Source organism: Chlamydotis macqueenii, chromosome 20 (assembly GCF_036417535.1).
Source record: "Chlamydotis macqueenii isolate bChlMac1 chromosome 20, bChlMac1.mat, whole genome shotgun sequence".
Classification (NCBI taxonomy): domain Eukaryota; kingdom Metazoa; phylum Chordata; class Aves; order Otidiformes; family Otididae; genus Chlamydotis; species Chlamydotis macqueenii.
This window is the reverse complement of record NC_141575.1, coordinates 1,462,048-1,605,205: the sequence shown is the minus strand read 5'-3', so window position 1 is coordinate 1,605,205 and position 143,158 is coordinate 1,462,048. Positions and strand designations below refer to the sequence as shown.

Below are 143,158 nucleotides of genomic sequence, written 5' to 3'. Positions count from 1 at the left end.
TGGCAATTTTGCTTTTAGATAGCGTTTATATGAGGGTTTGATTTCTCTGTGAGTTTTGAATGCAGTATTAGACCTTTGCACTGGTTCTGGAGAGCTCTGCTGCCCCTTCCCTGCAGCCCAAGCTGAATGACACCGTACCTGTCATTTACGTGCAATTAGAAATGCTTTGATAAGATTTATATTCCTTTGAAACTTTAGAAACTTCTTGCAAGTATTAACTGAACAAGGAATCATGAGTGATAATTAGGGGTCTGATCCAGCTCCCTTCAGGGCCAGAGTGTTTTTATCACAGCTACATCCATCATTTCAGCAGTCGGGTGTGTGGTTACCCATGCAAATGGAGCCACTCAGCTCTCAGTGGACCAAGTGCCGGTGGACATGGGGCTTTTCATTGTCCCTCCGGACAGGAGTGTCACACTTTCACCCCTTGCTTCTCTATTAATCATCAGCATTGTTGTTTTGTAAACCCAAGCAGATTATCTTTAACCCCAGTCCTATATATACCTATAGCCCTGTTCTGCATGTAATTCTTGCCCCCAAAGCTAAGGCATTTGAACTTCAGAGAATAAAGTACATTTAATTGGACCTATTATTTTCTTGCAAAGGCAAAGCCTTTCAGATCAGGCTTCAGCCTCTCTGTGCCAATGAAAATACACGTGCCTAATTATTTCCATTTTTCAAAGAACCTCAAAGGCAACTGATGAAAGGAACCTTTTGCAAAAGCTCACAGCAAACAGAGTGAAGTCACCTAATGTGCACAGAGAGGAAGCAGTGATCTCCTCCTGTGTGCATGGGGCCGGTGACGCTTTGCATTGCCTTGAAAGAGGGTGTCTCGCTGCTGCTTTTGGAGTATGACAAAATGTTTTTCCCTGCTGCTAATGCCTGTAGTCACAGGCGGCACAGCCACTGGTCCAGATTATTCCGTTGTGTTTCTTCCTCAATTTGAGGACAAATCTTTTTCATTGCAATTTTTATGCCAACGTTTTTGGCTTCACTGACAATGTACTTTTCCTTCTCTAGGTGTTGTGTACATGTTGGGTAAGAGTTTGCTATTGCCCTGAAAAGTTTGTGGTCTTAATGAGCAGTTCTGCTTATTATCAGCAGAGGGTCAGTCTGAGTGGTGGTACTGTGGAGTTCCTCTCTCCTCTCCCAGTATTGCCCACTGCAGCCCAGCAGCCCCAGAACACCCTCTCAAGGGAGCTAGAGAGTCTGTTAGCATCAGTTAGCATGTTAGCCTCTTGCACGTGTGGGAGCTGAGACTCCTTTCTTTTCTGTTTGGGTGCCAGGTGCTGTTTTTGAAGGGTAACATGGGTTTCTTCCACTTAGTAGTGGTTGAAAACCAGCCCCTATTATTTTTTCTTATTCTTCTTTTAACATACTGATGTCTTCTCCAAGCCTGGCAGTACTGCTTCGTATTCCTTGCTGTGGCTAACGGGGATGCTTTCACCAAGATAAATCGCAAAACCCTTCTCTGTTTTCACGGGCCGGTGCCTGAACTGGCTGTGAAGTCAGGCACTCGCACAGGTCCTGATGGACAGGCAGCCGGAGGAGCCCTTTCTCGCTTCTCCCCGCTTACGCAGTTGATCCACGGCTTCATTGCCGTGATGGCCTGTAACGGCGCTGTCACTGATCAGTGAGCTGGGAAATCTGAGAGCAGCCTGACAAGGCACCGCCGGTTCTCGCAGGGAGTCCCAGCAGCCTGCCAGGTCAGGGATCTCTGTACGCAGTGGCCACAACCACCTTTGCATCAGCGTCTGTCGCTGGAAATCACGGCCTGCAAAGCAAGGGCTTTCCCCGTAGCACGTCGGGGAGGCAGACAGCTCTCTGCCGCCCGCAGTTTGTGTAAGCCCTTTCTCTAGCCCTGACACCAGGCCCTCCTCTGCGAGGGAGAGCTGGAGACCTTTCTCCGTATCTCCCAGCAATGACAGCGTTCCCCAGCTAGGAGAATGGGGAGCGAATATGATACCATGAAGCTTTGGACTGCGGCCCAGCTCAGGAGGGAAGGGGAGCAGGTGGGACTCACAGCCTCTTGCGTTTTTTCATACAAAATGAAGAAAGAACAGTGTCCTGTTCAGCTCTCTGCGTACACCAATATGCCCCACTTGGCTTCTGCTGGTGTTACCTGTAGCTGCTCCATCTATCTCGTTTGCTGTCTTTGGAAGATTGATGCAGTCTGGAAGCTTTTGTCCTCCATCCTTCAGGGACAGTATTTATTATGAATTTATTAGCCTCAGTGGACTTGGTTTAGGCCCAGAAAAAGAGATTTGTAACCACAGAACACGCTTGAATTGAAACAAAGACTGAACTCAGATAAAAACTCTTCTGGATTTTTTGGTCAGCCTGCAATCATTTGTTCAACTTTTATTGGCTTTGTCTTGACTATCAGAGGACTTTTCTTCATCTGGACTTAAGCCCAGTTGGACTTAAGCACATGCTTAAAGCTAAATATGAGTTAAATTACTGTGCTGAATCAGGGCTTTTCTTCTTTCTGAGTTATTTTGCTGCGAATGCATTTTTGGTGCACATGAATATAAACTGAAGCTGTTATGCTAATAAAGTTGAACCTCCTGATTTTAATATTCTACATTTCTTTTCATTCTACATGGAGACGGTGATGACTTCTTTTGTATCTGAGATTTACATGCAGTCCCATATTTTAACAGTGACACATAATTTACATGTGATTAGATCAAAGTATTTACTTCCACGAGTTTTAAAACAACAAAATCTGATATTGAATATGCCTATTTTCCACACCTTTTAAGTGAATACAGAATAGAAATAGCAGCTTGAAGCAGCAGAAATTTCAAGAGATCTGAGTTTAAGAGAGAGGTTTCACTGCGCTGTGCTTCTTTCAACTGCTGCTGTCATGGCTGGGGAGTGAAAGTGGCAATGTTTTTAGAAATGTTTCATGAAATATTTTATAAGTGCAGTTTAAATTACTTTTTAAGTTGGGTAATCTGCCAAAGCTTTACATTGTTAACAGAGAAGGAGAAATTGCTTCAGAACTGACTGGTGTGCTCAGGAGCTGGGAAAGCAGTTCCTGCCATGAATTGACTGTGCTTCACGCAGAGAGTGTATTCCAGCATCTCCTGGCTGTGTCAGGAAGCATCCCTACCTAGCTAGGATAAGCATGTTTTCCGAGTTGCATGGGAAATGCGAGTACATCTGCATGGAAATGAGCCCAGACAACATGCCTTCCCAAACGGGTGCCGCATTCCTTTGATGGAAATTGCTACCAAGAGACTTGTGCTGTCCTTTTCGGATTAAATACAATCAGAGAAATTCAGCATTCTCAAACCTGCTTTTTCTGATACTCTGTGCTTAAAACCTCTTTCTGCCAGGTGGGTGAATTGTCTTGGTGGTTTATACAAAGTCCTCTGGGCATCTTTCATTCAATTCTGACTTAATGACTGCTCCTGGAATCCCAGTTGGGTGCCCTGGCAGCTGCCCCACCTCATCCCTGTGCTGTGCCCTCACAACTCCACCTTGTGCGAGCTGCTGGGCTGCAGGATTGGTTTATCGCATGCTAGCCTTTCTTCTCCTTTTCGGTTAGGACAGCGCTATGGAGAGCAAAGCCACCGCCGCCCACTTTCCAGGGTCTGTCACTGCTGGGCGTTGTGAAAGCAGTACCTTCACCACAGGGCTCGTGGCAGCGGACACTTCAGGCATTCGTAGTCGTGTTGCTGGCTCCCCGGACTGCGGAGCGTGGCTAATGTAATGAGATTTTTATTCTGTAGGCCTTAGCTGATCGATGGGATTTGTCTTAGTATTCTCAGGCAATTGCAGGAGAAATCCTTTCTTGCTTCAGCACAGACAGCGTGCATGGACATAGGCAGGGCTCCATATGCCAGGTACGGCACGTTGTGCAGAACTGAGCTGTTCCAGGCTGGGCTGTAATTGACTTTGAATGCTGAGCGAGACCTAATTCGTCTGTCTCACCATTCCTCTTATAACACAAAGGAATCAGCTCTCTCCACTCCCTGCCCAGGCACAAGGAGCAGATAATTAATTCTCCAGGGCAGGGATGAGGCTCTGGGGAGGTTCCAGAGGCAGAGTCCTGCCCTTGGAGAAGCAGGAGCAGCTGCGCTGGCCCTCCTGGTTGGGGATTTTTTTTCAGCTTAGCCAGATAATAAGATCCTTTCTCCTCTTAACCTCTTACCTAGAGTGCAATTAGGGGTAAACAGGGCTGGCTGCTCTGTAAAGAGAGATGTGTCCTTAACCTGGCAAGAACAACTTCTAATGATTAAGCCGACAGTGGGGAGAGTGGTCTGAGTCTGTCTGAGCCAGGTGAGCAGGAGCACCTGCGAGACTCACCTGGCTCAGTGGGAACACCACACGGTGCTTTGGTGAGATTTTGTCTGCTGAACAGGCTCTGTGAAGCAACGAGCTCACGGAGATCGGTCCTGGCCGGGGCACAGGTCCCACCCTTCCCTCCAGACCTGCTCGCAGAGACCGTTAGTGATGCCCGTGCTGGTCCCCGCAGCCTGCCAGCACAGTCACGCATCCTGCCCTGCCCTGCGCGAGGGCTGCTCTGTGTGAGCGTGTTCCACCGTCTGTGTGTGCACGGTCAGGCCGGTTTACAAAATCCAGTAGTCTCTGCGGTGTTCTCATGGGAGCAGACACAGTTAAATGGATCACAGGACACTTTCCACCTCTATTATCTGATTTCCCCTGAATGCATTTGTTCAGTCTTTGCTATTGCTGTTGTTTGGTGACAGCTGTGCTCAGTGAACCATTTTAGAAAAGCAGAGCGCATCCAGTTAACCTAGTACAGCAATGGTGGGAGTTCAGCTGGGAAGCTCCCCTCCGGAGCTGCTCTGCCTCTGTGGGAATTACTACGGGAGCAAGAAGTAAGACTGGTGCTGAGGGGTCGGATGGACTTTTCAGCAACACCTTTCCAGTGCTGTGGTCCTGGGGCTTTTCTGTGCAGGCCTTTTGTGAGTTTTCTTTTTTCCCACTGGCAAATAGCAGACAAGTTAGGCTGCTACTGCAGCAGATGACTTACATAAATGTTAATGAGCATCTAATGTGTACATCATTTTCCTGCAAAAGGTGATCAAAGGCAGGAGAGTTTTGACAGGTCTCATTCCAGGGAGCAAGGCGAGCCAATCTCAGCCCAGGGGCCATAGCTCAACACGGGAAACGGCGACTCCGAATGCAGCTTGCATCCTGGCTCTGTTTACCTCTTCCAGGCTCCCTTTTTAATCTCTGCTTCAGCTGCCTTTCAAGTGAGAAGGACTTTTTTTCCCTGTGAAAGAAATATTACTCTCTCAGGCTCCTTTTTACAGCGTGTGGCTGCTACAGCAGCATCAGCCAGTTCCCGTTTCACGCTGCACCACCCGCCTGCCTGGATGCCGTGAGGACAAGCAGCACGTGGGGAGACCTGGAGACACGCATGCCCCTGCTCATGTAATCCTCTCCTTCCTGAGGCAAGTTGGGTGGCTGAAACGAAGCCCTTTGCGGTCAGAGAGAGCACAGGGAGGATGTGGGACACATCCCTGTTTTTTGCGAGGGAGTGGAGGCGTCTCCAGCACAGCGTCCAGCTGTTCCCACAGCCAGTCAGTGGTTTGTTGTGGGTAGTGTCAGCAAGGCCAAAGACCTGCAAGGCTTTAGACGCTGAGCTCTGTGGCTCTCCTGGCACCTTGCAGGGCAAGGTTAATGCCTGACTTGGCTTCTCTAAACCCTCTTCGTGCTCTGTCTGCTCTGCTGATGCCTCCCGGTCCTGCTAGGCTGTGAGCCTGCTCGAGACATGCTCTCTGGTTACTGATTTTACACCTCTCTTATCTGAGTATCTTCTTTATTCATCATATAGCTGAAACTGCCTCACTTCACTCTACGGTAAACCCCACAGTGGGCTCAGTTTGATGGCATTTTGGTTTAGGGCTGCAAGCTCCATGCTGAACTATTCCAGTGACGATAAACGCTATTTGAACTGATGTCTGCAAAGGCTTTACAGCTCCTCCCATTAACTGAAAGCAGGGCTTTTCCTCCTGACTTGCAGAGTCCTGGTCTCTGGAAGGAGCAGGGGCTAAGGCGGCCCGCGGGACCCTGGGCGGGAGTGCCCGAACCCTGCCTGTCCTCCCTGGACAGCCAGAGTCTGGGCGGGGGGCCCTGAGTCACCCCGGCCGGTGCAGATGATCAAAGGGACACAAATGATTTGAACATCCCATTTCCCATTTCAAGACGTCCATGACCCTGTAAAGCAAGATCTAGGAGATTAATTATTGCAAGTACTGCTGTCAGCAAATTATGCCTCTTTCTCGGTTGTCCCTGATCAGATCATGATAATTACATTTACGCTTTGAAATGGCTGAGGTAGTAATGAGGAGTTCTTGGTCTGCAGTTTGTTTGTGACAGGAAACTGCCAGCCTGTACAATTGAAGTTTGCGTTGCTCTGGTTTGACGTGCGGTGCACGCGATAGCATTTCACTTCCCAAACCAGGTACGTGTAACTCACGGCATCAGGTGCAAAAGCTGGGTTATGAGCCCGTAATTCTTTATGGAACATTCTTTCAGGGTGGTTTAGGATTTGCTGGTTTGTGATCATCCCTACCAGTAAACTGACATTCCTGGGATGTTCACTGCAGGCTAGTGTCAGAGAAACATTTTATCCCACAAATAACAGCCTCTGTGTGGTTTAAAAACTTTCATCTGTAACAAAAGAAAAGTGAAAAATTTGAGGTATTAGGCCTTTTTCTTAAAAAAAAAAAAAAGGAACATTTCCACTAAAAACATTCCCTAAGAAAATGAACATTTTCAGGCCAGTCCTCTGATAAGCACATTTTGCACAGACAATACCTCTCATTTCCTGCTCACTTGATGAGCAGTCCTGTCTGACTCATTCCCATCCATACCACCTGGCCACCAGTTTCTGGTAAGAAAACAGGCCAGTATGGTGTGGGAGTGACCGATTTTTCTCTCAACAGGACATGGGTCCCTTGTTCTTTGAAACATAAATAGCCATGAACAGCACTGCGCTCCGGGAGGCTGACACTTGGCTGTGGAGGGGCAATTCTACTGTTTCTCCTCAGGTCGTTGAGCAGACACCTTCCAGCTGGAGTAAGAAAAAGGAGATGGGGGTATGTGTGGGCATGGGCATTTCAGTCGTCTCTGCTGTTAGGTCTGAGATTGCGGCAGGAGAGCAGGAATGTATGACTAAAGAGAAGGAAGTTGTATCCGATAAAAGGCCAGGCCTGGGAAGAGATGGCAGGATTTCATGATTCTGCTCTGGCTTAGTTCTTTCCATACTCCCTGGGTATGTATCACCTACCAGTGCCATGGCACAGCTTCCAGTGCTGCTGCCGTAGCTTAGCAGCTTCTCTGGTGTGCTGTGTGCTCACTTAGATCTGCTTCGAAAGGAACCTGCCGTGGGGAGCGGGAGGAGACCCAGATCCAGCGCTGCTCTGCAGCAGATTCGGTGGAGGAGTCTCTGAGGGGAGCTGCGTGGCCAGGCTGAGAGCGTGGCAGGGACCAGCGTGGTGGCAGTGGGAAGAGGCAGAGCACTGCCTCACGGGCTCTGCAGCCTTGTCTGCAACCTGCTTCTCTGGCTCCACCACACACCACACCCCAGGGCTGAGATCCAGGGCCACTCTTCAGCTCTCCTGTTTCACTAGCTCTGCAGAGACCAGTCCTGACCCTCTTCCCTCTTTGCTCAGCTGGTGGCTGACTCTTAGGAACACTGACATCCCTTGTCAGTGCCATGGGGTGAAATATGTCCATGGCTGGCCCCAGAAGGGACTGGGTCACCTGCCTGGTCTCTTCCACAGCAGATCCTCCCTGGCCAGAGCAGCTGTGGGGGATGCTCATGATGGCAGTGGTGGTGGCCCCGGCCTCGGAAGGGGGCAGCCAGTGGAAAGCAGAGTTGGAGAGGCAATTGCTGGGAGGGTCTCCCTGCCCTGTAAGGCCTCTACCCATGTGCCAGGCCTTAGCAGGCTCCAGGAGATGTTGGCACAACCTTCTGTTGCCCTGGAGTTTTATGTCCAGGCCTGGGGATGTCAGAACTCTTCCATGAAGCAAAGCAGAGGGTGTTCGGTGAGCAGCCAGCCCGTGTGCTCTCCTGCTTCCCGCAGCAATCCCCTCTGCTCCCCATGGAAGCTGGGGCAGAGACGCATCCTCCTACCCCTCTTGTTCTGGGAGGCAGCAGATTGGTTTGCCTCCTGGTGCTTCCTAGAGGAGTTCTGATGTGGCAGGCTGCCTCTTGCAAATGAGCTGAGCTGCAGCTGGGCAACCAAAATAGGTCCCAGTTTCCTCCAGCAGACCAGATCTGGCTTGCAGGTGGCCTGCACCAAGTGCCAGCATGCTGGTAGCTGCCACCCGGAGCAGGGTGGCAGCCGGAGCTCGCTGGACCCGTGGTAGCGGCTCCGTTACCCAGCACATCGGAGCCAACTCTCAGCGTCTCAGTTCCCAGGCACGGTGACATATGCTGTCTTAATGCCTCCGGCAAATTGGAATCAGCTTGGCTTTTTCAAAAGCCCTTTCATACAAAGGGCTGACATTTTCTGTGCTTTATTCCGGAGCTGGTTTGGGCTGTTAAAAATTATACCCAGTGGGTAGGAGCTGCCATACCTCCAATTGCCTGAGAGGCTACTCTGTATTTTATCACCCCCCCCCCTTTTTTTTTTTTTGGTGTAAGGAGAGGGGACAGTTGTTTTGAAAGTGTAACAAGACTTTCTAACAGATTTGGAAATGTGCTAGTGGTAAATAGCTATCTGAAGAACAAGTCACCCCCCGGCACCTCAAGGACAAGGCCTCCAGCTGTTCAGTTATTCAGCCTGGATCATGGGCTCCAGCTGCAATTTCTGTTCTGCTAGCTCAATTCTACACCATTTTTACATAGGCTTTTGAAAAAGGCATGTTTATTCTTTGTCTGCCTTCCCCCATTAGCTGTAAATGCTTTTCAGAGGGTCACACTCTAAAGTGCACTTGTCTTTATAAAGCTGTTCACACGTAGAGCTGCACCAGGACACCTGTCTGCAGAGAGGGAGGCAGGAGACGCGCACTCAGGGTGGATCTGTCTGAGTCCGCTCACGATGCTCAGCCAAAATGCAGCAAACAGTGGGAAGAGCAAATCTCCCTTGTTCAGTCTGAATGTCAGCACGCATAGAGGCACAAACATAACTATGACAGCAACAAATGCATCGCAGGCCTTCGTACTCGTCTTCCAGACAGCCTGGGAATGGTGGATGTGCTGGCCCACCTTCTCCTTGGACCTTCATCTGAGGCTGTTTTTTCTCACTTGGTGAAGCAATCCTCTCCATTTACATTGCAGCATGGCCGGTGTGGTCATTTTCACAGCAGGGGCGGAGAAATCCAGCAAGGCTGTAGAAAGAGATGTGGGAAAAAAGCATGAGCTGAACCCTCTGGCAAGCCGGGACAGGTGTCTCGACAGGATTTCAGAGGGACATAGCATTTGAATAATGGTAGAAATAGAGTGGAATTAGGAGACACCAAATTGGGCTGGGAAGTGGGGAGAGCATTAGACTTCTGAATCATGTTTTAGAGGAAATGGCATTGTTTCAGCCCCGTGACTCCATGCTGGCCGGAGCACAAGATTGGAGCAGTGACTAACCTCCACAGCTCATTTTGCTTCTGTGCCTGTTCCAGGAACAAGGCGGTGTGTCGAAGCACGACTTTCACTTCTGCTCTACGATAACTATTTCAGACTCTCAGATTCTGTATATTGATCACGCACATTCCAGGCAGCAGCTCTGCTCTTTTGGGCTGAGCGGTGAGATCAGACGCAGGCTTTTTTTTCTGGTGCCTGGACTGGAAGAGCCTGTACGCCGTTCTGGTCCAAGTGCCTGTGTGGGTGAGGTACAGGTTAGGCTGGTGGCTGCTGCTGACTCAGGTGACTTTGAAAATTTCTCTTCCCGATCCCTGATGCCAGGGAATGCTCCCAGAGGTCAGTCAAATTAGTGCACAGCTGCCCCACAGGGATGAGTCAAAGGGAATTTGGACTGCTCTAACTGGTAAATGTATTGTGGAGGACAGCACAGAGCAACCTGGGGCTGGGCTACGGGGACGGCCTTTCAACCCAGGCGTCCTCTGCCACGCCGGTACACCCACAGTCTCAGCTGGAAATGCAGCCCGTCCGTTCCCAAACACTATCACAGGCTCCTCACACTCCTTCCCTCTAAGCTGTGATGTGGAAAATCCCCTTCTCCTGCTACCTTCGCCACAAAGCCCCCCTAATTGTGGCTCTCTGCCACCATGTCTCCTCGCAGCGTCCCTCTGTCTTGCTTGCAGGGAAGCAGTCTGTCCCCGAGGGAAGGCAGCTCCTGTCACTGAGGGACTGAATGCTTGGGTTTCTATTTGGCTAATTCTTGCATTAGCTCAGTCCCATGGGCTGTACAGAGGACCTGAAGCTAAGAAAGGCTGATTTGTCTCATTCCCGCATTGTCTAATGGCTGTTGCCCATTTATACCGTGCTCCAGACCTTTAGTGAGTCCCCTCCAGTCCATTAGATCACCCCACTGAAGTGGAGAAAATGAAACATGTCCTTTCTTTGCCAGTGACTCTGTAAACAGTAAGAAAAGAAAAGAATTAAACCCTCCCCAGTAGAGAGATTGCTCTAACAATTACTTACTTTGAGCAGGCATATCTATATTAATTTGCTTTGGGTTGGCTTGATTTTCTTGATGAAGATTACAGTAGACGAGTTTTAGAGGAAAGTGAATTGCTTAATTGCCATTCAGTACTAGGGGTATGTCTTGCCTTTCTGCGTCCATAGAGATCTTTAATAGAAATACTTGGTTTGGGATGAATGAAATATGAATGGAAATGTGCGTGTATCTGTGGGTGTGTGACCAAGCATTAGCTTATACTTAAGCACATCGCGCAGTGAGTTAGTGAGGAGGACACTGTTTTTCCGATGGCCTGCTCTTCACTTCCACAGACACGTACGAGTATGTGTTTTCAAGGCTCTTGTTGCAATTTCCTAATGAACAGTAGGAAATAAATTACCACAGCACTGTGGAAATGGCATAGGTTCTACCTGAAACAATCCATAGGATTACAGTAGTTCAGCTTCATATTTCAAGAAAACAGATTTTTGTATTCCCTCTTTTGACTTAAACCTTAAAGGATACATTTTCCAGTGACTGTTGCTATCAAATTGTGATTCGGGCATTACCCTCACAGCTTTCCGTGGTCTTGGTGTTTCCTTTTCATTCCTCAACTGCTGAGCATATAAATCAATAGCCTGTTATTAACTCTTTTGAGAATAATAGCTATTATTAATAGCTATTAAGTAGAGGTTTACAAGGTTTGATTTTAACATTCAAATAAGTCTTCAAAAGTAACTTTTACATTAAGCTTCAGTTTCAGACTGTCCTTCAAACTCTGGTTTTCATGGGTGGAAAATTGAAACCGGGGTAGGTAGAATAGGAGGGAGCCCCAGCTGGCCTCACAGCCCTGAGGGGATACAGACATACTGAAGAGCAAGCATCCGGGTTTCATCCTGGGTTTCCAGTCTCTGATAACTTCGATACAGAGAAAAGTGAACAGCGTGTGCAGAAAGGCAGCCCTGCGTCCGTGCTGGCTTCTGGAGCTCCCAGCTCCGTGTCTCTGCAGCTGGAGATGAGACAGAGTGAGCTGCTTCTCCCCAGTCAGAGCCCAGCGCCCTCTGGTTAATGTGGATGCCAGAAGCTGGCACTGCCTCTGGGGCCGCTCTGGCTTGTTAAAAATTGGCAGTCTTGGTAATCTCCTGAGAGACCTGCCTTGCCTGAAGTCTCTCATCTAGCTCTGAAGATCAGGAAGCTTAGGGACATTTTTGTTAAAAATCTTCAAATTGAAAGAACTACCTTGAGCCTGTGGGATTTTTCTCTTCAGTGTCCAGGGAAACATCTCCTGTCCCTGTCATCCCTCGCTTACTCGGTAGGATAGGGATCTTGCAAAGCTTCCTTGTCTGGGACCACACGGCAGTTTTTGCAGCTTAAATTGTTAACCCCGAGCACAGCGGAGCAGTGTTGGATGAGGGATCCCACGTCCCGTGGCCTCGGGGCTCACCGGGGCCGCTCTCAGTGTGTGCCTTGCTCTGCACAAGGCTCTGTGATGGAGCCTCCCATGGTCCTGCTCCCACCTTCATAGAGCAGCTTTGAAAAATGCCTAAATAAATGTTTCGAAGCTTGGTAACAAGGTGATAAGTGTCTTAGAAATACCAGATTGAACCCTTTTAAGTTCATTTTGCCCTGTAAACTGGGATAGACCATGATAATTTCAGCATTTCATTGTGTCATCTTCAGTTTCGTACACAAATTACTTAATGTGGAGTTGTGGCTGCAGGAACACATTGCTGTTTCCTGTCCTGGTCTTAGCAATATTGAATTTCCCCAGCCCCACCAGGACTCATCTCCTCATGCCAATCACAGAGACTGGTCATTAAAAACGGGAGAGAAGAAAAAAAAGGTAGCTGTTCCCATAAGCCGTGTGCTCCAGCTGAAGGCAGGAAGAAGGAGATGGGCTTTGCTCCTAATCAGCCAGAGACATTGCGCACTGCGGAGACAAACCCTGCTCGGCTTGAGACAGGCCTGAACCACGTCCCGGCTCCAGCTGACCTTGTTTAAACTGTGCCTGGACCCGGCCGGCCGGGCTGGGCTGGCTCTGCTGTGAACAGGTCCTGGCTCAGGAGCTCTCCTGACGTACTGTTGAGATATTCTCCTTCTGTCCCCACAGTTCTCCCACTCCCTGGGGTGGCCAGGAAAGAAATGATTTAATCTCCTATCAAAGACAGGGACTGTGCTGTAAAATCCGTTGCTACTGGTGAGGAGAAGAAAGGAGCCAGCATTGCGTTATGGGTGAGATGAGCGGGGAGAAAACAGGCCATCACCTGGAGAGCGGATCTCAGCCCTGACCTGAGCTTAACAGCCAGTGCACGTGAGGCCATGTACAGATATATTCTTTCTCTTTTTTCTTCTTGTTTGCTGATGGGGAAGGAAATGAACCAAAGAGTGCTAATGTAATGGAAGAGAGAGAGGTTTGAATTCTAGAACAGAGCTCTTTTTTCCTGTGAGCAGGACCCGGCCAGAGGCTCTCCCGCCCCAGGCGCGGGGACCTCGGCTCACCGGGTGCTGGGCTGGAGGCACAGTAAAGGCCAGGCACGCATACGTGTGTCAGCGTGGGAGACCCCTGACTGCTGCCAGGGATGGGGAAAGGTGTTTTATTTGGAGTTTAGGGAAGGGGTTTTGCTGTGTGGCAAACAGCCCAGCCCCGTGCCACGCGCTCTGCCAGGGCGGTGCTCCCGTGCCGCTGTGGGAGCTCTCGGGGCGTGCTGCGGCAGCGCCGGGCCCGCCGTGGGGCTGGGCTCTGAGGGGCCGTACAGCAGCCACGCAGGAGCAGCGGGACACCCCGCCTGGGGCCCCCACGGCAGGTTGCAGGAGCACAGCAGGCACTGCTCCAATTTGACAAGCACAGTGAGTGATTAATGAGCCAGGGAAAACAGGGTGACACATGCAAATACTAGAGATCTACAGAAGAAATTCTGAGGATCAAGTCCACCTCTGTAAACAGAAATATCTCTATTATTGGGGAAGACAAGAAGGGAGCAGGGAAGCCCTGTGACTTCCCCAGACAGTCTCTAATGATACTTTCTGCAGTTTGCATCAATCCAGATTAAGCTTTGGGCTGACACAGACGGATCTTAACTAGGCTCTCGTCCAATGGAGTCACACGTTCCCCTGTCCCCCGCTTTCTCTGTTGCTGAGCTGGGCTCCGCGCCTGACACAGAGTATCTGCACATCCCTTTGAGCAGCTAACCCTGCTCCCCTGATTGCTCTGCCAAATGAGGCTCTCGTTTCACTGCGATGAGGAGCGCTGCGTTGATGAGGACAGTCCATGTGCAGGAGGAAGTGGTTTTGCTCTCTGACTTTACTTGTTCCAGGCAGAAATTGGAGCAGCGCAGAGAACTGCTGAAGGAGGCATTCTTAGTCTCCCAGGGTGCCTCTGCCAGCGTAAGGCCACTTACACTGCCGGCCCCTGAGAACAACCGCTTCAGTGACGGGCTGGCCCCAAAAAAAGCTCCAATTTTGAGAAACAATGTCAGAGTTGTGGTGGATGGGAAATGCCACTGCGGTGGCCTGAGACGGTGACGTGCTGATCTGAGAGCAATGCTCCTTCCGCCCCTGTGCTGAGAGCAGGGAATGTGGCTCCCGGTCTCTCTCAGCCCTGAAAAATGCGCGTTGGGTTCTGCAGGAGCTGCACACGCCACAGACCAGCCCAGTTCCTGCAGCGTTACTGTGCAAGTGGAAGTCTACGGCGGTGGTGCACTAACTAACAACAGCTGCTTTTCGATGATTTGTATAAGGCCGTGTTCTCTTTTGGAAAGAGATTTCATCGTGGCCTCTAAAGAGGAGATAGTAATTATTTTTCTGCTCTCCATCTGCGGAGGAAAGCCTTGACCTTCTGGCACATGGTTAGACACTGAAAAGAGTTTGCTGCCAAAACAAACTTTTGAAAATTTCCCATGTCGCACAAGAGGGGAGAAGTTTTAGTAAGCGATTTTCAGAGCTGTCTTGGAGTCCATTTTCTTTAGATAGCAAATGAAATTTGAAAATCTGTACTTCGGTGTAAGTAGGGTTGAATAAAGTGGAAGCTCCTTGAGCCATACTGCAGTTTTACTGGGACTCATCCGCAGACAGTTGCGGATTCATTTGCATGAACCTGAGTCTTCCTCCTGTGCCTGCTGCTCATACAAGTGATCCCAGGGGTCTGTGGTGCCCTTTCCACCACAGTGCAGTACGAACGCAGGACCCCAGCACCGCCTGGCAAACATGAAGTAATTATTCTGGGGCAAGTGGGGACATGGGAAGCATGATTGAACATGTCATGTGTCAGTCAGAGATGCCCATATCTTTAGCAGGTAAGGGAGCAAGGTAATTGACTTTTCCAGGCATATGTTATCTGGAAACTTCCTCCCAACTGGCGTGAGTCTACAGTAGCGCAGAAGTGGTTGGTAATTGTGATCTGCACGATGCACATGCTGCTAAGGTGAAGCCTTCTACTTCTTGAGGAGGCGCGAGCTTGGAAGGGTTCTGGGCTTGATTGTCATTCTAGACAAGTGTATCCTGACATCCTTTCCTTTTTACTATAAATCAGAAGCAAAATGAATAAATTAGTTATTGAAGTTCCTTGTGGGCTTCATTGATGCGACTGCAGGTGGAAAAGACAGGTAACATAACCAGAGGGAATTGGTGTCAAGGCTGCTCCTTACAGACCCAGATTATGTCACCAATCAGCTGGTGAAATAAAGAGATTTCCCACGTATATTTAGTAAATCAACATGACAATGTCATATACAATCGGAGTTAATTAGGCAACCCTTCTTGCTGCATATAGCATACCTCGTGCCTTAAAGGTAGAGGGGCTTCCGTCATTGCTGCAGCTTTGCGAGTGCCAGGGGGAGCCGGTTGAGCTCCGCGCTGAAAGGCACCTCCAGCAGCACTCTCCCTGGGCTGCTGCCCAGAGCTGAGCCGGGGAGCTCGGCTGCAAGCTCACGCCACCGGCCCCAAGAAAGCCGAGGCCTGAGGGGCCGCTGCCCTGGCCTGACATAAAGGGGAGACAGGGATGATTTACGGCAAGGCTCGTGTTTCCCATTTAATCTGTGTGCTCCCCATGTTTCCTTAGCGCTCTGTGAACGTGACCGGTTGTATCGCCAGAAGTCACACGCTTGTCCCCCAACAGCAGCCACTGTGGGATGCTGGTTTCGACATACGTGAGAGTGACTTCTCAGGTCAAAGAAGGACAGAAGTGACAAGAACCCCTGCCCCTACTTGGGCTGCACACAGCTTCCTGGCATGTCTAGGGCAAAAAGCATTTGATCTCGGAAGGCCTCTTCCTCGCCTCTGCCCCAGGGAGGAGAGGCCAAGTGTAGGGCAACAGAGTGACTTGCCCAAGGTCAGCTCATGTCAGAGCCAGGAGCCCGCCACCGTTTCCATGCTCTGACCGTGGGACTCCCATCTGGTTTGATTCAGCTGTCAACCCTGGAGCAGAGAGTGGCAGTAACAAAAGGCTTTTTCAGACATAATCCCACTAAACGGAGACAATCCTGTTATGTTTCCAGGCGACAGGAATTGAGACTTTAGTGCCAGAGTATGAGGACTCTGCCCTAAGGGCTTTGTTTCAGGGCTTAATGTCAGGTGATCTCAGGGCCAGCCTGGTCTTTGTGCCCTAGAGCAGCACAGATTAAGCCCTAAACATGTATTTTTAAACTAGGCAAAGCCCAAGAGGTGTGATACGCAATCTGGGATGGGGAGGAAAAACCAGACCAGCATCCCAGTAAGAGGGATTAGTCTGGCCAAACAATGGCAGCCGTGACTCTCTGAGGGGCAGCCTGACATGCCAGCTGAGGGCTGGGCTGCCCTCCCCATGCCAGCTACACCAGCCTGCCAGGGTTCAAATGTCTGACAAGCATCTCACTGCAGCTCCCGTATTCCCAGCCCATGTGTCCCCGATCCCCAGCAGAGGCCAGTTAATACCCAATTAACAGGACTCTTTCTAATGAACTGAGCCTTAACTGCCAGCCACTCCAGCCTTTAATCTCTCGCAGCCGCAGTGGAAGGGCTTGGCAGGTGTCACTTCAGGCTGGGGTGACGGGGCAGACCTAGCCTGCCAAAGCACAGCCGTGTGTCTGACAGCCCTCGCCGAGCCCTCCGCCGCCGCAAACGCGATGTGCCCAGGGCAAACAGCACACGCAGCCCCGTTGCCGCTGGTCCCTGCAGGTCTGAGGAGTTCAGCACTCCCTGACCCTGCCGCCCTGCTGCGCCGGAGCCAGGACACGTCGCTTCCCAGCCAGGGCAGTTCTTCTCAAATAACTGTCTTGGCCAGTCACGCTCCGCCAAAGCTGTTCTTCTGCCCCTGCCCACCAGAGCCCCTTTTCTGCCCGTGCTCAGCGTGACAGACTCAGCGCCGCAGCATGTGCCCAGGCATCGTCTTTGTGGCACTTGGTCCCCAAATGCACAAGTCAGCAGTCCTTTGTGTAAGGCCCAGGCGTGCAAGGAAAAATGGACCTCACTTCAGGAGGCATGGCTGGCCCAGAGACCTCAGCAAACGAACAAGGACTGGGTGTTTCAGCTGTTATTTCTCAGAACACAGGGAGGCACACAGCTCTGTCTCTTGGGTCCCTCGGCACCCCAGAGGGACGGGCCTTGCTGTAGGGAGCTTTCGAGGTGAGTGGTTCAGGAGTTAACTTGGCTTTGGGAGCATCAGGATGAAGCTGTTTCTGCGGTACAGGAGCGGCTGCCTTGCTTTACAGGCACTATTGTGTAAACTTTCCATCCATGTTGATCTCAAAAGTAGATATCAGATATTGTTACAAGGTAGGAAATCCTCCTACATATCATGTCTGTTTATCAGAAGAGCTGAGGAGCCAGACTAGGCTGCACGAGGAAACAAACTTCCCATCTCCTCACAGCATGGCAGAGCGCTGGGGTGGGGGGCTGCAGGGGTGACAGTGACTATGGTGTGATGGGCATTTTCCTCTCCTCAAACTGTGCTGCAGAATTAGAGAGTGAATTCAGGTGCCTTTGCCCCGTGTAGTAGGAATTAGGATTTGACAGTCCTGTAGAAACGGAAATATTTACAGTTGTACTGAGGCTGTCAAGGGTGGCAGCTGCTCACCTCTCCACAGCTCTGGTATGGAAGCTGCTGAATTTCCCCTCAGTGCTCCAGTTGTTTAACTGGTGTTTCTGGGGATGCCAGGAGCTGCCAAGTCTGGACACGGGGTGAGAGCTGAGTCTCCACGTCCAACAGATAATCACGCAGTATCACTGCATGATCGTATTTCGTTCATCTGCAGATCTCTGCATGTTTCAAATGTACTAATGAAGACTATCAGTATCCCGGGCAGGGGTGGGATAGTGTTAACCAAGCTTGCAAACGAGGAAAGTAAGACTGAGAGAAGGAATGCATTTAGACACTGGCTCCTGTCTCTGTCAGGTGCCTGCAAGAAGCTGGGCCAAAAAGGATTTGCTTAAAGCCCCAGAGCAAATCGCTGGAGCAAATCTAGGACTCCGTGCCCCAGCCTTTGGCTGCCTTAGCCACAAAATAGCTCCATCCCTCAGGCTGGGAGAGGAGACACTGGGAGAAAAATATTGTCTCCTAAATCACAGGGCTTCTCCAGAGTTTTGGGGAGTTTGTAAGGACATACTTTCCTTTAAGTACCCTCTCACGCTCCCGATACTGTGACAGTCCCTAGCCTGGTCTGAATTTACACTGGTGCCCGTTGCCTCAATGCTGCGCGGAGCGGGGCAGCTCAGGCGGTGCCACTCTGCTCTTCCCCAGCCCCACAGAGAAAGGGCTGAGCTGTTCAGTCCTTGTTGTCTAAAAGCCACTGGCCTAAACTTGAGGAAGCAGGCTGGATCCTGCGGGATCACTGAGGAGCGGCAGACAGGATCCTGTGGGTCTGTGCAGACATATTGCCTGAGCAGCTTGTGCGGCTCCCCCGGCTTTGCAGCTAACAGCGTAGAACAGAAGAATTGAGTGTGAAACAGCTTCCCCGCAGACCCCATTAGCCTGAGCTGGCAATCGCCAGCATAAGGCCGGGCCACGCCGCCCTGGAGAGATGCTCGAGCTAGTTCGGCACATCTTGTCAGAGCTTCCCAGCGCAGGAGGGAGTGGAGGGTCAACGAGCGGACGACTGTCCCTTTTTGCTCTTAGCCACAGGGCCGCCACTTGCCCACTGCTTCCACGCAAAGCCCTGCTCCTGGGCCCATGGCAGCAGGAGGATTTGCTGAGGGAGCAGGCTGGACCGAGGGTGTCCTTCTGCCTCTGGCGGGGTGGGGCTTCTCTCTGCCATAATTTTCTCCCAGATGAATTTTTCCTGTGCCTCTAATTAAGCTCCCCCTTTGGCTTAGGAGTGTGGACAGTCTGAGCATTCGTAAATTACCCCATCCACCAGACAGGCTTTGTCCAGCTCTCAGACCTCTAATTATTCTGTTCGGCCCCTAGAGAGGAGAGATCCGCTGGAGACAGCCTGAGCAGAGAATATCAGGTGTGATAGACCCTGCTTGGGCGGCAGCCCTGCAAACCATGGCTGCTGCTGCCCAGCACAGAGAGCTGTTGAAATGCAGCCTGAACCTGTACCAAGCAGAGCTCTGGGTTTGCACACAAAGAAAAAAGTCTTCCCCTCTTGCACATCTGGGCCGGGCTGTGGTCAGTGTGTCACAGGCTGGTGCGCTCCCGTGGCAGTTTCCTGCTGGAGGGCAGAGCTCACAGCAGGTCTCCCTGGGCTGCGCACGGCCAGCTCTGAGCTGAGCCTCTCCCTCCTCGCCACGCGCACCACTGCGATGCCGTGATCCCAGGGAAAAGGGGATGGCTGTCCCTGCCTGAGGAGGTGACGAGCAGCTGGAAGCACCAGAGTAGATGACTCCCGTTTGCCACCTTGATGGCTCGCCAGCAGCAGTCTTCCCGGGAGCTCTTTGGGTGGGCAGAGCAGAGCCTTGAATGCAGTGCAGGGGGCTGCTTTAGGCGATTTAGGCATATTTATTTAACATGGCATGTGAGACTCAGTTCATCATTTGAAAGAGACACGTCACAAGTTGCTCGCACTCTTCTCTGCAGCTCGTTACCCGGCGTAGCTCGAGCAGCCTGTGCGTGTGCATGAGTATTGGGATTTGTTTACAGGAAGCATTTGGAGAATGTGGCTATTCTGGGATTTCTGTTTTCTTATAAACAAACATGCAGGCAAAACAGTTGGTCTCATACACTGGGCTGTGCTGACAAAGAGCAAAGAAACTTGCCCAGCTGAGCTTGGCTGAGAAGGCACAGGGAACACGGAGCCCAGCGACCCCAGCTCTTGGAGAGAGAGGTGCAGGCAGCCCTGTCCAGCGCCCGACAGTCACCGCCACGGGCAGGGCACAGGAAGGGTGCATCTTTTTGGGAAGAGGATGCAGGCAGCATGTCTGCCCTCTCCCCCCCAGGGCAGGGCAGCTGCTGCAAGATCGCTCTTTATGCAAAGATTAAAAGAAAAAAATGCACCTCTCTGAGCTAGCTGCTTTGTCTAAGTCTTGAATGATTTTCTGTCACTAGGTATCAAACTGTAGTTGAAAGGATTTCCCGTTGACATTTAGCAGTATTAAATTACAAAATAACCACAAGTCAGCCACTCAGTATGATATAAACAGTGGGATTTGACAGAGCTCTTTCTGGCCTTGGGGACCAATTTACTCATTTTTACAGTCCCAACTCCAGTCATCCGCTGGTAATGCACAGCGCCTTTTGGACACCATCTATTTGGAATTAGAGACACATATGGCAGAGTGTAATTACCTATTTATTCTGTTGCTGAATCAGCAAACTGAGGCTAGTTAACATTGCAGCTCATAAGCCCATTTCATAAACATGGGTCAGTGCTGGAACCGGGCAAAATTAATGCAAAAGAAAGAAAGAATTTCTGTCGAAAGGGGAGCCAAAAAAATCAGATGATTTAACAGGGAAAAAATGGACTCTCCATGCTTTCTGCGAGGAAGAAATCTGAGGAACTACAGCCAGGCTTCTGGGAGGAGGGGCCTGGACCATCTCTTATTCCCAGCAGTGTAAATCGGGAGTAGCTGTGGACATGTCTTGCTGAAAGTCTAAAATAAATGAGAGGGAAATCAGGCGCATTGGCCAGAGCTCCGGCTCCGCTCCCCGAGGAAGCAGGCAGCTGGTCTCAGCTCAGAGCTCTGCGTACCGCCACCCCACCGGGCCCAGCTCCCGCCTGGTTTTATGCTGGCTCTTGGGGTTGGACTGTGAGTCACACTTGTTTGCACCAAGAATGAATTTCGCCCCTTGTCACCACCTGCGACACGTGGCTGGATGCGCCCAGGACTGTCTGAACTGGGGCTAAGCACGCCCTGGCTTCCTGTCCTGTTTCCTGGCACCCCTTGCAGCCCTGCGTGCGCGTTAATAACCAGAGGCAGAAAGCGCTTTGCAGCTCCCCGCGAAGCTGAAACGTTTCCTGGTGAGTAAAGGGCAAAGCAGCCAAGGTGAGGAAAACTGCTCAGGTGGGAGCGCTGCGGAGAAGCAGCCCTTGGCTGACAGGGCTTCGCCAGCCTGCCAGCCACACGGAGCCCAGGCCCCGGGACTCCACCTGCCCAGAGAGCTGCAGACTGTGACTCCGAATGGGATACAGGGGAAGGGGTTAACTTCCACCAGTGCCAGCTGCTCCCAGCAAGGAGCAAGGAGCAGTGTACTGCCCTCTGGGCAGACCAGCCAAGGGGAATCTGTCCAGTGGGTAACTGGATCTCCTCAGGGCTGTTAGGGCTGAGTTTCTGGGGTACCGGACAGAATTCGGTCACCTCCTTGTGCTCCTGCTCCTGGGTCGCCCGCCACGGCAGAGCCCACTCCCTGGTTCCAGCACATTTCCCTCCACTCCCTCCATGCAGCCTGCTGTGAGACCATGTGCTTTACATAAACCAGGGCTTTGCAAAATAAAAAAAACCCCACCACTACAGAGAAATGAGTTTCCACCAGCTAATACAGGATGGGAGGAGGCAGGAGAGGGATCAGTGGGAGGGGAGGAGAGTCTGACTCTCTCCCCCCAGCACCCCAGGCTGGGTGCTGCCATCGGCCTGGGCACCCTGGGCTTCTCCAGCCCCTGGCAGCACAGCCGTGCCCTGCCCTGCCCCGAGCGCTGGAGCCCCACACCGCGCCAGGAGCGGCCATGAGCGATGTGCAAACCTGGGCGTGATCCCGACTGACTGCAGAGCAGCTCAGACCCCAGCTGGGCGGGAGGCTTTCCACGGGCCTGGGGTCTGCACCCCAGGTGCTGACATGGCCCTGCAGAGCCATGTCTCAGGGTGAGCAAGGGCACAGGGGGCTGCCCTTTTCCTGTTCAGCAGCGTGCGTGGGGTCTCTGGGGAACCTTAGCGCCCGTCCTCTCTTGACTGCAGGATCTAATGGCTTCTGTCTTAATCCAGGGACTGACGTTGTGGGTGTGGGCATTGCACACGTGTTCCTGGGGTTTGCACGTTTACAGTCTCTGGACACGAAGCATCCTAACAGCACCGTGCTGTGGGACCGCCCGTGAACGGCACGTAGCGAAAGGCTGGGGGCCCGCCAGCCCGGGGAGCAGGAGAGGTGCTCTGGGATTAAGTACAGTTTGTCGTGTTGCTGTGTGACATGCGTAGGACTGGTGGCTAGAGAGTGGGGAGGAGGGCGAGACGAGGCTTGTCAAACAGGGCGTGGAGTCAGGGTCTGCCGCGGGGTCCGGGGCTGGAACGCGGTGCAGGGAAGGGCTGACTGCTCACAGCACTGCCCAGAGGAGCGGAGGCAGTAGGAAGGGTGGACCCCTGGGAGGGCAAGGAGGAGAGCTGAACGCCGTGGATGTGGAGCTGGGTCTCAGCAGGGCAGAGCTGAAGCCTCTCTCGTTTTTCTGGTCAGTGCAGCGATGGGCAGGGCAGCACCAGCAGCGTGGAGCCTGCTCTGCAGCCAGGGCTCGGCAGCTTGGCTGGTCGAGGGCAGGGGACGGTGGCAGCTTCCCTTTTTCTCCATGTGTAGCAGAGGCAAAATAATAACAGGCACCTAAGCTGCCAGCAGAAAAGCAGAGACTATTCTGGAAAGCACTAGCTAAAGCTGTAGCAACATGTTTCTCCTCCCACTGACTTTCAAAGCTTTGCAGTGATTAACACAGACATCGCTGCCAGGACTCTCAGTGAAGCGCTGTTACGTGGTTTCCCTGCGGGACAGGGTGAGCTACAGAACATAATGATTTGAACCGAGATAGAGCAGGGGGCGTTGGTCCCTGTCTCGATCCACAGCTGGTCCTCGCTGGGGCTGCTCTCCGCAGGGAGGTGTGTGGGTCCAGGTGCGGAAAGCCCCCGCGAGCCGTGCTGTGCACAGGACGGGTGGTGGCACGCTGCTGCGCCTGGCCTAGTTTGAAGCCTCACCTGGTTCCTGCTATCCCAAAATGGAAAGGAGCAGTTTCATTTCCTCCCTTCTTGTTAAATCTGCCACAAACAGGAGGAGGGAACTGAGCTCTGAAACCTCAAGGACCACAGCTGGTGGGGAAGGGGCTGCTGGCACACCAGGGCGGGCACAGCCGTGCTGTGCCTTTGCCCTGACAAACCGCATGATCTGGACAAACGGGTTCCCTGCTCTGCCCAGCACCTCGGTTTCTTCATTTATAAAATGGGGATAGTAATGACCAGCTTCACTGCCGAGCAGAGATTTAGGTCGTGCTTTTAAGCTCTTCAGGAAAAGGCGTTACTCGGAGGGAAACGTGGCATCCTGCGTGGGGTCCTGTCCACGCGCAGCGCCGGCCGGAGGAGGGAGCAGCCCGCCGTCTCCTACAGGTGCACGCACTTGTGCTGCTTCTCTTTTCATTTTCACTCTTCAAAGGGCTGGGCATCTTGTATGAGGGTGTGCGGAGAGCTGGGATCAGAACTCATTAGCTTTGTGCAGCCTGCACCTGCATCTCACTTATGTCTGCAGCCTGTGGGGAAACAGTTTGGTTTTCTTTTTTCTGTTTGTTTTGTTTGGTTGTTTTTGTCTAAGAGGGGAGGAAAGAAAATGACAAGTGCTCAGGAGGACCAGCTTGGTTCAAGGCCAGGTGCTGCACAGTAGGAGCAACAAAAAAAATGCCTTAGAGGTAGCTGGTGAAACTGCTGCAGGGAAGGTGAGTGACACACGGGTGCCTCTCGCTGTGCTGAGGCCTCGTTTGCTTGCGACCACATGCAAGAAGGGATCGTGCTGGGGGAGCCTGTCTGTGGCGGTTGGCTGGACGTCTCCTGCCTAATGTTGTGCAAGCCCAACCCAATTTTAAATCTCCAGTTGTGGATGTGCCTTGTTTGGTACAAGCAGAAAAGAACACAAAATTTCTCCCTTTTCATCCCATCCTCCCTGCAGAGGGAGCGCACAAAGGACGAAGGTTAGACCATAAAGCTGGATGGCAGGACATGCACGTCCTTATCCTTCCCTCTGCTATTATTCACTCTGCTAGCATGGGTTTTTTTCACTTGAAGCATTAGTTTCCCCATCTGTAAAACAGACATGGAAACTCGGAGCCTCACAGGAATATTCTACACCCTTCAGATGGCGTTTGTCTCCTCTGAATTCACATCTACCTGCCTCTTCCCCCTACCCCTGCATCTTTTTCTTTCTCTGTGATTTCAGATAGACTCCCATAAATCTTGTTCCAGGCCTAAATTAAATGACTGCTTAAAAGTCAAATCCCATCTGTGGCATGCCCTGTGACCTGGCAGCCTTCCTTTCCATCGCTTAAAGCTGGCAATATCCCAGGGTCTCAGGGAAGTTCTGCAGAAGGATTGTCAGGCTCCTGGGATTTAGTTTAGATCAGTATTTCCATCCCCAAAACCTGTTTTCAGGGGAAGGGAGAGAAGAAAGCAGTTTGATGCAGAGTGTTAAACTGGCCGTGTGAAGTCCATGCACTTAAAACACGAAGCAATCTGGTTTAGATCTGAATTTGTTGAATCCTGTGAAAGGCTATGGAAACTGAAATACAAGAAGTCCTGGTTTTGCCACATTTGCTGTTCCCTGGTTATGTGCTCCTTCTACCAAGCATCCTCCCCTGGGTGCGCAGCAGTTGTTGGTACCTGCTCCTCTGGCAGCGGCTGGTGAGAGGCTGCACTTCGCAAATCTTCCGGGAAAAGTCTGACTTCTATCTCCAGTGAGCATTTTTGCTTAATTTAATGCCAGCACTTTGCAGGGTCTGAGCACTGCACAAAATGTACCTAACGAATGCGCAGGAACAAAAATAACAACAGGAAGTTGTTACAAAAGCAGCGTAAGATGTGATCTGCACCCCGGCGGGATCGGGCCCCGGCCCCGCTGCACACGCGGGAAACGAGCCGCAGACGGGGTGCCAGCAGCATCCCTGGGGAGGGAGACGGAGTCGGGATCCACTCCAGAACTTTTCCATGGGAATTCAGCAAGACCTATTTTCTGATGAAGTCGAAGTTGGCAGGACACGTAGCCAAGCCAAGGAGTTCTCTCCAGAACATGGTGATTTTTAATAAAGTCACAATTGCTGCTCTGTGCTAAATGAGTCATTTCAAAGTCAGCCCCTCATAAAACAATCCCTTCTCAGATACTGCTTCTTTCAATACATGTTTCACCAGCACAGCATACTTTTATGGCGTAAACACTACCTTAACTTATATTGCTGCGAACAGTTGCTGCTTGTTCTCGCAGATTTCTCAACAGCGAAATCCAGGGCCGTGCACAATGCCAGTGAGCAGTGTGCTTGTAGAAAGGAGCGGCAGAATTTTACATCTAAAGCCCAGTGGCATGAGCTGCAGTTACGGTGACAAGTGCACTGACGTGTGCGTGTGACACAGCGCCCGCTGGGACACAACAAGCCCCCCTTGTTCATGGCCGGATGGGGAAGGGACGGTGCCCTCGCGGCCCCGCGTGCGGCTGGCCAGCGGGACGGGCTCTGCGGCTGCTCTCCTCAGCAAGGACACTCATTTGGTCACTTTCCAGTCCACTGATTTGCACAAACTTTGTCAAACTGAAGTCTGTGTTGGAGCCTCCTTCAACTGCCTGCCAAATCACAGAAAATTATTTAAAACCGGCCAGCGAGTTAAAAGATTGGGGGCGGAGGAGGTGGGGGAAGATGACAGATGGACGCTGTGAATGCAGAAGCCTTGCGTCCTTAGGAAACCAGGCTTAAATCGTTCAGAAAACTGAGGAGGTCTCTGATCCATAAACCCCTTTGTTCCGAGGCACTAATCTACCCCGACCAAGCAAGCTGTTGGAGTGCGGAATGATTTCGTTTACTTGGTTCTGTTTATTTGCTTTTTGAAGAGGTGTGGGCCGAAGTCACGGCTGAGAACATGGCATGTCTCGCATTATCTGACTGCGGATCACAGCCTTGTAAAACAGCTTTTTTTCTGAAATACACAGTGTGAGTATTTGTAACCTGAACGCAAACTGCCAAACACACGTTTGCAGGACTCGGGTATTTTTGTTTAATATGTATATATTTTCTTTTACAATTTGGACCTAATGAAAAACATGTGGTTTGTGCTGAGTAAAAGGAATAATAGAACTCTGTGATGGCCGTGTCGGTTCCTGCTGGGCAGTACCGACCGCGTGTACGCTCTCGCTGCCTGGTGCCTCCACGTACTGCAGAATAACTTGAGCACGTTCCTCATCCCCACCCAAACCTGAACATTGTGGTTTTCAAACGCTGTTGTCTTGGCAACCTTCCAGATCCTTTCTGGGCATTTCAAACCTGTCTGAAACTAGTGGAGCAAAAAGCACATTTCAAGTGTTTTCCCAGGCCTCCAGCACAACTCCTGCCTGCAACGCCGCTTTCCTCCTGGCGCTCGGTCGCTGCAGTTGGCTTTGCTCTGATTTCCGACAGCAATGGCACCACAGTGGTACCTCCCCGTTTCCTTCCTGTTTTAAAAGAAAGCCCCATATTTGCCCAGCATTTGAACCAGGGGCACCAAACCATTTTTGTTCTGTGGTTATTCACAACTGCAAACGGTGAGGACAGAGATGCTTCGTGGGCTCTCCGGAGAGCTGAGTCAGCACTTTCAATTTCCTGACTGATGCAGACTCAAGAGGGCATGAAACAGGGCTGCTGCTGTAAAAATGGCACTGAAGCCCTACAAATACAGAACATTGCTCAAAGAAATGTAAATTTGAGTGAGTGCCATTGACACACAACTAGGAAAATCCTTCATTGTGAATGTAAATTTAAACAAAAACGTCTACCTCCTGCTTCCCACACAAAGGAGACCCGCTGCCTCTTCCCTAGGAGAGTGTTTTACCGAGCTCATATGAAACTCTTTTTACAACATCCCTTTGTCTCTCTTGGAATCTGACCAAGAATATAAGCCTTTAAAGAGAGCTTTTTGCTTGTTCAGGCCCAAAGGGAGTAGCTGGGCATAAATAATAGATTGGCCTCTACTGTTTCCCGTGTTTCTGCTTTGCTGCTCCTTGCAGACACAACCTGGGAAAGGTGCGGCGGTGCCTGCAGCAACGAGAGAGCAGTTATCTGGCCTCCCTCGAAGGAACATGATGATAAAGTGAGGAACAGCTGACAGGACCGGCGCTGGTATGTGCAGCCCAGCGGACGTGACGTTCCAATTTTAGAAAACTGCAACTGGGGAGACTTGCTGGCTTGCTGGACCTTGCTGCTGTTTTCCATACAGGGAGCCTGGGAGAGCGAAGTCTTATCTGACCAGCCTGCTCAGCAGTAACAGCCCCTCATCCAGGCAGCTGATGGTTAACAGTTAATGCTTCCGGAGCACGCACCTAGCTAAGGAAAAATGCTAGGGATTTGCAAGATACAGCCAGGCAACGTGAACTCCTTGTTTTTCCAAGGTGAACAGCTCTGCTGCGTCAGCCTGGAAAGCCACACTTACCCTTCGTTTTCAGTTTTGCCAGCTTTGCACCTTCCACCTCTCACCTGCCTGTGAGCATCAGTGTTGCAACCCCGCTGGTCCAGGCAGTCCTGCTTCTGCCCGCCCCGCTCCCACCCATCCCTGCCTTGCTTCTCCTTTCATCTTGTGCCTTCTCGGCTACTAAAAACATCTCCCCATCTTTCCTAAACGGTACCCTTAACTGTTCTCTCTTCTTCCCCAGTGTCAGATTCTGCCTTGAACTGTCAAGTTTGACACTGGCAGTTTGGCAGGATCCCAGTTCCCACCCACCCCTTTCTCCATTGCTGTGGTTTGTGAGGAAAGGAATTAGGAGCTGTTGCATATTCCCAAAAGGCAAGTCTTGTGTTTATCTCTTGGCAAGCAGAATTAGGAACCTAAGCAAGGGCATACAGGCTTCTTCTCTCTTCTCCTCCTCGGTTACCTCCTTGGTCTCCGTGGGCAGATTAAGGCTTTTGTGCTGTTTTTATCAAGGTCAGCGATCTATTCTTTTGTATTCACTGTACTCCACTCAATTAGTTGAGGGCATTTAACATGGATTTTTCATATTTGCATCACAAATTCTAAATGATCCATGAAGAGCAGCTGTTCAGAAACTTCTGAATTCATTATCTTCAGTGTCTTGGAGTAAAGAAAGTTTGCCAGGTATTTGACTGGGGCCCTGTGTGGTCAGTATGATGGGAAACTGTCAGTCATTTTTAGTCTGCATTGAAGAAATAATGTGATACTGTGGCGTCTGGCTTCCATTTTACATTCTCTACAACCTCTTATTTACCTGACTTGCTATTTACTAGTAGCTGTGTCAACAGACCTATGTAGCAGCACCCTCAAGAACTTCCAGCGTTGGCATGGTCATATGCAGCGGTGTTACGTGCCAGAAAACCATTTCAATCTCATTCCTTCTCCCTTGTCTTCCCCTAAAGAGAACATGCTTTAGATTTGAGCGGGAATTTTTCACTTTGCAACATAGCATTCCTTCGCCTTGTTTGCTTCCTCTTTTAGAAAGACTTAGGACCTTGACAAAACATGGTGATGTGAGTAAAGGACTAGAACAGTAAAACCCCTGTGTTTCACAACACGCCTTGATGCCGTGGCCTGGAATAATAGGGGTGAGTTTAAACTTGGGAAAGTTCAGCACAAGGTTTTAAGGATTGCTTTCCAAATCAAAAAGGAACTGCAAGAACAGCGGGGGAAATGCAGAACACAGAGCAGACAGGTTCCTCTTCCCTAAATAAGCAACCCTGGGCTCACCAGTGAGCGCTCTGGGCTTTAATTCATTTGGGGCTCAGCTTCCTTCTGGTTTTGAGGTCCAGTAGTTAGCAAAAGGACAATTCAGAATCTTCCAGCCTGAGCTGTATTTGTGATACTAGCTCCCCTTAATCATTGACCAGCTCAAACAGAGGCTATGGAGAGGAACTCCATCATGCTGCAATGAGCCATGGCCACCCTCTTTGCACTGTCACTTTATTTTCTACATCCTTTTCTTTGTCAGCGATGGTTTTTTCTACAGGCCTTAGCACAACAGGCACCCGAGATTATTTCTTAGTGACAGCTTCAGTGTTTTCCTGTCCAGGCATTGCACAGCACGCATTTTCGAGCTCACTAGTCATGCCTTTTCCCTGAGCTCTAGCTCCTGCTTATGCAGCCCTCCGACGTGTTATTGCTGTGCATCCACCTGCCCAGGTTAGAGGACGGCACACCTCAGCACGCGGGACAGCCGGGCCCACGCGCGCCGTCCCGTCAGCTCTCCAGCACTCCCAGACACACAGGTTTGTACCCTCAGTGCAGGACGCAGCTAGAGACAAATTTTTGTGCACCGCGTGTGTCTTACAGACACACACGTGCAAACACCACACCAAAAATCACACGCGCAGGGCTCTCCTCGGCCCTTCTGCATGTCCACCCAGCCAGTTTCTCAGCGGCCGTGGTGTTCACTCGTACAGGAACCGTGTGGCTGAGGGCCAGAGGCTGGTCCTGCTTTCTCCTCTCCTTCCTTCCTTCCTTCCTTTCTTCGGCTCGCTGGGTGTGACAGCCTGAACGCAGTAGTTTATTGCTTTTGTTTCCTCATGCAATCAGATCTCTTTCCCTGACATTATGCAGCTCAGCACAGGCACTCCAGGTGGGATGAATCCAGTTCAGTGCCCTGCTCCCACCCTCGGCTGCTCCTACTGCTAATGAACTGCAAACAACCATGTTCCCCGTGTTCAACCTTCACCCTGCCCGGCGCATCCATAATCTAAATATAGGCCATAATTATTCCACTGGCGTCTGTAGACCCATTGACAGAACTGACAGTGGCAGAGGTTGGGAAACCCTTTGCACCTTTAATATATTCCCTTAACCACTTCCATGCCACTGACGCTTACGGTCTCCCTAACGTCCAATAAATGTCTGGGATTTGTCCTTTGACTGTTCCAAATCTGTTTGTTCCTTGGGCCGCTCCGTTCCTGCACCACCAAACCGCAGGCTGATTATTTTCTTCCCGCTAATTGGGACACTTCGCTTGTTTATCTGGTTGTGCAATCAAAACCTGAACTCAGAATGCTCTTTTCAAGCCAATGACCTGCATCTCCCTCAGATGCAAATCCCAGTGCCTGAGAAAATGAGTGCAGGAATCGATCTGCTGGCCAACGTGCTGTTTCCATGTTGGAATACCCTGGATGCAGAGGCACTGCCTTTCCATATTATTATTTTTATGGCCCTATGGAACAAACAGTTGAATATGGTGCTGTGAGAGTGAATAGCGGGGGGAGAAGCTAATCTATGCTGCAAGTAATTTGATCGCAAATCATTTAGAGAATGTAAATTGTAGGGGAGAGATGTCACTCCTGGCAGGAGGTCGCCTGTGTCACCTGTCAGACAGTCTCCAGTGGTGATCATGAAATTTCTTTGCGGGATTATTAATAAATAAACATAATGCTCTGCATTTCTGCAGCACCTTTCACTGGAGGGACAGAAAGCACTTTAAGAACTAGGCTATGCAATTATTTTAACTTCCTTTCCAAATATTATTTTAAAGGTTAAATTTGTAATTTGTTTCCTGGGATCATAAAACGATATTAAATTTAAACTTCATGATTTCCACCTCCAACTCTGCTCACTTCGAGGTAAGGTATAATCTCCAACTGACGTCTTGATAAATTAAATGAAGTGACGAGTCATTAGTTCTGCGCCGTACGTAAGTACCTGTAGCGCGGTAGCCCTTAGGGAGTGTAACGGTGGTCAGGAATCCCACGCGCTACTGCAACGGGCAAAGCTTTTGTCCTGCAGAATGTACAGTTTAGTTCCAAAGTAAGAAAAGCAGTAGAAGAGAAAGGAGGAGGTTGGATAAGACCAGTTGTGACTGTTTAGCCCTCCTGTAAGCGTACGTCACGTGGGACATGAAGTTATAATCATAAAATTGTGGTGCTGTCATTCAGTGTGGAGTGATATACTGCTGCACTTCTGAAGAATCGGATCCTGGCTGCGCAGCTCGGTATCTGCATCACCATAGCTGTTAACAAGCCAGAGGAATGTCTGGAAAGGACAAAGAAAAGCTGGCAGAGGAGCGGTTGATGTTGTATGATCCCTGTGTGCTATGCTAACCAATATTGCCTCATTTTTCATTGTATTGTCTCCGGGTACCCATATGGATAGTCTGAAACGGTAAACGTACCTGCAGGCTTTTTCTGGGAAGGACTCTTCCTTTTTCCTATATTTCTTGCACAACACCAAGCACAGTTTGGGTCCTGACTCATGAGTAAGACCCAAAAATCCTACAGTGTTGCTAACCTGTCCTGCTCCCGTTGAAGTCTACGGGAAAACTCATCCCACTTTCTGTAGCTGTGAAATTCTATAGCATTGGTGCTAGGAACAGATCTGAGAAGTGGAGAAGAGAACAAATCACAGAGGAAAAGTATTACGCAGAATAGATTCTTCAGAAACTATCCCCTGTGAAAGCGGGCTGAGAACGGGAAGGTGCACGCATGCAGCTTCTGGCAGGGTCACACTCGTAACATCTGGCTGTGAAAGCTGGAAAGCCCTGCCAGCTCCTTTGGAATAACAGGCCATGCTCACGGAGAGCTGTGCATTCCTGTGAAACTCGCCCAGAGCACTTGGAAGGGGTCACGAGGAGGAATGTCAGGGAAAATAGGGGAAGGGCCTAGGACTGTTAAAGCCAGAGCTGCTCAATCTGGCTTCAATTGCTTTGCTCTTTTCTTTTTTCTTTTCTTTTCTTTTCTTTTCTTTTCTTTTCTTTTCTTTTCTTTTCTTTTCTTTTCTTTTCTTTTCTTTTCTTTTCTTTTCTTTTCTTTTCTTTTCTTTCTTTTCTTCTCTTCTCTTCTCTTCTCTTCTCTTCTCTTCTCTTCTCTTCTCTTCTCTTCTCTTCTCTTCTTCTCTTCTCTTCCTTTTCCCTTTTCCTTTTCCTTTTCCTTTTCCTTTTCCTTTTCCTTTTCCTTTTCCTTTTCCTTTTCCTTTTCCTTTTCCCTTTCTTTTCTTCTTTTTTCTTTTTCAAGAAATTCACTAAGAAAGCAAATCTCTGTTAAAAAAGAGAAATACAGCATGGCTGAGTAAGGGAAGGCATTTGAGTCTTGCTAATGACCAGAGACATTATACAAACGAGGGCCAGCTTAAGACAGTTCATTAAGAAAACAGGGCAGACAGAGCAGTAGAGCTTGTGCCTTTGCTCACACCGTAATGAGGCAGCCAGAACGGTGTATCTTTGCTATCAGCTTAGCATACGGTTTGAGTTCACACCCAAGCCCACGCTCTCCCATTATCCACACCGCCCGTGTGCCGGTGTGCTCTGGGGCTCCAGCCCAGCGAGCCACGTTCAAGCCAGAGAAGCAAGAGTAGCAGCTCGTTTGAGTTGAGGTGCTTCAGACCCCAGCAGAAGTGGCAGCGTAAGCTGTAACACAAGTAGGGTGGCATGCAGCTTAGGGCTCAAACAGCAGTAGAACAGCGCTGCTTCTGACTTTCATTGCTCCGTATGTGGTGTGGCCAGTCTTGCTTCTCAAAGTAAGCCTCGGATACCTGCTGCCTTAGTACAGACACTTCTGCCAACAGGATGGCTAAGAGAAGAAAACTGCCACAACAGCTAGCACACCATGGGATGCATCAGAGAACCTACTGAGGGAACGTGCTCCTGTCTCCCTGTGCTCTGTGCCACACAGCCTGTTTCAGATTTGTGACCCTCTGATCACAGGAGGTTGGATAATTTTCCAATTCCACGAGGTCTCCAACCAACTCTGAGTTACTCCTCAGTAGACATTTCCTTGCTGAGATGTCTGTGGGGCTCCTTCTCCCTGTTGCATGGATCTGCTCTGGGTCTAACCATAGCCTGCAGCGATGGTGCAAAACACGGTTCAGGTCTCCTCTTCAGGTTCCTTCCCACCACCGTCCTTCTCTCTGCCCTGTTGCTGGAGTCTCTCAGGATGGTGGCAGCAGTGGCAACCAACTGCCCTGTGTGTGGTGAAGTTCAGATATTTGCTTCTCCTTTGACCTCCTCCTGCCCTGTCCTTACCCTGACACACAGAGTGCTTCTCGTAGCGCAGCGTGACTCCTGGTTGTTCCACCTGTAGCTGAGGTCCTGCTGTATTGGCAAAGGCAGCTGCGCCTGCGTCTCACCAGTAGCTACAACCTTCTAGTGGTGATGGAGGGCTCCTGAGGAGCAGGCGCTGCAGCTGAGGATTGCCTTTTTGTGGGACTTTCTCTTTGAAAGCTAATTCAAGGAAACATTTTACTGCTTGGCATTTTTTTGTCCTATCTGCTTTCTCCTGCGGTATTATGAAGTTCCCAAAAGAGAACCGTGGGAGATGCTGGCTGCAGGGGAGACCACAGTGACCACACACTGTCGGGAGCTGAGCGGCCAGAAAAGGCAGGGAGCTGTGAGCGGACAGAGGGTGGTGTGGAGCCTGCACACCAAAAGGGAGGATGTGCTGGCTTTGGAGCAGAGGGGAAGTTACATGAATGGAGCTGCAGAAAGGAAAATGCGTAAGTCAATATTCATCCATATATTCATGATCTGTAGGCTTGAGAGCTGTGATGCTTATTATCTAGGCATGACCTTAAAAACTGCAGTTGATTGAGAACACGGCAGCCCATCTGCTTGGCAACACGGGCTCACCCCAGCACTCTGCTCCCTGCACTACTTCTCTGTTCTTTGTTTGAATACAAATTCAAGGGCGCAGGCTTCATCTCCAAATCCTTTGCTAGGGGCTGAGACAAGGCATCCACAACTCCTTCTCTCTCAAGAGCACAGTGAGCGAAATCTGTGTGTGCAGGGCACAGCTTTCTCTGAGCCCCAGCTCCAGCTCTATACAGCAAACTTCCTCCTCGTCCCTCCCTCCCCAGAATAAGCGGTGACCACAAGCCTGTGTACCTGAAAAGTCCATCTTCCACTTGCCCTTCCACAAAAGCAAGAGAAGCAGCCATCCACAGCCCCTGCTAGGCAAGGTGGAGCTCATGCCACGAGCTCTCTGTAGGGTTCGGGGTGACGGTGGGTACCACCCTGACAGGGCTGGCCCCACAGCCGGCCTGATGTGACAGGGAGAGCGTGCTATGGCCGACAGCGGGGTGTTCCCTCTGCCCCGGCTGTGCGGAGGGGCTCTGCTGGGGTGAAACACCTCTCCCCAGCTGTCCTCTCCACACAGGAGAATGAGCAAATTCATTAATGAAAGCTCACCATTTCCTGCCCTGCTAGAGGGGACAACAGGCCTCTTCTATTTTTTTCTGTGCTGCCCTGCCTTGTTTTCAGCTGACCAAAGAAATGAATGAGAACTGTCCGCTGCCACTTAATCACCAGAAAAGAGGAAGCAATGTTAAATTTTCTATCCATGTGAAAAATCCTTCTGCTCCTTCTTCCAGACACCTTCCTGAGCCTGCTTTCTAGCATCCCTTCTTCTTTAAAAGAAAATGTATCTTTCTTCTAAGCAATTAAACTCTATTAAAAAAAGGACATTTTCTCCATCATACTTTCCCATCTCCCCTTTCCTGGATGGCAATCACATACTCCAGATCTCACGCTGCGAAGGATATTCTGCCACTGGTCACATCTGGTTCCCTGATGAGATCCGCAGGCGGCTGAGCTGGAGCGTTCGCTGGGTCACGTGGCAGCTCTAGGTTTCCTTATCTTCCTGAAGACCGGCACTTTTTAATCTCCTTTGATTCTGTTTCTCTCTTCTTGCAGCGCTCTTATCAGTTTGAGACTGAACGGCTGCGCGAATGCTCCTGAGATCAATCTACAGATCTTAACTCTGGTAAAAAAGAGGTGTTTCTCTGAGCAATCTGGTGGAGAGATTTTGTACTGACTTTTAGACTAGTTCCACGCTGGTATGCATTCCTTTAGCATTAATGCTTCCTCTGGGACTCGAACCTTACAGAAATATGAGAGCCCAGCGTGCAGGCTGCAGACACACCATGAAAGTCAGCCTGCATGTCGTGCGTGTGTGCAGAAGACACGCTGCAGCTACGCCTGTGGAAAGAGGCATTCACAGCCTACCTGCCCCGGCTACTGCTGGAAAACTGCCGCTCTTTAAACTGTCATTTTCCTGTGAGAAAGAAGGGGCTTGGGTTTTTGTTTGTTTCTGACAGTAAGTTCTAGCAGAGCCAGTGTATGCTACTAAGAATGGAAAATAACCAATAAGTCAGCAGGCATATATTAAGTCAGTAAGGCCAGGATTTTATCGATAACGGACTGAGGATGAAGGACGCAGTGACAGCTGCATTTAGCACTCAGTAAATCAATCAAATTGACTGTATGTTGATTTAAAATCCTTAAAGATTTGGGTCAAGATCATTCTAGTTTTCCCCAAACAGGCTCGTTACTGAGAATCTTCACACCCACAAGTAGAAGAGACATTTTCCTGGTTTATTTTCTCAGCCTGCACTGATACTTTGTGCTTCCTTGCTGCGCTTGGTTCTATTTGGACAATTACAATACAGCGGCCTCACCAGCCATGGGTCAGTACTAAACCGTTTGGGCTGAAAATAACGAGGAGGTGGTGGTTGCTCTACAACCATGCGAGTATCAGCCAAGCTTTAGAGGCACAAAAGACTATTTCCTCATATTTTGGGTTAAAAATTAAGTTATTTCAAATACTTTTATTTATGTACTTCTCCATTCCTTACTGGCTGACCCTCAGGCTTACACCAGCTACTAAGAGTTCCTTTTGACAGCTCTATCAGTGGGATTTCAAATATCGTAGATTAAAATGTGCATCAACCCATCCCTGGACTGTGTAAAGTAATTAAACTGGTTAAATGAGAACGGTTAGCCGAGACCTGTGAGTGGTGCAACCTTCCTTTCACTGGATGTGTACAAACCACACCTCTGACACTTCAGGAGGCTCGATCCGGAGACATAAAGCCTACGGCCGCCCGCCTCGGCGCAGCCCGCCGCGCGCAGAGGGAGTGGGGCTGTGCGGGGCACGCGAGCCAGGCCGCAGGATCGATTCCTGGCTGCTCCTACGGGGATCGAAACAAGGAAGAAGGAGAGTAAACATCTTCTGAACGTCCTCACTCGGGGGCTTGTTTAAAAAAGAATTTCACGCAGAACCGTAGCACAGACTATGAAAGAAAGTCTCTTTCTGTCAAGACTTAATTGAGGAAATGTAATTTTCTTTCCTAACTGAATTGCTGTTGATAATCTAAAGTAATTCTGTCTGGTCTGTCTAATTTAGCAATGAAAAACCTGGATCTTGAAGCTGTGCACAAGAATGTAGCAGATTTTTAAAAACAGCTTTTCTGAATAGAAAGACGGTAACTTATGGCAGCGTAACGAAAGCTCTTTTTGTTGTTGTTTAGATGTAAAACACTTAAGTTCTTACACCTCCATCCACTGACACTCTCTTTTTAAGAGAAAGAAATGCATTTTTGCAAATGGTACATCAACAGACCTTGGGAAAATTGAGTTTGGAGAAAAAAAATTGAATTAATTTTGTTTCTCTAAGCACTTTCCCATGTTTCAGATTTTGTACTGATAGATTGATGATATGATTTGCTTTAAAACCAGGTGGCCTCTTAGTTTCCATCTGTTGTGTCTATTGCTCTGTCTCTAGTGAGAAGCATTGCATAGCTGTGCAGGCATCTGTACCCTTGAGAGAAAACTCTTTATGCTATCAGAAATGTTCAGGGAGAGAGAAGCTAGTTTTATGGTACCTTAAATGTGAGACATATTGGAAACTTGAGCCCCTGGGCGGATCATGTTTATATTCACCCAAACTGAATGCACTGAATTTATATTAGCATTGTGTAAACAACTTTATGACACAACCAAAACCTAGTGACATTTCCAGAAGAAACAGTTCGAATCTTACAAAACCACCTGAATATCCCCCCAATATTTGCTGCAGTTTCTTGTCTTTCTGGATGCCAGAGGTGGCACTGCTTTAGCAGGAGTTTTCCTTTAGGAGCAGGAGTAGTTTCGATGGATAAAAAACACCATCTGAGCAAAGACCTGCCATGATTTTTCAAGTTCTGCAAAACAGAGACTTATTTTGGAGCTTTAACGATGTGAGTGGAGTCTGCTGGAAAAAGTGACTTATTTGAACCAAAATGTTGTCAGTAGCAGGTTCCCCGCAGCTCTGGTGTAGGTGTAGGTGATGCAATCCGTCGAGGGCGAGGAGATGCAGCAGCCAGGCGTGCGAGCATTTCCCTGGAAGTTGGGTGTTTGTGACTGTAAGGCACAGAATGCAGAACGGGGCCTTTCCCTGCCGCTCCCAGGGAATGTAAATAACAAATACTCGGTGCTTTTGGGCAGGGCGTCATGGTGTCCCGCTGCCTTCTCTAGACAGCTGAGCGTGGCACCAGGACACCTGGAGGAATTTGGAAACACTAAAGGCCGAGGCACAGGACAAACAGGCTGAAGCCGCCAGTCATGGCCCAAGGAAGGGGTTCCCCATGTGTGCGCCGTTTCCTTCTGAGTGCCTGGTTTTTGTTAATGACCCCAGCTGACTGGAACTCCCTCCCTGGTACCCGTTGCAGCTGAGGTGCAGCTGTAATCAGCTCCACGCTAACCCCTCACTGCAAGTAAGCAACTCTTGCTTAGAGGATTGATTTAAAAAACCCCAACTGTATTATCTTTAACTGGCAAAGGGCTGAGTAGAAATGAAGATACTGGCAAAGGTGCTTTTGCTGGCACAGCGTGCTTCATTTGCCCAACTGCTCCAGGTCACGCCGGCAGCAGCGCTTTCTGCTACGACAGCACCCGGAGTTTCCCAGCGGTACCAGCAAAGCCCTTCTGAGGGAGCTGGGCCTTGGAGCACGAAAGCTGACAAAATATGAGCAATCACCTATTTCTGCCCAGATGTGCTGCTAGCCTGCACCTTTCGCCCAGTTCAGACGATGAGATGAGACTCGCTAGTTTCGTTTTTATTTATTGTGACGTTCACTTGCAAAAAGAATTCCTGTTGCATTTCAAGTTCAAATTCAACTTCACTGTACCGCGTGCTGACGCCTGTCTTCGTCTGCCGGCCACGGCAATGCGGGAATCACGGACGTCCACCGCCCGCGTGCAGTGCGGTTCGCGGCCGGCCCCGCAAACGCACCTGCGTGCTCGGCTGCGGGCGCGCGGCCGGCCCCAGCCCCTCAGCAGCACCGGGGGGCGCGGCGGCGGCTGGGCCGCGGTGCAAGGGCCCTGCCCCGGCCCGCGCTCGCAGCGGCGGAAGGAGCTAATCCCGGGACGGCCGGGCCGCAGCCAAGCCGGGAAACCCCGCAAGCAGGCGCCGTGTCGGTTTTCAGGGCCGGGGGGGGGCCGCGGGCATTTCTGCCGACACCCCGGGGCGCGGGGAAAACCGTCGTTTTCCGGGGGCGGAAAGGCCGCGGCGGCCCCGGTGGGAAGGCTTCGCTCGCGCTCCGTTCCGCAGGGGCTGACGCACCGCGGGACGTGGAAAAAAACACCCACCGCCCGCGGGGAGCGGGACAGGCCCGGGCCCGGGGGGGCGGGGGGGGCAGAGCGCCGCGCGGCACCGCCTCCCGCGCGCGCCCGGCCCGCCCGGCCTGCGTGGCAGCCGGCGGGGCGCGCGCCCGAGCGGTGGCGGGAGGCGCGTGCGCGCGGGCGGCGGGCGCGCGCGGCGAAGTTGTCTGCGGGACGCGGCGCCGTTCGCTCGCTCGCTCGCTCGTTCGTTCGCTCGCTGGCTGCGGGGGCCGCCGCCGCCTCAGCGCTCCCCCCTCTCCGAATCGGGCACCGTCGCTTCTCCGCCGTCTCGCCGGCCGCAGGTGAGCACGGCAGGGCCCCGCCGCCGCCGAGGGCCGCGCCGCGCCGGGGGTGTGCCTGCCGCGGGCCGCTCGGACGGTGCGGCCGCGCCTCCGCCGGCCCCAGGGCGGCCCCGGGCCCGCGGGTCGAGCGCAGGGTAGGGGGGGAGCCTGCGGCCGCGGTGTCCGGGCCGGCCGGGGGCGTGCGGGCAGCCGGGCCGCCGCGGGGGCCGGGCCGCGGGGCCTCGGGGCCTTCCCTGTTCCCGGGGCTGCCGCGCCGCCGGCCCCGCGGGCGGCACGTGCCCGGGCGGGAGCGGGAGGCAGGGGAATGTCACCCGGACCCCGGGGGCCGTCGTCGGCTCCGGTCGGGGAGGGGCGGTCTGGCGGCCGTGAGATTTGAGCAAAGTTAGAACTGTTAGAAAAACACCGATACCCGTGGGGTTTGGCGTCGCTGCGGGGGTTTTTTTCGGAGATTCGTGGGATTTTTTTGCCTTCCAAGCGGCAGCGCTGCCAAGCACACATGCCCGCGGGAGCGCTCCCCGCACCAGCCCCACGCGTGCCCCTCCAAGGGTCGCTGCTCCGCCGGAGAGCCCGGCGCGGGTTTTTGGTAACTCGGCAGCTCCCGGGGCTGGGGCAGAGGAGGCCGGGGTCCCCGGGAGCCTCCCCGGCTGCTTCTGCCTCCCGGGCTGCCGAGCCCGCGGCTCCTGGGGTCCCCGTCCCCGCGGCGGCGGGGCCGCTCCCGGGGCGCTCTGGTTTGTGCTGCCCCAAAAGTGGGAACTGTGCGGTGGCCCCGGCACTTCAGGGATTGCCGCATTGCTTTTGAGAGAGCACATGTTAGAGCTGAACTGTGAAATACCTTTTTTTTTTTTTTTTCTTCTTCCCCCAGCATGTTATTCTCTCTAAAGTGTGATTTTTGCGTGTTCAGGATGATGGTGGATTTCTGAGCTCCATCTGTTTGTCTGTTCGCACACGGGGAATATTTTTGGCAGTGGTAGTTGCTTATGGCATTATTGCAGTGTAAGTAGTTTGATAGGAAATATTGTAGCAATTAGAAGTCCAGTGATGCAAGTTCCTGACACATTATGACTGTCTGGCTGTCATTTCTGTGTCTCCTTTAAAAGTTCATTTTTGTGAATCATGGTAATCAAGTGTTTAACTTCTGCAGCATTTCTACAGTTTTTACATTTTGAGACATCTCTTGACATTGAGTCAAACTCTTTCCACTGTTATTTTTTTCCTGTCGACATTCTTTGTGACAGTCATATTCTTTTAAGCAACAACAGAAAAAAAAAAAAAAAAGGAACTTCTTTTAGATAAGACTGTTGCTGCCCTTGTTTCCTATGGCTCTGTGCCTTAGAGACCTAAAAAGAAAAAAAATGGAGGCTGGGAGGAACTTTTGTGGTGGAAAAAGAGCATCTTCTGTGGGAAGTGAGATTTCTAGACGGAGCGTGAGTGACTGCTGTCACCCCAAAGGAGGTGTCAGAACAGAATCAACTTTTTGGTTTCTTAACACCTGCGATGTACAAAACACTAATGCTTGTTTCGTTTTCCCTCCTTCCTCTGGAATTCTGTTTCTTGACAAATACCTGTTTCACGAGAGAGGATGAACGTGTGATTAGAATATGATTTTTAATATACCTTTTCAAATTCTTCAGTATTCATTCTGTTTGGAGAGAAGCAGATGAAGATTAATAACTTGGACTCCAAGCCTACACTGGGAAATGATTTTTTTTTTTTGGTAGTTTTTTACCTTCTGCAGTCCTACATGAAAAGTTTAATGTCAATATATAATACTTCAATATTGAAAATATTGAGCCTATGCTGGCTTTTCTCATTTCTCCCAGTAATTGAGACTGTACTGGAGAAAGCAGTGGAGGTTTATCTTACCGCGTGCTTTTTGGCTGTATTCGGACCTACCTGTTGGTCTGAAGGCCTCTTTCAGTGGCTTTAAAGAGTCTTTTTTTGCGTACTGAATGATCTATTAATGATTGTTTACTCAGAGTAAAACTGGGGGGTTGTTTTTGTTTGTTTGTTTTGGGTTGGGTTTTTTGTTTGTTTGTTTTGTGTGGGGGTAAAAGCCAGAAATACCTGTGTAAGTTTCTCTCCTGCTCTGCCTCTGCTTTCTTAGCTCTAAGATGGGGATAGTTACTGACAAGCCCACATCCTGCGCACCTTCAGAACACACTGTCTAGGTGTGTGGAAGACGAGTTAGTGGATGTATTTTAGCATCTTTTCCTACTTTCTGTGGTGCTAAATGTGTTTAACCTCAAGGCTGTGAAAAATGTGCACGCAACAACCAACGAGGCCGTACGGGCCCGGCCGTGGGAACCGCAGTGCCCAGCGTGGGGCAGGTGGTAGAGATCGGATGTATTAGGTTTCAAAAACAAAACGGTGGAAATGAGCATCAGTAGGAGCTCTGGGGCTTGAGTTTTGCTCTGTCCTAAATGATAGTCTAGTTGGGATATAGTCCTTGCAGAACATTAGAAGCTACCAGCTTAGGCCCCCCCTCACTAAACAAAACCACAACAATAGCCCAACTTGTGTTTTAGTTTTTGTCAGTATAATTTGCTTTTCTTAAATGTTCTTGGTATAGAAGAGGTTGGTCATGGTGATCTCCAGAAAAGAGAAAAATAAATACATGGAACCTCATTTTAGAAGTTGGACTCATCTTTACCATCAAAGGAACGTTTTTTTAAATGTTCCTCAGTGTGACTACAATTTAACACTCATCTAGGCGGACAGTGGCCATGATGCTCTGTATGGTTAGAGCATAGAATTACGACTAAGGAAGTAATGAGTTGCCATTCTACCTGTGACACGCACTCCTGCGTTTGTCTTGTCAACTCACTTAACCCGTCTGTTTTACCTTTTATGGGAATGGTGGTGACTAATTCCGTGTTCACCTATCCAGGTGCTTGACTGGGTTGTTTGCAGGAAATTATGTGATATATGTCTTTGTATCCAGTATAAACGCAAGATGCTAGAAAAACATTCTTGCAATATTGGAAGCAAACACTAAATATTAATGCAAGTCAGATACAGTTCATGGTTGCCTTGGTACCACTGGTCACTGAAGACCCTGAAAATGAGGCTTTTGTCAGGAAAATGGTGACCCATGCTGCTACTGGTACAGGACAGGCATGGCAGCAGAGGAAGCTCACATGCATCCATGCCGCGCTCCATAGACCGGACAAAATGGCCTTTTTTTTTAAGTTAAAAGTTGTCAGAAATGGACAGAGTTCATGCTCTGTCCTGTTGAAAGTAGTTTCTTCTCTTACTAAGTCCTGTTAACACTGTGTATTGTATTCACCCTTCCCTTTGTAAAGCTTTCAGTACAAGCACATGCAAGTACTCAGCAAGTTTCTTGTGCTTTTTCGTCAGTATATCTGTAAGTGCCTCAGAAGATAAGTACGGTTTATCTGAAAGCTGAGGATAACAGAATCAGGAAGACTGGGTATGTCTCAGCGTCACGCAGAGCCCCTAGATAGCTGAGCTAATGCCAAACGGCTTGGTGCTACCAAACTGGATGGTTTCCCTTGTGTTCTCTGTTCCCCTGTGCCAAGGCTGGCGTTCTGAATATTGGTGAGTGGGCTCAGCTGAGTAAAGGGGTGTAAAACTTAAGGAACCCGAAAAGGAGGGAGGAAACCAAGAAAGGTTTGGTTAAATAAGAGCATTGAGCCACTTTAGTCTTTGTGGCGGCTGAAAGGGGAATTTGTGTTTTACTCAGCTGTGTCCTTGCCTTTTCCCAGAGGAGAACTGACCCACCGAGGGATCGAAGGACTGCTGCAACCGCGGGACTGGGATGCGCGCCGAGGAAGGCAGGCCGGACCCTTCTAGCCTGCCGCTTTTAAGGGAAGGGTAGTCTGTCGGCTGCAGAGCCCATTGGGTGTGATGTGGTGTAATACGTCTCTTCTACTTCTGAATTCCATGTTCCACTGCAGTACTGTGTCTCTAAAGTTAAAAGGAGGGGGAAAAAAGTACGTAGGAAATAGGAGAAGAATGTGTTCAAACTGAGAGGTAATGTTGGCCCAGAAAGTATTTTTATTTTTGAAGAAAAAAAAAAGCAGCCAAAAAATTTGCATGCAAAATGTAGATTTAAAACTGACTTTAAAACCAGAACTTTTTTTTTTATCAGACTGAAATTACTGCAGTGTGTCCTAATTACATAGAAAATACATCTGTATTAAGTACTTGTTTAAAAAATCTCTTACATGTTTGGGGGGCTGGGGTGTGGAGCTGTGTGCGTTTGCTTTTAAAGCCAAATTGGAAGCTCATGTCTTTAGTTGGCTGAAATGCAGGACGGGGAAAACCAAGGTTCTGTGTAAGTGTGTGACAAAGCGGGCAGTTCTAGAACTTGTAAGCTGAATTTTGTTTAAAAACAGAAAGCCACAAGGAGTTATTTTTAATAGTGGTTCGAATGCAGAAGTCTGTAAAGTTGCTAAATCTTTTTATGGGCAGATAGGTCTTTTTCTATCTTGGCTCATTTTTTATATGCATATTGGAATGGATCAAGGTTACTTCAAGTTCTAACCTGTGCCGAGTATTTAAACATCTGGACTTGCTGTAAGCGTCGTGGCTGTATGTGTGTTGAAAGTCTCTTGGATTGTTTTTTAATGTTTAAAAATATTTCAGAGAAAATTATTTTCAATTCAATTAAAGCTCTATTTAGCGTCCAGTCGTATGATACAACTTACCACATGGCACAATGCAATACATTGCAAATAATTTTATGGTGTCATTACAATTACAGAAATTCGTTTTCGAAGATGTTTACTTTAGCTTGGTGCTACTTTAAGTGTCTGCTCTCATAGACACCAGGCAGTGAGCAGCTGTCTGTCGCAGATGGGAGAAGAAAAAAAACTTCCCCTTAGCTTCTAAGTTTTAAAAAGGTTTCCATATAAAACCAGCAGTAATGTAATACAACCTTTTAGTCAAATTTGAGTTTCCTGTTACACATTTAAGTGAACCGACAGCGGACTCTTATCTATTTGAAACCAAATGGTGTAAGTCAATGAGACTCTAAGAATTTCGTACTCTAAAGTGTTCTTGAAAACTCACCAATGCTTGCTTAGCAGTCAGAATGCATTATCTGTTACATTTAAAAAAAAAAAAAAGACTTACAGGTAGTTTATTGAATTAGTTCTCTGGAGTCAGCTGTGTTCCAGTAAGATAAGGTGGTATTATCTGTCCTGTTCTTGTACTGTGATTTACACAGCAAAATCAGGTAGATTAGAAACTGTCAAGGAAGCATGTAGCAAATCCATATTTTTAATAGAGTCCAAGTGCAATGAAGTCTGAAAAAGAGCAGATGTAAAAGGTGTAATGGTTTTTTTTGGAGTTGAGTGTTTTCTACTGAGATCTCAAGATGGCAGAAGTGGAGTGTGTGCAGAGAACTATGTGAATTTAGTTTTAGATTGTAATTTGGATATGCTGTTTTATTGTTCTATGAGCTAGTACACTATGGCAATTATAAAACTTATTAAAATAGTTACAACATGCCTGATCACAAAATGCAGAAGATGGAAAGATTATTTCTTTTAAATTAAAAAGTTGCTACTACTGGCATAAAGTTTTTTCCCTTACGGTTGTTTCCTCGCTATCTTCCCCCGCCCCCTGGCCAATTAATGGTTATGTTACAATCCCTGGGTACTTCTTAAAAGTATTTGTGTTTATTTGCTTTGAATAACTTAGGTCTGCAGTTCTGGACGCCAACTTTTGTGTCTACTTCACATGATGTATCACAGTAGGTGCCGCGCCACCCGCTGCCTTTGGACAGCCCTCGGGCACCAACCCTGACAGATTAATGCATTTGCTTTTCAGAAAGGCAGTTTATTTTGTTGTGTTATCAAAGTATTGACTGGCTTTGGTTGTAATTTCAAGCAGCTCTCATTCTGAAGCTATTCTGATTTCTCTGTCGGGAGCCGGCAGGTGCAGTGGTCCGTGCACGTTTCAGTTCAGCGTGTCTTTAAAATGTGGCTGCGTCTCTGGACTGGTCTGGCTCAGTATAATCTGTAATATGCTTTTTTTGTTTTTTAATTCAATGGATGGATTGTTTGTCTAACATCAGTTGGAAATTGTGTTGAAATGTTGTTTTTCCAAGTGTGGAGACACTGCTGAGGCTGTTCCAGAAACCCCTTTTGGAAACGAGCTGCTGGTCCGGGGGAAGGGGTGGCTCCAGATCCTGTGTTGCCGGGGCAGAGCGATGTGTGGGAGTGCTCCCTGGCACTGTGCAGGCAGTGCTGGTTTGGTGAGCTCAAACCTCCTATAAGCCAGCCTAACTGAGGAAGTCAGGGTGACGAACCCCGGTGTGGCAATGCTGGAGAAAAGGGCAGAGATGCCTCTTTGAGCAGGGGGGTGATAATGTCTTGCGCTGCCGCAGCTATTTACAAAGTGAATGGCTGTCAGCAGCCTGGCTGGTGTCTCCCCAGATATGCGTTTCAGCATTGCCCGGAGACAGCTGAGGGACCTTCCTGAGAAGGTCTCAATGTCTCGTTTTGACGCAGCATCCCACCTTTTGGGCCCAAAACATCCTTTGGCGTTTGATCTGAGAGAGATTCCCCAGGATGGGTTATGCTGCCCGTTTGGGGGATGCTTTCGCCATCCTGCTCCTCCACACGCTCTATCCAAGTGAATCATAGTCGCCTCGCCTACCGCGCCAGTACTTCAGGGGTCAAAAACCGAACTGATAAGGGCTGTGACCCCGTGCCCAGCCCAGCCTGCTGACGAGCAGGTGTTGCTCCACACCCTGGGGAGGATTTGCAAGTCTTTCATTTTGCAGAGCTCAGTGTCAGATACTGTTCTCCAGTTACTTTTGTCGTTCAGTCTTTGAGAAGCCCACTCGCTATGAGGGGGGAAATATCCACCAGCTTGTTGAAAACTCATGGCGTGCATGAAGCAGAGCTTTAAGTCCATGCTGACAGGAAAAACGTCTGCTGGATGGTTGGGATTGCTCCCTGCGAGAGCCAGAGTGCTGGGGGGTAGCACAGCCTGAGCTGTTTCATCCATGCTCACTGCTTGGTGGTGCTTGCTTCCGAGGTAGCTGCTGTCTCCTGGCTCAAATGGCGCAGGATAATATAAGCTCCAGTTTTTCTTCTTAGAGCCAACTGTTCTCTTTTACTTGGGAGAGTAATTTTTTTTTTAACCTAGTGATTTTTAAAATGTGGAGTTGGAGTGCAGATGGTGCACTAGTTGGGGAAAGTTGACCTACGTGATGGGTTGCAACCTCACAGTACATTCGGTACAATTCCTTTTGGGAATTTCGGTTTAAGTCGCTGTTCTGTTCTTAACCTTGTGGACACTTGTCTCTGCTGTCCTGGAAAGGAGTGGATCTTCTCCTTGTTGGAGCATTTTGTTTGTTGCATAGGACACTCGGGCCTGTCTTGGAGAAAACTCTTTGTTCTCGGAGCATATGAGTGTCATTACAGTGAGGAGATGGAGAGAAAAGCTGTAGATATTTTAAAATTCTGTTCCTCCAAGAGTACGGACTTGGGGTAGAATAGATACCAACAAACATGGACACAAAAATTCCTTCCTCTTTCAGTTGTGGAAGTTCTGCTTTCAATCTTTAGTGCTGTCACTGTTTCATTAGCTCTTCTGTCAGAGTTGTGTGCAACGCAAGTCTCAAAAATGTTAACTGGAGCAAAAAAAAAAACCCAAATAACCTTGAAAAGATTAAAAAAAAAATGAATGTATTCCAAAGAAACAACTGAGTCACAACTGTGTGTGTCTGTATCCTGCCCTGTAATCAGCTGGGAAATCTAAGCGGTGACTTTCAGCTGTCACTGTATTAGGAACCAGCGCTGCCTTTTGTGGCAGTCTGTATACACTGAACTCAGTGCTATGTAGTAAATATTCTTGCTGTGTTTTCATAATCATTCTACTTAGAGTAAGTGCTTCTTGGGTGGGTATTACAAATCTGTTAATCTTTATGGTATTTATGGGGTAATTTTTAACTCTCTTGAGCTCCTTACTTCCTTGCAGGTCAATTACTCAATTTATAACATTATGTCAGTTGTAAGAACTTCACCATCCTAGGGTAAACAGTGTTGGGTACGGTTCTTTACCTGTGTTCACTCTTAGTTCTTTGTATGTTAAGGTATGCAATAACTTACTATGTGATTTATTAATTGGGATTTCTTTTAGTCTCCCTGGTTTGTACTTTAAAGTGACTATCATGACTTATTTTAGCTTTTGTGTTTCATCACTGCTGCAGGGAGAGGGAAAACTTGCAGTAATTCTGTCTGAAGAAAAGACTGTTAATCAAGTTGCAGCTACTTAAGTAAGAATTGCTGCAAATAATGTTTAAATATTTTTATTGTCTATTGATGAAACCAATTACTGTAAGTCAAACACTTTCCTGTGCTGTGAGCACACAGCTCTCGGGGAGGGTTTGGCCCTGTACTAGGGAGGGATGGCTGACTTGATTTGTGTTCTCGCTGGAGTTGTCCACGATAAAGTAAAAATCTGCTCTGACTCTGTGGGGTTTCAGTTCTCCTATGGAAAGAGAGAATAAAGTCATCTCCCAGCACTGGAGTTTTTCTTCTTGAAATTGCCCTTCCCCTTACCATACTCCTTTTGCTCCGGTCAGCATTGCCATAGCAGTGCGATCTGACGGTGTGACCCTTGTGAAGCAAAGGGGCATGGCCGCTTCCCGTAGCATCATACCCATTGAGAATAAGTTTGGAGCTGTAGGGTGGGAGAGGGGTATGTGGAGTCAAGAAAATTGCTGATGACTTGGAAACTCTGGGTTTGGGGAGCATCCATGAGTGCTTGTGCGGCCACTAGCTCTTGGAAACAGTAGAATGGTAGGAAATGTCCTGGAAAGCCGAAGGTAGATAAGGCCGGAGATGCTAAACAGTCTAGTGCTGACGCCTCTTCCTTTTGTTACCTGTGAATGCTGAAGTGTAATTTTTTTGGCTTTTCTTCTCTTTCGCTTTTCTGTTGTCTATTTTCAAGATTAAGTTTCTGCTGCAAAAACAGGTTTCAGCATCTGTGATGGCTTTTTGAGGACCTGATAAGTCCCTGAAGGAGCCCATGTTCTAGTTGCACTCTTTTTTTCTTCCCAGAGGTAAACCATGATTCATTTTCATGGACAAACAGACCTTGTAGCATTTTTGGTATAACGTACTGTAAATTGTCGCTCTCAGTGAAGTGTGTATGGTTTTCAAAGATTCAGCCAGGGTTTTTTTTGGAGTCGGTTGTTTTGTAAGCACATCACACTATGATGTTCCCATGTTTGGTTGGTTTTTTGTTGTTGTTTTTTTTTTTTTTTCTATAAACCCCCTCAATATTCAGTTTACTTACGGATTAGAAAAATGTCAGTGTAATGAAGGAAACTATAACTTTATTTTCAGAATAGGAAGGTTAAATGTTTACTGCGTCACGTTGATTGTTCCCTCAGTAACAAGGCAATGAAAGACAGTATTTCTGTCCGAGCCGTGCTGTGCTCTCCTCGTCACCTTAGTCACATCTAGGCACACCTTTTGGAGTATTTGGTTTTACGTTTTCCTCGAGGCAGCTGTGCGTGGGAGCTTTGTGCTGATGCCTTCCCTGCTGCACAGCATGGCTGTGGCAGGGGTCTCTGAGGTGCCCTCCTGCCTCTTGTCAACTTTATTTCGGAGTTGTGGGACTGGCAGAAGAAGCTGGCAGTGTCTTTCCTCCGGCTGGTGTGTGAGAAGCTGGTCAGCTAGAAAATCTTAAGTGAAGCCTGGGTTGGCAGGAGGTGAGAGTATTGTGTGTGTTTTTAAACAACCTGTTTGCATGTGGTACTCAGAAGAAAGTAAAGTTTGAAATGAATCATTCCTCCCAATTCTTAGCAGGCTTTGCTGAAGTTGCATGTTACCTTTCCTGTTATTCATCTGAAGTGGGGGACAGCTGAGTGCCAGCTTGCTCACTTTTTTGGTGACATAGGTAGCGCTGATGAGTTTGATAGAAGCAACTAGATGATGTGGGGAATACAGGTTCCTGTTGGAGACTGTCTCTGATTTGTTATGCAGGACCATACTTAAATGCCTATCTACTCTTAAGTCATCGGCAGCAGTAGTAATCAGGGTAGCTTTTGTTCATGCATCCAATATGTGGCATTAATTCCTCTCTGCACTCAATTGGTGTTGTCCACAGTTTTTTCTTCATGCTGTTTCCGTAGCATCAAATACTGGTGCGTGCGAGTACGTGACCGTACGTTTTGCTGAGAGCATGTGGCAGTTACGTTCTTCCATAGACTGACTATCACTTTACTAGTAGGCTTTTGGCTTGCTTTAGACTGTTAGCTCTCGGAGAGCGAGTCGTCATGCAGTGGAGCTGGGGACGCTAGCTGCTGTGCTGAAGCAACTCTCCTTGCCACCTCCCATTTTTTAAAGGTTGGGTTTGACCTAAAACTGGATGGTGTAGTCCTGGTTTGCATTTCTGAGACTTTGGATTCACCTCTCTTGCCTTAGTTTGATCTGAAACAGTCCACATCTGTCTACCAACTGGTAGATGTTGCAAATTCATTAATAAATATTTTCTGTTTATTTAAATATCTTATTTTTCTTCTGTGTGTTCCTCTTTTCCACACATTTACTCTTTTAAACCAAGTTGTTATGCAGCTCTTGGTTGTAGTGTGGGAACCTTGTCCACTGACAGGAATGTGTGTTACCAAAATGGCTTTGTTGTTTTCATAGAAACCTTGCCCACACACTCCTTTTGCTTTCCAAATATCTGTAAATCCCTGCAGGGTCCTGCTGACATCACTGTGGTGATCCGCGTTTATTTTGTGATCCTGCCTAGGGGCCGGAGCGAAGTGGAGTATGGAGTCAGGACAGACGTGATTTGTCCCCAGTGAAATACAGCAGTTGTGTTATTTCCAAATACATGGCTGCGTCGCTATTCATTTATATTTTTCTACTCACTCTTTAGGCTGATTTGTTTTACATTAGATCAACTTAATCCTTTGCTGTCACTGCTCTTTAAATTTCATTTTTCTGCTTTTGCATTTGCTTTCCCATGTTGCTTGCTACTTCACCGCTCGGAGATAGCTGCGCAGGGGCTTTGCTGGACTTGAAAAATTGTTTTATTGATTAGTAGTAGTGTGTTATTCATAGGTGTTAATAAGGTGTCAACGTAACTTGCATTGATGTTACTAAACCATGTTGTAGCTTATTTTGAGATACTGTAAGTATTTGTGTTTCTCTTCTGAAACAAACCTTGGTGTTTGTGCATGTTTCTGGTGGTAAACAGTTGTCTTTGAATGCTGACGAGTGGGTCTGCAGTAGATATTTTCAGCTGCGTTCTGCATAATTACTCTTAAAAACTGGTAATTTGAGATGGTTGGAAAATTACATTTTACTTAGTTCATGGATTGCTGAAAGCCAAATTGCATTCTGTGCTGCAGCTAGACTTTTTTGTTTTTTTTTTTCTTTTAATTGCCTTAATGCTTTATCCCTAAGTACTTCTCATCATGGCTGTGGCTGATAGGTGGGTATCTGGTGGTAGATAGAACAGATGCTACGTTTTGGAAACATAGCGTAAAGGCCTTTGCAAACATCTGCTAATTCTTTGGTGTCATGCTCCCTGACACAAGTGCTTTTTTTATTATTGTCTGAAGGACTGCGTAGTATCTGCAAAACAACTGTGAGGTGGACCTCAGTTTCAGGGAGAAGGAAAGATCAGGACAGGGCAAGTCTTCTCCACCCTTTCGACTTCTTGTACCTGTGTGGTGAGAAACTGCTCGGTCTCTGATCCGTACTGCTGTAGAGCTGGGGATCTCTGAAAGGCACCTTGCAGTGTATAGCAGAGACTTTCCAGACAAGAAACCGGAAGTGAAACCGTGGAGCTGTTGTCTTGATTAAGTAAAGCATAATTTTTCTGGCTCCCTCCAATAGGTGAATTTCTGCTCTAACAGCGGAGATCAGTGCGGTGTCTTGGCAGTCAGGGGAGACTGGGAAAGAAATGCGGGGTGGGCAGGATGGAAGACTTTTGTTTGCGTGTTAAGCTTATGGGTTTTAATAGTCTGATACTACTAAGTTTATGCTTCAACATTGAAGCTTATTAGAGTAATAGAAAGTTGTTATGTAGAGGGCACACTATAGTGTGAAATGTGATTCGTCTCTCATACAGAGCTTGCACATTTAGTTATAATTTTCTTGAAAGGTTAATTCCCCGTTTCTCTTCAGAACATTCTGTGCAGGCCTTTCGGTGGGGGGGGGAAAATTGGACCCAATTTAAATAGACAAGTCTTGTGAATCCTGAAAGAATTTGGGCATTTAGCCCAGGAAAGGGAGAGTTCTCTGCAAGAACTTCATTAACCCTGTCTGTCATCAAAATAAGTAATAAAAGCAGCTCTGCAGACTTTATAAAGAACAGATCTTTTTTGTTTTGCCCTGTAGCCTTGATCTGCAAGGCACTGGTGAATGAATCTTGTTCTTTAAGGAAAACTCTGCTCATGTGGAAAAGGAGATGGATGTGTGTTACTTACAGTGATACAGAAGTGTGGATATGAACGGAAGAGCTGTATTAATTTTTGGAAAACTGATGCCGTTGGGTCCACGTGCTCAGGAACGCATAGGGAAGCTGTCTTGTGTTCTTTTGTGTAGAGACACCTTATAGCAATATTGATAGTAGTGTCTTACTTAGCGTACTTTGAGGCGGAAAAAATACAAACCTATTTGTAATGTAGCTATTTTTGTAAGCAGAAAAATGTTAAATCTTTTAGAGAGGGAAGAGTTTCTGCTTCCGTTTGGCTGTTACTTGCAAGAGTCGGATGCTGTGAAAGCCCTTCCTGCGATGCTGGCGTCTGGCTGCTTGGAAGTTTCGCATAGGGTTTTATGAGGTGGCTTTGAAGTTGCCTTTGAATTTGAATTGTATGAATCTTTAAATTAGCTGGACTGTATAATTCTCAACATTATTTCCTCTTACTTCGGATTATGAGAAATGTAAATACTTCAAGCTGTTGTTCTGATGTTTTGAAGTTGAGTGAATGTGTGTGTATCTATCTATCTATCTATCTCTGTATCTTCCTCCGTTCTCTTTCTGTGTGTTTAAGGCAGATATGTTGGCTGTTAAAGACTTAAATTAATTCCTCTAGAGATAAGCTGCGTGAACAGAGTGCTTACAGCAGGTTTGGGGGTTTTGAGCCCATCTGACATGGGCTTGCTCTTTTTCTTTGGTCTGCCTAAGCTTTCCTTAAACATGCAATACTTCAGAAGTATCTTTGTGAAGTTTGCTTAATTATTTGTCAAGTGCTTGGAAGTGTGCTAATTGAAAGGTATTTATCAGTGCTAACTGGTGGTGTTTCTAATCACAAGTATAGATGTATTTATGGGAGACTTTCTTAAAGTTTAAGGTCATATGTTTGTTAAGCTTTCTGAGAACAGACCAGGCTGAACAGTTCCTACATTTGAGTTTTGGGGCTGCAGCAGTAGAGCTTGTTTAAATTTTTTTTTGCACTTTGGATGTTACTTCTGTTCTTGTCTTACTGGGTTAAGATGATCTGTTTGCTCATGCTCTTGTTTGAGGTGGCTAATTACTAAAGATGTCTTGACAGGAACAGGCTATGGACGTAGTGTGGATTCTTAGTTATCTGTGGTAAAAACTTATTTTGGGGGTTGCCTTACATTGGATGTTTTCGCCATAGGTTGAGAGCAATCAGTCTTCTCTGCTACTTGATTTTTGGCTCATCTTTTTTACAAGCGTTCTTCCAGGTATTGATCGAGAGTGGAAACTGTTTGTATTTTACATGTAGATGTCAGCTCACTGCTAGTACAGTAAGTTTGCTTACTTATGTGCAAATAGCTGATTGTTCCCTTGATGCGGAAGGGAGACGGTACAGCCGACGTGATAATGAAGTTGACATTACTGGTACAGACAGCCCATGTTTCATAGCTGTGTGTGATGTTACTTATTTCAGTTATGATTTAATGATGTGAAAATGTCTGGTGTTCCTGTGAATGTATAAGTTACGAATATATTTCCAGCCTATATTTAATCTTTCCTTCATCAGAAATGAATGAATTCTGAGAAGGATAACAGAAATGTTCTTAAATAATTTGGCTTCAGGCTTGAAAGCTTTATTGCATTATAAATTAAAAGGTGAGCATGTTGGTGCATGCTTAGTAAGCAAGACAGTAAAATTCCAGAGAGATTTAGTATGTGTTTATTTTTAACATGTGTTTTGTTAGCACCGGTAGTGGCCTGAGATCTCTCTCTAATGTTTCAGAGGTTGTAAAAATGAATAGGGTGAATACTTTTGGAAGGCTCAAAATTGCAACTAGAAGAGTATAAATTAAGGTATACTGGCTTCTTACTTTATCTGAACCATAGGTGAGTGAAAACTAGTTGGGGAAAAATGACTTGCTGTTGCTACACTGTGTTTACAGTGTTATCTCTCTCTTCAAAGGAACTATTGTCACTTTAAATGCTGCCGCGTGCTATCCATCCTCAATTTTGGATCTGAGCGCATGTTTGGTATTTATTTACATCTTACATGAACATCGTACATAAATATGTGTGTGTGGTCTTGCACTAGGAAATTCTGTGCAGTGAAATAAGAGGCAGGAATAGTCCAGTTAGGCTGGTAAAAAGGAACATTTGTCGTCTTATCACATTGATTGCTTAATCATAACTATAAATCACCAAATACTCTTGGCATTGATCCTAGGGCTGTTTAATAGGAGCCCTGTGAAACTCTCCCTTATGATAAATGGATTGAGCTACATAGCATCTAAAGTGTATTCAGACATCTAAATTGTATACAAACAACTATGTATTTTGATTTGGGACCAAGTTATGGGGATCTGATATTACAACATAGAAAAAAACTCAACAACCCTTGACTCAAATTAAACCTTTTTAAACCAAAATTAGAGGTGAACTGAACTACCTTCCTGGTTGGTGGTGAGAACTGGTTGAAGTGATGGGCATACAAAAAGTTCTGTCAAAATATTGTATAAACTCAAGCATCTTCAGGCAAAGTCAGAGGTAGCGAGGGGAGAACACTGTGTCAGAGCTTGCTATTTTAAAGTAATTTCAGTGGATTTGTCCCCAAACTAGAATACAGGGTATTTGAAATGGTAATCTGGCTTGCTTAAAATGGGAATATGGACTGAGCTGGATGTAGAGAGCGAGTTGAAAGAGAGTGGGAACTTTGACACAGATAGTTAATTATTGGCAGGAAGCATTTGTTTTATTGACATCTACAGTGAGATGGCTCCAAATAGCTTTAAATAGTTGACTTCATGTCAGTTTGCTTCTAGGTATTGATACAGTGTCTGTCACAGCATTTGTTTAATGAATAGCAGTTGTTGACATAGTAAGAAAAAGCTCTAGGGCTGTTCAGCCATTTTAGTGAAACATTCTCAGTTAGTGGATTTTAGGTCTTTGAGAAGCCAGTGCTCCATTACTGGCTGTTGAAAATCCGGTTTGCACAAAGGTCTGTAGGAAGTCTTAGCACAAACCTGTCTGCACCTGCTTTCGGGGTAACTCCAGCGCTGGGAGGGTGGAAGGTGTGACTAAAACCCTGCTGCTCTGCTCAGTGCTAGGTGTTACAGACATCCCCATCCTCCTCAGGGGTTTACAAATTGCAGGTACAGTTTTCACTGGGCGCTGTGACTTGGTTTCTGTATTTTGATTGGGCAGCAGTGACTTGTAGAATTTTGAATATGTAAATACATAAATATATTTTTATATTTTCTTATTGTGAGGTCAGTTCCATAGTTTGTAACTTCTATTTGTAGCTTCTATTAATACAAGTTACTTAAGGTTGGATGAGGATAAGCTTCTGAAAGTTTTTAAAAAACATCCGTCTGTTAAATGAAATTTAAATAAAGAACATTTTACTTGAGTCACAACTATTTTCTTCAACTCTGTTTGGTGACTGATGCCTTATTACATTTAGTGCTAAACCCAGGGCCTACCCTTTAAGGCTTCCCTGATACAAAAGGCTTGGGAAAGCTGCTTTCTGCCAGTTCTCATTTGTCCGTTAGAGCTTCTGTCATTGAGGATGAGTAAAGTTACGTTAGATAATAGACTAGCACTGTGGGCGTGGGTGGCATTACTAAATCTAACACAGTTGTGTCCCTGAACAGTCTTAATACACTGTTTTTAAGAGTCTGTTTATGCTTCCGTGTATTTTTTTTTTTTGCTTTCCTGGGCTTTGCAGGTGTACCTAACTCGTGCTATGTTATGTTTGCCTGTGTGTATCTAAAGATACAGTTTCATCTTACTGCTAAGCCTAAAATTTTGAAACTGTTTGCTGGGGACGCATCTGTGCTCTGGCAGTTCTTGCTGGAAGTCCCTTGTTGCGATCTGGAGCCGTTGGTAAGACAAACCCTGCGGGGCCGGCGGTGTTTGTGGGCAGCCTTGCCGCCGCGGTGCTCCGGCCAGCTGTGCGCCGTGTGGGCAGCTTTTTCTGAACTATTTCTTGCTGAACTGTATTAGTTAACTCTGCTCTTGCAGCATTCTCTCCCGTCTCACGCGTTTCAGTGGCGTTCCTCGTGTTGTTCCCTTTAACATCCATATTCATTTTTTTTCAGTGTTGGCAGGTGTGCATTTCACATTAACATGAGGGGTTTTTGGATGTTAGACTGCTATTTGCTTGTGGTAATTTCCAGTCATCATGAGGTGACTGTTGAGAGAGATGAGCAGAGAGGAAAAAATTGTCAAGCATTTACAGTAAATACTCTCTGCTTTTGGAAACGCTGTCAGAAGTTTAATTGTTAGGTTCAAATAAGTTTGTCATGTGCCAGACAGAATCAGTCTGCTGTAATGAATGGGTTACGCACTTCACCAGCAAAAAGGGAGAGTGAGAAACCAAGGGATGCTCAGGATTTCCCGTCACCTTGCACTGCAGAAGGAATGGGGTAGGCGCTTTAACCTAGCTTGTAATTGGGTTTTGCACGGAAGCATATATTACTGCGCTTGCTTTGCCAGAGCTCTTCAGTATGATGGATGAGATTTAAAGGTTGATCTGACTAAATTGCAATGAGAATACTAACGACAAAAATATTTCTGGTGTGAACTATTCCTACCAGACATCATAGCTGTGACAGAAATGGTGTAAGATAATGGACAATAAAAGTCACTGGGAAATAATACTCTCCTAGGATTGGACTGCCTTCCCCACAGCACGTAACCCGAACCACAGCGATAATGTAAACATAAGCCAAGATCATCATTTAAATATATAGGTAATCTCATACAGCATCCTGACAGATTTATTTTATGAGCAAGCAAGAGGAAGAATATTATTGGGCAGTAGAGAGGAAGAAAGCGTTACTGATGTGGTTGTGTTTATTTTGTAAAATAGTTTGCATTGCTCCAGTCTTTGGGGCGCCTGCAGCCAATAGCATGCCGATGGCTGAGGGGAGGTGGGCGAGCCGGGGCTCCCCGGCAGCGCGGCCGCTGCGGATGTCAGCCGCTGACCTAGGAGCCTGCTTTGTGTGCGCTGGCGGATCTTATTCACCGTTAATCTGAATACTTTGTATACGTTAAAAGATGAAAATTTGTGCAGCAGTTTAAGTAATGTACTTGGCTGTGTTTAAACAACTCGTGGATTTCTGGAGCTGTGCAAGACCTGCCTTTTTGGTTTGTTTTGCACAAGGTACCCAAATAGAGCTGCTTGCCTCACCCTCCTAAGTCCCCGTCTAGCAAGAGGATATGAGAGGGATATAGTAACTGAGTGGAAAAGCATATATATATATAGAATCATAGAATCATAGATCTATCTTGCATGATATTTGAGGGCATTGGAGCAGCGCAGAGGTACAAAAAGCCCCGTAATGTTTCCTGGAAGAGCACAGCTGCCCCCACTTCACAGCCAGGAATGCTGAGGCTCCTGGAGATGGAGTTGTGTTGCTTTTTCAGTAGGAAGTTGTGCAAAAGTAGAAAACTTTAGTTTATTCTGCAGAAAACTTGTTGAGGTAGTACTAGGGAGAGGTGGAATTGCTGTGGCTCGTTCTGCATTTACAAAACCGTTCACTGTGAAGTCCCCATTATGTCCTACAGAAAGAGCTGCTCTGTGCGATGCCACCCCTTGCCGCGTCCCTGGCTGAGGGCTGGGTTAGCAGTGGCTGGAGTGTTTGGGTTTGCTGGCTCCCGCAGTGCTGTGGGCTGCAGCAGAGCCGAGCGCTGGGCACAGGGAAGCAGCTGGCGTGTCTTGCGGGAAGGTGAGGGGTGTTGGTACAGAAAACGGTTGTAACACGGAGCGCTCTTACTGCTGCTTTGCTGTCTACTTTTGAGGTGCACAGTTCTATCATGTTGATTGTGCATCTGGGAGCAAACAATCTGGCCTGTAGTTGAGTTTCAGGCATCCGGAGACACATGGTGATTCCCGATTAGACTGGCCGCAGCTGTTCCACCAAGCCGGTTTGAGAGGAGCTGCTCCGGGGCAGTAGGGTGTGTGAGACTGAACGCCAAGATGCTGATGAGGCTCTGCTCCTTAATGAGTGTCTCGTAACTAATCATCTTGGCCTTTGCTACCAAGTGCCCTGGGCTGTTCTGCTCTGAGAATCCCACCTGTCAGGTACCTGTAAGGTACCATGGGTTTTGGTGGGATTTGTGTTTTGTTTTGCTTTCTACTGATTCAGGCATCAGAGGGATGAGGGGCCTAAGGACAGTTAGGTACCCAAAGAGCAAGCGCAACTTGGGACGTGTTAGGGGAGCTGACTGCACAACAGGGCTTTTATTTTCCCTTGCTTTGTAAAAACTCCAGGTTACCCGTGAATACTGCCCCTGTACGCACTGTTGCAGTAATAACGTTCCTGCAGAAGTGTGGCAGTAAGTGACAGGGCGCTTGAAGGCTATAATGCCAGTCACTCGTGTTACGGTGTGGATGGGGTCTTCTCTTTTTTTTTCCTTTTTTTTCCCCAGGAGTTTTGGCACAGTTGGAGATATGTTTCTGAGATATCTGTGGGGAGTGAAGCGCCCTACGCTGAGTTCAGTTATATTTTCTCAAATATTTATTTATTTTAAGTTGGCCTCTGGTTTAATTGGAAATATTAACTTCCTTCTATTGTTTTTGGAAATTGTTTCCCCTAGTGAATCAGGTACAGGCAAACAATCCCACACGATTCAGTTGTAAAGGAGCTGCCATTTTTTGTGTATGGCTCTGTGCTGTCATGGTCTTTATTAGACAGTATTAAAAAGTTGAAAGCTTTACCAAGACAACATTTGTCTCTCTTTATTTACACTATGCAGTAAGTACCAGCATTTTAATAGTTGGAAATAGCCGTGGATTCTGTACTCATGAGAGTTCCCTCTGATTCTGGTATGATAAGTGTACTTTTGTGGTTGGCGCAGAGGGAAGCGAGCCCGTGTCTGTCATTGTGAAGCAGAGATGACACATGTAGCAGGTAACTGATTTGCTACTGTTGAATGATCGTAAACTCCAGTATTGGGAAGTAACCTGAACTGCTGACGCTTTTGCTGTAGTAAAAGTTATTACATTGGTTGGCAGCCAAGCCAAGTAGTATGGAACTTGTCTGGCTGATTAAAATTGACCCTAAATACCAGAACAATTGTGATGCATCCCTAATGCAGCTTGGCTGGAATATCCTGAAAGTAATGTGCTATCAGCAGAGCTTTGGTGGAATCTTCCTCCCTGCATTTCGTTTACCAGCGGGCACAAAGATGGTATCAGCTCCGCTTGCCTGTTTCTCTCTCCAGGACTGGAACCCAATTGCTGCTGCTTGTTTTCTTTTTTAGTGTGTAGTTCCCAAAACAGTTGAGTACTATTCTAGAGCTAGAGGTAAATGCTCCAGGTTTTATTAAAATAGGGTGGAAGTCTGTCTTCAAAAGCTGTAAAATGCTGCAAGAGATTTTATGAATTGCGTGCAGTCTTTGCTTTTGTGTGTGGGGGTTTTTGAGGCGTGTGTTTTTGGGGCCTAGGTGAATGAGAGATGTGCGCACGCATAGTAATTCTGGAAAGCTGTTAGGTGGTTCTTGTAAAGCCTTTCACAAATGGTGATCCTGGTCTTTTATCACTTTCTGGAAAGACATGTGATGCTTCATGCAATTTAAAAATGTTTTAATTTATTGTCATGGTCAAGACCCCATCTGAAACTGTTTGGCACTGCAAAGCTTTGTGGGAAATTTGGAAGTGGTAATGAGAAGCTTGTCACTTGAGAAGTGAAAGTGCAGAGCTAGAACAATGTCAAGTAAAACCATGCCCGTGTTAAGAGAGCTTATTCGAAGACCTCTGGTCTTACTACCTACTCCTGTCTTTGACTGTTTAAACAGATTTATAAAATCTTCAATTATTTGTGTGCAGCTACTCCTCCCTCTACCCGCCCCCCCCCCGTGATAATAAGGAGTTGAGCCCAAATCTGGAGTGCTGTTGTCACTACTGGGTTTTGTGTTGAGGTTCTTCCCTATTTGATTTCTTTGGTGCTATACTGTGTCAATGATACTGTTGCTAAGAGATGACATGGGAAGTAAATTTGTTGATCTTGGTCCAGTTGTTAGTGGAGTCCCATCCTGAAAAACGCCTGGAGGTGTGTATCCCGCTTCTGCAGGTCAACGGCTGAGGTGGGGAGAGCTAACTTTGGTTTAGATATGATGGCGGCTGGTTCTAGATGTCAGTGAATTAAGTGTTGACATTTAAGATTGCCACTTTAAAAAATGATTAAAGGAAAATTAAATTACCTGTTAATATTGACATCAGTTAATGAGGCAGTACATGCTTTAACGAAGCTGAAAGGCTGTAGTTCAGCCTTTTTCCTGCAGTGTATTTAACAGGCACAAGATGCCGTACGTAGAAACAGTACATGAGGTACCCGTATAGCCTGAGTGAGGTGGGAGTTTATAACCCGTTCAAGTAACTTTGAAAAGATCGTTCCTTTTCAAAGGAGTGAAGGTACAGCTTTCGGCATGCTGTGTCTCGTTCAAGTGTTTATGCTAATTACAAGTGAGAGTTTCATGGCAATTTTTGGATTCCATGAGATAGCTTACTTAATGCACAGATTATTTAGCCTGAATGGAGGATGGGATAAGGGGTGACTAAACAGTTTTAAACGTCTCTCGTGTTATGGTTTTCTTCAGCGGTCTGGAATGACTCCTGTCTAACATGTTGCAGCTGATGTCCGGGCTAACTTCAGGGTTGGTAAAATGTAGCTCAGAGCGTGGTCACTTCCTCAGGAGAGCACAAGTGTCTGGAACGGGGGCGAAAGTCCCTTAGAATTGTGTCGGACACTGTCATGTTCTCTGCTCAACATTTTTGTGTTCAGAAATGTAATTGCGATGTTTGTTTTGCAGTTAGACTTTTCTAAAGAGAAGAATCTCAAAAACCTCACAGAATTTTGTAGAATGATGACTCCAGGCAATCAGTGTCCCTTTTTTGACATAATGAAGTGCTTTTGCGTTGTTGGCTGCTACTTGAAGCCCCTCTGTGAAGCCCCGTCCCGGGGATCCCCCTTCCAGTCTGCCCACAGCATGTGCTTGCCCACAGCCCAGAATAGCCGGGCTGACAGCTTGGGGCAGGACACGCTGTCCCGTAGGTGTCAGCGGGCCAGAGCTGCTGTCATGTGAGCTGTGCCATATCTCTTTTCAAAGCTGATATTTTGTTCTTACTCCTTCCTTTGCTTCCAGCTGTAGCGCTTTGAACTAACAGTGGCCAAACCCAAATACTCTGCCTCGTGCATTCCCGTACGTCCTCGCGGCAGCCAGGCTGTGCTGAGCTCTTAATTGCCTTCCTGTTGTCTAATCCCGCGCGGTAGGTAATCGCACCTTGAGTTGCCTTACGGCAGCTGGAAAGTTGCGGTTCTCTTAGGAATGTCCCAGATTTCTGTACGATCAGATTACTTGGGTTCTCATATTCAGAAATAACTCTTTTCTGTGTTTGAGCTGTGGTCCTTTCCGAAGGCAGGACACGGTAGATACGATGTTTGATCAGTGTTAGACTACAGACATTTCACGTGGCGCTGCCTGGACATGCCTTTTATCTCAAGGCTGTAAATGTGAAATTTCTGAATTCCTTTGGAGATAAGTGACGAGAAGTGAGGCTGTCAGTAGCCTGCAATCCCTAGCAGTGTTTTCTCTGTGCTTAGAAGAGAAAAAACATGTGTTATGTTCTTCTTTCAAGTAAATAGCCTTTCTTCGAATAGTGAATAATAAAATAATTAAGATAGTTCTGGCAGTGTAATGTAAGGTAGACATTTCATAGGGCAGTTTAATGTTGCTATCAAGAGACACATTTTTATTTTTTTAAATGTTCACCTGGTTATTAATAAACCTACAGATGCCTGATGTTGGAGGAATCTTAAAATCAAACTTCTCCATACTAGTAGCGATTATCCTTCTCCCACTGGAGTTTTATAGTACCAAGTTGAAAAAATCTGTTTGTGTTGAGAGCAACCCATGCGTTAGCCTGTTTATCTGCAGCAGGTACTCTGACTCTCACGTGAGCATTTGTTAGAGTGAGAGTTCATTTGCTTAGGAAACGAGGAGCCTTTTCTCTGCTTTTTTCCCAATGACCAGAGCGCTTGTGTTATGGTAGCTGGTGTTGGGAAAGATCTGCCAGAGCTAAAGGCTTGTTTCACTGACAACTGTTAAAAGAACCAAGGACAACTTGCTACAGAAATTCTTCTGCATCATATTTTCTCCCCCACTCCCCCAAATATTTAAAATACCTTTGTATTTTAAATTAAGAGTTAGTCACTGCCCGAGTGCCAGGCATGCACTATTAATACACTAATGAGGTCAGGTTGTGCTCTTTCGCTGAGTGAATACTTGCCAAAACTCTGGAAATGAGTTACTGAAAATGGTTGTGTTGGCCACTAAATCTTCCCTTGTCATCCTTACACTTTTAGTCGCTGCTAAGGACAGCAAAAATGTGACTCTAAATGACGTATTACCTCGAGCGTGTGTGGATAATGAATAACTAGCTATGAATAACATTATTAAATAAGCTCCAAAAAACCTGCGTACGAATCTTTGTGAGGAAAGGGCGTTAGTGTTGTATACATGCTGTGAATGTGCTTTTAGGACTAGCTTCGCTCTTGGGGCTCTAGTCTGACCCCAGACCTGGCGTGGAGCAAGAAGCACTGTGAGCCACTCTGTGTCTCCTGAATAGCTGAAAAAAATTACCAGGGTTTGTCCCCGAGTCGGGCTCAGATACGGTGACACTAATGATTCAAGTATGGTTTTTGTTTCCTAGGAGGGCTAGAAAATACCTGTATGCCTGGTCTCTTCTGCTTCTGCAAACAGAAGGTGTGTCTGGCAGGCTCTCAGCGAAAAGCCCGTAACTGCCCTGTTACTGTTTACTACAGCGTGCCTGAACTCCGTGCAGAGCTGTGTCAGAGGAGGGTTGGCTAATTTGGGATCACATTGTTGTTCCAGCACTAGGAATGTCTCAGCTGCCTGACGGGCAGCTCTCTCCAACTTCACAGGATGGTTTTTGAAGGTGAGCAGGCTGTCATTGCAGATTATAGTGTCGTGCTGGCCTGGAAACCGCAGCATCTGGATGAGCCTTGCCTCTGCCAGGAGTGACCTTGTGGAGGGAAAGTGGGGAAACTGCTTCGAGTGGTCTGGGCGTCACGGCTGGGGTTGGTGGGCAGGGTCCTGTCCTGATGCTGAGGCAGTGCAGTTGTACACACGCTCTCGGAGGAATGCGGTGTTTCCGCACAGTTGCGATGAGCAGTCGTACCCATGCTGCTGTGGTTGGACTTGGGTGGTGTTTTCCAGTGTCCAGCATCCTACTGAAGCAGTGACAAGTCTGGTACTTCCCGTTTGGGAAATAAGTTCTTCTGCCTCATTCGACCATTGTGGGAATTTAACTTCTCAATTTCTTTTTTTTTTTTTCTCTCTCTTTTCTAAATGCTAAAAAATGAAAACTGACTACCACACTTCCAATTCCTTCTAATTGGCTTGTGTTACGGTTGATTATAACCTCTTCTCTGAGCCCTCTCACCCAAGTATTTGTCTCTCTTCTTCCTTCCTGTTACCCACAAGCTTTTGCTTGGTTTTATAATACTGCTCAAATAAAACTGATCTTGTCATACTGTATAATTTGATTCAAGTTAGACCCAGGATGGGATGTGCAGAAGTTTTATGTTAGAGGTGCTGGATTTCACAGCTCTGCGCCAGCTGTGCTGCCAGCATAAATGAAGGTTAAATTTTGTTTTGTGTTGTAAATGAAAACTTCACAAATGAGGTCTTTGCACTGAAAGGGGGAGGGCAGACTGAATTGGTCTCTGTAGGGTGAAGGGCAATTTTAGAATGAAAATGAAGGATTGTTGTGAACAGTGATGGTGAATTTATTTTTGCCTCCTTACAGTAAGCTCTGTATCTGATGACTTTTTCTAGATTCTCTTCCGCACCACATGCTTTTAGGTTCTGTAATTTTGTAGGAGATTCTGTGGGACAACCGTGCTTAGTAATTGCTGCGTGTAAAACGGCAACAAACTCATTAATGGAATTTTCCCTTGTTTGTTTGTTCCCGGAATAGTAGTTTGATCTCGTTGAATCCAATATGATTTCTAGCTACTGCTTCCTGTGGCTTACCAACCTGCATGAAAACTTTTGATTTGGGAGTGGGGAAGGAGGGGTGTGTAAAGGTACAGCTTTAGGTTGTCCCCGGCCAAAGAAAGGTACAACTGTCTGGTGGGACTTTTGTCACTTTTGTTTTACAAACGGAAATGTGCTAACCTTTCTTGAATTGTCCACTAAAGGTCCGATACCATCGGGGATCATCTCGGTTCACCAGTTCTAGGGGAGGTGGCACTACCTGCTGTTACGGTTGACAAAAGCAGTGCCTTTTGTAGGTAACAAAGCCACTGGCCAAATAAACCCCTTTTCTTCTGTGTTGGTTGTTTTGAAATGACACCAGTAATATTTGGGATATCGGTATTTTGTTTTGTAATCTCAGGAGAGCTAGGGTAGCTTTGACCTGTTGCTGTGTCTTTCCAGCTTGCAGGTGGCAGCGGGTGTGTTCTGGTCTGTCCCTGATGGACTGAGCTCCCGCAGGACTGGTGGTAGGCAGGGGTTTGCTTTCTTTGCGAATTGGCTGCGTGAGTCAATTCGAGGGAAGAAGGGGGAGGAATCGGTTCTTGCTGATTGCTGGAACCAAGTTCTTGCTGGAACCAAGCCCTTTGAGGGAAGGAATCAGTTCTTGCTGTCTTGATGTGCAACCACATGTAGGCACACCCCTAGAAGGAGTTTCTTGCTTTCAGCACTTGATGGACAGTGATGAGACTTCTCTCTCCCCTCTTTCTTTTAACTCCAGCAGAACTGTGAGGCAGAGTTTGGTATGATACCATGGAAGGGCAGCACAACCACCCGCATCATCTAGGGGACCAGAACAACCCTCTTTGCAAGCTGCCAGGGCAGGAATATCAGCATGATCCTCAGGTAAGTGCGTGTATCTCTTCAATCTTTCTCTTGCTCTGCTTTCTTCCTTTTCTTTTATAAAGGTCTGTAGATTTCTTGGCATCTAGCCTTGTTGGTTTGTTTTGTTTGGTTGTTTTTTTTCCCCCCCTCCCTTCCTTTGTTTATAATGTGGTTATAGCAGTTTTAGGGTATATCCAGTTTGGGATTCTGCCAGCCAGCCAGAGTTTCCTGAATCTCGGTTTTTTTTATGATAATAAGAGAAAAAGGAAATACTTTGAATTTTGCTTAAAGCAAGTATTTTAAAATCATCTTATGAGAACATAGTACTGTGTTGGCTTTCTCTTCTCTTTGATTCCTTGAAGAAAAGGCCAAAGAAAAGCAATCTCTCTCTTCCCTGCTTTGCTGCAGAAGTGGGCTAAAACGAGGGTTAGACCTGGTTTCAAAGTAAGGTTGATACCTTCACTGTAATTATGAAACTTGTATTTTGTGAATGCTGGCTGCTTGCCTTTTTTAGCCTGCTTGTTTATCAGAGCAGTTAAGTTTTACCTATACATATTTTAAGGAGTAAACAGAGCATAGGATTTGCAAAAACCCAAAGTTGCCTACACATAGAGTACAACGACGAATGCATCTTATGCAGCACTGCTGGGAAAGTAATGTTGAATGGAACAAAGCCCCCCTCTCCTAATGTAGCAATTTGTCATATTAAGTCATTTAATAATAATTGAATCCCCTTGATTAATCTCCTAGAATTAGCCAGTTGCATTTTGAGCAATTAGGGTTAATTACTGCCTCATTTGGCAGGATAGAGCCCCTGTAATTATTTCATGAACAAGATTAGGAAGTGTTCCTGTGCAGCAGATACATTCATGGCATCTTGGAGCACGTGTTAGAATTTGTAATGACATAGTTAAGTGTAATTAGTAGCTAATAATCTATGTTCCGCTGTTATGCTGATGCTGAGTGGGCTCATTTTGCTGTATGGTCATTGTTCAGTGAAACCTCCCCTCGACTCTGTTCATATCCAGGTTGTGTTAGTGGAGGTCTGTGAGTGAATTAACTGTTCTGAGAATGATCTTGTTTGGAATTAGGATTGCAGAAAGACTTTCTTTTGGTTTTGCTGTTAAAATTAATTAAGAAAAAAAAAAATCTGAGTAACAAAAATATATAGTCTGCCAGAGAAAAAAAAAATGCTTCTCTTCAGAAAACTTAGTTTAGAAATTTAAAAAATTGTAGTCTTTACAGGGCAGACTACCTTACATTGATGGCATGATATAATTTTCTATCACATATTTCTGGTTCTCCATTTTGGAGAAACATAATTATGTATCATTTTCAATTTTCTGGTACCTATTACCTGGAAGAATCTAAAATGACATCATTTCTTTCTTCTGAAGATCTAAGTAATGCAGACATGCTGTATAATGGCTTGTGAAAGAGAGGTTTGGGAAGGAAAAATTGACCAGACTTGTAAGACAAGAAATGTCATGCATGGCAGGGATAAAAGCTTAAGCAGAAAAAAAAGACAAACAGAATTTGAGCTTTTAGAGTCTCAAATGAGGAAAGTTTCTTGTGTGGAATGGCTCTCTCATTCTTCCAGATCTTTCAGAACTGCTGTGTCACCCCCAAAATGGCCAGAGCAGCAGTGTGCTCCTCTAGTAGAACCTTTTCCCGTAATTACTCTGCTTCCTAAGCTTTTTTTTCCTTTTGTTCTGACAGAAGTGTTATTCCTGTTTCATAACTAGTTCCTGTAGAGCTATGATAAGTGTATCAGGCTGTTCTTTCTGTCTTAACTGCTGTAGTTTAGTAATAAGATGACACTTTTGAGTAACGCTTCATATTTAGAGGTTTTCTAAATAGAATAAGTGAATCTATAAATATAAAAAAGGCTCAATAAAATCACAGTTTAGCTGCTGGCTCCCTTACCTGCCCAGCATCACTCTGGTGAAGTTTCTCAGCAAGAGAAGGAACATTGTCTAGTGATGTTCCAGAGTGAAAGTGTCGATTACGTAAGCTTCTAGATTACTTGGTGTTAATAGCAGTAAGCAATAAAAGTTATTTAGGAGTAAATCAGTGATGTAAAAATAGAGCTATTATTTTTGACTTAGTTTTCCTACTATATCAACATAATAACTCACTTTTAAACAGCCCTTTTATGTACTCGCGCAGCTGAGCAGCAGAGCTCTTTGTGGTGCATTCATTTTGGTCTGCGAACTGTAGGTAGATTTGAACTGGTCACCTAGCAGCAAAGACTCTGCGATTTACCATTTTCTGAAGTGCTTGGATTATTTCTGTGTTAATGTTAATTTCTTTGTGAGTGTCGCTTTGGTCGGCTGTTTTAAAGCTGCTATTTCTCTTTCCTTGTCGTAGTCTGATACAAATATCTGCTGATAGGGATGTCAGAACTGTGACACTCAAGCCAAGTTCTCTGACAAACTTTAAATTCTAGGTAGCAGGTCAGGTTAAGGATATTTTATGATGACTGCGTAGTCTAGTTTTGAAGCTGCAAATTGAAAAACCTGATGTACTCTTCAATAATTACTTGACTACCTGTTTGAAGGATAATCCATATTTTAAGTTTCCTCATCTCTTGTGAGCTCAGAAGTTCTTTTTTTAATCAATCTGTTCTAATGTGTTCTCATAAATTCACACTGAATTTCAACCTCAAAGTATGCAAAATTCTTTTCAAGTAGGCATTATGGAATGGAGATGGGTGTATAATTTGGGACATCATAAAGAGGTTTGAAACACTGATGTTGATAGTAAATCATTGTGTATAATGTGGATGTGTTCAACTGGAGGGGCTGAAGCTTCCCCGTCTACCACCGCAGATGTCTTTTAAAGGTGAAATTAGTTTACGGTAAATGTCATTCAGATGAAGTATGCTCTTTAGACGCAAGGAAACCATTGCTTTAAAATTAATGATGCGTTGCAAATATCAGAAAAAAAGTATATCCAGTGTAAAGATAATTAAAATTCAGGTCAGAAGTGTATGACTTAGTCGGGCTAAATTTTTTAATGAGATTTCAGAAAATTAATTGGGCGAGTATGTTTTTACTCTTCTAAAAAATATTTCATTTCATGGCTTTACAAGAAAGATGCTTTTATTGGCATCTGAAGATTGTAGTGTCTGACTTTTTAACTGTTGGTGAACCAATCTGTAACAATTTTTAGGTTGATTATGAATAGTCAAAATGTCTCGTGACCTGGTAGCCATTTGTGCAGAATGATGACTAGTGCTGGGTTTCCACATGCCAATCAGCAGTAAATCAACTGACTTTATTATTAATTAACATTAGCACTCTGGGTTTATATATTGTGCAATTAGCAGAGAACATTCCCCTTTTTTCAGCTCATTCAGTCTTACTTTTTTTTCCCGTGCATGTGGGAGAAGCAGTCATACAGGCACTGCTCTGCAGCAAATGAGTATTTTACTGATATTTTTGTCTTCCGTCTCTCGGTCCTCTCCTTTGCCTGAAGCGCCGGGTTAGAGGCTGCAGGAAAGGCTGCTTGGACAGTTTGTTCAGCACTGTTCAGATTTTTCCCAGCTCTTAAATAATTACAAAGAGGTAAATATATTGGCCAAACATTAATTGTTCTGGAGATTGAAAGTCTTTCTACAGAACAATTTTTTTTCTTATTATTCCTTATTTGAAAATACAAAATCTGACCTGTACAGCTACTCATTTAAAAAACATAAAAATTCAGTTCAGATTATGTAACTGTCCCGCCTGCACGTAGTTGTAGCAGTGTATGACAGATTTGGGGGAAATTGTGTCAAATCTCTAGTTGTAAATTTTGGCATGTTTGTACTCTTGCATGCTCAGTCTCGCCTCTGCTCACGTGCTTCCGTAACACACATCCCTGAAAATGCGGAAGCACACATAGAAACTACATCTACCACCATGAGCAAGTATGTAGCAAGGAACTTTTCTTTCTTCCTCCATATCTGCCTGGGTCGCTTTATGATCTGTTATATAGAGACTCCTAATAATTTTTAATTAAGTTTTTTATCCTTGCAGCATATCTGTTCGGGTGCATACAAGATAATACAGCTGAATTTTTTTATTTAATTAGATTTTTTTTTAATATGATAAAGCCTTATTAATTCTGTTTTGCAGAAAGTCTCATAAATACTCAAAATTTGAGGCTGAAAGTTCTGGCAAGTTCTCTGTTAAGTACTGTGATGAGGGCTGTCGTCGCGTACTTTTGCCAGCTTTGAAATTTTTGCTCTCGCATCAGTGATTACATCTAAAAGAGAACATATATGCCAAAGATGCTGTCTAGAATAGCTTGTTCTTGGAATAATCTCTGCGTTTCTTCTTAAAAATGAATAGCCTCTTTATTTGAGTGAGGAATTAATTGACTTTAATATTTGGCTTTTTTTTTTTTTTTTTTTTTTAATGCAGTAGTAGAAGAATGAGACTTCATTGTGTGGATAAAGAGAACAGCCTTTGTCTCAAAACTAGTTCTTCCCAGACTGTTCCCTTCCTACAGCTGCTCTGGGAACAGAAGTGTGCCAACAGCCCAATTTTTATAGTGTCCTAGAGGTCCGGGGTTGGGGGGGGGGGCACACGGTGGTATTTTTTTCCCTTTTTCCTTTTTTTTTTTTTGTGGGGTTTTTTTTTTTTTTTTTTGGGGGGGGTGTTTTTTTTTTGTTTGTTTGTTTTTTTTATTTAAGCTCCATCATTGACCCTGAAACCTGTTCTGTAGAGATAGTGTCTTGATTTTCCTGTGTTCATGCAAACCTGAACCCTTCACTGAGCCCAAATCTGTCCTGAAAATGAGAAAATCTATTTCTGATTAACAGGTTTGAAGATTATGATGGTATGTAATTTTACACACAATTTATATCTGTATATGAAAACTCTGAGATTTGCGGAATAATGATCGTTATTGATTTGAATGAATAGATATTGGTTATTTGACAGCTTTATGTAGTGGTTAAATGTGGAAGGTTTTGGGGGAAAAAAAAAAAAAAAAAAGAGTTCCCCTTGTCGAAAGTTCTGAAATAGTGAAGAAGGCCAGCCTGTAGGGATGAGAGGTAGATGTTTCTTGGGTATTCTAAACGTGTCCTTGTAACAGTATTTAGAAGAGTCACCTGCTTATGTTTAAGTACAGTGAAGAATAGCAGCAGGTTAATTTTGAGCAGAGGTAGGGGAAAGCCGACTGCTGTAGTCAATGGGGAGCTTTCCGGTGTGGTTGGGTCTGACCTGAGCATGCTCTCTCGCTTATTCTGTAATCAAACTTCTTCTAGCCCGTATGAAAGCTCCATTACTTTAATTAGGTCTGATAGGTTGTGATAGCAAATGCAAATCTAGGTCATTGCATATGTAAATGTGCAGCTGTAGTCCTGGAGGATGCCAGAACACATCAGCTAAGGTGTCCAGTCATCGCCCGGCGCTAGCTCCGGCACGGCGAGCAGACTTTGTGTGCTAACCATGGGAAAGTGGTTAGGACGCCCACACACTTGCCTCACGTTTATTTATATTTTCGAGTTAAGAAGTTGCGAGATGTTTCTTGGCATGTGCTTAAAATATTAATTGACACTGAAACACTCTTGGTTTAAACACACAATTTAATGATTTATGAAGGGCAAACTGATACCATTCTTGATTGCAGCATGGAAATCTTCCTTACAAAGAAAGTTTTGTGGTAGTTGCCTCATAAAATCTTGTTAGAATTGCAGCCTCTATCCTGAATGTTAACTCCAAGGGAGAAAAGCTTTTGCTCAGGCTTTTTCTTGCTACTCAAGAAGAGCGTGACTCAGGAGGGGCAAGTTCACAGTTAAGGAAATGTTTTGATTCCTTTCTGTTCTTTAATTAGGACAAAGTATTTTGTATTTTTATATACTGACACCTTTGTTTTGGCTGGGTAAAGCGATTTGACTGGGCAACTGAATTAATTTGCTTAGTAGCTCCTACGAAAAAGAATCGGGAAATGGAGCTGTTCCTGGTTAGTTCCCAGCCCAGTTAAACAAATCCTTGTGTCCAGACATTCTTCTGGTGATTTCGTCACACAAAAAATGCACATAAACTAATGTTTTGTTAACGCTCCCAGGAATGAGATGAGTATTCCTGTGTTACTGCAATGGATATTGATGTGTATTACTGCATACCAAATCCCTGCACAAAGAGGTTGCAACCAGTTTAAACTGAAAAAACTAGAGGGAATGATTACCTTGAATATTTGCTTGTCTAGTTTCAACCCATGTTGTGTTACTTTGTTGATGATTTACTAACTGAAAGGGGAATGTATGTAAATAATAAAGCAGCTGTTTACCCGAGGCCCCATGGGCTACCTTTCCGCTCATCACTGAAAGGATGCTCCCATTTTATTGTACAGCATACACTGCAAAATGTAGAGAAACCAATCCTGAATCTTCATTTTAATTTTTATTTTGCTCTGTTATGGCTTGTAATTGCAGGATAACTCAAGCACAGCACAAGTACTGAGGGTAGCCTTCCTTTGCTTGCTAACACGAGCTCCGATCGCAGCCAGTGCTGGCTGCGTGGTGAGGTGGGTGGCAGCGTTTCCGAGTAGGGGAGACTGAAGTGGTCTCAAAAGGGAAAGGCTCCCTGAGCTGTTCACAGGAAATGCTTGATGGAATTAGCTTCCTGTTTCCGTGTGACTTACCTTCGTGAATAACTGCACGTTCTAATGCAGCCTTCTTACTTGTGTAGGTTATTTTTCATGAATTACAATTTTTTTATTGTGTCATCTTTAGCTTAGAGAAATGAAAACCATCTCTCATAGTATGAGACTATTCAAATACTCATGGTGATAGATGGAAAAAATTACCTTTGGCCTTAACACTTCAAAAATAATTACTCAGGGTGTCACTTCATCTGAAAACGAGTGGATTTGCTCTTTTAGGGAACTTAAACTGGGAAAGCTGATGATCGTGATGGCCCAGAGTTAAATTTCCAGTTATGTGCCTACTTGAATTAGCAGGCATTGGGTCAACATGATGGAATTGCATTTTTGTCTTCTCTGGAGTTCATAACTGTCTAAGCTTTTCAGTTTTGCAACAGCCCTCTGTTTTCATAACTGCAGAGCTTGATCCTCACCGAGTTCTCGGCAGCTGACACAGGGCAGTGGTGTGGAAGTGCTGGGCAAGCTCCAGCAACGAACAGCCTTTCGCTGCCAGAGAGATGAGGGGACAGATGACAGCAAAAAGACCTGGTAGTCTTTTCACTGTCTAGTTTGTGATCTGCATCTCTGTATGATCAGCTTTCATAAAATGTAATCTTTTTTTTCTTGAGTATGCCTGCAGTAGAGCAATTTGTGGGGATTTCTCCTGCATCTGTTGTGATAAAGATGCTGTAAAGGTGACTTTTTTCAAAATAGCTTGCCTTGGTTGATTAATGCAGTTTGTGGGTCAGAAATTTCTATTTAGGGGACTTTATTGGTGAGTTTTCTTAAAAACATTGAATTTTACAACTTTGTTTATGAAACCTCCGCTAAGTAACTGTGATTGTAATTCAGAGTTGCACAGACACGTTGAAATACGGAATCTTTTTCAAATGTCTGTTTGATACTTTTGATTGTTGAATAGTAGTCTTTTTTATTTCTGTTGTAAAGAAATTAAGTCCAAACTTACTTACTTGTATAAATAAATATATACACTCACACTGTCTTGTATGTAGTGCTGGCAGAAGATGCTGGAGTGAAAGCTTTACCTGCATTTAAAATCTTACTTCTAGCCCCACCCCTCCAGGTTGGGAAATGGCAGCAGGAGCAATAGTTATCTCCCTAGAACACCCCACCCTCCTGGCCTGCCCTCCCTGGACGCTTGTGCTGGAGTTGTCTGCTAAAGATTCGGCTGTAAACAGAGAAACAGAGAAACCCTCCCCCCAGTTTGGTTGTGTACTTGTCTGATTGCTTTGTGGTGGTTTTTGATGGGAACTCTAAAATGGCTCAGGATGCTGAAGCTTAAAAATATTCTACCTGGCCGAGCATGGCAACTTTAAGTAACTAATTGTCATAATTTCTTTTTTAAACATTGGTTAGCAGTCATGTTAATTACAGAAGGGAGTGGAATGGCACTAGGGAGCAATTCCTAATCCATGGAGTATGTAGTCCTTGCTCTGTCTCGGTAATCCTATGCCACGTCTACCTGCCTGGCTGGGTATTTACCTGAGACGACGCAGAAGGAGGTGTCAGCATCTCCCAAGTGACACCGGCAGGCAAAGTTGATGAGAGGGTGTGTAACTCGGGAGGCAGTTGTTTGGGACGGATTAGTTACTTACATGGAAGGCAGGACTTTATTTCCTTTTTAAAAAAGTCATTTAACTTAATTCAGCCTATGTTACTGCTACATTTACTAGGAATCATTGGAGCTAGTCCAGAGGAGGCCACGCAGATGCTGAGAGGGCTGGAGCAGCTCTGCTGTGAGGCCAGGCTGAGAGCTGGGGCTGTTCAGCCTGGAGAAGAGGAGGCTCCGGGGAGAGCTGAGAGTGGCTCCCAGTGCCCAAAGGGGGCTGCAGGGAAGACGGGGAGAGACTCTTCAGCAGGGCCTGGTGTGACAGGACGAGGGGGAATGGTTTTAAAATAGAAGGAGGCAGATTCAGACTGGACATCAGGGAAATGTTTTTTACACTGAGGGTGGTGGAGCACTGGCCCAGGTTGCCCAGAGAGGCGGTGGATGCCCCATCCCTGGAAACGTTCCAGGCCAGGTTGGCCGGGGCTGTGAGCAACCTGATCTGGTTGGAGATGTCCCTGCTCCTGGCAGGGGGGTTGGACTGGGTGGGCTTTAATGCTCCCTTCCAACCCAAACCCTTCTGTCATTCTATGAATTAATGCATTTATGGTCGGAATTATCGATAGGCTGATCAGCCTAGATTAAATTCTTGACCATCAGAAAGGAGAGCAAGAGGGTGTGCACATTTGGCAATCTTAACTCTGTTCTGTACATTTTTGGTAGCTGTTACTAGTTTTATGGTTTGGTTAAAATTTCTACACAAGTCTCTGCTGTTGTGTGTGTGTGTGCTTGGGGCTGTATGCTGCGGTTTTATATTGCGACTGGTCTGGTACAGCGTTGTCTAAAGTGGGCAAAGAAAATTGAAGGTGGAAAGAGGAAAGCCAGACGGTTCTGATGTCCGTTCTACACCAAATCAACACCAGATTTCTCTATCTTTCTTGCTGGGCAGTCCTCACCGTGAGGAATTTATCCTCACGATATGATTAGTCATGGAATGTGCCAGTTTGCAGTAATAAAGATGATAGTTTGGAAGTGCAAGTTCATGTTTTTGCATCGCTTTCCCAGTTCATTGATTTCATTTCTTTTGACTTGAACAGAGGCATTTAACGTCGTACCCATATCGCTGCACGTTGGCAGATTTTCAGATTGAGAAAAAGATTGGGCGAGGACAATTCAGCGAAGTTTACAGAGCAACTTGTCTTCTGGACAGAAAACCTGTGGCACTAAAGAAAGTTCAGGTGAGCACTGAAGTTCGAAGTCTTACTATTCAGCAAGTAGAGTGGGAATGTTTAAGCATCTACACAGATTGAGTCAGATATTGCTTTCAGTGTTCTTTTGTCAGCAGTAATAATGCAATAAAAGTGGGTTATAAATTGAGGGTTTAAGCTTTGAGAGCACTGGATGATCTGGTTGGGTATTTTTGCATTTAAAAAACCCCAGCACTCTGCTTTCTTATTTTATTCAATCAGGGTTTAGAGGTCTTATTTCATTGACTTTTTAGCTTTTTTTTATTTCAAGATAAGGAGTAAAGAATAATGCTTCTGAAGGTCTCAGAGAAGTTTTACCAGTAGCGATTAAGTCAGGTTAGTTTCTTGGTGCCCAGTTTACATCCGGATATGAGAGGCCAGGTGGGCTCACCGCGCCCCTGCCTGCCCCGCGGTTGTACCCTCCGTGGCTGTCTTCTCCGTACACCCGTGTATCCCGGGTGGGACCCTGTTTCCATTTGTGCAGTGCATTTGCATTGCATGGTCAGTATCCTTTGTCATCTTGGAGTGGGTTTGTGTTTCTAAATCAGAATTAAGCAGCAGTACCAGAATTAATTTAATATTTATTTTTAATATCACTTTTTACTTTATGGAAAAGGTCCACTAAATTATTGTGAAATGTCAGTGAAAGAACGAGACCCTGATGGCCATAGTCATACAGCTAGGATCCTGCCATCCCGACACGGATGAATCGTGAGAACACAAGAACACGAGAGGGGAAAATGCCTGCACGTGCTGATGGAGTTTTAGAAGAATTTCTGAAAAACTCTCATGCAAGCAGTATAGATTTGTAACTTGGCTTAAAGTATTGTGCAGTGTTCAGAACAGCATTTTATTTGAATAAACTTACCTTTAACCCTTCAACAGAGTCTTTAAACTCCTGTTTCTAGTAACTTATTCTGATTATTACAGAATATTAACGCTCAATATTATCGATAATTATTACAGAGAAATCAGTGGAAGCTTTATCTATGTTTAAAAGAAAAAAATAAACATTTTATCTTTTATTTACTGTGTGAATTTAATAGCAACTGAAGTTGAATATGTTTTAAAAATCACAACAGCAAATTCACAAACAACTATCTTTTGGTGCTGCTTAGAATATTGCCTACAGGCTTTAAAATTAATTTTACCCTACTGCTAGCCCTTTAGTGGTTTCAGAATAAGGAAAGCATTGATTCTTCTTTGATCTGGGGATTGTGTGCGTACTCATTACTGTAGAGGCTGGACAGATTGGGGGAGGAAAGACCAATTTCTTGTTAAAATAGGAAATTCTTTTTTTGTTGTTGTTTCATTTTCATCTTCTACATTTTTACCTTTGAAGATTTTTGAAATGATGGATGCCAAGGCTAGGCAAGATTGCATTAAAGAAATTGACCTCTTAAAGGTAAGAATTTTTACAATTACTTTTTCCATTTTTTGTTTTGAGAACAAAATTGTTTTCTGGTTGGCAACAGTTATTTGCCTGTTACGGGAAATAGGGCTTATACAGCACACAATGATCTTTATAGACTGTGCTTTCTTTTGCAAGCTAGAATGCCTACGTGATGCAAGAGTTTTGGGGTTTTTTTTGTTTTAAAGCTTAATTTTATTGAGTTTTCTGCCTATGGTCTAAGGAACCTATTAAAAATCTTTCTGTCGCTAAAAAACCCAGGAGTGCTCCTCTTTCAGAGGCACATGTAGATTCTGCCCTTTATATGTTTTGATTTGTTTGTGACTTTAAAATAAGCTAATTAATGAGCTTGATAAATGGGAAAACAATATTACATGTACATGTTGTGTATGTATATGTATACATATCACACATGAAAAATGGTAGTTTAGATAAAGGCTGAAACTGGAGTGTCGTTTTTTGTGATTAAACCAACTAGTGATATTTTTTTCCATCTCAGTAATTTATTTTAAAATATTGTTAGAAAATACATATGCATTGTGCTTTAAATATCTTTTTTAAGTGAATGCAACAGGTGGTAGAAGGCTAAAATTTTAGTTTAGCTAGTCAAATTTAATTTTTAAGGTATTAAATAATACATTTTGTAATTGTGATTTTAGATATTTCTATTTAAATTGACAATTTATATTCATGCAATTGTGGACAAAGCTTGAGTCCGCTAGACTGTAGCGAAGGCGTGCAGGATGAACATGGAGACAGCAGTTAGTGTGAACGTGATCCAGTTGCTTAACAGTCACGGAGAAAAATAACGCCAGCGTTAACATTCGGGAAGAGAGTTGGTGTTGGTTTTGGATTCTAGGTAATCTAAGCAGTTTTGTCTTGAACTCTGGTTATGGAAGGTGCATAAACTTGCACAGAATTTATTCAGAGCAGAATGTGCAAATTCATTAGAACCGGAGGAAAATGGAAATAAAGTTCCCATGATGACAGGAAGCTCCAGAAGGTCAGCTCCCGTCCACCCGTGTGGGATGGCCAGAGGCACCTTCTCCTCCTGTGTAAAGCTCACCAGGAGGCCAGATACGTGGGCTAGTGGAGTGGCTGAGTTGTGACAGAACATACAATACACTGGGCTAAAAATAGGGTTGATAAAATTGTATTATTTTGTGCAGCATTTTATAGAAGACTAGGAAATGTTCTAGTAAATTCATTTATTGAGGGTAAGAGGAGGAGCAGGAATAGTTGCTGACAGTCTACAGAAACATCCTAACATGCTGTTTATTATGCAAAACATTGTTGTGCGGGCAGTTTAATTATTATTTATTGTTGAATGTCAACAAATCTTCCCGCTTGAACAGTTGTGTAGCACCATCCAGGGAATCCGAAGCTGGAGTACGTTAAGTCCGTTTGATGAACCGTGTTGTATTGCAGGTGCAAAGGGGATGCATTTCTTAATACTGCCTGTAGTTCACTAAAACAAATTGCTGTAAGAGCTTTTCTTTCTTTGTTGTTTTTATTTTTAATGTAGACCATTGAGGAATTTGAGAAGGAATTACACAGACCTGCTGTAGTCCATCCCTGTCAAAATAATACTATGTCTTTTTTGATCAGAGACTTCTGTGTGACCGTGGAAACAAAGGGGGGGCGGGTGTGATTTCTAAATTAATTATAATTATTCAAGATTTAACAAAAGTCGGACAAAAATCTGTATTACGTTTGGTGTAACTCTGGCTAAAAGGTTGAGGTAAAGCAGCTCAGTAACGTGGCTGTAACCAGCATTTGGGCTGCCAGCACACACACCTGCTCGTTTTGAGATGGCTTACCCTGCCGCGTGCCTCTTGCTGGCAGTGCCGCTGTGCATACCCATCAGGCGTTAACTGCGTCGAACTTCCAGGATGCATTAACGAAACAGGAAATGTCATTAACCCGAGATAAAGTGTTTGTCATATTTTGTGCATTTAAGGATTTGTGACAGTGAGTATACTCTCCTTCTGGCAAAAGAAATTCCAGACAGTCTTTTCCATGCCACAGACAAATGCGATAGTTGTGAAAATAAGCCCAGAGTCAGTGTATGTATTGAAAATAAGATCAACAAAAGGGGAGTGGAGAAGTTTGGCTTATCCGTAGTGGTCTGCCTGGCTGTTGTGGGAAAACAGAGTTCATCAGTTAGTGAAATGTGTGTGTTTTTCCTACAATTCATCTGCCTTCCCACCCCAGCAAGGTCATGGGCAGTCTGCAGTGCTTTCCAGCAGGGAAGAGTCTAGTAAGGCTTCTACAGCACCCGTCCCTCTGCTCAACGTCTGCCGCGGCGGGAGTCCTCGCAGATCTGCTCAGCAAAAGAGCGATCGCAGATGTTGGCGTGGTGGCATGGGCGTTTCGCTTGTTTGCTTTTAATTTTATGCAACTTCATCGGAATAGAACAAACATCCCTCTTTACATCTACTGAGTTTCTTCAGATTAATACAAACCATCAGTAAAAAGTGTGTACACACTCTCTCACAAAAAATATGTTTAAAATCCTTACATCAGTTAAGCAATGCGTGAGCCTGAGGAAGCTGGGTTTTGTTCCAGCTCTGCAGAGGTGTGCAGGCTTCGTTCCCTGTTGCAGCTGCCATAGTTTGATGTTGTGTGTGCACTGACGTGATGCCGAGGGTTAGGAGAAGGCCTGTTTGCTCAAGCTTCCCGAGGCATAGGGTCAGGCCTGACTCCGCAAGAGCAGCGTGCCGACGGCACATGTGAGGATGGAGGACAAGGGCGCCCCGATGTGCGTTAGGTGTCAGGTTGTTCTGCTTCTGGTGCTTTTTTTGGCTGGAAGTTGATCTTTGATTTGTGTAACTGAGAGCAGACATTCAAAAGAAATTTCAACAGAAATAGTGGCCTATGATATCAATTTATTTATTTATTTAAGGATTGGTCTTGTGGGAATGTTCTTCTGATGCTGCACATGGACCCCGTTAAGGCTGACGCGCTGGGGTAGGGGCATTGCGAGGAGGATCTGTCCCCCAACGTGCATGCAGAGAGCAGCCGTTAGTGTGATGGATCATAGCAGTGTTTCTTTTGGCTGTGCAACCCCTGCAATCGGCAGGTTGAGTCACAGCTGTTCATGAAATGCTCACTTTAGGAGTTTCTAAATGTAGTGCATTTCTAAGAGCAGAGTAAGATAATCTAATGCAAAATGAGCAAGAGAGTGAGCAGAGAGATCTAGATACTGCATTATCTCGTAAGTAATTACAGTTTTCCACTTTAAGAAATTCAGACATAAAATATTAAACCGGAAATTTTAATTTGTTGATCCTGTTTCTTAATTTAGTCCTGTGAGTAAAGCACAACAACCTGAGAAAATGCAAATTTTTTAGGAGGAGGCGAAGAAAACCCAACCAGTTGTGAATATAAGAAAAAGCTGTACTGAAAAGAGAAAAGTAATTAGTGCTGATGCAGGCAGAAATAATCAGGAAAATAGACTGACGTATGCAATTTGGTCCATCAGGGTTTTAGTTGAATTCTGTTCTTATTCTAAGGGACAAAGAGATCTTAGGGATTACTGTAATCAACAGTTGAGGTTTTTTTGTTTATATTTAATGGGAGGAAAAATCAGTTCTTGCTTAACAAAGTTTCTTTCAGGACATAGCCTTTTCTCTTGTAAACTCACTAAATATTTAAAAGCAGTTTCACCCTGTTTTGGGCCGTATTGCTCTGTACTCAAGACAATTTTATTATTCTGTGCTTGCAATAAATAATGTTTCTTACCGGATTTTGATCTGTAATAACCCAGAGCACAGTTTATAGTTGTCCCTGTAATGAACTGTTTTGCGTAATGATTATGAAAATGATACCGGTATTGTGTCTTGGAGTTGTCGTTACTACAGCGTTATAAATTTTCTTCTTGCATTCCCTCTGTCTGCAGCAACTGAACCACCCCAATATAATTAAGTATTTGGATTCTTTTATTGAAGACAATGAACTTAACATTGTCCTGGAACTGGCCGATGCTGGTGACCTCTCTCAGATGATTAAGGTAAGAATGTGTCAGTTCTCAGGGTGCTACAGACCTTCAGGATTAGGCAGAGTCAGGAGGCGGTGGGGGCAAGCATGTCCGTGCCAGAAACACTTTTATTCTCCTCTTGCGGTTTTGGACCTCCGCAGGGTGCTTCCAGAGCCTGGACCGAAGTGTCTGGTGGCGTTTTAAGTGTGCCGGGCTATGCCACTTGCTTCAGGTCGCTGCTTCGGAAGGGACTCTGTGTGATTTGGTAGGACATGTGTGTTGTTTGCAAGGCTGATTTATCTAGTCTGTGATTGATGGGGATGGTTAATTATTGTTAGATTCACTGTTCGCATAGCCTGCCTGCCACTCTGAAGACATTCAAGAAAGTGTCTTGACTTTCTTTGCAATGGGAATTCAGGTTTGAGAAAATGTTTCAAGTGCTTCTTCTTCTCTTATGTTGCTCTTAGGAATACTTGTATTGCTGCAAACCAGCTTTAGTTAAGCTGTTACCACCTGCTTTTATATTTTCTTTGACATGTTAATCTTTAGACATACATCCCCTGTGAGAACAGATGTGTTATATCATGTTTGTTAGCACTCTCAACCTTCTCTCCATGTTTTACCTGGTTTTTTGCCATCATTATTCTGTAATTATCATAAATGAATGTTTGGAAAGTTCTCCTCCTCCTTGTTGTCACAGTTAAAATATCTTATTAACAGATTTGTTTTCTTTGCCAGCAGAGCTATGAGGCACTAGGCCAAAGGCTGTCAAACAAGTTACCCATTTAGTCCATAGTCAGCGGCTGAATTTACAGTATCCATGAAAATCTGCTCCGTCTCACAGGAGAGTCCCCCTGGGCGAGCGAGCTGGGAGCAGGCAGTTGGCAGAGCTGTTCCTTGGGAGAGCCCCGAAATTCCCAGGTGCAGCCTCCCTCCACAGCCGCTCAATAGCAGGAGCGATGGCCGGGTCTGCCCCGAGCCCAGGGGACGAGCCGGCGGTGACCAAAGCTGTGCGCGTGGGCTGGTGCCGCCGCTTCGAATGCGCAGTGACCGCGGGCGTCACGGTCTTGGTTGTGCTCACCGAGGGCTGTGAGGACAGAGCTTGTCCGTCTGCCTGGGGAGAGCTCAGCGTATTTTTATGTGTCACTCTTTTCTTGTGGCTTCTTTTATGTTGTACCCTTTCCCAGCAGATCCTGGGAAACTTGCAGTTTATCTCACGCTTTTTGTAGTTGCAGTTAAAGATGCAGTAAAAGTGTGGGTTGTGAGAGCAGGAGTTAGGGCTGTGATCATCTGTCATGGGTGAGTGCTTTGCTTCTCTTTTAAATCTTAGTTTATAAGAAGTTTTATCTACATACTTGTTAGATAGCATCAGATAAAATAACTTGCCTTTTTTCTTTGATCATTTACAGTTTTTAGTTTAAACTTTTCCTACTGATAAATACGTTAATTTATCTATCAAGATTGATAGTTTAATTTTCTTAAAATCACTTTTTTTATGTCATTATAAATAGGAGTTACATTTTCCAAAACATAATTTGTGGATTCTTAGATTGGTAACTTGAACAGCACTGTAACTCGTGTTCTCTCTGCCAGCGCTCCCGTCTGCCGTGTTTTCCCACGTGTTTATTGCAGGCATGGAGAAGATGCACTAGCTTTTTCAAGGTCGTGTAAATGATGTTTTTCCATTGGTGCAAATCTTGGAATTCCGTTTTTTTTTTTTTTTAATAGAGAGAGAAAAAAAAACCAGCACCTTAATCAAGAGGGAACAAAAGTCTCCTCCCAAATATAGTATTAACTGCAGACGTGGAGTTTGCCTGCCTGCCCCTCCGCGTCACCCCCGCGCCACCCCCGTCCCTTGGCAATTTAAGCTTATGTGAGGATTTTCAGTTTCAGCGATGCGGTAGGAACAGTGGTAACAACACTGAAGGTGCGAGAGTGATAAAAACAGGGGCTGTCTTTGTCACGCCCCGGGTGCCTGCATTATTTATGAGGAACTGTAAAGCTGCTGTAAGGGAGTGCTGCGGGATAACCCACTGGAGAGCTGGGACTCTCTTGTAAATGTCAGGCGGATCTTATTGGACATGACATTTAGAAAATTATCACTTGTGGTCCTGCATATCCACTCTTAAGTACTTTAATGAGAATTAGATAATTTTATTGTGTATATAACACTTTATCCCTCACCCTCTGTAATTCCTCAGTGCTCTCTATCAAGTTTTGGGTTGAAACTGTTGCAATCTGTCAGATTTGCTGCCTGGGGAATTGCAGGGTTGTGCCCCTTCACAGCTGATCTGCAAAAGAAAATTTGCCGTTACTTGAGTCAAACACGAACCGGTAACAGCATTTCACATAAAGCATGAAATGTGACAGCGGACGTCAGATGTCTGCACTGAGAGGAAAAAGCACAAGATGCAGAAAGGGGCAACAACCGATTCCCTTCCTTTATTCTTGCTCTTGTGTGCTGCTGCTGGAAATTCTCCAGGGTACGATGCGAAAGAAATGCAGCTGTAGTACGCTAGAAGGTGTGCAGTGTTTCAGAGATAGTCGTTATCTAATGACACCTTGTATATCAAAGGATGAGGATAAATCTGAAACCTCTGGAAGCGTATTGCAGGTGTATTTTGTTAATGCTCTGGATGAGGAAATGGCTCAGTATCTAGCACAGGAAGAAGCAATGAGGAGTCAGGGACCAATAACCCGAAGCAGTGCAATTTTGGGATGCCTTGGAGGAGACGGTCGCGCTTTGTGTGTGCTGTACACAGCTGTTGTGCGTTTCCAAAATGGAAAAAGGGTAGTTGAAGATATGTCATACCTTCGCATTGTGTGAGCTCTGCTTACGGTTATTTTATTTGAGAAATATTGGCACCCAGAGGTCCATTGAATCTGGACTCAGCTTTGCTTGGCACTGCGTAAATGCACACAAAACGGTATTTCTCCAGATCTGTGTTTCTCCGGATCAGTAGTGTCTTTCTGTCTCACTAGAGATAGTGCAGTTCATTTAGTATTACTGTTATGCATGAAATAGAATATATTATTCCACCTGATCACAGAAGAAGTGTGGGTACTTTGACGCTCTGGCCATCTTTTAAAAAGGGAAACCGATTACCTTATTGTTGTTCATAGACTGTACAATAATGAGTGTTTACAAGATTTTTTTAATGATCTTTTGTTACTCAAGGCAAAATATTTGAGACATTTGTTGTTTTGAGGCAGTAAATATGTTTTGCAAGGTAATTAAGGAGATTAATGCTAATTATAATTGGTGTCCATTCAAAAACGTCAAACCTATTTAAGCATATTTTTCATAATAGTTGTTAATTAGTGAACTGCATTGAAGTTTACGTCCAGAGAGAAGGAGTTAAAAGCTAATCAGAGGAAAAGTCATGCTGCTGCAGAGCTGGAAGTCATGAGCAAGCTGCAGCTGACTAACACAAGTCCAGGAACAAGTCAAATATGTTGCTTTTTCACTGATCTTTTATTTATTTCCTCCTACAGTATTTTAAAAAGCAGAAACGGTTAATCCCGGAAAGGACGGTGTGGAAATATTTTGTGCAGTTATGCAGTGCAGTTGAACACATGCACTCCCGCAGGGTGATGCACAGAGGTAACATTAATTCAGTCTCTTTTCACTGAATAATAATATAATGTTCCAATTAGTAAGCGCCTACATTCAAAAACAATTATGCTGATGTTCAGCCAATGCGTGTTTGGAGAGGCTGGAGCTTGCAAGATGGATTTCTCCTTCTGTCTCTTTGCCTCATTGTTAAAGGATTCAGTCCGAAGTGAGCGTGGTATTAGGAAGATGAGCTGCTTTGTATTCCAGACACTGATATTAAGTAGAAGTGTCAAACTTGCCATTAGAAAAGTGTCAGAAGTAAAATGCTGAGACTACTGCGTGCAGTGAACTCTAAGAAATAATCTTCATTATATTAGCTGTGACCTTAGAGTTTAGAAGAGTTTTTCTGTCTTGCCAGCTTTTCTGAAATATAATACAAATACGTCGCATACTCATAACCTGTTCTCTGTTTTCATTAATTATTTTTGAGTCTCGTCTTGGCACTTTTTGTAACTTTGAACTATATCCAAACATTACGTTGCTGCTTTCAGCGTAAATGAAATCCTTTGTGAAGGGCTGGACCTAGGAAATGCAAATATCCCTAAAGGCACCAATACCAGTCTCTGCTGCTTGTTATTTCCTTTCACCTTTGCAGCAGTGAATTCTTCACTATTTTTTTTAGCAACACACCATTTTTGCTCCTTTATACATCCCCTGACACAGTTTATCAGTTGTACCTGAATTGGGTCCGTAAATGGTGACTGAAATCTAGAACCTCGCACATTTAGTCTGCTTTAACGTCAGGAAAGGGCCTCGCTAACCAATATGACTGCTTGGGAAACTGGGGTTCCAGTAGTTTTTGCACTCCATGAATAAAATGGGCTGTATAGAGCCCAGAATTTGTGTATTTATGGGACAGTAATTAGCCCTTGGTGTGAGGGGACGATGAGCAGTAGTTTCCTGTAGAAGATGATAATTTCCAAAGAGAAGCAGATTCCTTTCATTTCCATCAGTTAAGGAGGTTGCCTCTATTCTGTTGTGTCGTTTCCTATGTTTTCCCTCATTGGTATTTCTTGTGTGCTGGGAAGTATGCTCTGATTTCCGTGTATGTGCAGAGCTCGAAGTCTTGGAAGATTCAGCCTATCAAAGCTGTAAAGAAACGCAGTTCTGCTCAAGACGCTTTTGTACAGAGCACGCTCCGGGCAATGTTTCTGTTGCGGTATTAGAACCAGATAACCTTTTGTGGCTTTGACCTTTTACCTTTTTCTTCTTGCAGACATAAAACCAGCCAACGTGTTTATAACAGCCACGGGAGTGGTGAAGCTGGGAGATCTTGGATTAGGACGTTTTTTTAGCTCTAAAACCACTGCCGCACATTCCTTAGGTAAGATGGTACTTGTAGACATTAAGCAAGCGCTGCCGTACAGTTGTCAGCTGTGATGTTCAAAAGAAGCGGTGTCTGTCCTCTTGCTGTGGCAGAAGCTTGATTCGGTGGACACATACTGTGTTTTCTATGATATGTATATGAAAAACTCTTCATATGAAATTAATAGATATTTTTTGTTTTAAAAATCCACTTGATTTTTTGTTTTTCTTTTTTTTTTCTGGAAGGCCTGGCCTGGTAAGTGTATGATTTATAGCGAATGCAACAAATGCTGCTTTTCCACTCTTAATAGCATGTTTGTCTGCACTCTGCTTACAGCAATTAAGAGTTACACCACCACCATTTTTAGCAGATGCTGGTCAGCCATCTCTACCCTGAACAGGGCTTGTGCCTCTTGTCTGAGGTGAGAGAAGTGTTCTAAGGTTCATCTGGTCCAAAAAGGGTCTTGACTTGAAACTCAGCTTAGGCTTTAAAGAACCAAGTTTTCGTAAAGTCATCTGCATATCTCAAGGTTGTCTTCCTGCTCTTCTGTCGGTGCAGCTAATTGTTCTTGCCAAAGGATAGCACCTTGCTTTTGTTCTTATTGAATTGTGTCCTGTTTCCAGACTTTCCTACTTGCAATCATTCTGAATTTTTATTCTGGACTCAGCTGTGGTTTGGTTCATCCCGGCTTCTTCTTATCTGCAAAGGCAGTGGCATCGCCACGGTCCCCTGTGTTAATGCGTATGTTGAACGGAACTAGAACTATTGGCTGCCTTGCAGGACTTCACTTGAAGTAGCCTTCTACTTTGACTGTGAACTGTTTTTCCTACCAGTTTTGCATCCATTAAGTAGTTTCATGTAGACAGATTTAACAGTTTGCTTGTAAGGAAGGTTATATAAGCCTTTGAAGTGTTAAAGTTGTAATACCTCTGTTGCTTCTGTTTCCCGCCCTCTGAAGCCTCTTACCTTATGATGGAAAAAGATTCTATAATTTGTCATGATGTTTTGTGGACCAGTCATAATGATGATGATGATTTGTTTCTTGTTCTTGATTATACTTCCAGCATTTTTCTCGGAATTGAAATTAAGTTGACTGGTTTAGAACATCTGGGTTCCTTTCTTCCTCATTTTTACCATTAGCATTTAATTACAACGCTGTAGAAAAGTATCCAGTATATACCATTCATTCTTTAACTCTTACAGTATAAAGTATTTCATAATTGTGTCTGTAACCTCTTGAGAGGTAGCTGATTTTCCATGTTTATTAATGGGTCTCAATTTTTTGAGTCCTAAAGGTACTTCTTGGTTACAGCAGTGAAGGAACTTTGGCTTTTAGTGCAGTATGTAAGGTCCTTTACATTTAGCATTCTCAGTTGATTTTGGAACACACAACACATTGTTTCACTATTTGCCTTGTTTTGTGTGTGCTTAAAAAAAAAAAATGATGCATTTATACAATTTACTTTCATAAAATATTTTTTCCCTTTGCATCAAAAGCTATCCTAGGATAATTCACACTATACTTAATAGATTAAAATAAATCCTTTTCACAGAAAGTTACAATCACATCATCTGAACAGGCAAAAATATGATCATGTCTAATTATATGATCTTATCTAGTTTGACTGTTGCACTTATTATATTAATAAGAATAAATTGGGGCTTGGAAACTGGCTGCACATGTAAGCCAAGCTTGTGACCTTTACCAGGGTTGCGCTTTCTTAATTGAGAAAGCTCATGTAGAAGAGTTAAGCCTCTTCTGCATGAACCCTGGCCTTCCTCAAATCAACAGCGTCTTGGAAACAGGTGAATAAGGTGCAAAACACGAAGGGAGCAGCAGTGAGCGATACTGGAGACAGTGTGTTGTGTTGTGGAAGGGGTGGACACACCACCGCTTTCAGTGGTTCCTGTATCCAAGTAAAAAGAACAGTTTAACCATCAAAAAATACGCAGACTTGAAGCTTTTTTTGTTGGTGGTGGTGGTAATTTGCCAGATGTATAGTTTTTGTAGCAGCAGGAAATCCACTGGTCTTGGTTTTCGTTTAATTAAGACATTTGTTTAAGTAGCTGTGAGTGATGAACACCCTGCAAACCAGAGCGTGGTACCCGCGCGGACCCAGGCTGCGATGCCGGGCACTTCCCGTAGCCATGTTGCCCTGGCAACCGCCCTGAACCATCATTTCTCTGGCTGCTGACCCATGAATTGAACGTGCGGCTTATGCAAATATATTCATCTGATTTTTTTTCCTTCGTTGTATTTGCTAGCATCAGACTGGCATAAAAGGGCATTAGGCAGTACCACGACCCGTCTGACAGGTGTACCACCGGGCTGCGGCAGCGCGGCCGCCACCGTGTCAGGAATGGGAGCCGTAATTAGAGCAAGGAACAGAATGAACGTCAGATGAATTACCAGGCAGCAGATCATATTTGTCAGGAAGGATTGCATACATAAAAATTAAGTGACAGTACATGCCGGGGTAATGAAAGAAAAATGAAAGATTTGCCCATACACAGCTCGCGAGATGCAGGCGAGCACCTTGCTCGGAGCAACGGCAGGATGCCTGACCAACGGCGCGGCCGGTCGCGAGCGTTGCTGGGGCAGTGAGTGACCGTGAGGCAGGGAAAGCCCCAGCCCCTGGAAAACTTCCATGGGCAGACCTGTGAGAGGGGAATTGTGGAGACCTCCTGTCTCACCAAGGGAGAACACTGTGCTGGGAAAGGCAGCGGTGCTGTGGGATGGGTGATAAACACCAGCAGCCAGCTGCAGGCTGGAGAGCGTGGGTGAAGTCACCAGGTTGGCACCTCCTCTGCCACTTTCCCTTGCCCCTGTGTGACTTGGGAGAGGAGACAGGAGATACTTTTCAGCAGGGGAGAGTTCTTAATGCACAAGCTTTACCAGAAAACTCCCGTGATTTAAAGGTAATGAGTGTAGCAAAGCTGAATTTTACTGTGACTCCGTACAACGTGGTGGCTTACCGTCCTTCCTTCCCTAATTTAAGCTCCCCTGGAGCAGAAGCTCCAGGATGTAGTTTAATGGAGATGGCCTCACGTGTCACAGAAACTTCATTTTATTGGGTGGCATGGGAGGGAACGGGAGGACAATTCAGCATGAAGTGAGGAGGAATGCCTTTTTCTTTTTTTTTAATTTTTTTAAATTTATTTTTGGTAGTGCTTACAATTTTGTTGAAAAACTTTTACTGCCTGTTCTTTTGCATTTTATAATGCGAGCGTTTTACTACATCCATAGTCTTTTTTTTTTTTCCCTTTCTTTGTTTTGTTTGTATGGTGGGTTTTTTTTTTTTGTTGTGGTGTTTTGTTTTGTTTTCCCAGAGGAGCTGTATCATACCCATGTGACAGGCTGTTTCAGTACAGAAAATGACTGTACTTAACCCAGGGCTTTGCACCCAGAGATGATGAAATGACATCTGGATGCTGGAGTTTGGGTGGGTGACACCATGCAGTTTGGGTTGATTTTGTAGTACTGCTGTGTGATGTGCTTGCAGGTGTCATCTCTTTCATTCAAGATTTAATAGGGCTAGGAGTATTTTTTTTTCTGTTTTTAATGTTTGATTGTGTCCATTATTTATTTTGTTGATCTCTGAGATGGGTATCCAGAGGAATATCTTATCAGTTAAGGTGATTCTGATATGCTTGTTAGAAAGTTTAAATCATTAACTTTGCTATAAAACCTAATCAGTTGTAAGACAAAAATCATAAATAGCAGAGCATATTTAAAAACTGCATAGACTTTGGAAAACCTCATAGACTTTGGAAAACTTAACAGTAAGCTGTTAGATTTTGCTTTACTAGGAGCTGTAATACATACAGAGAATTTCCATCAATATTAGAATGGATAACTTTATTATGAACTAGTATAATGCCCATTTTTAGCCACATAAGCTTGGCATTATCCAGAGCTTCTGATTGGCTTTACATTTTGAAGAAAAAAAGAGGAAAAATAAATTGAAAAACAATTTTACCCAGAACAGTCTTGGTTTGGAGCAGATGATTTATTATTTATTCTTGGACAAGAATGAACTCGGAGAAGGTTTTCCTTTTGGGAGATGTGTATAAGTCAAAGGTTCCAGCTGAGAACACGCAGATAGCTGTGATTTGGAGTACGTGGGGTGTTACACGTTCCTTCTTGTTCCTTGTTGGCCCGTTGGATACGGGAGCAAACAGGGAGTAACTGCCGTCATGAGAAGAGCTCTTATAAATGGGCTGTTTGTCATCTTTTTTTTTTTTTTTTTTTTGTCTTTTTGCTTTTGCTTGTCAAGCCAGTTTGCTGTCTGAAACAAAATCACAATGCTTCAAGGGGCTGGTAAGCAGTACTTGTTAAAATTGTACACGAGAAATCCACTTAAAATTTTAAGAAATTTTGAGCTTTTGGCCTGTGCCTGTAGTACTGTATTTGTGGAAGATTGCTGCAGAATTACTGCAGGTATATTGTAGTACCTACATGTAAAAAACAAAATAAAACAAACCCAAAAAACTGTAAGGACTGTGGTAGGGTTGTGTATGTAATTAAATACTAGTAAGGGAAAAATAGAGAGCTTAGGGCAACAGATCTTGTAAAAACAGCTGCGATTTTATGCACAAAATATTTATTCTCTTTTTTAAGAATAAGTAGATTTAATATTTTTCTCTTTTTGTCTTTTTTTTTTTTTTTTTTTTTACCTTCCTTGAAACAATTATTGCGGGTACGTCACACTGACATTTGAAGGAATTTAAAGTATATTTTAGTGCCTTTGACCACTGTTTTGCTTCAGTTACTTCCCAAAAGTTGAGCTAATTCCCAAATTCTCTTGGGAAAAGACCTCAGCCTTCTGTTGGAAATACACCCCGAGCAATGCAAATGTTTACAAACAGATGCTTATGAACTAGACTCTTTCTAAATAGTGCTGTAAATTTTTCTTGGTAAGCTACAAGCGTGTCTGCAGAGCTGATGAGACAGGTGAGAGTTGTGGACTTTCATTTTCAAGCAGAATTGCTTCCCTGCTGTGTTGGCACCAGCAGATGTTATTAAAACATACTGAAATATTTTTCTCAACTGTGTGTGTGTGTGTGTGTTCATGGAATATGTGGTAGTGTGTCTTACATGTTTAAGCTAAGCTAATAGTTCTAAAAATATTTAATTATTTTAAAAACTAAATGTTTTTTTTTTTTGTTACTCACGGATGGCATCTCAGATTTTTTAGCATAGTTCCTTGCCTTTTTCATTTGTAATGAGCATGTTTCAAAAATCACAAGTATTTCAAAACATTGCAAAGTTTGTTTTGACAGGGGTGGAACATCTCTGGAACGAAGGAATGCTTTAATCAGTGCTACCCCTTTGAGGCCCATGTTGGGCTCTGATGCATCTTGGTTTGAAACTGGGAATACTCTGTAAAGATACAATAAAGGTCAGAATTTGTTAGGTTCTTTCATATTCAGAACTCTGTTCCCTGCTGTGAGAAAGAGAAGGGATAGATTCAGAAACACTGCTGAGCTCCGTATTAAAGATTAGCTGGAAGGTGTTGGAGAAGGAGGAACAATAAAGCTTTCCTTATCACTTGTTCTTCTCGTACTTTGCAGCCAAATATGGCTGTGGAGTTTGATTAATTTCAAGAGATGCTTATTTTTATAGCATTTAAAAAAAAAAAAACACCTCAGTGTACAGAGCCTATTAAATATTTGGAAGTATTCTGCGCTCGTTTCAGCCTAACGACAGCCTGCCTGAAGGTGCGGGAGGCTGCCGCTGCCAGAGACTCGTCTGTGCGCGCAGTGACTGAGGCTCGTACAGAGCCTCCTAAAAGCATGAATCAGACTTTCTCCTGTTTCTGCCGATGAGCAGCTGAGGATGAATCTCACAGGAAGCACTGATCCCTGGCTGAGCGGTATTTGCACAGGGAGGAGCTCTGTACAGAAAATAACGATCTTGTGGGACTGTTCTAATAACCTGGCCACTGTCACTTTCACAACAACAAACCTCCTCCAGTTCAAGCTGAAAAACATTTTTAAAAGGAGGGAGCGTGATCTTCCCCGCGTAGTGAAAGCCTTGCTGGGTTCAGAAGTGGTGTAACTCTGCCGCGGTGTTCCTGTGCCAGACGGGGGATTCGGCTCGGAGTGCCTGTGCACGCAGGTTGCTGTAGCTGCACAGGCAGGGTTTCTAATTCAAACTCTGCATGAGAGGAAAGGAATTTCTGGAATAACCTTGCTGCCTTTGCCGGTGTATTTTCCTGGTGAAACCAGAGACTCTGCTCTTAATCTAACTCGGCAAAGTGAGCTTTTCCCTAACTTGGGTGTTGCAGATATCCCCGCGCGAATCTGGTCCGGGTGGGTGCTGTAGCAGCGCGCGCAGACAGTGCTGGGAAGAGTAGGGAGAAATGTTCGGGTATCGCTGAAGTAGGCTGGTATTCGAGTGAAGAGTTTCAGCTTTCACGAGTGGAAGGGGAAGGTGCTTACTTGGTGATAATCTCTGCTGTTTTGCAACCTTTATAACTTTAAAGGCATTACTCTACCAGCTGGTGATTAATATTGAATCTAAACAATATTTTGTATTTTCAGCAGGGCAAATACCAAAGAAAGTTTCTGATTAATAGTCTCTGATTAGACTATTCTTGTCAAATTGACTAATGTAATGCAATGGGTGGCCCTGACTGATTGCGCTGGAAGCCTTGTGCGGTTTTCTAGAAGATGCTCATTACAGGAGATTCCCACATAATGTTGGACAGGCCATAAAGAGAATTGGGCTTGTCAGTCTTTTATCATGACAGTTATTTAAAAATTAATGCATCAATTTTGAAATGCAGAGACCTGCTTGTTCATACATTTGCTGACAACACTAGAGTAATGATAGGTAAATGTGCGAGGTAGACTTCGTAAAATCAGCTCAGGCGTGGACTGCTCCACAGACCTATTAATATAATGGAACAGACTAATGCATGGAAAATCAAATACAGGCTATAATGCACTCATCCGTATTGCAAACCCTGTCATTCTGCTTTGATCAGAGGTCGTTTTAAGGCATTATCTGAAACGACAATTTTAGCCTACCAAGCAGACCCCTGCTAACGTCGAAGGCAAGGCCATAACTTTAGAGCCCCCACGTTATTATTTGCTCCGAGCTTGCCATGCAGTGACCCAGAATAACCGATCGCAGGAACCGCTACGGCTGGAGGCCACCCCTGGCACCCGCACTCTGAAGGACAAAGACTTCGGGGAGCAGGAGTGGGAATGATCTCCGTGTTCCCTCCTGCCACCTGCGTGCTGCTGTGTGCCCGTGCTCCGCTCCTGTATGCGCTGTCCGTGAAGGGCTAGCATGTCTTCTGCTTCAGCTGCTCTGTTAACTCTCCTGGCAGATTTGAGAAAAGCAGCAGCGCTGAGAAGTTGAAGGTAGGGAAGTGCCTTACACAGCAGTGCTCAGTGGGGACTTCCGAAACTGTCTTCAAGAATTTCACATAATGAATCACCGTTTCTTCTGCAGCTGCATATTTTGAAGGAGGGAAATGAATCAGCGCTGTTCCAACCAAGTCAGTTCTTGTACAAAAATCTGGCAGATGTGTGGGAATTACTTGGAGAGCTGTGCTGTCCGTTGTGTGCATCTTGCATGTACGTGGGAGAGATCCATGGAGAGCCTCGCTGGATTCTTTGATTCAGTCCTGTTTGCTCGTGGTGTTCTGTGAAGTTACTCTGTGCAGTCTGTTAGAAATTACCGACTGTTAACGGACCTCTGGTCTGATGCATACGTAGAGGCCTTTCGCTGGCAATTAAAACCAGCCAGATCTGGGACAGTGCCAGTTTGGCATGCTCCTGGGCTGGGTATGATATTCCTGAGCATGGAAATATAATAATCTCCAGGTGTTACTTTTTGTATGTTGTAGTTTGTGTAGAATTTGCGAAAATGTAATTTCTCATTAGGGTACTCTTCATCTTAAATGTGAAGTAACTTCACTTGCCAGCACAAGCTGAGTTTATCATGCAGGGCAACTGGTGACTGGAAGGTCTGGGGGGCCGAATAAATGAGCTGGTCGGGGAAGCAGTCCCCTTTCTTGGTTACTTGGTCTATTCTGGGAAGTAAGAGTTTTATGTATGTATTCCTGTAACATCTTCTGTTTCACACCGATGCCGTAGGATTAATTTCACATTATATGCTACATTTCTGAATAGCTCTCAGTAAAAACTGTTGAGGTTCATTAGGCTCAAGGTTTTGGTGTATAAATACATGACAGAAATGTGGAGTAAAGACTGAAGGGTCTTGGTTTTGGGGAGAGGGAGGGTGTTGGGTTTTTTTGAGGTAAGCTGCCTAGTTTTCACCCCAGAGATGATCCCATTTTACCCCACGGAAAACTTCTGACCTCAGAATGCTGATACGGTAGAGACTTTAGTAATGGGGTAAACTGGGAGGATGCGGCGCATATAGCATCCATACTGCCGGAAAGACCTACATAAGGGGGGGGTGCTGGGGATGCTTTGGAGTAAATTTGATAATTCCATGCTGGCATTGACAGGACTAATGCTTGCTCTTGTGACTAAATAACGTAGGAGAAGATTTTTGTATTTCTCTGATGTCCTGCTTCTGTTTGGATGCTGATGTACTGAGGACGAGAATTGTCTGACCACTCAGGTGCTGCCCCGCATCCGGCTGTTCCTCTCTGGCTTGGTTTGTATACGTGGTGTGACTTTGGGGCTTTTTGTCTTGTGAGGACAGGCTTTGTATGGTGCCTGTATCAAAGGGATCCTGGCCTGTGTTTAGGTTTTCAGGGTGACAGAGGAGCCAGTTAAGGGTTGGACTCGCGCATGCACTTAGCACAGCGTGGTCTGAGCTGCAGGCACGCCGAAGTGGTTCTGCGTAGATGTCGCGCTGCTGGCAGCAGCTTTGTGCTGGGTCACCTGCGCGCTCGGTGGGGCTGATTTTTGCCTTTCGAGAAGCTGTTGCTTTCTGCCCCAGAACTCATTTGTTTCCTACAGTGTGCGAACCCCTCCTTAGGAACGTAGGGGGAAGGAGGTGTCTGTTCCTGCCCCCTGCCTCTAACACCATCCTTCAGCTGCTTGTTAGTCTTCAGCTGTCTGCAGTAAGCATTTCCAATGGAGAGATTGTAAACCGAATCTTACAGGCAAATTAAACATTTGCCATCTTGTGAGGAAAGGTCTTTAATTAGGAGAAGGATACACTGGAATGCCAAAAGCAGAAAAAAAAAATTGACAAGGGACGGGCAAGCGGGGGAAGCAGGAGAAAAGAGCATATAGAGTCCTTGGATGTTTTAATAAATGATGTATCTGAGGATTATTTGATGTAGTTGAGACTGCCAGGATGTCTTGTATTTTCAGTACCACAACTGAAACTTATTTAGGATTTTAAAAAGAACCTTTTTGAGGTAAGGAATTTATTAATAATTTCCTGTAACTTCTGTCCAAAATGCTGGAGTAAATTTCTTTTGATAAAATACAGACTTCTGGAAGTACACAGAAATCCCACAGCTTCTGACGTGAGCAGTGGTTTAAAGTTTGGAATTATTACCTTGGTTCTTTCAGAAAGTTTTTGAATACCTGTCTGGTGCTGGGCTTGTTACTTCCATTTTTCTGCTGCAGTAAATGGTCTCCTGAACCCTTGAAGAAAGGTACCGTGTGACATCTGGAGCTGCTCTGTCGTGCTGCTAGTGCAGCGTGTGTCAGGTGGAGGTTCAGTTGATGCGCTGTCACGCGAGTCTTGTTCTAGCAGAGTACATTGGTGACATCTAACCTGCAGCTTCAGTGCTGTTGAGTGAACCAAAGGAGGATGAGCCTTTACGATTGCTCTGGCCGTCTGAGACACTCTGAAGGGACGTGGAAGACTGGAAGGGGAAGAAATCGTTCCTCAAATTTCAAAAATTCAGTAATGTTCACCAGTCCTGTAGCTCTGTGCGTGATGATGTGTTTGGTTCTATGCCTTCGAAACCGTGATTTGTTTCAAATTTTTGTGCCAATCTCTTCTAATTCGCTATTTGTGCTAAACCTAATCCTTTAATGAAGTCACATTTCTGTACAATACAGGTTGCACAGTCACGTTTTAAGATGGTAACTCCTTGTTTGTTTGTGTTTTTGCAGTGGGAACTCCATACTATATGTCCCCAGAAAGAATACATGAAAACGGCTATAACTTTAAATCTGATATCTGGTCTTTGGGCTGTTTATTGTATGAGGCAAGTATCTTCTACCTTTTTTTTTTCCCCCAGATTTGTCTGAACCACGCAATGCAGTACAGGAATTGAGTAGGTCAGACTTACTTTAGCTTAATTGTTGAGAAACCTTGTGAGAAGTTAACTCCTTCTGTGCTCATCGTGTGCTTTTTGAGCATGAACAACAAGGGGGTTGTGCCACACAGCGCAGTACTACACTAAGTTAATTTAGTAGGTCACCGTAGATGCGGGGGATATAGACACAAACAAACCAGCTTTCTGCATTCTGCCTTCCGTCTCTCAGCAGAGCTGTTAGTAGGGCAGCACATTCATAGTTTTTCACAAATACGGCATTTGTTTTAAAAACAGCAAATTCATTTGAATATGATCTACTGGTTTGTTAAAGTGAATTCTGACCAATTGGAATATTTTAATTTTGTGAGCTTTCAGGAAAGAAAAATAGATATTCTATGTAATGTGAAATCGATTTCTCTAAGTTTATTAGACTATAACTGGAATTTGTTCTGATTGTACATTGTCTTCTAGCCAAAGGCAGAGATACAGAGCAGGCACACTTTGTATGAGCAATACAGTGCACGAATTTTTCTTAAAAGCTCTTACATATATTTTGAAAATAAGTGCTATGATGTTATAACAGTACTTTGAGTTTTGTTATTTCATTTTTAGCAGAGATGAAAGGCTACTGAACAGCTTTGTACTCCTTTATAATCTAGTCTTAATCTTTTTTTAGTTGTATGCATCTTTGAATTCAAGATAAAGTGCATGTCAACATTTAGAAAGCTTTTATCCCAGCCCAGAGAATTAAAAATCCCTGGGATATTCAGAAATAAGGATATTGCTCACATCCTCTTTGGATTGTGAATTATGTGAACTGATGACATTTTGCTTCTGACTACAACTTCTCGTAACCACATGGAATTAGAGAATAAACAGAAATGTAATTTGTTTTGTGGGCACGTCAGATGTGAAAACGACTGCAGTTAAGCATGTACTTCAGCGAGTTGATTAAACAAACCTTTTAGGACAAGACATTATAACAGTAAATTTTCCCATAGCATCGGTCGTCCCAGCAGGAGTTCAGTGCTTGTCACTGTCACGTACTTCTGGGAAGAGCACTCGTCTGCTACAGCTTGTTGGGCGAGGTGACGCGCTGTGGGTGTGTTACCGAGCCCTCAGTCACACAGCTCCATAGGTGCTGATCTGCTGTGGCAGAGCGTGAAAGCCATGGGGTGTGCAGCTTCGGTGAGAGAGACTGCTGCTGGGAGCTCGGGGAAATAAATCGATAAAATCCTGCTGAAGGGACTTAACCAGTCTTGGGGGCTCAGCTCCAACAGCCCCTAGGTTCTCACGTGTCAGACAGCAGCACAGCTGGTGCAGATATGGTTATGGACTTGAGTGTGGTCTAAAAAATGCTACTGGGAGGGGAAAAAACCCCCACAACTATCCATTCTTGTTATGCTCCTAGCAGTGTCCGTCCACAGACTATCTCCACAGTGCCGCTAGATCTGCTGAAGGGAAGATCCACTTCAGTGGAGACGCTGGAGCCCAAGGTGGTTGCATAACTGTTTTGTTGTTAAAATTCCATGGCATAGGAGAGAAAGGGTGTAAAACACCCTACTAACTAGATGATAAAAAAATTTGGAAAATTATGAGCTTAAATTGGATGGTGTTGTGCCTGTCCTCAAATTCTCATTACTCCTAGTGAAAGAATTCAAGAGAGTCTTAATGAAGCGGCAGCAACGTACCATTAAAAAGCTGGTATTTTTTAATGAAGGATGGTTTTGCTTGTAGTGCTTCTAATAAGAACCTGGAAACTGGAATAACACAATATAGCTGTGTATTCCCCAGCTGTCTGGTGGTGGTTGAAAAGGAATTTGGAGACTCCTCTGTGGGACAGGGCAGAGGAAGCTTGAGCTCCCAGTAATACCTTATGCTGAGCAATTCCAGGTACGCTTCACGTACTGGGCTTTGCTGGGTCGAGGGCTTTGGCCCTGCCATGGTGTGCTGGACTCACCAAGTCTATCTGTAACAGTCAGCGTCACCCACGTTGGACACCGCTGCTGGTTTGCTGCTGTAGCGTACAGCTTCTCCGTCAGGCTGCTCGGAGTCATTTCTGAGGCTGAGCTCTGCTGGAGATGGAGTCCAGATTTATGCAGAGAGAAATATTTAGCGTTGTGCTAAGGTATGTTTTTGTTGCAGGCAGTATGGTCCCCTTATGGCACGGTAGTCTTGGTACTCCTTGTATTTCAAGAAGCTGACTTAATTGCGCGCTAAACATAATTCTCTGGTAGGAGTAGCAGTACTGCAGTAACATGTGGAAGATTTGGCATGTGAAGTGTTTTTAAATGTACTTCCTACGTAGGTAAGCCGTAACTTGGTGAGCAGGAGCTGTGAGATCTTGCAAGTTCCAAGGAGGACTGGAGAGCTACCAATTCTGTGTTCACTGGATAAACAGCTACTTGACTTTTTAAACTTTCTGGAATTCAGAAAATTAAAAATCAAATTCATGTGTCTTTGAAGGACCTCTGTTTTATCTTCAGTAACTTCTTGTAACAGGATTGTTTTTCCATTTGGCTTAAAGTAAGGAAGTGATGTTTGTTTGGCTGTGAGTCACTTCTGATATTTCTCTGGATAGATTGTGTAGATAAGCTGCAGAGAGATTTAATGTACAAATTGCCTTCAGAGACACGCGTGTCCACTGGAATCCACTTAGGGAACATTGAGGGGTTTGGGATGTGATGCTACATAGCACCGCTTAACTTTGACATTGATAATCGTACAGTGATTGTTATTAAATCTTATCAATATAGTACCAACTGTCTTCATCCCTCACTTCCTATAGATATCTGTCAGCAAGATAACTTGGAGGGGATAAAAATAAGTTGTTAATTCCCAGAATATAGCTACAAGCAATGACTTCAGCAGTTCTGGCACGACAATCAATTTGAACACTAACAGTGATTCCTAGATGTGTATTTTTTAACCAGTCATACTGCGTGGTGGTCATTTTAAATGGAGATCTCGCTGCCCTGCGGTAATTGCTCTAATCAAAACGTCAGGAGCAAACCCCAGCACAGCATCACAGACTGTTGTTAGTGAGGTCTTTGGAGCGCTGGTGGTCACGACCCCCGCAGACCTGACTGTTTCAGTCAGAACGTCTGCGCTATTGCTCTCCGTTTTAATTCCCTGCGTTCATCCCCCCAGCACCCCACTGTGTTTCCTGTTCCTTCTTCCTCTTTTGCGCAGGATCGCATTACTGGTAACCAGTGCGCCTTGCAAATAAGCACATGAACTGAGTATGGTCGTAACCGAGGAAGCTTGAACCATGACATGTTATCAGAGAGGACAGCTGCTACTTTTAAAGAGATTATTGTGGTTATGAGAAGTTTTCATAGTCATCTTTGAACCTCTTGGTTTCTAACTGGTTGCTCTATGGTCTGAGCATCCAATTTATTTATTTATGTCTTTCTGTCTGTCTTTTTGTCTAAGAAGGTACTTTTTTCTGTGTCCTGTAGAATTGCCCGTAATCACCCAGCATCCCATGTCTGTCAGAACAGGGGCCTGGCTGCCGGAGCAGGCACAACTGGCACTGCCACGTCTTTAACGGGGACAGGGTGCTGCATGGCAGCAGGAGCTCCGCGCTGCCGCTGTGACTCCGCGCGCTGCCGCCTGCGAGGCTGGCAGGGCCTTGGGAAGCGTGCGGCGGTGCGCCTGGCGCCAGCCCTGTGATGCTGTGCAAAACTGTCGTGGTCTCAGAGCGACTTTGACTGTGGACGGTCTCAGAGAGCAACATCATCACTTGCTCACCATCAAAGAACAAAATTTCTCTTGCAAATCATCAGTACTGGGAGCTATGAAATCCTTTGCGTTCCTGACGTATTTTCTGGTTTTTTTTCCTCTCCAGATGGCAGCTCTTCAGAGTCCTTTCTATGGAGATAAAATGAACCTGTTTTCTCTTTGCCAAAAAATAGAGCAATGTGACTACCCACCTCTTCCAGCTGAACATTATTCTGAAAAGGTAAACTGGGAGCGTTTCTGCAGGGCACTGTGGTGGCGGGTGCAACACAAGCCCTCCCCGCGCAGGGGAGAGGGAACCCGGGAGGGAAAGCCCCCACGTCGCAGGTAGAACTGGGGATGGCCAGTCCTTTGTGGCTGGCTGAGGAATCTGTCATTGGGATGTCTGACTATTTAAGAGAGAAAAGGAGATTTCTTAATGTGGGGAGTATTTTGAAACTGAAAGTCTGTTATGCTGGCAAAAACCAACAGTGAACCGTGGGAAAGCCTCTCCTCTGCTTCCTTTCCCTTAGAATAACATACCATAAACCAGCGCTGAAAGTTTTGTTTGTGAAGTCTTCAGTGTGTAACAAGGGGGGAAGGATTCTTTGAAAGGAAAAGCTGGGGAGGGGAGGAAAGTAGTTTATTTTACTGCCATAAGTGTCTATACAGCAGTGTATGGGGGCTTTCTGAAGTCTGGGTTTTGTGCATATGAAAGAAGGGATGGAGAGCAGTGGCTGAGCCAGAGTATACAAAAAATTGTTACTGTGTGTGCTTGCTTGGCGATGTTTCGCCTCAGCTGCAAACCTGCCTGGTGTTTTTGTTCAGGGCCTTTAGAGCCGGGGTTTAAATTTTTTTTTTTTTTTTTCCCCCTTACCTAGACAAAGCAGTATCTCCAAAACAGCTGTTTTTCCTTACCTCCTCATTCAATTATAGGTGCCTCCTATTTGAAAGGAAATGGCTAATGTAATTTTAAATGCTGACCATATCCTCTGGGGGTTTTCTTTGGTTTTGTTCTACCTCCGAGTTCCAAGGAGCAAGAGGCAGGATGCAGGGGAAGTACCGTACGCGGCTGGCAGCGGGCTGTCTGCTCTCTTCCCCGAGAGGGACCCTGCACCACACATCTTAGGTTTTACTGAGTTTTTTTTCCTTGCTAAGTAACTCGTGCAGAAAGATGATTTGAGAACTGTTCTGGAAAAGCGGATTTTTTTAAATTTCCCCCTCCCCGCCCGAAGCTGCCGTAGCAGCGAGCCCCGGCTCCCCGCGCTCACGTTTGCCGTGCCGTTGCAGCATGCGTTTCAGGATCTGCCTGCTGGCAGCAAGATTTAGCGTAAGCTGACAGATGTGTTTCCTGTCTTTACAATTACTGTCTGTTTGCTTCCCTCTGGCAGTGCTAAAGAGTGCGTAGTGTCGTGATACAATCCAGGGTGAGAAGGGTGGTTTAAAGCTCAAAGGCGCCGGGTCCCAGAGACTCCAGATGGTGTTCATACACTATTAACGGAACGCTTGACGAAGTCTGGGGAGGGCTGCGCCTTTGGCTGGAGCGCATCGTGCCGCGTTAGCTGCTGCTCTGACTGCAGCCGCAGAGCGCTTCAGTTTTGTCAGTGTCAGAGCTTGACTCCGCTGTGAACAGTACTGGGTTTAGTACCTGCTTTAAAGGTGGGGTTTTCAGACATTTTTGGAGTGGGTAGCCAAAGGGGAAGGTGTCTTGGTGTGTCCCAGCAGCTCAGCTAGTGGAACCATGCAGGCAGGATCATTTCTTCGGAAAGGCTGGAAAATGCAGAGGCAGCTGCCTGCAGCAGCAAGTTGCACCAGAAAGAATTCATCCTTCCCGCAGCCGGTGGGCGGTTGTCTCGGTCGGGATGTGCACGTTGTCCTTCCAGAGCAACTGTCTCTGGTTTCGATTGAAAGGGCAGAGTCTCTACGACCACGCTAATATTGTCACTGCTGCAGGTTCGTGAGTGATGTGGGAAAGCAGTAAAGCCTTTGTATCCTCCTGCCCAAGGGCAGGGGGGAGGATTAGGCCGTGCCACGCTACCAGAGTTTTCAGTGGTGTTCCGGAGCCATCCGCGTGCTTTTCCTTCGCCTGGGTAATGCGGTCTCAAGGCAAAGCTTCAGCTGCAGGCTGACTGCTGATCACATGAATATTTTAGTTGCAGCCTTGTTTTAGATGAACAAGGCAGAGCATTTATTGAAGAATGGCTGCTCTAATGGTGTTCCCTTTTAGTGATGTTCCTCTTCTCTATAGCCTTTTGTGGCTAACCAGTCCAAATCCTCCCGTGATCAACCGACATACGGCTTGTAGCAGGAGGAGGAGCTGGGACTCCAGCCAGGATGAGTTTTCTGCATGGGGAACAAATTTGCTGGTAATTGGAGATACTGGTTGGCAGGGCTTATGGAGGCTTGGTCTGCCGGTTCCTTGTGGATGATGGCGAAAGGCCTGTCCTGTCCTGGCCGTCGGTAGAGGACACAGTTTCCCCGGCTGTGTTTTAAGGGCTCTGCTTACATCAGAGCACAGCTGCTGGGGGGACACGTGCAGATAGCGCAGGCTCTGGTCAGAGCTTCAGAGCATTTTGCTTTGTGGGCGTTTTGTGCTGGTCTGTATGATGAGAGCTGAGTACGTGTTACATCTTTGGGGTCCCAGCAGTTACAAAGGCCTCTGCCCTCAGATGGATTTAAAAAAAAAAAAAGTCACCATAGCAGTTAGCAGAGAGTGGGCCAGGGCCGGGCAGGGAGGTGGGTTTACCCGTCGCTCGTGTGGCTGGGCGGGTCGTGTTGCTCTCGGTGCACACAGAGTGCCAGGCAGGGTGGGTACCCGGCGCACCACTCCGTGTCCCGGCTGCGGGTGCTGCCGCCGTGCCCTGCCTGCGCTGGCTGCTCGGCCGCGTGCCGCACGGCAGGAATCCCCGCCGAAGCGTGCTTCGGGCCCAGTGACGACTGGAAGCACGAGGCCTTACTCCATCCGGAGCCGAAAACCTCACTGGGTGCGTTCAGTAACGCAGCTGAAGCCGTGTGCTTGATAGCTGTATGGTCATGCTTTTAATTACCATTAAAATAATTGGCACTGTGGCTACTGGGAGGATGTGAGAAGATCAGAGGCTCAGGGCTGTTTCTCCTGGTGCCTCGGGGGTACGAGCAGCTCTCAGTGTCGGTGTAATTAAAAGCTACAATCTTTCATGTGCACAATAAAGAGGGCTGGGAGGTGGGGAGACTTCAGCCCTTCTGCATTTTATTTATTGAACGTAATCAATGACCAGTCTCTCTGCTTCACAAAGGTTTATAGGCGACACTGGTGCGTGACAGCCGTGCTCCAGTACCTTAAGACACACAAGTGGTGTTCTTGCACCGAAAACCTTGAACTGGCCTGTTACCAGGGAGTCGGAGAGGAGTGTGGTTGTGCCCGAGAGCTCTGTTCAGGACACGCTTTTAAACCCCTCCCTCAGCTTCCCCCTCTCCTTGGAGTCCATTATCCCTGCCTGGCAGCTCAGTCCGATTCTGGTAGTGATCTCGTTTTTCCTTCCCGCGTCTCCATCCTGCTCGTGCCGCTGGTGCCTCCCCCTGCCCCGCGCTGCTTGCCCAGCCCGCACCCTTGGTTCGCGTTGGGGGCTCCTGCGCCAGGCTCCCTTCCCTGCTCCCCCCCTGCTGCCCTGGTTCCTGCTTCACGCTCCTGCTGACCGCCCACTGCCAGTCGTCTGATGCTGGTCATCTCACTTGGGTCCTCTGAGGTGAATCAAAAATCCCCTAGGAAAAAAAGATTGTATTTAAAAAAAAACAAAATAAAATTTAAAAAAAGCTTTTCAACTCGCAGTGTCAGGAGAGCAGAGGTGGCTGCTGCATTCTCTGTAGAGCCACGCCAGACCACGGAGCAGGGAGCCCTCGGTGTGTGTATGCTACTAGCGTGTTGTAAATGACGGTGTAAATCCCCTGGATCACGTGGGAGATTTCAGTCTTCAGTGCCGAAGGTTTGGTGGAAAAGGTTCTTCCTGGTCCTTTTGTAGGGTGGGGGGGACGCGGGAAGAGACAGGCAGATGTGTGCCCACAATCTGCCCAGGGACATGTGCATGAGAGGGGTCCCCTGCTCCCGTCCTGGGCTCCAGTGGTCAGACAAACGTTCCCGTAGCCTTTCCCAGTCAGAAATTCGCTGGTTTGCTCACGTTTGCACGCCTGTTTTCCTGTCTTTCAGCTGCGGGAGCTGGTCAGCATGTGCATATACCCAGATCCAGATCAAAGACCTGACATTGGTTACGTGCACCAAATAGCAAAACAAATGCATGTCTGGACCTCCAGCACATGAACCATCTGCAGACGCTCTCAAGAAGCCAGCACAGCTTAGTCTTACTTGAATTTTTTTCTCAGATGAAACCGACTGGTGCCTAGTCACCCAAGTGAGAGGGTGGAGCGCTCGTAGCAAGATGCTCCATTATTTCTGCAGGTTATTTGCCAAGGACTCTTACAAGGTGGTCATGCTTTAAGTGAAGATTCTGTGAGGTATTGTAAGTGATTTTTTTTTTTTTTTTTTTTTTTTTTTTAAGGCCAATAACATGTTACAGATGTAGATCATTTAAGGGTCCTTTCTTAAAACTGTCGTGTGTAACCTAGGATAGATGATATTAACCAGGGTGTCAGAGCGTTCGACACACCCCTTCTATCTTAACTGTAATGTGAAATATTGAATAATTCCTTCAGTGAAATCACTTTATACTAATGTAAGAATTACAGTAGATTTGTGTAATTTGTATAACTGCTACTTTTCCTCTTCTGCAAATGGTTAATAGCAAATTCAGTTTTTACTTTGTATATTTTAAAGCAGCCATTTATGTGTTTTTATTAATTCCCTCCTCTTCAGACTTAGGATCTGGGAAGGGTTGGGGGGCAGGAAACACATTTGTTTCAAGATTTCTTTCTTTTTAATTGAAGATTTAGAGTGAGTATTTTTGCTGATGCATTTATCTGTTAACAGCCAATGAGATGAGTTAAGCATGTACCTGGGGAAAAAAGAAGAAAAACATGCTAAACCAACCCAAAAACAAGTGTTGCTCCTGCAAATAATTTCTTTTTTGACCTTACTTACTTTCCCATTTGGCATGATTCTTTTTGACTGCAGGTTCTTGTTAAAAACTAGTGTTTATCTAAGCCAAGCAGCGTTTGGTGCAGATTCTACACGGTCAGTAGTACGTGAGGTACTGTGGGTAAGACTGAGGCAAAGCAGTGTTGTAAACACTTGGAAAATTTTTAAACAGACATAAGTAAGTAAAATGCTTTGTGTTTCTAATTCTACATAAGGATCAGCCCCTGTCTATTTAACTGTGAAAGCTAATTTACAGAATGTGAATTTTTATGAAATCTCAACCTGATTTGAAGGAGTCATCTTCTTTACCGACATGAAAATTTTCAGCCAACAAAATTCATTCATTCATTGAATCAATGATTTGCTTTGTTACTGTCGATGAGAAACAGTCACTGCTTTAGGAACAAATGTGGATTCACGTTCAAGTGTTTCCATTTCATTTCCCTGTTTGGAGGAGCAGGGCTGCACTTCACGTTCTTGAGGACTGCGGCGAGGGAATAAATAAGCCTGTGCAGTTACAGCGCTGCTTCCACGCGTGATGGGGGCTCGTGCCAAAAAATGTAGATTTGTGTGTGACAGTTCAAATGCAGCCTGTGCCTGATTTTTCTTAAAAGCATACAATCCTTATTTCCAAAAAAAATTAAGATTAGGGTTAGAGGGTTACATACATATATATGCTTTTAGTGGATTCTTTTTAACCTAATTTGCTCTATTTAAAGGAAAACTGCAGTGCCATCTTCAACCCCTTCCATCAAATTTAAGAATATTTATATAGGCTAGCAAAGAAAAGCTGGTAGTTGCTGTGAATAATGTTGGCATCATTAATGCGAGGTGCCGTTTTATTGAGTCTTCTCAGCAGCAAGTGAAGCCTGCTGCTCTCAGGAGAGATCCAGAAAATTCAGATCAGCAGGAGAAGGGTGTGGAGGCACCACGTTGCTGACTCGTTTAATAATTTGTACCCTTAGCAGTTCAGATTTCAGACTGACCACCGGCCTGGTGACACTGCAGCTTTCCTTTAAGTCGCGGTGGCAGCTGCACAGTCAGAGCGATGGTTGTGCTGCACCTCTCTGGGTGTAAGATGGAAAAGGATCTTTGGCTTCCAGGGAAGCTCAGCTTAACTTTGAGTGTCTTGAGAAGTCTGGTCACTTTCTTGCTACAGAAAAATTTATTAGTGCTTATAAGTAAATGTATTTCAAAAGGTAATTTTTTTTTTTTTTTTGCAATTGTGCATTTTTAGATAAATAAAAAAAAAGAGATTTACAAAATAACAATCTTTGTTTTAAAAAAAAAAAGCAACAAACAAACTAAAACCCCATTGACCATGGGCCTAAGTAAGAGTGAGCCTGTTCCTTACAGCGATCAGAAAATGGATGCACAGAGTACAGCGCCCGCAGCCGTTGGCCCCATGTTGTCCCAGTGGAAAACAATGCACGAGCAGCTTTACCCTCTACATTGCGGCACAGCGAAAGCTGTTTGCTGGGGATGCTGGGTGGTTTCTGGAGATGGTGGGTGTTTTCTGGGGAGGGCTGGGGACAGTGGTTGTTTTCTGGGGCCACTTGGTGCAGGATGCTAACACTAGGGCCTGGTACTCGTTAACCTTTTGAAGATAACAGCCCCTCCCTTTTGACTAAATGGGAAAAAAAAATCTGCAGGTGGAGTTTTCAGCTGTTTTTTTCTTAATAAGGATTATAAGGTATTGTATGAAAGTTTGAGATGAATATATCTCAAATAGTACAAGCTCAGGCTCTTAGGACAAAAAAAAAAAGGCCTCTGTTGAAACTTGTAGAAGAATTCAGGCAAGTAACAAGACCATTAGACTTTCAGAATTATGCTGTCTTTGGTCACGTAACTTGGAAATGAAAAGCTGTGTATTTGTGTGGAGGGTGGTCCTGCTCTGTATTGTGTCTCTATCTACAAAAACCAGGGAAGAATCAATATTAGCATGGGCTGGTAACAGTATTTCCATGCAATAACAAAGCAGAAGCAGACTGCTGTACATCAAGGCAGCAGTGCTAACACTATGTTAAATTAAATCCTGTCAAACTGGGCTTACATAGAATAGTTTTACCCTTGCTCTTCTGTTCCTAGAGTGAAGTAACAAAGCAGCTCTTGCACTTCATGGTTGTTCTGCCCCATATGTTGGTATTATGCTTGGATTCTCTCCAGAGCCTGACCCTCCCTCACACGGTAACACACAGATCAGTTAGGGTGACGTCCACCTCACCTGCACAGCCCACACCACTGCAGACAGTGGGCAAGAGGCTGCAGTTCTGTTCTGCAGTGGAAGAAGGGAAAAGCAGCAGCAGCAATCAGCACCACATAAACACACTAATCAGGAGAATGTCAGAACCCGCTTTATTTATATCAGCTGCAAGTTTCTCTGGCTGCTGGAAGGCTTCTGAACACAACTGGTGCTGGTCTGCAGCGACACAGGAGGGCTGTGCCGGATGGTTCAGGAAGTGTCCATGGTTTGTACAGTTTCATCCACCACCTCGAGTTCCAGGAGTGCTACATTCTCTGTGAGAACAGCGGTAGTTCCTTTTTCACACTTGTATCTACCATACCTGTTAAAGAAATAAGTGGAAATTCAGCTGGAAGATAGGAACACTCACATTTAACATTTTAGAACTGATCAACTTTCTCTAACAGTTTCCTATAAAGGTCCAACACAGTACAAGAACTGTGCTTACTGCAAAATCTAAACTGACAAACTTTATCAGTTATTGCAGATAAAGAGGGATTTTTAGGAAACACAGTCTTTAAAAAAAAAAAAATTACCAAGTAACAGGAAAGGCTACCTTATACAAATAAGTGGGCTATCGTTAGAGCACAGGACAACTCTGGCTGTGTACCCTCACTCAAAGAACAAGCAATTTATTTTTTTTCAACTCAAGAATGATTTCCCCCAGTGTTACTTAGCTTTGTGTTTCTGTGCTAAAGTTAGCTAACATTTAACACAAAGACTGCCTGTAATCAAGCCATGCTTCTAAAATCTTCACCGCAGCATCTAAAGGAGCTGTCACCCTTCTCACCCATTTATGCAACAGAACCCAACATCTCACTTAGAATGTGTAATAACAACGCTCTCCTGGCTGTCCTCCTGTAGAAGGTTCTGCGCAGAAGGAAGCATCGCGCTTACAGGGCTGTACAGCAGAAAAAAAAAGACCTTTAACTGGAGCAGTGCAGTTCTTAGTGGCTTTGGCCATAGTGTCTGCCTCACAGAAGGGACAACACAGTTTCTGTAAACTCCATTATTTTGGCAGTGGACTGAAAAGTGGTACAGCTTGTTACATGTAATATTAACGTACATATTGCAAAAATCCTCTGGCTGCCTTGGGGCTGGGATTTCACTGATTTGGCAATGCCGTTCACTGAGCAACACAGCTGAGTGTTCAGCAGTAAAATTTGCCAGCTCCTCTAACGCTCAGCATCTGCTCACTTCAGAGTTTCCTCACCTCTGTATCCTGGCCATATCAGTATTACAGCACCGCAGGATACACACCTCACCGTAACCTTGTTCCCAAAGCGTCCTCCACTTTTCAAGACTCAGAATTACACTCGTAAGGAAGCAAGTGGCAGAATACTGCCCTTTGTGAAGGATTTACAGTTGTGTCACATGCTGTGCCACCCTTCTGTGTGCTTTAGGGAAAGGAACAGCGCAATCAGGGGGGGTGTACAGAAATCTGTCTTTTGGATGTGGCTTGCCAAATGAAAGAGCTAGGGGGAAATAAAAAGCTCAAGTTTGTACATAGAGGAAATGGCTGAGAGGACTGTTTGCCTAGGAAAGCATGAATGCTTACAAGCATTTTTTAGTTTATTTATACATAAAATGGGACTCAAGTTTAGTCCAACTAAAAAAAAATCCTGTGACTGTATTTAACAGCTAAATACAGCAAGCTATCTATCCTTTCACCACATCACTGTGTATTTCTGGACAATTTTAAGGAAACTACAGTGACCAGAACACTGTCTGTGTCATCTTTAAAAAAAAAAAAAAAAAAAACACAAAACAAAACAATACACATCTTGTGGGGCATGTTTTCCAGCCACTGGCTAGAAGCGGCCTCTAAAAGCAGACTGAAACACCACCTCGTAGTCACAGGGCAGAGCTGTGGAGTTCTCTCCGGGTTTGTGGTTTCACCCTGCAGCGATTTATCCGTACTGGCTAACGGCAGGCTGTGCTGCCCCATACAGCGTTTTCAAACCCCCATACTAAGAGCAGGCAGAACTGCAGAGGGTGCAGCGGTGCCACCAGTCTTTCTGACACCACACAGATTTCAGCAAGAACACAGCAGAACAAGACTCCGTTGTTACCCAAAAGCAAAAGAAATCCAAGTATCTGCTCAGTCACAAACACAAGACTTCATTACTTCCTCAAACCGCCTAAAACTCAAGAGCAGTCTCTCAGTGCGGTAAAGAGGTAGCAGGTAAGAAATCCATTTGTTTCCTTCACACATCTGTACCTGCAACTAGCAGCCTCCACTCAACTGCAAGTGCAGCCGCTACTTTCTTGTTCAGTTGGAATTCAATATACAGACCTAGAGATCACTCACAGAATTCGGTATTGCAGAAAATAAGAATTGCTGGGAAAAGCATGGATAACGTACAGGCTTGGAAATACTAACCTGTCCCCCTTTCTGTTGGCCACGTCGTATGGACGGAGAAAATCCAGCTTGTTCTTGCTGATGACACAGATATCTATGTTGCTGCCGGAGCCCAGATCGTTGTATATGCCAGCTGCAATGGCGTCTCTCACAAGCTGTTTGGCTTCGTCTTCCTGGAAAAGTTAGAAAAGCTGTCATTGCACAAGTGTTGGCATTTCACAGACATGTTTGTCCATGTGACAGTGGAAGCTGTGAGCTCTCAGAACAGTAAATGAGATACCAGTGCCTTTTTAATCCCCAAAGTACTGCAGAGCATTAACTGTCTGCTGAGCGGTGGGACTACCGACAGGGACAACCTTGTATCACGCTCAGGATCCACAACGCCCAGGACGAATCAGACTTTGTAGACAGTTGAGGAAACTACATTAAGACTTCTGTCGTAACGAATGGAGAAAATAAATTTTACAATTTTTACCTTCCAGGCTTCTGTGCACGTGTACACTGCAAGTTCCCTGTAGTGCTCTCTGTAACAGTTGCATACAAAGTAAAGACTTGCACCGGTTTAGTTACAAGACTCCCCTAGGCAGGGGCTATTCCATCATCCTCTGTGGTACAAAATTATTTCTATGATTTTGTAACATAGCTTAGTTTGCAAAATTTATTTGGCTCATCTTCATAGTAACGGTGTTGCAAAGCAGCTTAGCTCGGTACTGAACTGTACCCATCTAACGTTTTTAATTCCCGTCCTCTGCACAGACACAGCCTATTTAAAGAAATCTGAAAATACTGGTCGACCTAGGTACCCCTGTCAAAATAGTGCCATTTGTAGTTAAGTTCTTACCATTTAAATGAAAAAAAGGAAAATTTGCTACAGTTTTTCTGCTGTACACTTCAGGAATTCCACTGGTAGCTAAAGCCAAATGCATGTTTAACTTAGCTCATCTCCCGCATACTGCGTTTATCTGTTTCAGAAGGGTAAGTATTTCTGAAGTCCTTGGTTCAACCAGGACACTCCTGCTTGCAGTAAAGCTAGAACAGAGAACTGGAACAGGAAATAAAGCTCACTATTTTTATTGCTTCTGAAATCATGCAGTAGTCCTGCAAAAGTTCCAGTGTTTGCTTTCTTACACAGAACCTGTATCCGCGGTCTTTTGAAAGGGCAAATACACAGCTGCTGAAATATGCCTGCTGCACCTCGCTCTGAAATGTACTATTTAGAAGCTGTTTAAATACCCCAAAACAGAGCACAAGCCTCTGCGTTACACAAACAACAGTCAGTTGAGTGTCTTACCAGGAAACATTTTATATTAGTCAAACTCTCCATTAAAATATTACAACCGATCTGTAATCATCTTCATCTCTCCCCGCCCCCAACACATGTGTGAATGCTATTGCTACGAAGGCATCAGAAGTACAAGGTGTGCTGTGCCCCACAGCCTTGACTAGCAAAGAGCAGGTTATTCCAGCTGCGCTGGCTCCCTCTACAGCTCCCAGGCTGGGCTTATGCTTATTTCAAAGGCAGCTTCACTGAAAAACCACAGATCAGACCGGGTGTCCTATTAGAAGTGTCCTGATACAGCCAGTAAATCCTTAGTTCTGCACTGTAACTGAAGACGGTGAGCAAAAAGAGATGTTGGGAAAGACCCTTCTTGATGTATCATTTTCAGTCTTGTACAAACCAGGGACGGGCATCTGTTCTCGGTAGCTACGTGTGCCTGTTGTTAGGACAGGAGATGCAGTACCGCTTGGCAAAGCCTGCAATTCAGCAAGGGGGTCGAGTCCTCTGTCGCGCACCTCCTCCTAGCGCACTGCGTTGCTTGCTAGGAGAGACACATCCTGCAAGGCCAAGTCCTGCACCCTCAGCTCCTCTAAAGCCTGTACAAAGTGCTACAGCTCCAGTGCCAGAACGCAAGGAAAACTGATCACGTCCGCACGTGCATACACACACATCCACTTCAGTCTTCTCAGCCTCTTAAGTACGCAGCAGAGCACATCAGATCCCTTAATTCTTTCTCAAAGGTATGTAAGGAACTTACTTGAAAGCTATGACGAGAGCACACCTGTTCCAGAAACAAGCCTCAATCACATCTGTAAACACGGAGATTTGGACTCGATTTTATCCTCGTTTACAGCAGTTGCTGCTCAGCTAGCCCAGCATGATCAGTTCAGGTGAATGCTCAGTTCACCGTGAGCATTTGTCACAGCTTTGCTGGTATTTCCCACCTTTGAATAATCTGCTGCCACTGAACACCGTGAAGGACAGTGCAAGTATTCAATGCCAATTTTGATAAATGCAGCTTTTTAAAATTTGCTCATTTTAAAGGCTCAGTGTCCCTGCCAGTATCCTGCCACATGAAAATACTGGTGCAGAGATCCACAGCCCGCTCCAGAATGTGGGAGTCAGACAGCAGCTGCACGAGCCCCAGCGGCCAAGTGCAGCTGAAGAGGAGCCCAAAATTAGCTCAGCTACCACCACGTCTGCTCCCAGGGCATACTTTGCATTCTCTGATGGCCCTCTATAAAAAAAAAACTTGTTAGTAAAAGTATTCCTGTTCTAACAGCTCCGTTAAGGTACTGACCAGGAGGGGGGCATTTTTTTCAGTAAACTACAGAAATAGCGTGAATTCTTATTTCACTCAGTTCTAGTAGTATTACTCTGTAAAAAAAAACCAAAACAAAAAAACCTGAAATATACTTTCTACCAAGCAGACTAGAACAAAACAGCCATGCTGTAAAAATAATTCCTGTACCTTTCTTCAGTGGTTTTGGTAATAAAACTCTGATAAGCAAGTATTTCCTCATTCAGTTGATACAAGACTACCTTCACTGATTTGCTGCACGCTAAGGGTATTTTATACCTATATCTACTATAGTGGAAGTAAATATACTAAAATAAAACAAAGAAGTATGCATAGATATTTTTTAAAGAGTAAGTGATAGCAAAACCAGAATAATCTTAAGCTATTATGTGAGAGTTAAGAGTAAGAAAAGCACCACTGCTTAGGAAAACTAAAGCAGGTTGGCTGGGGTTTGTTCCACCCTCCCTTTTAATTTTATCTTTACAATGGTGTAAGTCTCCTAGAATCCTCTCACTAATTTAAATTTTGTTTACTATTTAAAGTGTACTCTATCAACCTATTGTTAGGAAAATAGTTCTAGAAATACCCAGCAGAGTCACAGAGCTCAGCTGGAACTGCACTAGGGCACCCACTACACTGCGAAAGCCTGAAATGTCACCTCAGCTCATTCATCAGATCCGTGCACCCAGTCCCTGAACCTGGAATCATTTCCATTTCAGAAAACCCTGCTTCAGTGCTGCTCACTCCTCCTCCTCTTTTCATAACTCAGAAAGATGACCAGAGAGCCATAAGGAAAAACCCCCACAATGTTCCTTGACAGAGATCCTGCACACGAAGTCCTAGCAAGGGCTGCTGTTTTGCAGTCAGAAAATAGGGGGTTATCAGGAGAAGTGCTGACACAGTCTTAAGAACAGGGCACGAATGAGTCACTGAAATAATTAATCTTAAAAAACCCTAAAAGTTCAGAGTATATAAAAGGAGCACTTCCTGCTTTACGGTTGCAAAGACCAAGCTAACTGGGAATATCATTCTCTCGGGTCCACGCTGCTGCTGAAATGAGATTGCGGCAGAGTGATGTACCGCAGCACGCGTCAGCTGTGACAAGCAGCGCTTTATAGAGCTATCTGTTTGTCTCCATCACGCACCACACAACGTGTCCCAGGACTCCAATGTGCAACTCCATTTACCACTGCATGACAAATGGGCAGCGCTTGCAAAAGGCGCAAAGAGGTCCAGATCAGCCGTGTAATGGTCACCACAGATGTACTGCGGTGCTTGAGGGGGAAAAGCCAGACCCCCAAGTTCATTAAAGTGACCAGTAATGGATCTTTCAAAATGTGTCTTAGGAATACTACAGTAAAGGCTAAAATAAATAACGCAGCATGGGAGGCTAATCTGAAATGGTGTTTGATAAATTATTTATAACACAGACAATTGTCTGCATTTAATATTGGAGCTACTGGTAGCATCTTTAAAAGATGATTTATTTGCTGTAATGCCATTAAGCTTTATATGGGCCCACTGCTAGCTATAAAGTCTGCTGAGATTTAGAGAATGAGTTTTAAACTGTCACTGCAACATCATAGTACATAGAGCCTGTATTAAATCTTTACTTTAAACCTGTTATCTGGAGAGTTGCATTTTGTAGACACTCAGGAACTGATAGATTACCGCTCTACAGCTGCTATGGTGCAAGTCCCAAACAGCACCAGTAAGGAACTTTTACACATTATTCTTGTATATGACTTGAATCAAGTTTCTCTTCTCACTTAAGCAATTTCCAGATTTCAAATGCTACTGAAGGAAAAAAAGACTTTCCTACAGAAGATGGGGATATTTCTACACTATATGAAGACTATCTTTACTAATCGCTTTTAAACAAGTTTATCATTATGCTTCAGCAGTAAAGGGAGCAGCTGGAACAGTTTTGTGAATATTTCCTCAACATTTGTAACTTCACGAGCAAGTTAAACAGGAGATGTCTTTTCCAGATTTAGAAACTGCAGGAGGAATTTTTTTTTTTTAATTCATGCCAAAGTGAAATGAATACCTTCTGCAGGTCACCGGTATCCTGTTAGACACACTATGCAGTGCAGTTCTCCAGTAACAAGTCTTATCAAGGACTTGAACTACAGTACACAATAGATATTAGTATGGGATGAATACGACAGCGTGTAACAATGTTTGTAAAAATAGAAAATCAAATATTTATCACAACTGTCTTTTACAACAGAATGAAATTTGTGCAAATTATATAATGTAAAAAGTCAATCCTACTTAAAGTGAGAATCCACAAGACTCACACGGGAAGAGAAGAAGAGGAAAAAAGCTTCAGGAAGGACAATGATAAAAAAATAACTCTATAAAGGAGTGTTGGGAAAGTGATGCCTCTGGAAGGACGTAAGCACCTACAGAAGCATAATTAGACTTTGGAAGAGCAATCAGCAGACTACACGGTAGAGGATGCGTAAGCCTGTCTGGTGGGAGAACTTGTGGTAGAGATCAATACGTAACTGGAAGCAATGCTAAAATCTGCTGGCTAACTCCAAAGAGATAGCAGAGCTGAGAAGCAAAGTATTTTGTGTTTTTCTTGTAAGGGGAGGCTGAAAGACTCCATTAGTGAAAATGAATTTGTTTTGGCTGCCTTTTGAAGCTGGAAAGGGGCTGGCACATGTAATTTAAACCACTCATGTTTAACAAGTCCACCAAAAAAAAGTATGCATTTCAAGTAGCACCTCAGAAGCAGATGAATGACCTACCTTGTATCATCAGTTTTGGGTTTTTTTAAATAGACCTATGCTACAATCAAAATATCTTGCTTTTCTTTCATCTGTGATCAGTTGAATGAAATTAAAAAGTAGCCAGTCTTTCTAGCTATCCCCACTGCTCCCTTCTTCCTCCACCATCTTTTCTTTGTGCTCTAAAAAGTCACAAAAGAAGTTATAAGAACAATGCTGACATCTAACAGTCCAAACAATGCTAAACAGGCTATTAAAGTAGCTCTATGTGATGAATAAGTAGGGTCAGGATTCCAAATCACAGAAAATGAGGTTAAACTGACATGCCAAATGACCACACCAAAGGCAAAGAGGTGATGAAAATCAGAATCTGTACAATTAGCAGCATCTGGGAGACATGGAGCAATAAAACACAAAGACAGGTCCTGGGAACAACCACCAGTTTGTGCATCAAGGAGAATGGGTAGAAATTATCAGAGTATTCCCAGCACGTGATGGAAAAATTAAAGTATCTAAAGATACCTAGGGCTAAAGCTGTGCCCTGTACTAGGTACAAAGATGGCATTGCTTCCACTCTGCTGAGTTTCAGCCATACATCATTTTAGAATCATGAATGCTCTAAAGAAAAAAACAAATCTAAATAAAAAACATGCCTTCAGATATCATATACAGTTTTATTTAGTTTTACTGAACAGCTGTTAAAGACCAAGATAAACAGAAACGTAGTAGTTTCTAAAGCAAAAGTCAGGGGAGAGAAAGTGAAAAAACCCACTCTATGGCTGTGTTACACAGCTGAGTTATTTTAAATTGGGGTAAGGTGTATTATGTTATTTTCCAGTTCTATTTCCACAGCCTTATTTAACAAGAAACTTAAATGCTCCAAATTCTGAAACATCCCTTTCATTTACTTGCAGGAAAGCATGTGAATGACAATATTTGCACAACAAACAGTGTCAAGGACCCAAGACTACTAAATACGATTAGGTTTTTCTCTGCAGAACACATCCTGTTCAAACGCTGTGGAATACACCTTCTGTTTGGAATGGTAACTTTAGACATTTGTCTGAATTCTAACTCCTGCAGCTTTTAAAGCGGGACTGCAATTTAAAAGAAAGAAAAAAAAAAAAAAAGAGCAGCACAGAGCAGTTTGTTACATACATTCCTGTATTTTCTCGTGCCACCATACTACAAGCCTGTTCATCGCTTGGCACGTTCTCAAATACAAAGTCTCCAGAGCCGGTCTGTGCCACCCTCACCAACGCAGGGCATTAGAAGACAAACACCCACCTTACTTAAATCCCCGGATTATGGATGCATCAGGGTTAACGTGCTGCTTACGTTACACCAAAAATACTGAAAAATTAGTTTGGTTATGAAGTAGCAATCTTCAGCTCAAATATAGCATGGCAGGAAATCGGGCAAAAAGAAATCAGAGCGCAGCACTAACCTAGCAGTCTTGTTAAAACTCAGCAGTTTGAGAAACAAATGCACCTACGTTCATTCATTAAAAGATAACAGCATCACAGATCACGTAATTCTGTACTGCATTTGATGTCAGTTTTGTGATGAATAATATCTTAGTAAATGTTGATTTTTTCTAAATGTTTTCTACAAAGAACTTTTCAAATAAAACGCACCTTTATCCCTAATTATGATTCTCAGCAATTACAATTCTCAGTTTTTCATGTGCCGATGGTAGCCGCCTGCAAGCCCAAGCACAGCAGCACCTCCCCCTTTCTGATATCATACACCACCCAAGTACAATAAACCATGTTAATATTTCATACCAGGGTGAAATATGCTGGAGTATCAATTCAACATCTGCTGTCTTTAGGGTACCGGCGTCCCGCAGAGACACTTTCAATTTGTAATTGAGTTCTATACTGAATTAATCAGCAGTTTATCTTTTTTAGTAAAATAACGTCGTCCCCACTAACCTGGATTTACATTAACAATTTATGCCAAATTACCTGCCAAGGCAAGAAACTTACTGTGCTTTGGAACTGCTATTCAATAACATTAGTTCCTATATGTCATGCCTTACACGAAGATTAGTACAATACATATTTCTAACGGTATGGAATTAAATTACAGGCTCTTCTCACAACTATGAGATATCTTTTAATACTATTTCCATGCTTTGAACTAAGAATGAATGTGAAAATTCATTTAATCCATCACTTGTGTCTGGGTGAAGTTCATGGGTTTTTTAGGGAACCGATTCTCAAAATAAAAACCTATTTGCTCAACAGTAACAGAGCTGTAAATTCTGCCAGGCTGCAAGTTCTACTCTGACGGTGTAATATCCTCAATTTTCTGTGCAGTTGCATTACTGTACAGTTACATACTGAACCTCAGTCACCAAGAAGTAGCCAGAAATGTAAGCCATGCAAAAGATTACAATTACTATATATTATTACTGCATATCAAAAAATTAGTATCCAGCAATAACATGTTTGGCTTCATACAGCACACCTCTGCTCAAATTACTGACTTTCCCTTCCATCCTTTTTTCAGAGGTAATCAAGATCAACACTTTTCTGGTAGTTTTGCCCTCCCAATACCCCCAGATGCCCCATAAAGCCTGCTGGCTGGGAGGGAGCGTCCCCTCGCAGCCCGGGCTGGCTCCCACCCTCCGCTCCATTCCCGTTGCCTCATCCCTGCTCAGACAGAAATTGCCCTCTGTCTCCGCAGCCCTCGCTGCAGGAGTGGCACTCGGGCTTCGTGCCACGTGAAGTACTTTCCAGTATGTTTTGCCTGTGTTCTGCAGTTATGGGAGATATACAAACTGAAACAATTTAAACTGCAACACCTGCTCCTGAGAAATGCATCAAAAATAATTACCTGTCCGACATCTACCCTGTGCAGTGAAATGATCTCTTCACATGGAGCCCTGCTTCTGACTAGCTTGTCTACATTATTACATACAAAGCTTAAGTGTTACTTTTGTGAAGGTGAAGAAATTGTTGCTCTTTGTCATGAAGCAAGTTCCAATTTAAACTACAGTAAAATTTATTTCCCTCAATATAGTCTGTAAACAGAAAGCTAGAAGCAGATGCTGCGGGCTATCACTGGTAACTCAGACTGGTACCATTGGCAGTTCCCCACTGGATTTCTGCACAGAAATCGTGCTTTGACATATTTGAAAAGCACACCTCAAGACACTTCTCCGTAATCCTAGCCATTCCAGAGCACACCTAGCTAGCACATTTTAAATCAGCCTCATCTTTCCTGTTTAACGTTACTTCTGCACAGGAGATCGATCCCAGGCAAAATTCCGTGAAAGAAGATGTGAACTGTACTAACTATCCATGTGTCACACAGAAACCAAGTTACCACAGAATAATGTTAATCTAACCTAAAAATAAGAAACAGCATGATAAGCCTTTATCTTTTGGACGACTGTCTGCACTAACACCTGATATTTAGCCATGGAAATACAAGTCTCTGAAGGAGACAATAACACAGATACGTAACAAAAGCATGAAACCTGTATCCCCAGAGCTGTCAGAAAAAGCAGTGAAGATATGCCACTAACAGTCTCAGTTATTGGCACGGGGTAATGAAATAAACAGATACACAGAGCACATAAATACTACGTACTTATTTTTGTTCACAGAATCAAGATTTTTTTTTTGCCCCCTCATTTACTTAATCTCTGTGTTTGACACCAACAGGGGTTCAAGTATCTCAGGCAGGCTCTCCAGCTTAACTCTGATAGTCTGGCTTGATCTCTATTGTCTGCTGTCTGAGTTCAGCCGACAAACCTCCCAGCAAGTGGTCACCTTCCCATGGAGTCATTAAACCTCCGGATGTCAGCTGGTGGGATTAGCCTGCAGACTTCCACACCTGAGCCCTATGGCAGGGACACCGGCATTTTGATCACCATCACTAATGAATACAGAATTCATATGCAGCTTGTCATTGCTCTTGAGCCCTGAATCACGCAGATGGAGGCTAAATAAGACTGATGAGACAACTATTGTTGAAGATTAGAGAGTTTTGACAGTTTCCAAGAATAGCTCAGTATTATTGTCAGTAGTTAATAAACAAAAATAATGCCACCATGTTGAGGGACAGTAGGAAATAAGAGCACAAACATTTGAATGATCTGTATGTCAGCTGTTTAAAAATGGAAGAAAGTGACATGTTTTCGTAATATTTGGTATATGCCTGATGTATTTCTTGCTGAAATAAGAGGTACCTAGTGAAAGTTGCATTTAGACTACTTTCTACTTTGATACAGCAGAGCTCATCAGCACACATACAGCATCCAGAGGAAGGCACTCTATGCCTCAGCTTCTTCACCCTGGGGATATGGGGCTGCACAAAAGTACCTCAAAAACTGGTCAGCGATGCAAGTGAGCTGATCTTAATCTCACTTGGGTGACATCAAGACTGGAGGCAGCAATCATGCACTGGGGGAGGTTGCAGTCCTAAGGGAAATGGGTCAGGCAAAGAGGAAAGTCAGGACCCTGAATTTTAAGAAAGCAAACTTGCAGCTCTTCAAGAACTTGGTCAGTAGAACCCCCTAGGAAACTGCCCTCAGGGACAAGGGAGCACCACAGAGCTGGCAGATCTTTAAGGACACCTTCCAAAGAGCACAAGAGCTCTCCATCCCCAGGTGTAAGAAAGCTGGCAAGGAAGGCAGAAGACCAGCACAACTGAGTCAAGACCTGCTGGTCAGACTAAAGGGGCAAGAAAGAAATGCAGAGGCAGTGGAAGCAGGGACAGGGATCTTGGGAAGAATACAGGGACATTGCCTGGTTGTGTAGGGATGGGGTCAGGAAGGCCAAGGCATAGCTGGAGCTGAGTTTGGCAAGGGACACAAGGATTAATAAGGGCTTCTACAAGTATGTCAGCCAGAAAAGGAAGGTCAAAGAAAGTGCACTCCCCCACCCCGATGAGCAAGACTGGTGAACTGGTAACAAGGGATAAGGAGAAGGCTGAGGTACTCAATTTTTTTTTTGCCTCTGTCTTCACTGGTAACCCCTCTTCTGACACCTCTCAAGGGGAAGTGGATGGACTGCAAGACAGGGACTGGTAGAGCAAAGTCCCTCCCACTGTAAGAGAGAAGGATCAAGTTTGTGACCACCTGAGGAATCTGAGTATCCGTAAGTCTGTGGAACCTGGGGAGATGCATCCCAGCGTCCTGAGGGAACTGGCTGATGCAGTTGTCAAACCACTCTCCATGATATTTTAAAAGTCATGGCAGTCAGGTGAAGTCTCTGCTGACTGGAAAAAGGGAAACACTGCACCCATTTTTAAAAAGGGTAAAAAGGAGGATTCTGGGAACTACCAACCTGTCAGCCTCACCTCTGTGTCTGGGACGACCATGGAACAGATCCTCCTAGAAGCTATGCTGAGGCACATGGAGGACAGGGAGGTGGTTCAAGACAGCCAGCATGGCTTCACCAGGTGCAGGTCCTGCCTGACCAACTTGGTGCCCTTCTATGATGGAGTCACTACATCAGTGGACAAGGGAGACCTCAACTGCAGCACTGCATCCAGCTCTGGAGCCCCCAATATCAGAAGGACGTGGACCTGTTGGAGTGAGTCCAGAGTAGGCCATGAAGATGATGAGAGGGCTGGAGCACCTCTCCTGTGAGGACAGGCTGAGAGAGCTGGGGCCGTTCAGCCTGGAGAAGAGGAGGCTCCGGGGAGACCTTAGAGTGGCCTTCCAGTACCTAAAGGAGGCCTATAAGAAAGCTGGGACAAACTTTTTAGCAGGGCCTGTAATGACAAGGGGTTATGGTTTTAACCTGAAAGAGGGTAGATTTAGACTGGACACAAGAAAAAAAAAAATTACACTGAGAATGGTGGAACACTGAAACAGGTTGCCCAGAGAGGTGGTAGATGCTCCATCCCTGGAGATGTTCAAGGTCAGACTGGATGGGGCTCTGAGCAACCTGATCTGGTTGAAGGTGTTCTTGTTCACTGCAGGGGGTTGGATTAGATGGCCTTTGAAGGTCTATTCCAACCCAAACCATTCTATAATTCCATGAAAAAAATCAGTGACAAAGCCAGAAGCAGAACTGGGGACCAGAAGAGCCTGAGACTACACATTTTGCAGCTTCCAGTCCTCTTCCTTCCTATAATTTCTTTGTGAACACACGTACTCTGACAGCTGCAACTATTAAATGAAAAAGGTTACTACCTCTAACTCCTGCTGTCTGCTTGTCATTTTTCCCTTTACAGAGGATTACCCAAATCTGCCAGCTGAACTACTCATTGGATTGCTCCCTAACACGTTTGTCAAAACCAAACAAGTTAGGAAGAGTAATCACTGCAGAATGATCGCAAAAGCAAACCTGGCCAACAGGTGAAGGAGTGTAAGCCTTGGGCAGAGGGCAAGATGCAGTTTTTCAGACAGCATAGCTGCTGCGGGAGAGTAAGTGCCTACGCTCCAAGTGGAATATAATCAAACAGCCCCCTCTTATTTTTAATCTCTTCTATAGAGCACCCCTCCAGAGTATTTTTGTTTTCATTCAGTACCACTTGATTTCCTGCCACACTTAAAATAATATATTAAGTGACCTTAAATATAATCTCACATTTTTGGGGTGATCCATTTTAGAAATCATTATTAAATAACTGCCAGAGTACCTCCTTCTGGTTTTTTCCCCTCAGGCCATGCCCCTGAACTCATTACACAAAGATCTACTTCCCTTTCCCTGCAATAGTTCTGGTTTCTGTGGCTTCTACTGATTCTCTTCCTTTTGGACCCTCTTTTTAGTCAAGTTGGCTGTTCTGATGAAATACAGAAAAGAACTGAAGTTACAAGCAGCCTATTTCCTTGTTTAAACATTAAGCTCTTGACAGAAGGCTACAATATAGCCTCCCTGTAGATCACACGATTCCTCTACAGACAAAAAGCTTCTAGTTTTCAAACAACGGAAGTCAAATATCAGAATAAAATATATAATACCTCCTCTCAATCTCCCTAGGAATTCAATAAACACAGTATAGATAAACCCAGCATTTAATACTATAGACATTTTTCCTGGATCATGATGGTTTCCATATCCACTGGCTCAAAGTGTTTCTTTACTATTGTTTAAGACCAGAAGGCATGAATGCATCTGCAAAATCTGACTATTAGGTTTAAAAACCATTGTGGCTACTCTATTGAAAGAGAAATTGGCCGCAATGAAAGATCTAAGCTCAAAACAGTCTATTAGATGTGCTGTTCTTCCATTTATGTCTTTTAAAGTAGATCTATAGCTGCCCACATGACAGATTAATATTGTTTCACAGTAGTTAGGTGCTTGGCATTACATTTTTGAAGCATCTACAGGCCTTCAGGGCTGAAAGTGTTCACATCTTCAGCAATCTATAATGGTTCCTCTAGAGGCCAGCACTTGCTTCATAATGAAAACATGCCTCCATAAATCAGACTGCAGAAGTGGTACTCGTGTACGTCACTATCTATCTTAGCAGTTCCTCTGAAGGATGTTGGGTAAAGATCATCTCCCCGCATTGCAACCAGGGAAAGGACCATCACGGCTGGCATTGATAAAGCATGCGCTACTTAAATCTGAAGACACACTAAGTCTATGGAAAAAAACCACATCCTGCTGGTGTTAGCATGCCTCAGGCAGTGGCAGAAGCTTCAGCAGCTCATCTTCAAAAGGCAGAGAGCCAGGGCTCTAGAAACCTGCAAAAATTGGCTAAGCCTGCAGTCTTTTTTCATTTTATTATTTTTTAATTTTTTTTTTTTTTTTTTTTTTTTTTTTTTTTAAGTTGAGCATCTTCAAAGTCTACAATTCTAACTGTAGGGCACAGCAGCTGCCACTGCAGATTTGATCCTCTCAGCTTTTGGCAGCTCTCAACTTGAAATTCTAGCAAAAGAATTTTTCAAGTTGCTATTATTGCCTGTCATGGATTTATAAATATTGTGCACTATCTGCTGTGGCATGGCTCTCATGGGACACCAGTGCATGCCAAAAGCATAACAGAATGAAAAACAGTTCCTATTCTTCAAATAAATGCTAATTTTTTTTTAACTGTGCTCACACGATGCGTTTGGTGATCAGCTTCAATAGTACAGAATATATATCAGAGGCAAAAGAGCTGATTGTCTTTTCCAGTAGTATTCAGCTGCTACTTTCATTAAGCTTGTTTAATTACATTCCAGATGCTAATTTGCAAGTCGATACCAGAGGGTGCAGGACAGTTTGCCTTTGAATCATTTTTCTGTGATGTGATGGTCTTGAAGCACACCACTACCCTCCAGTAGCCCTAGCAAGATATTCTGACAATTAGTGCAAAAGAAAGCAGTATTGATCTTGACAGAAAAATATTAATCCTCTACCCATTTTATTAAATTAATCTCCAGGAATTTTAAGTTTACCATCATTGCCATTGCATAGCAACTTTTATATAAAATACACAGTGTACTTCAGATTTAATTTGTTTTGATTTCAATATAAATATCATTTGTTATTCCATTACTGAAAAAAAGACTTAAAAAGTAAATATTGTAAGCTGTCAGCCGTAACAGAATATGAAGCGTTTAAGAGTGCAGTTGAGCTTTATCACCTGAAACTTTGATGGTTTAGTTAATACAATTACTAAATTGTTATCTAATAACAGAGTATCTAGAAAAAACAAAGGAAGGGTTAATGTGCATGCAAGTCTCAAAGATCTAAATATCTATTTCAACAAATTGCTAGGCTGCATTTCTACATGCTTGTTATAACAGTGAATATCTGCTGCCATTTATGGTTGTGTATGAAGACAATTTAATTAGGATGACCTTTCTAAATAGGAAAAGTTGGAGATTTACCAGTTTTTGGTGCCTTTTTTGGTTGCTCTTACACAAAGAATGACTTAAAATACAAGCTTGAAAACTAGCTGATAATAAGATGAAATTTTTAGTTTCATAGCACAGCTCTGACAGTTGTATCTTTGGAAGTGGACTATTATGCTGTAACTGTTGATTCCAAGGATTTGTAGTCTATGTCCTCAGTATGAATAGCACACATGCCAAGTGCACAGCCACACAAGAGGCTAGAAAAAGAGACTGTCATTCTTACAGCAGCATAAGGGTATAGTCTACCTCTATCTAGTGGGTCTCTCCATCAGTAACCTAACAAGTTCCTTCTGTAAGTAGTGTTATAAGTGCCTATTAAAAACATCGCAGTATTTCTGATAGCATTTATAAATATACTAGAGACCAGAAGCCCAGTGTCTTCAGATATTGCCCAAAACATCACAGCAACACAGGAATTCCGATCTTACTGCATTTTCATAACCTTGCACACCTACAACTAATTCATATATGCTGATAGAAAAGGAGCCAGTTCCAGCAATAACTGCAAAATTGCTGCTTATTACTAACTCTTCAGCACTTTAGCTACTGGAAAACTTCTCAAAACAAGGATTTTTAAAAATCAACTGGTATTACATGTCACATTTCTTCAGGAGATACAACAAAGTATGACACATCACTTACATTTAAAATTTAATGAGAGGAACTCAGTGGACTTATAGGACCACCACCTGAAAGCATACTGCAGTCATGCCAACATTTGACGGGGAGGAAATGATCCACAGTAGTTGCAGCACAAAGATGAGGAACATCTTAAGACCTTTTCTAATTTTTCCTTTACCACGTTATTCAGTGATAGTAAACAGCCGATTTGTTATATCTGCATTTTAGGCTGAAATAATTGCAACTGTTCATGTTACAAGTCATTTTTAATGGGCTCAATTCTCAACTTCGTGTTCAATCCTCAGTTTTTTCTTTACTGTGAAATTATTAATCAATTGGAATGAGAAGGAGCATTCACAGACAGTCAGAAGAGATTAAGATGGTTTAAAAGAGGGCTTGACATTACTGAGGCATTTTACAAAATATGGTCACAGGCCTTTAATTGTTTTGGGTTTATTTTCATCAATAGTCTGTCTGCAGATAACTGGCTTTTTCCCTGTTTAGTTTATCAGGCACTGAACAGGGTGTAACTAAGTGTAAGGAAATCCTACTGATAATACAAAAATAACATACTGCATACATTTATAAAAAAATAACTGAATAACTTATTTGACCTTAATCGGGACACTCCAGCTTTTAGCTCTCCTGAATGATTCTCTGTAACGAACATCCAAACATCTGTCGATTTTTATCAAGACCATCAGCAAAAAAAAACAACCCGCAACCTCATACATCTTCTGATAATCAGCTTTTAAGTAGATATGAAAAATAAAAGTGCAGTTACTAGTTCTGAACATAACAAATCAATGGAATATCTAATTGGTTCCATACACTAGTCGAAGTTTTTTGTTGCTTTTACAATCATGCATTCTTTTCAAGACAGAGAGAAGGACTGACTACTGATGGAAAGCCAGCAATATTGACTATGCAAGGGCTGTTAAATTTCTAAAGTCAGCTATAAGCATTAAGTGGTATGTTTTTAAGGCTTTCATCTACATTCAAATCACGCAAGTTTTTCCATACATATGTCTGCAAGAAGCGATGTTTCTTTACATTTATTTCATCCATCAACTCTTATAGCTTTGCAGTAAGCTGATATTAGTACACTTTAAGTGCAGGAAAACTAGAGCAGATTTAAACTTTTGTAAAGCTTCAAATCTCTTCAATTCGTACTGTCATGAGAATTATTGAGGGAAGAAACACTGAGGTTTTAAGAAAAAAAAAAAAAAAATCAACATTCTTACCTCCATGTCTGGCTTGTATTTATCTTCAAATACTGCCATAGCCGCTAATGATCCAGAACCTATTGGAACAAAATTAGGACACATACTTAGCCAGAGTATTTAGATACAATATTTTGTTAAAGAACAAGATACAAATAGCAGCAGCACAAACCAGACTGAAGCCCACCTTAGCTTAATATACACTCTGAAGTGTCTACCTTCTTTAAGCCCAGCACCTAATGTAAACCTAAGTGTATAGCTACTGTACACAGACTTGTCGTGGTCCCCGTTCTGACAGTCTTTTCTTCTCACTATTTCGAATACTAAGATATGAAAATTAGGTTAGAAAAACAGAGTTAACTGAATGCCACAGTTTGTAATTCCTACTCCTCCCTTTCTCCTGTCCCACTTTTGTGCCTGGCCACGTTAGAGGGTATCTCACTTAATGCTAAGACACTCAGAACAAACAGATTGCTTTAACGAGCTGCCCTGGCACAGCCACCTCAACGCACAGCGATGAGTAAGCTAGCAACGGTAATATGGTAGCTGGCTGCTGCCATCAGGTTGTTTCCTATATCTAGTGTTTAAATGCATAATAAACTGCTTCTTTGTGCCATTATTTTTACATTGAACAGTAACAGCTGAATAGAAAATGACAGATCTGAAACATGAGTTTAACACTACTTTTCTTAAAGGACGCAGTGCAAGCATAGCAATGGAACAGAAAGCATCTCTACCCAAAGCTCTGTAACTGCAGGTGTAATAAATGTGCTTTTCGTGAAGTAACACAAAAAGCAGTACGATGCTATCTGAAATTGTAAACTTGCTTTGTTCAGAAAGAGTGAGTCTTCAGGAAAATACCTTATCCGTCTGTGGCTCTAACCATATTTCAGAGCACGCTACTTTTAGGGAGTGAATAAAGTTACCTGCAATTTTTTACTCCAATTAGAAGATTTTTTGGCATTTATTACTTTTTAACTTATTTTGCATACTGCTATCTGTTTAGCTGGGTCACACAGAAAGCCATATTTTCTATTTAAAATGATTTGTGTATATCGCTTGACCACCTCAATGGTTTAGTGAAAGAAAAAGGCAGCGATTAAACAGTTTCAAATGAGGTGTCCTGCTGATTTTATCAAGTCTGCTGAATGTATAATGAAAAAGGAGAAGCTGACAGTGACACTGTTGAGAAAATACAGACTACCTTATCTGAACCATTTAAGGAGGTCCAATTATAGATCAAATTTAAAGGGTAGAAACAGCAGATTTACAGACACAAATCAATGAACATGGTAATCCCAATGAATATGACAGATATTCCTGTTAGAGAATATTGCTGTGGTTGAGGATCATTACCTTTACAGTACCAAATACATCACATTTAAAAGCAGTAGGACACTCTAAGTGTGTACTTGTATTACAGGCAATGACTATTCATTTACACCTTGGAGCAATAGATGACTGGTTTTTAAGTGCTGAAACTGGGAATAAAGAACATTTTAAAGCAACTAATAGCAGAAATGAACTGCTGATACAAACAGCTGGTATCACAGAACAAGTCGCAAATACAAGGAATTTTACTGATCCTTCAACCAAGGTCAAAATAAGGCGTGTTCCAAAACAAATACAGGACTTGAACCATAAAATAATTCTTCTTGTGGAATGACACAGGAACATTTCTAACGGGAGAGGAAACGTGAGATACGGTCTCAAACTAAAACCACATTCTTACTACACTCGAAGGCAGAACGGGAACTAGAAAACAACCTTACCCCTGGATGAGACTTCTTTTAAACAAGTTAAAGACTAAAAAACATGCAAAAACGAAAGCATAAAAGGTAGTATCTAACAAATGACTACATTTGCAAATGATCTAAGAAAAAGTGGTCTTAATTTCTTAAAACTTCTACTGACAAAAGTTATCAATAACACCAATATTATTGCAATAGTTTCATACATTGCTCAGACTGGATTAATTCCTCCAGCTCCTTTTTAAGAGAGGCTCCCAAAAGAACCTGTGGGCAAGAACTCAGTAGACTTATAAAGAATAAAAAGAAAAAAGGCAAGAGGAGGAACCTTGTTACATTACATGAAATCCTTTATACATAAAAAATTACTTTTATTTACTTCACAATGTTACCAAGATGCAAACAGATGCCAAATCCAATATCAACTTTAAACAAATGCAGACAGTTGTATAACGTAAGTTTTCAAAGAGCTGTTGAAAGTCTTAATTCAATTAATTCTACATATAGGCAATTACATCTGAAAACCAAGATGCTAAGGACGTTCTAACAACAAAACAGGAAGTAAAGCTGAATAAACTCATTTGCTTTTTCCTCTACTGGTTTTAAGTCCTAAACATAACCTTTTTAAGTTTGCATTTTTTAAAAGTGCCGTAGCAAGAGTGCCACAGCACAGTTCAGCATTCTCTGAAAGAACAGATTTTTGTAATCTTAAATAGCACAATGAAAATCCTTTAGTCTTACTAGCACCAGATGTAAACAGCATGTTTCCAGAAACACAAATAGATGTATACTTTTGAGTTTCTCCATCAAAACAAATAATCTGCTGTTTGACAACAGCCATGTGAACTGTTTTGAAAAATACTAATGACATGCATATATTCACCTGTAGCACAGGGACTAGGAAAAACCGCTCAGTCCCTCCATTTGCACTGCTGGTGGACTGAAACCCCATCACTCGACCAGCCATGTAGAAAACCAGCAGTGGACAGTTGCTCGCATTGCAAACTTCACTATCCAGTTACATCTACTTCCCTCCACTTGTCAAATTCCACATACGATCCAAACAAGCCCACAATGTTCCAAGTTGTTCAACTGACTTGTGAAAGCTATGCATTGTAACAGGACAGCTGGCACTAAAATCTGTGAACCTAAGTAAACATTGGAAGTATGGCCCTTATTGCAGTACCTGTAAAAGCACAGAAAACTCAGATATTAAGGGTCTATGGAGAACCTGATTGTATGTGGGGAAACAGCTGTTCTCTTGTCCATGTATTCAGTGGCCACCAATAATTCATTTTTAACAAGCATGCTCTGCCTTGACGTAGAAACAAGCTTAACAATTCCCAAACATAATGTCTGGAGAAAGATAAAATCCAAACATTGCAAAACACTGCCCATTAATTAGGGATGGATGTTCCCACCTCATACGCACAGTAACTGATTTAAGTCACTACCAGTCAGGATTCAACACTGCCAAGAGGCAGCAGTTCAAATCCATTAAAACATTCAGGAAAGCTGGGAGATAACACATCGTTAACACTGTCTTTAACTGAGCTCAATTCAAGGCAATACCAAGGCAGATATTTATCTTCGACAGGTAACTTCAGCGTGAAATCTTAATGACACACAACCAATGCAAAAATAGGAAGTTTTCTTTGCTGGAATTTTTTTTTTAACATGTTGAAAGTTTACAACTGTTCTGTGTTTAAGCAATAAGGATCATTAAAACAAAGTGTAATTGATAAAGTAGTCATGTATTTGTATTATATAGCATTCAGAAAAAAACCTTTCAGATAGATTTTTGAAAACCACTAACTGCTATGAATGGTTACACTTCAGCAACCTTGGAAACAGTCATCAAGAAAAATGCTGTATCAATTCCAAATAATTTATTTTGCATACATTTTCAGTAAGCTACACTTTAGAAACAAATATTGAGGAAATATTAATCTAGCACCTAAATATATAAAAATATTGATTGACAAACAAATTAAAGAACTATAGAAACTGAGATACAAAGCTCTGTTCTGAGGTAAATGCTTTTCAGTCTGATAATTAACATGAACCAGGGAAGTTATGACATCATAAGAGATTTTATTTTTTTCTTCTTTAGGAAACATTGGTTATTTCATGAGTTTTCACAACTAAGTTATTAAAAGTTTTCTAGGTTCAACTGTAATAAACTCATTTCAAAAATCCCATTTGCTCTTTACTTGAACACTTCAAGTACCACCTCTGTACTGATTTAAAATGAAAGATAATTATTGATACACAGCAAAAAAATTCAGCCTACAGTAATTTCCACCATGTTTTGCAACTCCAGTAGCTTTTCTAAAAAGATTAACTGGATCTTTTTAGCTGAACATTCACTGAAGACAACTTCTTATTGCTAAGCACAGTCCATTTTCATCACCCAAGGACCTGTTTGCTGCCTCAGCCTGCCACGCTGGAGGATGTGCAGAGCCTTGAGAGAGTAACATTTAGCACTTCCTAATCCATCAGTGTCAGGGCTCTCTGACAGCGCATTTATTCACACGCACTCATTGTTATTCAATTTGCTCTTCATCTTGGGTAAAAATCTGGTGATCTCCACAGCCCCATCGATTGGGATCATTTTTCACCCTGGTTCCTGGCTGAGGTGCTGAGTCTCAGCAGTGGTAGTGCTTGCTCTGCAGGACGACATTGCCAGTGTATGAAGAGCTGATTTATGAATGTGAAGCAGCACTGGTACCAGGGGATTAGCTTTGGCCACTAGAGACTACTGGAACATACTTACTGCTTCTGAAAGCTGAACTACAGACTTCAAGTGCTTTAATTTTATGCATGCATTTCATTATAAGTCTTGGCCAGAAGCTTTCTTAGACAAGCCAAGCAATCAGACAATCTTGCATCGTTTGCTGAAATCCAATTTTGTCCTTTGTCAGCATAAACAGTTTAATTTGATGTTTTCACTCCTGAGTAAGCACTGAGTATCTTTTAAATCTCCCTTGCAAGGGGAGGACACCACTCTGTCCATCCACAAACACACTCCACCTAAATAAAAAACACACTCTAGCACATTAAAACAAACAAAACCAACACCTCAACCATCTTTCCTATTTAATACTGAATTTCCCGAAGTTAGCTGGCCAAAAATACCTACCCAGGTTTAATAAACTGCCCTTAAAACATTTGGGATAAAACCACACAAAGATTAGTCCAAATACAATCAAAATACAATTCCAAATATTATCTCGGATTTGACTTTTGGTACCTTTTCCGTTGTCTCAGTTCTTTCATTTATATGCATAAACAAATATTTTTACTAAAAGATATCCCCAGTCACTGGAGAAAGTATCAACGTACCGGGTGTAGAAAGGTAAAGGACATTTATGCTGAGAAGGGCTTTGTTTGACGGCATGGCCAGAAGTGACATGTAATCACCAGACGCAGAGCTGGTACAGCTGACCGCAAATTAAACTTTAAGCTACAACTAAATTAATCCAGATATTCTGCTTACTACTTGTTTCAGCTTATTCTGCTACCATGTTATTTTTGTGGAGGGAAAGAGGAGTGGCCAGGATTTTCAGAAACGCCACATTTTAAAGCTACAAAAGTAACCACGTACATAAGGGAAACTGTGTGACTTTATCCAGGCAATCAACTACAGGAAGCTATCAGTGTACGGTCAGTTATGTCTTTACACTTTGTTACAATATTGGGTACAAGGCAATTATAAGACTCAGACATTCACTTTTTATATATCAAAGGCTAAACAATGACATCACATGACTGTTACATGTAGTTTATTTGCCAGTTCCTAAGGTAATGGCACCATCTATTGGCCCAACACCACCTCTGCAGAACTGCTGCAAGTTAACCACAGCTCTTACACAGCTAGCCACGATTCAGTTTAACAGCTGCACTGTTTCAGTAGCCCAAAGATCCAGAATAAAAACCTTTAACATTTCCAAAAATATAGCTAGTAGGTGTTTTACCCACAAATGCCAACCATGAACAGAAAAAGATTAAAGTTGTATTTTTGCATCACAGAGTCAGCATAAAAGTTGCATAATACATAGGCTGAACCTGATTTACTGATCTGACACACTTCATTTCTTTTCTGATATATTTATTCGGACTCTACATTACCCTTCCACAGCTCTATCGAAATCAAGCTTTCCCTTAAAATCATTCAAATCTTCAAAATGAAACGTAGGTCTGAGATGACATACTGTCTTCTTGAATGATCAGGGAGCAGAAATAATTGCAACCCTGGTTATGTCTGGAATTTCACTTTTTCCAGATATATGATATTGTCAGTAGGGCACTAACCTTAAAAGCCACCGATGAAACTGTGCAAGAATATGATTAGCTCAGAAGGCACTAGTTTAATCTCTTACCAGTATGTCGGTGATACCTTTTACTGTTTTTTACCATTTACTCCCAGATTATTGCCTGTAAATCACAAAAGAATTCAGAACTAATCAAACAAGCTGACACTACTATCGGAAATACTCCCTTTGCCAAAGGCTGGGCAAGTTCTGTAGTATTTCAAGATGCGTGTCCTTCCCTTCAACAATGCATATGTTCTTTGCCTTCTCAAACAACAACAACAAAAAAAAAAACACAAACAAACAAACAAAAAAAGAAAGAGCGTGATGGTGATCACTAAGACTATTCTGCAAGTCACAAAGCTCATTGCACCTTGTTACTTCAGGCTTCTTACCACAGGGACTCTCCAAGCATCCCTCAAAAATTAAGAAACAGAACAAGACGTTTAAAGAAACAATTTTATCTAGAGGATAGGGACAAAGAAGAGTTAGAAGACATAAGAGGAACTACAAGCCACATTCACAAATCCAGATTAGAGAAGAACGAAGATTTTATATTCTGTAATACAGTGTCTTCCTGAATGTACTCCTAAGAGGCCTCTAATTTAGCAAGACCACAGGTAAATGGGTGTATGCTCAAGAGCCATTTCACAATTTGAAATTATTGCTACTGCAATGCAGCACTAAGGGATTCAAAAGTTTAATTCTCTCCCGTAGATATCCTTGATCTCCTTCTGTAGAACTAGGAAGTAATGGAGCAATGTTTCTGCTTTTTAGGTGAGAAAGACAAGACACTCCAGAAGAGCTGCCTATGATTTGCACTCTACTGCCACAACGTGCTTATCTTCAAGTTATCCCATATTCTTGTTCATAGCCGAAAACACAGCAAATAAGAATATATTCACCAAGATTGTGCTTCACAATATATCCTGAACATTGCTTTTGTAACGGGTCTGACAGGGTAGTACCTAAACGCCAAGAAAGCATGTGAAAATGTGTTGTTTCAGCTTTCAGTATTATCACACTCCCCAATGTGAAACTGAATGAGATGTACCCAGAATTGCAAATTATTGTTATTACAGAGAAATGTTACATAGACAGAAGCATCGCGGTACCAACACTGAACAACCTGATGACGGGCTACCCAGCAATAGACAGAATTAAACTTCTTTACTAAGAAGCTCCACACAGTAGTTAAGACCAATTATTATAGCTAGCAAGAAACCAGGTGTTGCTTCACTACCATGAAGTACCTTCTTGAGTAAAATATAAGAAATATAGAAATAAAACAGTTCCAAAGGGGAAGCAAGGCACATTTTTCCTCATAAAACTACAGAAAAAAATCAGGCAGAACGTAATTCCCCAAGTGAGATTTTATATGAACCCAGAGTTACAGCTATCTGCAAATCAAGGTTCTAAGGACTTTTTTTTTTTTTTTTACAGCACTTCTTTGGTAGTTCCACAATTCTCTTGGTTTAAGGTATGCTAGGCAACACACACAGCAACTCCCCTAGTACAAGTTTTTTTTTGGCAACTCAAATTAGGTAGTATAATATCACAGGTTTTCCCAAGTGTTAGAAACAGAACAGCGCACCTGCCTTACAAATATGGGTACAACTTTATCTTTGAGGTCTGTACAGCTCCCAGAAAACAAAAGAATTTAAGTAAAAGCATTTGAAATAACAATTTGCAGCATTCACAATTTTTACTAGGCAGTTGTGTTACAACACAGGAGCATCACTTACCCATGGTGACGTACGGCAGTTTGTCAGTTGATCCATGGGGATATATGCTGTAAAGGTGAGGGCCCGTGACATCGACTCCCCCTAAAACCAGCGCAGCACCAATGTAGCCTTGATACCTAGGAACAATGTTTATATCTGAATCAAAGTCCACAATAAAGCTGTGATTCTTTTGAGCACAATGTATACATCAGATTTTTTCCACAATTACCCCAGGCACATCTCTGTAATAGAAAGACTAGTTTTACTACTGTGAGTAACGGTTTAAGAAATTTACTGGAACACATTATATTTCAGGGTCAGGCAGAACAAATAAGCACTGGCAAGGCAAGCAGGCTGGATGACACATTTGTGCTAACAGAGAGAGAAGATGGATAAGTTTTCAGGCCTTCAGTGAAACTCCTGTATCTGCAATTAAGTTCTTATTTAGGGACTTCAAAGAAAACATATTCCTTTATTTCACCCATGAAATGTTCTTTGCTGCTTTAACCTGTTAAGGTATTGTTTTGTGACACATTTAAGAAGAGGCAGAGTGCCCAGCAATACAGCAGTAAGCCACTAAGCTGAATTGTTGTCCTTTATCTCAGTCACTTGGTTGCACAAAGTATTTTCTTTTCATTGCTTTATTCCACCTTCCTGGCAACTTTCCAACAGCTTGAACAATATTTTAATACAATAATTGAACACACTTGTTTCATTCTTTTCACCTCTTTCAACAGCATTTTTTACTTCTGCAAAAGGCAGTTCTAAAGGGTACTGGAATATTGAATGGTTTGGAGAGAGTGCCCTCAATCTAAGGGCATGTTCTATGTCACACTGCTAGCTAGGAATCTCAGCTGCAATACAATAACGGTCTGTGAGCAGTCAAAAATCCTAGGATAACTGCAGTACAGCTTCCAACCATTTCACTCATTTATCTCACTATAGCACTGGTAAACTTCTATATTAACAGCTCTGGGCTTCAAACGGTTCAACACCTTATGCTTTTGAAAATAACACACATATAGAGGTAGTGATTCCACTACAAGTCACATGAAATTCTCAGTTTTACAGGCTTCCACATTACACGATTATTACTGATCCAGCCATCTTGCCACAAAGATACAAATCAGTTTCCACGGGTGTGATCAACAGTTTATTAAATATTGCCCTTCCATTTTTGCCCTGCAAACACTAGCAACACAGTACAACTACAGTATCTGTCGTCGTTTAGCCCTGCTCAGGACCAAGCTATGCAGTCTCTCACTCACTCCACACACCCTCCAGTGGGATAGTAAGGAGAATTGGTAAAGAAAAGGCAAAATTCATGGGTTAAGATTAAAAAAAAATATAAGAGAATAACAGAAGAAAACAAAACAGATGGAAAACAAACAAACAAAACCCAGTAACAAAATACTGAAGCACGAAATTGACAGTACAACAGCCCACAGCAGATCCCGATGCCCAGCTCCCTCCTGAGTAGCAGGAAGCTCCCATCAGCACCCTCCTCACTTATACCCTGAGCATGATGCCAGGTGGGAAGGAATAGCCCTTGGGCTAATTTGGGTAAACTATCCTAGCTGTTGGCTAATTAGTAAACTGTCCCAGCTGTGTCCCACAGATACAGGGGCCAGGAGCTCTGGTCCCTCTCCCAGCTCAGGCGAAAATTAACTCTACCCTAGCCAGAACCAGGCCAGTATCAATTCTCTGAAACACCACAGACTTGATTTCTCTTCCATCTCAGCTCAAAAGCCTATGAAGCAAAGAGCAATTACCAAATCTTTCGTAAAGGTTTGTTACAGAGATTAAGTAGACTGAGGAAGGCTGCTCCATCACATGAGCTCCAGACTTAAGTGGTGCTTTTAACAGCATTGTTAATAAATAAGAAACCCATTCAGTTACCTGAAAAGCATTTGCTTTAGCATTCGATTAGCTGTGACAACTCTTGGAAGTCGTCCAGTAGACAGTGAATGGAGCTCCAAATTGGAAGAAATCATCTGAGTTGTCATATCAGTATCTGCAGCTGTTCCTGCACCACAACAACTGAAAAATATTAGCAAGTTAGGAAAAGATGAGGAGGCCAAAGGAAACTAATAACTCTATGCTTTATTCAATAAGCAGAATTTTTCTCACTGTAAAACTGAGGAAATTAAGTTCTCACACAATGAATATTTTCAGAGCATGAAACAAGATAATCTGTTTAAATATAAATGAACTACCAAAAATGCCCAAGCCTCGCTAAGAAACTAAGTTATCCCTTTAAAACACACCTTAGTATTTGCCATTAGCAAAGGACACAGGATTAGGATTTTTAGCTACTACCAATACCACTACACAATAAACAATTTTAATACTTACTAGATATTAGGGGAAATGAAGTGTATTTTTGAACAGTTCTTGTCAGCAACAACCATTCCTTCAGTTGCTCTCGTATCTGCTCCGAGCACTACGCCATCCTACAGAAAGGGAGAATTATTCCCAAAGCCTGTGTCTCCACAGGGGTCCTTCCTGGCACGGACACTGCGATCGGCTGCAAGGCCCGGGGCAGCCGGCTCTGCACAGGCCGCCGGTGCCCAGCGTGACTCAGCAGCGTGGAAGCTCCGCCACGAACCGCACCGGGACGCCGCTTCCCGACGAGACCGCCCCGGGGCTGAGCGCCGTGCCCCGGCCCAGGAGCGAGGGGCGGCCGCGCTCCCACCCGGCTCGGCCTCGGGGCGCAGGCGAGGCCCCCGGGCCGGCCCGGCCTCCCGCCCGCCGCGACGCGCCGCAGGAACGCGCCCAGCGCCCGCCTCACCTTGTAGACGACGCCGGCGATGGTGGTGCCCGTCTTGCGGGCGGCGGGCAGCCGCTGCCCCTTCCCGACGAGCTCGGCCTCCAGGACGGAGTTCCTGCAACACAGGGCGAGAAGTGAGGCCGGGCCGAGGGGGGCCGAGGGCTGCCGAGGGCTCCCGGCGGCCGCAGCCCCCGCGTCTGGCCGCCGTCCTGGTCCCGCCGCCGGACCCGCCACCCCGCGCGCCCCTCACCGAGCACAGTTGTCGAAACTGAAGCCGCCGCTCGGCGCCTGCAGCACGGAGACCGCCGCCATCTTACCGCTCCGTGAGCGACAGGCGGTGCCCGCCGAGTGCTTCCGGGCCAGCGGCCGGCGCGCGCAGCGGGCGGGGCCTGGGCGGGGCCCGCCTCTCCTCTCCGTGCCCGCGGGCCGCGAAATGGCGGAGGCGGTCGCAGCGCCCGGGGCGCCGGTGGGAGCTGTCCGGGGTTACCGGCCCGCGGGCGCTGGGGAGGGACCGGGGCCTGGGTGGTCGCTGGGGTGATAAGCGCACGCAGTTCAGGCCGGACCCGTACACCGGCAGTGGGCGACGGCGCGTTCGCTGCTGAGGGATGGGGATGGGGCGGGTCCGTTCCCGGGGCTGGGGGCAGCGGGTGTGAGCTGTACACCGCGGCTGGTGCTCATCTGTCCGGTACCGCTAAACCGGCGGCCTCATCCCTGTCCTCCGCTTGCTCATCCGGCTGCGCTGACGCTCGGCGAGAGGGTGGCGTGGCCCTTGGCAGGCCGGGAACGGCTGACATGCGCGTCCAGGCTGTGGCAGTGCCAGCTGCGGCTGTCCTGTTCTCCCTCCTCTGCCTTCGTTTTACCGTTCTGAAAATGGCAGTAACGCTGCTCTTACTGGGCTGGAGGACTTGTGGAATGGGTTTTGTAAAAAGCTGTTGAGACTTAAAATGAAAGGATGGATGAAGGACAAAAAAATCCCAAACTTTTCTGTTTAGATCTTACAAAGAATCTATAATTGCATGAGAAACTGCAAACCTACCTAAAATTGCTGCGCTGTTAATGTAATGGTTATATTGTGAGGAAAAAAAAAAAAAAAAAAAAACACGAGAAATGCCCCTTTTCAAAATTAAGGAAGTCCTGGTGTATGTCAAGGAGGTCAGTAAAATTAATTGAGTGTTTTCTGGGTAAGCTACAGCTGACCTCCACCTTAACTTTTCCTCCAGCTTACTGACCTGTTAAAAGAAACGCCCTGTCTGTGGAGAAAAGGGCTTGGGCAGCTTTTCCAGAAAAGACGTGTTTTAAAGCAATGCAGCCATGTAGTGAGATTTTTCCAAAGTTATCATGTATCTAATTTGCTTTCTAGATGTATAAGCCTGAAATAAACCCCATTGATTAAAAAAAAAAAAAATTAAGTAACATGTTAATTGTTACAAACGTTAATTACATGAGGCCCTCTGTTCAGGAACAACACAAGAAGGTAAGTAGTGCGTTGGCTTCTTGCCTAAAGGAAACTTTCTCCAAGTATTTTACCAAGTAAAGTGTCTTTCTTCTTGAGGCAGTTAATGCTTAGAACATATCGTTAGAGTTTGTGGCGTTGCAGAGAGGAGCAGGCCTGCCGTTTGTTCCAGGAGCAGCGATGGCTCTTGCATCAAAAGCGAGTCTGACATCTTGCAGACTCCCTCTGAACAGTACCCAATTAGCAGATGGCTTAAAAATGAAACTAGAGTCCCATGTGTCCACACCAAGTCTACATGTCGGCAATGTCCCTCCTAATCACTTAAAAATCAGTGTTCTCCATCAGTGTGTAATTCAGAGGAAAGCATGCAAAGGAAAATGGAATGGGTGGGCAAAGCTGTTGTGCAGTGTCTGCTTTTTCCTCCAGTGCTCAAAAATACTTGCCAGTGGGAGGAAACAAAACAGCCATGGGGAAGAAAATAAAAACCCAACCTCTTTCTTGATTGTGCCAGTCTTGCCGCAAAAAAAAACCACCAGCAGTGCTCAGACTGGAGGAGCTGCGGAGCCAAGTGTGGCACTAGCCCCTGCCAGTGGGTGGGGAAGTCCTGCGGTGAAATACGAAAGAGTCAGTTTATGTTGGGGACAGGGAAATGAGATCCTGTGGTTAGAAGCTCTCACTGAGGGCACTGTGCAGATGGTGAACTCTGTCACATGTGCTGACTCTGCTCAAAGTGGCCGTGCTGCTGAAGAGGGGCGAAAGGCACCTGATACTTGAAATCTGGAAAAAGGAGTGGACATGTCAGTTTTCCTGAGTGCCCTTTGGTTTCTGTTAACCATCAGAAAGCCGGGTTGCTCTGTCCCGTGGAGGCTGAGGGTTCCTGGGGATGCTGAGCTGGTGGAGCTCCAGAGGTCACTGGTTTGGCATGGTGTGTGGATTCATTGCTGCTCTGTCCTGTAGGACCCAGGTGAGCCTGGCTGCCTGCTTTGAGATGGAGCACAACATCCTGAGAGCATTTGTTCCAACAGACCACAAAATAACATCTTTAAGATAAGACACAGAGAATCTGCACTCTCTTCTCCCCCTTCTTTCAACCCTTGGGTAACTGAAATCCCATTTTCTTGTACACCAGTTAGGCTGGGAAGCTGCCTGAGAAAAAGAATATTCTGCTGCCAGATGCTCTTTTTTATTCTAACACAGTTGTTTTTCTCTTCATTTGATAAAGTTAAAATAAACAGTCTCTGGGGTGAATTACAGGCATCAAAATTGGATTGGCATACAAACTGTAGAGCAGTTGGTGGTTGGGAGTCTGGGGAAAAAGAAAAAGCAGGTTTTAGCTAGAGGGGACAACAGCTTTATTTCCCTCTTGGTCCTTGACAACTAAGCAGATGTCCTACAATTATTGTTTTACCTGCTAGTAATATAGTGCCTTTTCCTATCCTCCCAGGTACGCGCCTGGCTCCTTTGCAGATGTGCAGGAACATCTCTTCCCCAGTTCCAAGCCGTCTTAGTGCACCACTAGCTCCATCTATTGCCGGTTAATGGCCAGCTGAGATTCAGACAAACGCTTGTTTCTCCCTCTCAGCTTTGTAGGATGCCTATTTCCAGTCCCGTTTATGTAGATACAGCTGATGGTCTTAAGAATAAGATATTTTCTGAACATCTCACATGGGCTTTTTCAGACCCATTGTATTGCAAACTTTGCTTCTGGGTGGATGGCCTCCACTGTATACACAGATATTCATGTTTTCCGCGGTCCTTCAGAGTCCTCAATTGAGTGCAGTTGTTCTCAGGACCGCTAAACCCTGACAACTGCCCTGTGTTCCTCCAGACAGATGATGGGCTAACTGGTGGCATTACCACGCATAAGCACCATCATTGGGTACCCACTGTGTGAGGCTGGAAGAGACATGATGTGATGGTCCTGTTCTGAAGAGCTTGGTAAGTCTGAAAGTATTAGAAGAAAGCACACTGGGGAAAAGAGTGTCAAGTTAAACGAATTTTTAAGGTTTCAGTCCAATATACAAAGGAGTGCTTGCATGATCTCCTGACTGACAGCAATGGTCTCTTCAACTGTTCCTGTCTGGCGGGAGCAAGGTCATCTTTGTACTCTCTGAAATATCCTCTTTGAAAATTTCAGGCTATGTACTCTCAGGGCTTGCCTTCACTTGGTGCGATGAACTGTGCTGAAGCTTGAGGAATGCAAACTTTTTGTTTTTTAAAGCAGTTCTGAAGTCTGTGTCTAGCCTTAACAAAGCTGCAATCCAGGTTTATCATCCTACAAGACATCTGACAGGGAAGTTAAATAGCACTCCAGACACATTTTTTTAAAACTTTCCTGGGATACAAGGAATGTTCCTGTTTTTCTCAACAGGTGGGCACTCAAGCTGAAGCCCATGTCCTCACAGTATGTGTGTGTATGTAGTGTATACACTCATAGGTATTTTAGTGTCTGCGTTTGTACCCAGCCTGGTTCCCAGTTTTGTATTCAGTGCTTTCTTTGTGCACAAGTGCCAAATGACATCTTAAATTCTTGGACCTTATTTAAAGAGACATTGGGTAGCTCAGAATGTTTAACAAAATCTTCAGTGCAGTTTTACTCTACTGTTTTTGCAGTACGAGAGACAAACGTGCTGTTTCTTCAGGGAGACAAGTATAAACCATCAGTCAATTTTTTTTTTCTCTCTAGAGTAAGGGAGTTGCAAAAAGTAAAGCCTTAGCAGATGAGGCTTTTGATCCTGTAGAGACAGGATTGGTTTTATGTAATGGGACAGAGTGATGGGCAGAGCGTTTCCATTGTTCCAGCGTTCTCTGATGGAATAACTTGGCACCTAAACCTGTTTGTTGAAGGTTTTCAAAGGACAGCAGCCAACCCTGATAGCCACAGTCAGCCCAACACCTGCACACACCGAGATGCTCTGGAGAGCTCTGGTAGGAGAAAGTCAGCAAGGATCCCAGCATAGCGCTGGTGGGATACTGTGGTGCCCAGTAGCTTCTGGCTATGGGACTGGTGCCTACAACCCTTCAAAATGAAAGGTGACAAATCACCCCTGGCACATGCATGTGAAATGACAGTCAATTAGAGAAACCTAGGAAATGATTTCTTGTGCTGTGAGTAGCCACACTTGTGCCTCTGCTGCATGAGGACCAGATAACTGAATGGCTGCCGGCCCTTAACGCTCCACATCTGTCCGCAGAACTCGTGGAGGAATACACTGGGGCCCTGCACCACCCAGCCCTGCGTGGGACCAGCTTTCATTAGAGCTGGCCAGAGGCAATGCAAATTGTCCAGAAGCTGACAGCACATACTGCAGTTGTGCCTGAACCCTGCTCACCACTGCGCCTTGCGCGTGTTCCAACAAACACCCTCACTAGTCCCCAAACTGGCCAGCAACTCCTGCGACGTCCCAGGGTGAACTTGTGTTAGGAGTGGAGCCAGGCAGAGAGATAATCACTGAACTGGAGAATAACGGCACCATGTGTCTCTCCTGTTCAAAACCACTCTAATTTCAAACATCTTGCCTCAGCAACGATCTGTTAACAAACTGCAGGCCAAGAATCTGTCAGAAGAATTTAAATACAATTCTGACAAGATCAGAACTAGATAGACTAAAACTTTACCAACCTGTGGCTAAAACCCAGCTAACTGAGGAAGTGCTTGCCCAGGTCGGGACAGAAGGTGCTCTCTCGGGGACCTTTTTGTTGTGCAGCTGTAGCCTTGGGAAGCAGGAGATGTATGTGAGGTGTTTAAACCCATTACAGGAAATAGAGAGTGGACCCGAGTTCAAGAGAGTGTCTTCATTACCTTAAAGCTGAAAGGAGAGGTTGGAGCTGGGAGCAGACAGGTGTTGCAGTCAAGAGGATGATGCACTGCAACGTGAAGCAAGTTCCCAAGAGTTTCTGAAGGAACGGTTTTCTGAACGGTGAAACGGAGCTGGCAGATGTGTAGACATGAGAAATAGGCTGTCTCCCTCCAAGGGAGGGGGACAAACAAAGTACACAGGGAGCCCTTTGCTTGCTTTAGCTAAATGCTATAGGATGCTAGAAACTTGAGAAAGTCCAGTGCTGATCTCGCACTATTTTCTAGCATTACGATACTCAAATCGTTATGTTACTGTCTATCACTTGTCAATACTGTTTAGGAGAAGTGCCCGAATTTCTGGTGGTCTGTTGACAATTGCGAAAGTCCTTCTGTTAGTAGTGTTGGAATAAGTTTTCAGCTTTATTTAGGTTCTGGCAGAACAAGCTGGCAAAACTAGACAAGTTGGGAGAGGAGGAAGAGAGTTTCAGGTATGAAGAGGTCTCGGTGCCGCTCTCGGAGATGCTGCTGCGCGACATTAAAAGGGCTGTGAAGTGAGAAGTCTCCATCTGGACCGTGAACATGCATTTGAGTTGACTGAACATGACTGCAGAGGTGCAGCTGTTATTAAGACAGGCTGAACTTCCAAAACTGGGTGTTGGTAACCTGTAAGTGGTGACATTTGCGGAACACACTTGGAGCAGCAAGTAGAGGCTGTGTATACGTTATAGCTGCCGTATTGCAGGAAAAGTGTCTTCCATTTGCACTGAGGAATGCCCCTAAATGTGAGTGAGGTGGGAAGAACGATACAGTGGGAATACTGGGCAGTGAGGACGCAGTCTTAAACCGGGGATGGGGAGCTGAGCAGCCAGTACTGCAATCCAGCATGAGGAAAACTGCAGGGAAGCAGGGAGCGATGCCTGGCTCTTGAAAAACAACCTGCCGTTCTTGCAGGTGTGCGGGCAGGACAGCCCACAGCTTCCCTGGCTCTGCTTGCTTCTGTCTGAGGATATTGGTGTCCTCTAGCAGGTTTGGCACCTTCCAAAAGTTGCAGTGGGGCTCAGCTACACCAGGGATGGCTGGAAAGAGTGAAGGGAGTCTCTTGGTCAAGCTCTTAAGACTGGGTTCTTCCTAGCCTTGAGAATGCCTTTTGTGCAGATTGTCCCTTCATAGTCTCGGGTGGGTCTGTACCTAGATGGCTGCGTTCTTTCCTCTCTACCTGCAGAAAGCAGGTGAGTACAGTAACGTTGGCACTGGGGTAGAAAATCTAAATGGTCACCTGGATTGCACCCGGAAGGGATGGAAGGAGGTGAGTGTGTGACAGTGACTTGTCCTGGAGGAAGCAATTACACATCCTGTGAATCCTTGGTTCTTCCTGCACTTTCATTGCCAAGTACTACCCCTTCGCTCCTCCTTGGGCAGGGAAAGCTGAGGCAGCATTAGAAGAGATGTCTCCCTTCTGTGAGCTTCAAAGCAACATGTGGAGCTTCTATTATAACGTGTGAGCATATTTTATAATTCTGTGGTCTGTAATTTATAGCCCTAAATATCCACATTTAACCTTTATTAGTGGCATCTCTGTGACAGGAATCTAGCTTAATGTCCCGATTCTGCCAATGATGGGAAGAGATGATGAGTAGGGAAGTGTCCAGTTGTGATGATAATCCCATAGTGCTGCTTTGGAGCTGAGGCTGTATTTCATCCCATGGGACCCAAAATGCTTTTGTCTTCCCTAGGATCTCCACAGGAACGACCAGACATCCTAGAGGTAAAACTGAGAGTGGCTCAGATGCTGATGGCAGCTGATCAACTGCTGAGCTGATCATTCCAGCCTCACAGGATTAATTATCTGGCACTGGGGAAAGTGTCGCTCTGTACCTGGTGGAAGCAAAGCTTCACATCCTTTTTAAACTACAAGAGCCATGATTACTTTTCTTACTACTCACTGCTGCTTTGTATAAACAGCCATCAGGCATTTTAAGGAGTCTTTTGTGTGTGGGTAGGTCTGCTTTGCTGGGCGAGAGCACATGCTGCAGGGAGGTGCTGTCTCCAAGGAGGCACCGCCGTGTCGCTCAGGGCTGCTCGTGCTCCTTGGCGTGATCCCTGCGTGTGGGCACAGGCCTCCCAGCACCGGTTACTGGACGCACAGGTTGATGTTGCACAGTGTGGTCGAGAGCAGAAATAAGAGGAAACCTCCTTGCAGATGCCTCTGCTAGTCTGATCGAAACACTGCCGCAAAGCTGCGGAGGTACCCACGGCTCAGCCAGACACACCACGCTTCCTCTTTCTCAACATCTACGTTCCTGTCAGTTGGTGTGGAACTGCTTATGCCAGCTGTTTGTAGACCCTCCCTCCCGTCTTGTGACTGACGTGATTAAACCCAGTAAAGAAACGGTTTCTCTATTGCCAGGCTCCTGCAGCGAAAACCTGGGCCATCTGCTTAATGGTCTGTTGCCTTTCTGGTCGCGCGGTGCTGCAGTCCTGGCTGGAGCTCTGCCGTTGTGCAACAGTCACGTATGGAAAGCCTTACCTTTAATGGGAAAAATTGGAAAGACAGATGCAATCTGGGTCTAATATTGTTCCTGTACTTTTCCTCTCATCTGTCAGGAGCTCTCGTGCTGCTGCCTTTCCTCACTCTGTCAGAGCACCAGAGCCCCTCTTTTTAGGTGATAAAGCAGGCGCAGAGTTGCTGTCCCCTGAAGCGAGCTCCCTGCCTCGGGGCTGTTACTCCGGATCTCTGGAGGATATGAACCATCCCTCCATGCTTTGTGAACATGAGCCCGTGCGGATCGACTAACTCCGTTGCTGCAGCATGCACCCCACAGGAATGACAGTTTGCAAACGTTCTGCTAGCTGGGATTACAGGTTGAAGTAGATCCACAGTGGGTGTCTGGTTAAACCAGTAAAACCCCTTAAAAAACTACAGAAAAAGGCTATCAGAGAGATTTAGTGTTTCGAAGAGGATCGGAACCAAATGCCCTGTCTTGCTGGTACGAGGACAGGAGATTTAGGGGAAGTTAGTAGCTTGAAAAAGACAAACAAAGATAGATGAGTAATAAAGGCAGGTCCTATTTTTTCTAGTAAAAGTTTCTAGGCTGCAGAGATTGGTTATAAATGATGGCACTAAATAACCAGCCGCGGCCAGGCTCCCCTGAAAGGCTCTCTAATATCAGCAGCCGATGCCCGACTGCGCAGGGCACAATGGGGTCTGTTCTCCAGACAATACACCTGTCATCGGGAAACGTAGCGCTGGCAATTAGCAGGGGAGGCTCTGTGCCGCATTTTCATCCCGGACAATAAGAAGGGCCTGGAAGAGTGAGATTAAGGCTGGCATATCCACAAGAGATTGTTGAAACAAACCTCACTGAGACTTGGGGGCATCTGAGAAACAAAACCAACAAAATAAAACCCTGGTTAAAACTAACTCTGCAAAAAACTCTAGAAAGCAAAATAGCGCTGGGACAGGATCACTGGCCTTAGAAATACAAGCATGGGGATGGGGAGGAAAGACTTTCTTCTCAGCGGAGATGTCTTGTAGTTGTCAGCAGTGCATCACAGGAAATTAACACCAAGCGGGGTTCTGTGCACGGCGCTGCGGCGGGAGTTCTGCGCTGCTTAGCCGCGGCTAGGACTGAGCACCAGCATCTGAGGAGTGGAATAAAGCAAGTTATAAGCCCTAGGCAATACTGCATACTTGGCACTGACTGTTTGCAAGTCTCCCAATTCCTAATCCCACAGAGGCAATGCAGCAACACACGTAGTCACAACTACCTCTTGTGACCAGTACTGGAACTGGAAGGGAAGCAGTTGACCCCCTCAGCCGCTTTAGAGTGCTTTAGAATAAACTAAATCAATCAGCAAGTCTCAAACTCTTTTTTCTGCTGGTGCAGGAGTTCTTCCAACACAGAGTAAAGGCACAGAGGTAAATCAGGAAAATCTTTTCCTTGCTGTCAGTTCCATCTCCCCAGGCATGTAACTATACATCCCAAAGCTGTACATCCCAAACTGTACTTTCAGCAGTGAACAAAACAGGGAGCAGAGACGCAGAGCTCTTGCACAGCTTCCCATTTGCGAGCCGTTGAGGTGTGACTCCTGCTGAAGGCAGGCCACATTGCTGCTAGCAGGGGCACGGTGCGGTGAGGACTGCAGGGTGATTGTACGTTTTGCTGTGCGAGGAGGTGAGCCGATACAGACAGGCTCTTGAGATCTACATGCTTGGGTC

General features: G+C 44.8%; 2 protein-coding genes across 3 annotated transcripts; one reads left to right on the top strand and one right to left on the bottom strand.

Moving 5' to 3' along the window:
- Positions 1-38,365: 38,365 nt before the first annotated feature.
- NEK6 (NIMA related kinase 6) lies at positions 38,366-103,484 on the top strand. Of its 2 annotated transcripts, none has more exons than XM_086763482.1 (10): positions 38,366-38,519; positions 63,688-63,812; positions 73,092-73,232; positions 74,584-74,646; positions 78,554-78,664; positions 82,127-82,235; positions 83,464-83,571; positions 93,619-93,713; positions 97,615-97,728; positions 101,668-103,484. In XM_086763482.1, the coding sequence occupies exons 2-10, from the start codon at positions 63,720-63,722 to the stop codon at positions 101,776-101,778; spliced, it is 945 nt and encodes a 314-aa protein (XP_086619608.1). In that variant the 5' UTR covers positions 38,366-38,519; positions 63,688-63,719; the 3' UTR covers positions 101,779-103,484. The 2 variants fall into 2 exon arrangements, with proteins under 2 accessions (XP_086619608.1, XP_086619609.1); XM_086763483.1 differs by having other exon boundaries at positions 38,369-38,519; positions 63,691-63,812.
- A 1,400-nt stretch (positions 103,485-104,884) lies between these two features.
- PSMB7 (proteasome 20S subunit beta 7) lies at positions 104,885-134,073 on the bottom strand. Its single transcript, XM_086763484.1, has 8 exons — positions 133,938-134,073; positions 133,709-133,802; positions 133,273-133,370; positions 132,817-132,957; positions 130,939-131,054; positions 123,154-123,212; positions 107,178-107,329; positions 104,885-105,116 (listed from the first exon to the last, which is right to left on the bottom strand). Exons 1-8 carry the CDS (start codon positions 133,997-133,999, stop codon positions 105,005-105,007), a joined length of 834 nt encoding a protein of 277 aa, XP_086619610.1. The 5' UTR covers positions 134,000-134,073; the 3' UTR covers positions 104,885-105,004.
- Between the last annotated feature and the right edge of the window lie 9,085 nt (positions 134,074-143,158).

Excerpts from the sequence above, each read along its gene's own strand:
- NEK6 (XM_086763482.1), top strand. The coding sequence starts at position 63,720 with ATGGAAGGGCAGCACAACCACCCGCATCATCTAGGGGACCAGAACAAC. Across the intron at positions 74,647-78,553 it reads AAGAAATTGACCTCTTAAAG|CAACTGAACCACCCCAATAT; the intron begins GTAAGAATTTTT and ends CTCTGTCTGCAG. Across the intron at positions 97,729-101,667 it reads CTGAACATTATTCTGAAAAG|CTGCGGGAGCTGGTCAGCAT; the intron begins GTAAACTGGGAG and ends CCTGTCTTTCAG.
- PSMB7 (XM_086763484.1), bottom strand. The coding sequence starts at position 133,999 with ATGGCGGCGGTCTCCGTGCTGCAGGCGCCGAGCGGCGGCTTCAGTTTC. Across the intron at positions 132,958-133,272 it reads TTCATTTCCCCTAATATCTA|TTGTTGTGGTGCAGGAACAG; the intron begins GTAAGTATTAAA and ends AATATTTTTCAG. Across the intron at positions 131,055-132,816 it reads CTAAAGCAAATGCTTTTCAG|GTATCAAGGCTACATTGGTG; the intron begins GTAACTGAATGG and ends CATTGTTCCTAG.